The 130,083-nt window shown below is 47.5% G+C and overlaps 41 protein-coding genes across 41 annotated transcripts in view; 21 read left to right on the top strand and 20 right to left on the bottom strand.

Annotated features, from left to right (window-relative positions):
- The window catches only part of F4813DRAFT_280153 (beta-isopropylmalate dehydrogenase), a 1,905-nt gene extending 1,376 nt beyond the window's left edge, over window positions 1-529 (top strand). The window contains exon 4 of the mRNA XM_049240473.1: window positions 1-529. Coding sequence (XP_049095149.1) covers window positions 1-236 — 236 coding nt within the window. The 3' untranslated portion in view covers window positions 237-529.
- A 343-nt stretch (window positions 530-872) lies between these two features.
- On the bottom strand, window positions 873-1,498 carry F4813DRAFT_393976 (mediator complex, subunit Med10; the record flags this gene model as incomplete). The annotated part of the gene is made up of 2 exons (XM_049247500.1): window positions 873-1,330; window positions 1,459-1,498. The coding sequence occupies 2 exons, from the start codon at window positions 1,496-1,498 to the stop codon at window positions 873-875; spliced, it is 498 nt and encodes a 165-aa protein (XP_049095148.1).
- A 1,126-nt stretch (window positions 1,499-2,624) lies between these two features.
- On the bottom strand, window positions 2,625-4,306 carry F4813DRAFT_383483 (uncharacterized protein; the record flags this gene model as incomplete). Its single annotated transcript, XM_049245947.1, has 3 exons — window positions 2,625-3,683; window positions 3,737-4,141; window positions 4,193-4,306. 3 exons carry the CDS (start codon window positions 4,304-4,306, stop codon window positions 2,625-2,627), a joined length of 1,578 nt encoding a protein of 525 aa, XP_049095147.1.
- Window positions 4,307-4,629: 323 nt separating this feature from the next.
- F4813DRAFT_375731 (uncharacterized protein) lies at window positions 4,630-7,500 on the bottom strand. Its single transcript, XM_049245044.1, has 2 exons — window positions 7,293-7,500; window positions 4,630-7,175 (listed from the first exon to the last, which is right to left on the bottom strand). Exons 1-2 carry the CDS (start codon window positions 7,329-7,331, stop codon window positions 5,151-5,153), a joined length of 2,064 nt encoding a protein of 687 aa, XP_049095146.1. The 5' UTR covers window positions 7,332-7,500; the 3' UTR covers window positions 4,630-5,150.
- Window positions 7,501-8,200: 700 nt separating this feature from the next.
- Window positions 8,201-9,901, top strand: F4813DRAFT_375730 (alpha/beta-hydrolase). Its single transcript, XM_049245043.1, has 3 exons — window positions 8,201-8,441; window positions 8,568-8,990; window positions 9,065-9,901. Exons 1-3 carry the CDS (start codon window positions 8,327-8,329, stop codon window positions 9,763-9,765), a joined length of 1,239 nt encoding a protein of 412 aa, XP_049095145.1. The 5' UTR covers window positions 8,201-8,326; the 3' UTR covers window positions 9,766-9,901.
- Window positions 9,902-15,302: 5,401 nt separating this feature from the next.
- Window positions 15,303-17,080, top strand: F4813DRAFT_400310 (uncharacterized protein; the record flags this gene model as incomplete). The annotated part of the gene is made up of 4 exons (XM_049248256.1): window positions 15,303-15,434; window positions 15,553-15,769; window positions 15,825-16,230; window positions 16,373-17,080. 4 exons carry the CDS (start codon window positions 15,303-15,305, stop codon window positions 16,692-16,694), a joined length of 1,077 nt encoding a protein of 358 aa, XP_049095144.1. The 3' UTR covers window positions 16,695-17,080.
- A 4,599-nt stretch (window positions 17,081-21,679) lies between these two features.
- On the top strand, window positions 21,680-24,224 carry F4813DRAFT_375696 (uncharacterized protein). The gene is made up of 6 exons (XM_049245041.1): window positions 21,680-22,142; window positions 22,290-22,308; window positions 22,393-22,551; window positions 22,656-22,760; window positions 22,820-22,877; window positions 22,930-24,224. Exons 1-6 carry the CDS (start codon window positions 22,125-22,127, stop codon window positions 23,543-23,545), a joined length of 975 nt encoding a protein of 324 aa, XP_049095143.1. The 5' UTR covers window positions 21,680-22,124; the 3' UTR covers window positions 23,546-24,224.
- F4813DRAFT_279922 (uncharacterized protein) lies at window positions 24,001-24,937 on the top strand. Its single transcript, XM_049240472.1, has one exon. The coding sequence runs from the start codon at window positions 24,313-24,315 to the stop codon at window positions 24,913-24,915; it is 603 nt and encodes a 200-aa protein (XP_049095142.1). The 5' UTR covers window positions 24,001-24,312; the 3' UTR covers window positions 24,916-24,937.
- A 2,331-nt stretch (window positions 24,938-27,268) lies between these two features.
- On the bottom strand, window positions 27,269-28,149 carry F4813DRAFT_279860 (uncharacterized protein). Its single transcript, XM_049240471.1, has 3 exons — window positions 27,917-28,149; window positions 27,550-27,846; window positions 27,269-27,491 (listed from the first exon to the last, which is right to left on the bottom strand). The coding sequence occupies exons 1-3, from the start codon at window positions 27,928-27,930 to the stop codon at window positions 27,371-27,373; spliced, it is 432 nt and encodes a 143-aa protein (XP_049095141.1). The 5' UTR covers window positions 27,931-28,149; the 3' UTR covers window positions 27,269-27,370.
- Window positions 28,150-28,340: 191 nt separating this feature from the next.
- Window positions 28,341-30,807, top strand: F4813DRAFT_375689 (peroxin 8). The gene has a single exon (XM_049245040.1). The coding sequence runs from the start codon at window positions 28,467-28,469 to the stop codon at window positions 30,567-30,569; it is 2,103 nt and encodes a 700-aa protein (XP_049095140.1). The 5' UTR covers window positions 28,341-28,466; the 3' UTR covers window positions 30,570-30,807.
- F4813DRAFT_375687 (Zinc/iron permease) lies at window positions 30,808-33,417 on the bottom strand. The gene is made up of 3 exons (XM_049245039.1): window positions 32,960-33,417; window positions 32,758-32,888; window positions 30,808-32,700 (listed from the first exon to the last, which is right to left on the bottom strand). Exons 1-3 carry the CDS (start codon window positions 33,021-33,023, stop codon window positions 31,354-31,356), a joined length of 1,542 nt encoding a protein of 513 aa, XP_049095139.1. The 5' UTR covers window positions 33,024-33,417; the 3' UTR covers window positions 30,808-31,353.
- Window positions 33,418-34,467: 1,050 nt separating this feature from the next.
- F4813DRAFT_375678 (uncharacterized protein) lies at window positions 34,468-37,252 on the top strand. Its single transcript, XM_049245038.1, has 7 exons — window positions 34,468-34,705; window positions 34,886-35,120; window positions 35,258-35,349; window positions 35,416-35,605; window positions 35,683-35,773; window positions 35,849-36,880; window positions 36,964-37,252. The coding sequence occupies exons 2-6, from the start codon at window positions 35,060-35,062 to the stop codon at window positions 36,585-36,587; spliced, it is 1,173 nt and encodes a 390-aa protein (XP_049095138.1). The 5' UTR covers window positions 34,468-34,705; window positions 34,886-35,059; the 3' UTR covers window positions 36,588-36,880; window positions 36,964-37,252.
- A 153-nt stretch (window positions 37,253-37,405) lies between these two features.
- On the top strand, window positions 37,406-38,847 carry F4813DRAFT_375675 (uncharacterized protein). Its single transcript, XM_049245037.1, has one exon. The coding sequence runs from the start codon at window positions 37,677-37,679 to the stop codon at window positions 38,760-38,762; it is 1,086 nt and encodes a 361-aa protein (XP_049095137.1). The 5' UTR covers window positions 37,406-37,676; the 3' UTR covers window positions 38,763-38,847.
- Window positions 38,848-39,441: 594 nt separating this feature from the next.
- On the bottom strand, window positions 39,442-42,280 carry F4813DRAFT_375673 (WD40 repeat-like protein). The gene is made up of 2 exons (XM_049245036.1): window positions 41,726-42,280; window positions 39,442-41,675 (listed from the first exon to the last, which is right to left on the bottom strand). Exons 1-2 carry the CDS (start codon window positions 41,801-41,803, stop codon window positions 40,035-40,037), a joined length of 1,719 nt encoding a protein of 572 aa, XP_049095136.1. The 5' UTR covers window positions 41,804-42,280; the 3' UTR covers window positions 39,442-40,034.
- Window positions 42,281-42,997: 717 nt separating this feature from the next.
- On the top strand, window positions 42,998-45,375 carry F4813DRAFT_279663 (MBOAT, membrane-bound O-acyltransferase family-domain-containing protein). The gene is made up of 4 exons (XM_049240470.1): window positions 42,998-43,635; window positions 43,692-43,732; window positions 43,786-44,797; window positions 44,864-45,375. The coding sequence occupies exons 1-4, from the start codon at window positions 43,377-43,379 to the stop codon at window positions 45,091-45,093; spliced, it is 1,542 nt and encodes a 513-aa protein (XP_049095135.1). The 5' UTR covers window positions 42,998-43,376; the 3' UTR covers window positions 45,094-45,375.
- Window positions 45,376-47,669, bottom strand: F4813DRAFT_279654 (uncharacterized protein). Its single transcript, XM_049240469.1, has one exon. The coding sequence runs from the start codon at window positions 47,545-47,547 to the stop codon at window positions 45,658-45,660; it is 1,890 nt and encodes a 629-aa protein (XP_049095134.1). The 5' UTR covers window positions 47,548-47,669; the 3' UTR covers window positions 45,376-45,657.
- Window positions 47,670-48,343: 674 nt separating this feature from the next.
- On the bottom strand, window positions 48,344-50,848 carry F4813DRAFT_400300 (uncharacterized protein; the record flags this gene model as incomplete). Its single annotated transcript, XM_049248255.1, has 3 exons — window positions 48,344-48,923; window positions 48,975-50,136; window positions 50,191-50,848. The coding sequence occupies 3 exons, from the start codon at window positions 50,846-50,848 to the stop codon at window positions 48,704-48,706; spliced, it is 2,040 nt and encodes a 679-aa protein (XP_049095133.1). The 3' UTR covers window positions 48,344-48,703.
- A 2,696-nt stretch (window positions 50,849-53,544) lies between these two features.
- Window positions 53,545-55,377, bottom strand: F4813DRAFT_375665 (EF-hand). Its single transcript, XM_049245035.1, has 3 exons — window positions 55,170-55,377; window positions 54,635-55,070; window positions 53,545-54,571 (listed from the first exon to the last, which is right to left on the bottom strand). Exons 1-3 carry the CDS (start codon window positions 55,170-55,172, stop codon window positions 54,156-54,158), a joined length of 855 nt encoding a protein of 284 aa, XP_049095132.1. The 5' UTR covers window positions 55,173-55,377; the 3' UTR covers window positions 53,545-54,155.
- Window positions 55,378-58,217: 2,840 nt separating this feature from the next.
- F4813DRAFT_383471 (spindle pole body interacting protein) lies at window positions 58,218-60,675 on the top strand (the record flags this gene model as incomplete). Its single annotated transcript, XM_049245946.1, has 3 exons — window positions 58,218-58,922; window positions 58,976-60,205; window positions 60,259-60,675. 3 exons carry the CDS (start codon window positions 58,218-58,220, stop codon window positions 60,673-60,675), a joined length of 2,352 nt encoding a protein of 783 aa, XP_049095131.1.
- Window positions 60,676-60,975: 300 nt separating this feature from the next.
- F4813DRAFT_279433 (putative esterase) lies at window positions 60,976-62,456 on the bottom strand. Its single transcript, XM_049240467.1, has 3 exons — window positions 62,348-62,456; window positions 61,269-62,090; window positions 60,976-61,146 (listed from the first exon to the last, which is right to left on the bottom strand). Exons 2-3 carry the CDS (start codon window positions 62,046-62,048, stop codon window positions 61,066-61,068), a joined length of 861 nt encoding a protein of 286 aa, XP_049095130.1. The 5' UTR covers window positions 62,049-62,090; window positions 62,348-62,456; the 3' UTR covers window positions 60,976-61,065.
- Window positions 62,456-63,467, bottom strand: F4813DRAFT_279501 (uncharacterized protein). The gene is made up of 3 exons (XM_049240468.1): window positions 63,044-63,467; window positions 62,826-62,974; window positions 62,456-62,762 (listed from the first exon to the last, which is right to left on the bottom strand). Exons 1-3 carry the CDS (start codon window positions 63,137-63,139, stop codon window positions 62,609-62,611), a joined length of 399 nt encoding a protein of 132 aa, XP_049095129.1. The 5' UTR covers window positions 63,140-63,467; the 3' UTR covers window positions 62,456-62,608.
- A 1,158-nt stretch (window positions 63,468-64,625) lies between these two features.
- On the bottom strand, window positions 64,626-65,631 carry F4813DRAFT_279344 (RNA polymerase Rpb6). Its single transcript, XM_049240466.1, has 4 exons — window positions 65,396-65,631; window positions 65,055-65,327; window positions 64,878-64,997; window positions 64,626-64,820 (listed from the first exon to the last, which is right to left on the bottom strand). Exons 1-4 carry the CDS (start codon window positions 65,431-65,433, stop codon window positions 64,784-64,786), a joined length of 468 nt encoding a protein of 155 aa, XP_049095128.1. The 5' UTR covers window positions 65,434-65,631; the 3' UTR covers window positions 64,626-64,783.
- On the top strand, window positions 65,596-67,937 carry F4813DRAFT_375653 (uncharacterized protein). Its single transcript, XM_049245034.1, has 2 exons — window positions 65,596-65,981; window positions 66,047-67,937. The coding sequence occupies exons 1-2, from the start codon at window positions 65,903-65,905 to the stop codon at window positions 67,552-67,554; spliced, it is 1,587 nt and encodes a 528-aa protein (XP_049095127.1). The 5' UTR covers window positions 65,596-65,902; the 3' UTR covers window positions 67,555-67,937.
- A 7-nt stretch (window positions 67,938-67,944) lies between these two features.
- On the top strand, window positions 67,945-69,517 carry F4813DRAFT_375652 (ICMT-domain-containing protein). Its single transcript, XM_049245033.1, has 2 exons — window positions 67,945-68,123; window positions 68,491-69,517. The coding sequence occupies exons 1-2, from the start codon at window positions 68,104-68,106 to the stop codon at window positions 69,239-69,241; spliced, it is 771 nt and encodes a 256-aa protein (XP_049095126.1). The 5' UTR covers window positions 67,945-68,103; the 3' UTR covers window positions 69,242-69,517.
- Window positions 69,518-69,571: 54 nt separating this feature from the next.
- On the top strand, window positions 69,572-72,702 carry F4813DRAFT_375649 (DnaJ-domain-containing protein). Its single transcript, XM_049245032.1, has 3 exons — window positions 69,572-70,190; window positions 70,247-71,846; window positions 71,899-72,702. Exons 1-3 carry the CDS (start codon window positions 69,849-69,851, stop codon window positions 72,063-72,065), a joined length of 2,109 nt encoding a protein of 702 aa, XP_049095125.1. The 5' UTR covers window positions 69,572-69,848; the 3' UTR covers window positions 72,066-72,702.
- Window positions 72,703-72,824: 122 nt separating this feature from the next.
- F4813DRAFT_375648 (uncharacterized protein) lies at window positions 72,825-75,281 on the bottom strand. Its single transcript, XM_049245031.1, has 2 exons — window positions 74,276-75,281; window positions 72,825-74,219 (listed from the first exon to the last, which is right to left on the bottom strand). Exons 1-2 carry the CDS (start codon window positions 75,021-75,023, stop codon window positions 73,171-73,173), a joined length of 1,797 nt encoding a protein of 598 aa, XP_049095124.1. The 5' UTR covers window positions 75,024-75,281; the 3' UTR covers window positions 72,825-73,170.
- Window positions 75,282-75,627: 346 nt separating this feature from the next.
- Window positions 75,628-76,730, top strand: F4813DRAFT_279214 (DUF1264-domain-containing protein). The gene is made up of 2 exons (XM_049240463.1): window positions 75,628-76,058; window positions 76,125-76,730. Exons 1-2 carry the CDS (start codon window positions 75,866-75,868, stop codon window positions 76,604-76,606), a joined length of 675 nt encoding a protein of 224 aa, XP_049095123.1. The 5' UTR covers window positions 75,628-75,865; the 3' UTR covers window positions 76,607-76,730.
- F4813DRAFT_279227 (uncharacterized protein) lies at window positions 76,731-78,125 on the bottom strand. Its single transcript, XM_049240464.1, has 3 exons — window positions 78,002-78,125; window positions 77,680-77,954; window positions 76,731-77,629 (listed from the first exon to the last, which is right to left on the bottom strand). Exon 3 carries the CDS (start codon window positions 77,584-77,586, stop codon window positions 76,855-76,857), a length of 732 nt encoding a protein of 243 aa, XP_049095122.1. The 5' UTR covers window positions 77,587-77,629; window positions 77,680-77,954; window positions 78,002-78,125; the 3' UTR covers window positions 76,731-76,854.
- Window positions 77,661-79,020, bottom strand: F4813DRAFT_400296 (uncharacterized protein; the record flags this gene model as incomplete). The annotated part of the gene is made up of 4 exons (XM_049248254.1): window positions 78,431-79,020; window positions 78,250-78,372; window positions 78,002-78,196; window positions 77,661-77,954 (listed from the first exon to the last, which is right to left on the bottom strand). Exons 1-4 carry the CDS (start codon window positions 78,536-78,538, stop codon window positions 77,661-77,663), a joined length of 720 nt encoding a protein of 239 aa, XP_049095121.1. The 5' UTR covers window positions 78,539-79,020.
- A 556-nt stretch (window positions 79,021-79,576) lies between these two features.
- Window positions 79,577-80,739, top strand: F4813DRAFT_279209 (SnoaL-like domain-containing protein). Its single transcript, XM_049240462.1, has 2 exons — window positions 79,577-79,800; window positions 79,860-80,739. Exons 1-2 carry the CDS (start codon window positions 79,663-79,665, stop codon window positions 80,571-80,573), a joined length of 852 nt encoding a protein of 283 aa, XP_049095120.1. The 5' UTR covers window positions 79,577-79,662; the 3' UTR covers window positions 80,574-80,739.
- Window positions 80,716-83,283, top strand: F4813DRAFT_375642 (carotenoid oxygenase). Its single transcript, XM_049245030.1, has 5 exons — window positions 80,716-81,205; window positions 81,266-81,307; window positions 81,368-81,377; window positions 81,466-82,122; window positions 82,237-83,283. Exons 1-5 carry the CDS (start codon window positions 80,999-81,001, stop codon window positions 83,004-83,006), a joined length of 1,686 nt encoding a protein of 561 aa, XP_049095119.1. The 5' UTR covers window positions 80,716-80,998; the 3' UTR covers window positions 83,007-83,283.
- F4813DRAFT_279232 (uncharacterized protein) lies at window positions 83,233-84,822 on the bottom strand. Its single transcript, XM_049240465.1, has 2 exons — window positions 83,323-84,822; window positions 83,233-83,257 (listed from the first exon to the last, which is right to left on the bottom strand). Exon 1 carries the CDS (start codon window positions 84,610-84,612, stop codon window positions 83,524-83,526), a length of 1,089 nt encoding a protein of 362 aa, XP_049095118.1. The 5' UTR covers window positions 84,613-84,822; the 3' UTR covers window positions 83,233-83,257; window positions 83,323-83,523.
- A 1,245-nt stretch (window positions 84,823-86,067) lies between these two features.
- On the top strand, window positions 86,068-88,640 carry F4813DRAFT_375639 (uncharacterized protein). The gene is made up of 7 exons (XM_049245029.1): window positions 86,068-86,372; window positions 86,424-86,628; window positions 86,682-86,966; window positions 87,019-87,082; window positions 87,142-87,232; window positions 87,287-87,504; window positions 87,563-88,640. The coding sequence occupies exons 1-7, from the start codon at window positions 86,326-86,328 to the stop codon at window positions 88,447-88,449; spliced, it is 1,797 nt and encodes a 598-aa protein (XP_049095117.1). The 5' UTR covers window positions 86,068-86,325; the 3' UTR covers window positions 88,450-88,640.
- F4813DRAFT_375636 (ARF/SAR superfamily) lies at window positions 88,641-90,031 on the top strand. Its single transcript, XM_049245028.1, has 5 exons — window positions 88,641-88,928; window positions 89,020-89,130; window positions 89,203-89,219; window positions 89,273-89,418; window positions 89,496-90,031. The coding sequence occupies exons 1-5, from the start codon at window positions 88,870-88,872 to the stop codon at window positions 89,706-89,708; spliced, it is 546 nt and encodes a 181-aa protein (XP_049095116.1). The 5' UTR covers window positions 88,641-88,869; the 3' UTR covers window positions 89,709-90,031.
- Window positions 90,032-97,952: 7,921 nt separating this feature from the next.
- Window positions 97,953-99,286, bottom strand: F4813DRAFT_278970 (uncharacterized protein). Its single transcript, XM_049240461.1, has 4 exons — window positions 99,124-99,286; window positions 98,746-98,995; window positions 98,529-98,691; window positions 97,953-98,206 (listed from the first exon to the last, which is right to left on the bottom strand). The coding sequence occupies exons 2-4, from the start codon at window positions 98,880-98,882 to the stop codon at window positions 98,078-98,080; spliced, it is 429 nt and encodes a 142-aa protein (XP_049095115.1). The 5' UTR covers window positions 98,883-98,995; window positions 99,124-99,286; the 3' UTR covers window positions 97,953-98,077.
- A 2,338-nt stretch (window positions 99,287-101,624) lies between these two features.
- Window positions 101,625-102,923, bottom strand: F4813DRAFT_393941 (uncharacterized protein; the record flags this gene model as incomplete). The annotated part of the gene is made up of 1 exon (XM_049247499.1): window positions 101,625-102,923. The coding sequence occupies one exon, from the start codon at window positions 102,921-102,923 to the stop codon at window positions 101,625-101,627; it is 1,299 nt and encodes a 432-aa protein (XP_049095114.1).
- A 2,633-nt stretch (window positions 102,924-105,556) lies between these two features.
- On the bottom strand, window positions 105,557-107,040 carry F4813DRAFT_375608 (alpha/beta-hydrolase). The gene has a single exon (XM_049245027.1). It carries the CDS (start codon window positions 106,607-106,609, stop codon window positions 105,902-105,904), a length of 708 nt encoding a protein of 235 aa, XP_049095113.1. The 5' UTR covers window positions 106,610-107,040; the 3' UTR covers window positions 105,557-105,901.
- Window positions 107,041-111,207: 4,167 nt separating this feature from the next.
- F4813DRAFT_400286 (uncharacterized protein) lies at window positions 111,208-113,436 on the top strand (the record flags this gene model as incomplete). The annotated part of the gene is made up of 3 exons (XM_049248253.1): window positions 111,208-111,612; window positions 111,664-111,922; window positions 111,979-113,436. 3 exons carry the CDS (start codon window positions 111,208-111,210, stop codon window positions 112,842-112,844), a joined length of 1,530 nt encoding a protein of 509 aa, XP_049095112.1. The 3' UTR covers window positions 112,845-113,436.
- Window positions 113,437-113,475: 39 nt separating this feature from the next.
- F4813DRAFT_278927 (RNI-like protein) lies at window positions 113,476-116,505 on the bottom strand. The gene has a single exon (XM_049240460.1). The coding sequence runs from the start codon at window positions 116,130-116,132 to the stop codon at window positions 114,120-114,122; it is 2,013 nt and encodes a 670-aa protein (XP_049095111.1). The 5' UTR covers window positions 116,133-116,505; the 3' UTR covers window positions 113,476-114,119.
- A 3,107-nt stretch (window positions 116,506-119,612) lies between these two features.
- On the top strand, window positions 119,613-122,214 carry F4813DRAFT_400282 (HET-domain-containing protein). The gene is made up of 2 exons (XM_049248252.1): window positions 119,613-120,720; window positions 120,823-122,214. Exons 1-2 carry the CDS (start codon window positions 119,676-119,678, stop codon window positions 122,019-122,021), a joined length of 2,244 nt encoding a protein of 747 aa, XP_049095110.1. The 5' UTR covers window positions 119,613-119,675; the 3' UTR covers window positions 122,022-122,214.
- A 6,203-nt stretch (window positions 122,215-128,417) lies between these two features.
- Window positions 128,418-129,995, top strand: F4813DRAFT_277963 (uncharacterized protein). Its single transcript, XM_049240459.1, has one exon. It carries the CDS (start codon window positions 128,696-128,698, stop codon window positions 129,719-129,721), a length of 1,026 nt encoding a protein of 341 aa, XP_049095109.1. The 5' UTR covers window positions 128,418-128,695; the 3' UTR covers window positions 129,722-129,995.
- Window positions 129,996-130,083: the final 88 nt, after the last annotated feature.

The raw sequence follows: 130,083 nt of genomic DNA, 5'->3' as shown, positions 1-130,083 counted from the left end.
GCTCGGCCCCCGATATCTCAGGCAAGGGCATCGTCAACCCCATCGGCACCATCCTCTCCGTCGCCATGATGTTCCGATACTCGCTGCAGCTACCCAAGGAGGCCGACGCCATCGAGCAGGCGGTCAAGAACGTCATCGACGGCGGCGTCCGGACGAAGGACCTCGGCGGCGAGGCCGGCACCAAGGAGACTGGCGATGCCGTCGTTGCGGAATTAACCAAGATTCTTAAGAACTAACTAACTAACCGACCAACTAGAGTCATCTTCCTAAGATAGGAAAGGTCTAGATCTACGGATGGCGGACTGGAAATTTCAAAGTGGTGTTCTCGGCATGGGTACCCAGGTAAATAAAATAAAACTGGTAGGGGAAACGGACGACGATGGTTTGCTAGTTTATAATGCGCTGCGACGCGTTCAATGCAAATTCGATGATTTCAAGTTTTTTTTTTTTAGCTTGACGTAAATGTCAGAACTTTGTAGTAAAATAGGACTTCTCCTAGTTGATTTGATAACGAGCCTAGCACACCTCTAAGGCCAAGCTGGATTTATTAGTATCGCCCTAGGTATAATCACACTCTATGGTTCCTGACGCTCTCGCGCGTCGTTGTGCTAGCCAGATGCCTCCCCGAAAATTACAACCGAGACGCCATCTATGCATGCAATACTTGATCTCTGTACTCGTGTCCTGCGGAACCCCGTAAGTTTCCAATATCCGTGGTATGGATGGGTACGACTCCCTCTTAATGCCTCGTTGGATTTATCCCTCTGTCAAGCCGAACTACTCACTGTCCACCCACCACCCACTTACTTACTTATTCTTCGCTCATATCGCATCCATTAACCCCCCGTATATCTCCACCACCACCACCACCATCACCTCCTCGCAGTATTCACCAGCACCCTCGCCACATCGTCCCTCAACTCGGGCATCGCGCGCTCCATCTCGGCGGCCAGCACGTTGCGGAAGGAGGCAAAAGCGGCCTGCTTGCCGCGCATGAGCTGGTTGCCGCGGCGGACGGCCTCGACGAACTCGCGCGTGTAGATGTCGGGGTTGCGGCCGTTCTCGACGTACTCGACCAGCTCGGGGGGCACCCTCGGCAGGGGTGGCAGCAGCGGGTCGGTGGCGCGCGAGTGGATGGATTGCAGGTTCGCGCTTAGGGTGCGCAGCTCGTTGGCGATGACGTCGCGCGAGGGGCGGCTGTGGGGCGGGGAGGCCGAGGAGGGGGTGTTGTTGCCTGAGGGGGGCACCGGAGGGGCGCCGGCGGCGTTGTCGTAGTTGGTTACTTGGACTAGGACGTTGGTGAGGGTTTGGATTGTGTCCTTGAGTTGTTCTGCGAGGGGTGGTTAGTATGGGGTTGGTGTGTGTGTAATAGCGTGTAGATAGATAGAGAGGGAGATATATATATATATATATTGGCATATGAGTGAGTATAGGGAGGATAGGGTAGGAATAACTTACGCTCGAGAGCATCGTGGTCCACGCGCGTCATTGGCGCCATTGCGCGTGTGTGCTGTTTGAAGGCGCTCTATAGTAGGGGATAGCGAGTCTTCTGGCTATATATTATGTATCATGCGACGGTTGCGAGCGTTGGCAAAGATGCGAAGCTGGAGATGGAAATGGTGTTGGAGGTGAGAATGAAGGAAGCTTAGGTGGAATTTGGAATTTGGAATTTGGAGTTTGGAGTTTGGAGGGGATGGGGAAGAGACAGGGGTTGTTGGACTTACATATGTACATACCTAAGTACCGCACTATGTGAATTATTGACCTTAAAGTGCAACCAATCAGATACAAGACATCTGCCGCTTTTGTTCAAGCTTGACTTCATCAATTGTTCAACATAGCTGCATCGTTAGATTTTATACTGTACTCGAGAGTTATAATTAATAATCAACCATAGGTATAGTGTTTGCATTTCTAGATAACTAGCTAAGAGTAAGGAAGCCTTTTAAGATATTAACAGGTAAGTTAATTAGTTAGCTGGATTTACAACTGATACTTTCTTGAAGCTTTACTAGCATAAGAAGGGAACCCCGTAACACATTATATCATTAAATTTTTCAATTCTCTTAACCAACCCCAAGAGATATTATCGGTCAACTTATATAAGCACCTCCATTGCTTAGTGGTCTAATTAACTATACTAACTTAGATATTAACTTCACCAGCTAAACCACCCCAAACCAAAAATGACATATTACCCTCTAGGTAACAACACGTAATAGAATAAATCAAGTAACTATTCTACTACAACTTCTATCATTTTACCGATCTACTGAAATCCGTATCATATAGCACGTATCTTACTTAAAAAAAACCCCCCCAGTTACTACAACACACCATCCGAATTATAAATCAGAATCTATATACTCGTCTACTTCTCAATATAAACCCCCAAAATGAGTATTTCAACCCGACATATATATTACGCCCGCGAAAAACCCAGGTACTACAATTTACCATCAACTCACACTAGACAAAGCAGCATCTCCAAGATGACCCTCACTCAATCTAACAATTCTCATTAAGCACCTATAACCCTCCAATCTAGGTTAGTAGGTTAGTAATTTACATTCCCAACCCCATCTTCCATCTTTCATCTTCCATCTTCCATCTTCCATCATCCATCATCCCTCCCTACCACCCCCCCCCCCTCTCCCACTCAAAAACCTCTTTATCTCGCTCTGCAAGCCCGACTTCTTCCGCATGCTCCGCACATCCACCACCTCCCCCCCATCCGTAACGACGTGCTTCGGACCGCCGCTGCTCGGCGACGGCGTGCGGTCCCGGCCGAGCATATCCCGGATCTGCATTCCGTCGCCTACACCCCTGTCTTGCCTGCGGCCCGGGACCGCGGCGCTCGGGCTCCGCGGCTGGAAGGGCTTGTTGTAGATGTTGAGGAACTCTCTCGACTGCGCGGGCGGCGTCCGCCGCGCGCGTCGCTGGAGATGGGCTGTTACTTGCTCTGTTAGCGGCGACGGGGCGCGGCGCGGGACTGCCTCCCGTGGACCGGCTTTGCTGTTGTGGAGTACGAGAGGCGACGGCTGCTGGGGGACGTATGGTGTGTGGCTGCGAGGATCTGGTGGATTAGGTAGTGGAGTGAACACTGCGTTTGCAGACTTGGGACTAGCCGATGTTGGCTGGGCCATCCGCGAAGAAGGGCGTTTTAATGGCTCGTCTAGAACGAAGGAAGGGCCCTTGAGGGCGGTGATAGTCGACTCGGCTAGTTTGCCAAACTCCGAACTTCGAGGCGTGGGAAGGCGATTAGGGGGTCGTGGAGTGGCTGCTAAGTAGAGCGGGCTCGGTGAGGGACTTGTTGGACAAATAGTAGGTGAGTTGGATATGGGATAATCATCCGGCTCGGTGGGATTAGGAGGGAAATATTGATCAAGGATGGAATGGGGTCGAGGCTCGGTCTGTTGACGGCGATCTTGACCTCGTTGGCTAGGAAGCCACCGCATCCACTTAGGAATTGGTTTTGTAGGACTGGGCTTGAAACTAGGCTCGTTAATAGGATCGAAAATCGAGACGTATATGACGGGATCTGGAAGAGCGACACGGTTCCCTTCACTACCGCTTAGTTCTTCCGGAGCACCCAAAGCGCCGTCAACTGGTAGACGAAATGCATGTGAAGTGTGTGTCCGACCCTGAATCGACCATCGTGACCGATGTAAAGACGGCGGGCTCTGTAAATATGTCAGCCCAAACTGAACAGCATTGACATCAACGAGTTCTCGACCTGGTCAGATTTAGGGACCGTAGCCGGCACCCTCTTGATCTCTCCCACAGCCCTCCTACTCATCTGCCCGCCCATTTTCACCCATCTCATGCCAGCCATACCCCCATCACTCTTATCCACCCTACACAAAGCATTTCGCACGAAAGCCCGCCGATCCTCGCAATCGACCTCGCATTCCACCGCGCAATTGGCACAAATAGGCACCTCCGTGATCTCCCGTCCCGTCCCAACAACATCCCCACCTCTACTATTTGCAACTCGATCATCATCACCATCGTCGTCGTCGTCGTCGTCATCAACGAAGAGTTCCGCAATCGTCGGCCCGATAACCACCAACCTGCTCCCGCAAAACAGACAGCCATAACACGCGCGGTGCCAGAAACACCACCCCAGACTCACGCTCTCCTCGCCGCGGAAGACGATCTCGCCGCAGACCTAGCATATGGCGAGGTCGACGAGGCCGCGGTAGCAAGACTCGCAGGTCAGGCGCGCGGAGCGGCCGAGGGTATGCGGGGGGCCGTAAGATGGGTGCCAGCAGAACGTGCACGTGAATGGTTGAGTGTGTGTCATCGTAGTGCTTAAGAAATAATCCTATAATGCCGAGAGTTATTAAAGGTGAAAAAAGACACTTGTCTTGCCTCGAGAGCAAGCTTTATGAGAAAGAATTAATGATATCAAGGAGGTGATATTGATGGATAAGGTAACTATCGTGATAGCTGACCTCTATCAATAATATTAAAATACTGTTATGATTATGGAGTTTATTAGGTAGGTAGGTAGGTACCCAGGTAGGTATGAGGTGTGAAGGAAGTTATGAAAACAGCAACAAACCGGACAAGGGAAAGGGACTCGTTGCTAAGTCCTCTAATAAGGGGGGGACAAGGGAAGGGGAGCTAGATATAAATTTAATTTATTAGTTATAGGGAAGGCATGGTTTGTTAAACAAGCTATGATTATCCGCCATCGCAACTCGAGTGATTGATTGCCAAATATCGTAATCATCATTAACTCTAGAACCTATCAAACCTTGCGACTTGTGTGTCGCCATTGCCAACTAACACCATTACTCCAGGAGAGAGAGCCACCTGTCCATCGTGAAATTTCCGATTTTTCGTCGTCTTACAAAGCCGTTCATGAATCCCCTATGCATTGCAAATCAACTACCGCGAATGAAAAGAAAAGAAAATCAGCCAAGTCTCCCCCATCTGGACGCGACATGGCTAAGGTAATGTACATGCATTTCGGACTCCAGAGATGAAACCCATTACGCCATCGTGTTTCTGTCAACAATCTGAATCCAGATATCCTGAACAATGATTGCAATAGCATGAGCTTCTTTGTACTGTAAGATGCCGTGATTCGTTCCGTAATGCCAACATGCCGGGGGGTTGATAAACGCCTAATATAAAATCAATTACTTTCGGACCTTGGGTCGAGCGAGCATGTTCAACCGGCTGAGGCTGAGGCCACCCTTCTTCTTCTTCTTTTGTGGGCTAGGGGTGTTGGCCGTTTCACCAAGCTTCTTGGTTGGTGATTCGCCCGCTAGTCGAGGCGCGATGAGAGCATGTCCTTCAACTGCCCGCGGATCCTTACGTAGCTTCTTCGCGCCACGCTTGATACCTTCGTCCTCTTCTTCCTCTTCGTCCCAGGTTGCTCTATGTCTCTTCTTGTTCGACATTCCATGAGGGATGCCAGATCCCACAGCTGGATCTTTGTTCTCCTTATTAGGGGACGCCTCAAGTTGACCCGGGAAGCTACCGGGCATGCGGCTAGTGGGCATAATAGAGTTGCGAACGTGGCGGAGACTAGCTTGGCCAGCAGCGGCGCCAAATCCTTGGGGAGATGCGTCGCCAAAGCTGATAGTATGATCGCTGCGGAAGGTGAAAGTGCCAGGAACTGATTCGGGGGGCTGGCTCGTGGTAGACTTTTCGGCATCTTCGATGACATCTCGACAGTAAGCTGAGAGATCGGGATATGTAACCTCGCCCTCGGAAGCCTTGTCATTGGCCGGCTTCTCAGCAACGGAGCTACCAAATCGAAGGTGGGACAAGGCCTTTGAGCGTGGAATGCTCGACTTAACGGGCGAAGGAGAATCTAAGAGCATAGTAGCTCGTTTAACCACTGGGGTAAAGTTCACGCGTCGCTCCAGCTTTCGTCCAGGGGTAGTAAGCGGCGCCTGAGGTAGCTCCTCGTCAATACGCTCTTGGAAGGATGTCTTTGAAGGAGACGCGGCAAGCTGAGGAATGTTGGACTTCGGTTTGGACCCGCCCATCTGTTTCTTTAGGATCGACTTGACTCTATCAAATCGACCAGGCGTTTGAACATGAGTAGGCTTGTTGTCCATAATGGCATTGTTTGACATAGACTTCTTTAGGGTATTAAAACCGTTCTTGCTAGAGAATTTAGCCGGACTACCAAGGTCTGGCTTGCTTGGGGATCTAACAAGGCTACTAAGATCCGGCTTGCTGATAGATTTCGTCAACGTGACGCTGGGAGCCTTGACACTGTTTGCACGGGCAAGCGATGATTTAGTGGGCGTCATAAGATTGGCAAGAGCATGCGAGCGAGGGATACCGCTACGAATCGAATCATTACCGCTACTCTTGGGTCGAGGAATGAAGCTACCATCCCGCGAAACGGGACGGAGGGTGGATACGTCGTCCTCAACTCGCTGCTTTGTACGTTTGACAGGCGACGCGGGCTGCTCCTGTTCCTTCTCGGGAGCACTTGGCGCTGGGCGGGTAGATGATTTCTTAGATGGTGCTGAATCGGCTTCATCGAGGTTTGCCTTCGATTGGCTACGTTTGAGGCTGCCCTTCACGGGGGTAAAGCGGCCAGGGACGGCGCGGAATGCCGAGGGGTGGTTTTCGATAGAATCCATCTTTTTGAATTCGGCTATATGAACAGCGCTGAAGCGACCAGCTCTTCCTTTGGCGGAGCGAATCTTACGACCTTCGTTGGCGGCCTCTTCCTCTTCCTCTTTCTCTTGTTCATGCTTAGCAGAGAGTTCAACCTTGATCTTTGCAGCCTCCTCACGGATACCTTCCATCATTTTCTTAGCTGCGGGGGTTAGTCCCTCATCGGCACCACGGCTGGGTCTGGTGTAGCGGAAGGTGAATTCCGAAGATGGCATGCGCGTTTTGGATGGGGTAGATTGGATTCCTCCGGAACCTTCGTTGGGTATCTTAGTATAGTCAATATCGACAAACCCAAGGTTGAGGCCTGACGAAGGTGCCGCAGTAGTGGGGTGAACCTTGCTGGGATGCCTCTCTGACATCGGCAGCTTGACAGGTGTGGCTACGGCGGGGGTAGCAGGTTGATGCATCGGGGAAGATGTGATGGTATCGAGGCTGTGAGCAGCTAGCCTTGCGGATGTAGGGGTGCGCTCATCATGCTCGAGAAGAGCACCTAATTGAGGCGCCGGCGAAGCGGTAGTCCTCTATTATTAGATACAGTATTAGCCTCGCTATGCAAATAGCATCTTTGGCGCGATGCAGAGTGATGCGGCGCGAAGTCGAAGCGGTGAGGAGCGCAACAGGCTAACGTGTTTACTTACCTTGGAAGCGCTCGCGATGCGAGCTGAACGACGCGCCATGATCGATAGATAGGTAGCGACTTCAATACGGGTTAACTAGATGATGCGCAAGTTTGAAATAACAAGCTGGATTTGTTCAAGCAAGCTGGGGCATAGAGCCAATATGCGATGGTGTTAATTAAAGGAGTTAAGGAAGTTGTGGGGAGAGAAGGGGAACTGACATCAGAATTTGTTTACTTGGGGGGAAAGTCATTGGAACATATTGTTTTCATTTCATGTGCACTGGCCAATTAAAAGCCGGGAGCTATGCACTTAGGGGATGTGGTTTGGCCCCTTGGTGGTCCGTGCAAAACCTAAAACTACTGCTTATATGCAAATATGATGCGTACAGGAATACCTAAGCGAGATAGTAGCTTCTAACCGAGCTCTATGACATAGCTCCTATGCCCTTAGAAGGACGATCAATACGTGTGGCATGTTTGTCTCTATCTTATATGTACCTACCCATACCTACCCATATCCACGAGATTGATTTAACCCGTGTCTCAATATAGATGTAAGCTTAGTTTAGGGCGTATACATGATGTTGTTCTTGAATACCTACTTGAGTACATAATGATTGGGTGACAATACTTTAGATATCGAAACACCACGCGTTGTGCTTTTGTCTGGCTGTTGTAATCTGCTGGTAATTGTTGCCTTGTCTCCTAGGTGATATATGCATCATGCATGCAACGGGGAAATTCTATACCTTACTTATATCTTAGAGTTGTAGCTAAGAGTTTGTCTTGCGCCCTTTGCGACGTCATATGTACGCCCTACCTATCATATGCTTAGAAATTCTTCTGGATCCAATACCACGACTTATAGCATTTGTAATCTGCATATGTCACCTTAATATATAAAGCTTCCATACCAGATGTAATAACTACCTAACCTAGGTTAGGTACTTAGACTAAACACTATCCTACTCTACATTCTTCATTGGGTATCTGTCGGTTTTTGGTAGAACGAAATTATAACTACTCGTTACCATCGACTCAACACCTTCCATAATGGCAGATATCAAACCTTATACTATTGCAATCGACGAAGAGCGTTTAAATGACTTGAAAACGCGACTGTCTCTCGCCAAGTTTCCAGATGAACTCGATGAGGCGGGGTGGGATAGTAAGTGCCTATTATCTTCGAGTCGTCGATCGGTTGATTCTGTATCCCCCTTTTGGCTTTTATGGTAGTTGATGGAACCCCAGTGGACATGCCGTAAACAATTTTGGCTGACACTGGTTAATATAGTGGGATCTCCTCTTGCTGATGTCAAGAGATTTGTGAAATATTGGCAGGAGTCATATGACTGGAGAAAGGCAGAAGCAGAGCTTAACAGCGTGCCACATTTTGTTACAGATATCCAGTGCGATGGATTCGAGCCTCTAGCAATCCACTTCATCCACGTCCGCAGCAAGGTAAAAGGCGCAATTCCCTTGCTGTTCATGCACGGTTGGCCAGGCCACTTTCAGGAGGTCTTAAAGGTATTAAAACCCCTAACTGAAGACGGCGACGGTATTAACCACCCCGCGTTCGACATCGTCGCGCCGTCGTTGCCGAACTTTGGATTCTCTGAGGGTCCGAAGAAACGGGGTTTCGCTTCGGAGCAATATGCCGAAACTATGAATAAGCTCATGCTAAAGTTAGGATATAAAGAATATGTCACGCAGGGAGGTGAGATATATCCGTTTTCGCAAGCAATCGTATGAATAATGTCGTATGTACGTTTCTGTTAATACGGCTTATAGGCGACTGGGGGTGTCACATCAGTAGGGCTCTCGCACATCTATACCCGCAATACTGTAAAGCAACGCATTTAAATTTCAACTCTGCAAACCCCCCGAGCTACTTCATGAACCCGATTCTTGCTCTCCAGCATGCAATCTTACCCTATAGCTCACGAGAACAGCGCGGCGTAGGTCGTTCCAAATGGTTCGATGAGCAAGGCCGGGGATACAACTTGGAGCAATGCACCAAACCGCAGACCCTCGGCTACGCGTTAGCAGATAGCCCGGTAGCATTGCTAGCCTGGATCTATGAGAAGCTTCACGACTGGACGGATTCGTATCCCTGGACAGAGGAAGAAGTCTGTACTTGGATCAGTATCTACTGGTTCAGCACGGCGGGTCCCGCCGCCAGCGTCAGGATCTACTACGAGACGACGCAGAATGTTGACGGTAGGAAGGACAAGTTGGACCATCAGCGCCTGAGGGCGTGGTCTCCAGGTGTAAAGCTTGGTTTCAGCCATTTCCCCATGGACATACAAGTACAACCAAGCACGTGGGTGCGTACACTAGGTAATGTGGTTTTCGAAAAGGAACATGAAAGTGGTGGCCACTTCGCCACCTGGGAGCGACCGGATGATATTATCACTGATGTAAGAGAGATGTTTGGGAAAGGGGGTGGCGCCTTCGGTATCATAAAGGATGCCACAGGATACGCTTCGTAATTCCCTAGCTTGGGCAGAGACGTTAGGCGCTATTTTCGTGGCCAAGGTCGATGTATAGCCTCGCGAAGTCGGGCGTTATTCTATAGGACATGAGTTAATACAACGACATGCCACGGCGAGTCGAAGGATGCCAGGGAACCTAAACCGTTTAGTCCTTTAAATGTGCTAAAATGTAACCCCTTTCCAACTTGGAACAGCATGTAAGGTCTTTCTAGAGCGAATATATCAGCTCATTGTATCTCATTGTATTTACTGCTCATGAGTATAACGGCTTGTCGTGAGGTTATATCCTATAACATCGATAAATGACAATGGCTAATATCAAATTATCAAAAACTACGTGTAATATATTATCAGTTAGGAGAACTGATACGTCATGCCTACTTCCTTGCTTCAATTGCCCAATTGAACCATAGCTATTTGCCAAGCTGTCTGAATATAGATATCAATCGCCACCAGGTAAATAGACCTTTCATGCCCTTCCAATATCTACAGCTTCATCATTGGCTAGGAGGATAAGGTCATCCTACTTCCTTATTCTCGGGCGTACCTTAATCAGCCGCGTTTGGTCTTATAAGTAATGTATTATGCACGAAATACCGTGGCAGCCTATACATACATGATGGCGACACTACTATAGTCGTTCAGCATGCCCCCACGAGAGGAATGGGGTATCATGGGTAAACCAACTACGTAGTAGAACCCCGGCATTGAGGATGGGCAGACTTTTAATAGTGTCTCGTCCGATTGGATATTCGTAAGTGGGAAAGCTAGCTCGCCCACACTAACTCAGCCGTTTAGACGTGGGGGGTTGCTCTCAGCAGTTGATGATCTGATAACGTTAATTCAATAAAAAAATCAAAGCTCATTCCACCTTTCCCAAGGCTTACACGTTTCCTGATCAGTCTATCGGTCTGAGCTAGAGTATGTACATACCGTGCAGTATTGGTATCATCCAAGGAACTACATATTATGATAGGTGCGTGAGTTACTGCGACGTCAATTTTTATTAAATTCGAAGATCTTCGAAATGACGAGGCGTCGTTCTCCGGTCGAAGTTCACACAGTGAGGCTGTCCCCAGGGTATAATACCGAGTACTAAGTGGTGTGCACCGCTATCCTTGAGCGACGTCAGTAAGGCAAAACATCCAACAGTAATCCCCAATGTAAAATGTCTCAGCTTGCAAGACTTCATAGGGCTGGACAACATAGCGAAATCGGCAGGCTAATGTTAAAAGGCTGGCTGAAACTACGTAGTGGGCACAACATGTGATACTAAGAATTTGCGGCTTGGCAAACCGAAGCGGTGATCTGGAAGAGCGCTAGAAGCTTTCTAGAAGGTGTCAGCCGACGCCTCGAAATTGTAATGGCTGGCTGACCCGTTACTATGGGTGTCCAATGGAAAATATTTGGGGTTACACACAATGGCAACAAAGACATTGAGATCCTAAAGACATGCATGTAACTGCATAGCAAATGCATAGGGTATTTTATAGTATCGTGCTTGAATGGAAGAGGAGGAGTCGAGTCCTAGGTATATGTAAAGCATGATATATTGCAAAAAGCATTTACAAACTAATTAACAAACAAAACTTGAACGTTTATGAAACATAAAGACGAATGATATGGTGAGTCTTATAAAGCTATCAATTGAACATGTTATTGTAAAGTTGTTGATTCCAGCTGAAGTTATTATATTATATAGGTATGTAGGTACTTTTGAGCTTTGAGCTTTGAGCTTTGAGCTGTGAGCTGTAAGCTGCAATGCTGTTGGTCGTGCATTACACCCCTGATCCCGTCGTCTGAGAAAAGTTCCTAATACGGAACCGTCCGCCTTATATGTGGTTCTGATTGGCTGGAAGCTCGCCTGGACTTACCTACATAGCCCAACCGTCTTTCGTCTAGTTTTTTGCTACATAGGCGGATTACATACCCCCTTGGAGATGTAACAGGCGATTCATCGATCTTCATTCCCCCACATTTTCAATCGCTGTCTGTTTGACGGAGAACAGGTTAATGATCGGCTTTGTGGTCGGCAGCATTTTACAGGGTTGAAAATCCAATGGTGTCTGCCGGCCTGCATATGTATGGATGGCACTACCTGAATATGGCAATATACTAGCACAACAAGCATAATAACCCCATGTCCCGTCTTGATGATATACTATCCAGTCGATGCAATGCCATGTGTGCCAGGTGTGCCATGTGCTTCTTCGTAGGAAAGTCGTAACATAAAACCAACGATCCCATATTAATGCTTGTTGTCATGCATGCAGAAGCAGGAACAAGAATTACTTATTTCACGGGTTGCCATTAAGAATACCGACGTACAAAGGGTAAAGGGCGAAGGGCTCGAAAAAAATAATACTCGCTCAAGTATCCAAGACCGTAAGTTTAAGTATACCCACTACGGAAGTATCAATAGTTCAGCCTCTCTGCCTCTCTGCCTCTTTGCCTCTTTGCCGCTTTGCCGCTTTGCCGCTTTGCCGCTTTGCTATCTGATGTCAGATGCTGTCTAGTGACAGATCAGTAAGAAGACCGAAAGAAGTGATCAGTCAAGTTGGCCTCGTGTAACTAGGAAAAATCTAATCCGAGCGGAGCCACAAGAGAGAAGCCTTTCAAGTTTTTGAAAAATTGAGAAAATCCGTAGGGTTAATTCATCGCCGTTCTCGGCCTCCTCTACCGGGGTCGCCGACACCTATACATATGGTTTCTTTCATCAAGTTTTTCGGGACCCCCATATGTTAGGGTTGGTATGCATACATAGGCTTCTCTAATTTCCAAGACGCTAAGGATCTTAGCGACTGACAAGTCCTACTGAGATCGCTTTATCTCATCCATGGCCCAATTACATAGTAACCCTCTCGCAACACCTGTGCCCCTCTCGTACTCCTTCCCCGGATTTATAGATATCTTACGCAACCATTAAGGGACACGTAGTTACCAAGTTTTATGTATCACATCCTGCGAGGCTTCTTGAGAGACTGCTACCTTGATTCGGTGACCGTTTTCGGCCATGAAGAGATTTCAAGTGTTATGTATACGGGCGGGCTTAGCTCGACACGTAGCTCGGCTTAAGTACAACCGTTAGTTATAATGGATAGATAACTACCTAGGTAGCTTTTCAAACACAGTGATTAGGTAGGTAGCTGATTCAATAAGCCGACTTGTTAGATAGTACACCGCGTTAGACATAGTGCTAATCTAACTAGCTCATAGTTCCGGTATCCACTACTATACCTTAGGTACCTAGGCAATAAGGTGCTCACTTAGACACGATGTCTAGGTAATTAATCGTCACTAGTACCCGAGGATCGCAAGGAGGGGCGGTTAAGCCTTCTATCATCATAGACTCAAAGAAGTTAATAAGTGTTATTGTGTATTCGCCTATTACTCTAAGATCTAATGTACTATGCTTTACTATAACTATCATATAAGAGATTTCTATATAATCTAGGTAGCCATGCTAAAAGCACTTGGGATAATTTAGATGGCGTGGGAGAATCTAAGACAGTTAAGTGACTATCCAGCAAAAGTGTTGAAGCCTTTTAGCCAACTCCACAACACCAATTCCATATGCCGAGTCATCAAATTGAAGTCGCATCCCGGGAACATGGGGCAGCAATCATTTCAGACGCGGTAAGATGAACACGAAGACTAGACGGGTCGAGCAAATAAAGCAGCATGTTGGGGAAAAGTTGCCTAGGTCTGTATAGGCAAAACCAATCAAACAAGTCGGATATTGACTTGCGGCCCGGGTCAACAAGTCGGAAGATGTCCGGTTGGGTTTATACTTACATGATGTCCCGAGGAAGTACTTTTTAGAGACTTCTATTAGCTGTAGAGATTATTTTCTTGTTTTAAAAACTGTACGACCGGCATTCATCTGAGGAGACTTGACCGAAAGAACCAGGGATTGGTCTGCTACCTACATAGGTACCAGGTAGTAACTAAGTACGTACCATGTACTTAAACTAACAGGCATCCATCCCACCTGCTAAGCTCAAGCTCACCTAGCTCCTAATGTCTCTACACGTACAATACATCCTTACATGTATGTAGCTTCGTACCTCCGTAGAAGCACCACCTACATAGGTACATAGCACAAACGTTGTAACTGGGGCAGGTCCCTCCGACCTTACTCTTCGAAGATGAAAAGCTAGCAATACATACATATCCACTAAACTCCTCCTCGTTGTCTACCTACCTACATACTTGCACCTTACAATACTTTACTTCGATCATCTTTATATTGCCATTTTTCAATAAACTTGCAAACCTCTGAAAGCAATTCCGTCTAACCTGCTGTATTCCTTATTGTTATATTACCTGTCTTGCCGCTATTTGATCGACACAGTCCACCGGAAGACCACTGTTGAACGACCCATCTAAAGTTGCATCCGTTTTTTCTCTTTGGATCCTCAATAATACAGTGGACTCGCCTAGCCGCACACTATTCCCAACTCTTGTGTTCTGTCCCGCAGTATTTACTGCATGATACCTTGCAGACCTTAGGTGGCATTGGTGTTATACTAGCCAGGACTACCTTGTATACACGGGGCCGCACAACAGACTGGCCGCACAAGCTCCCCCTTCTATAATTTGCTTGGTGAAATACTCCGAGGGCGACTCAAACATCCCGATCTGACGCTCGTCTTCACTACCTAATCTGTTAGGTCTTGCAAGGTCCTATTGTGATTCTCGACAAGGGCATTTGCGTAGGTAGTACATCAAGTTCAAAAGCAGTGGAATGAGACGCACGGCGACTGAATAGGGAGCAGGCCGAACTGAAAAAGTCAGCTACAATTTGACCCAATAACGTTAGTAGGTCCTCTATCGATCATCAGACGACTAGCCACTTGCTAGTAAGACTAGAGTCCGCACCGCCAATTGGCATACGGGAAGGGGAAAAGGAGCAAGAAAAAGTCTTCCCACACCTTCCAAGAGATTTGGTGCATCTTTTTGCCATCTAGCTAAGGTCCCCTCTAAAAATCGGCAAGCCACCGAAGCCAGCCAACCCGAGTTACCCTACCGATTTCAATTACATAAAACCAAAGCAATATTTTCTCTTTACCTTTACCTTTACCTCACCACAACTTGTTACCCCTCTATACTACTCGTTGTCTCTTGTGTATCTCCATTGTTACTCTACTTGACTGCTTCCCCTGGCGCCGTCTGGATCATTCTTATTTCTCGATCTTGACAAAGAATCCCGTCCCCATCTGTCGGATCCCGTTTCCCCAGATTATGTACTGATTAGCGCTGCATGTGCGCGCTTCACTACCGAACGGACGACTTTACTTTTTTATCCCAAGTTCGGCGATATCTAAAGGGCCACACATACTAAACAATATTCCCGTAATTACGCCACAAACACTTATACCGAGCAAGCCTACTAAGGAAGACAGGCAATTACCGCCTATATTATTTATTTTTATTTTTATTTTTTATTTTTTGCCCATTACAACGTCTTTTGAAAGGCGTTTGCCACCAAACGGCAATCGTCTCCTGTATTCGATATTGTCATGTCAGACAAAATGTCTATCGACAAGAAAGAACATTCGAAAGACGAATCGGATGAGTCCATTGGCTCAAGTCTTGAGAATGAGCCAGGTCCATCAATCCCACAAGAAAACCAACCGGCAAAGCGCAAAGGAGGTCGCAAGCCTGTAAGTATACTGTCGTCTTATATAATCGTAACTCACTTTGCTTGGTTTTGGCCGCTTGCGCCATACTCGAGACATAGTGGGGGTTCAAACCATGTTCGTGGGCTGACAGCGAGCAAAGATCTATGCCACTTCGGAAGAGCGCAAACAGAGAAATCGCCAGGCGCAAGCCGCGTTTAGAGAGCGCCGGACAGAATATATCAAACAGCTCGAAGAAACTATTAAGGCTCATGAGTCGAACCTGGCTAGTCTACAAGCTGCCCACCGTAGTGCTGCAGATGAATGTTTGATGCTCCGATACAAGAATTCCCTTCTTGAACGTATCTTGTTGGAAAAAGGTGAATTCTCTTCTGGTTTCCTATCTCGCGAATAGCATCAACTTACGTTATTTAGGTATTGATGTCCAAGCTGAGCTTCATGCCAAGACTGGTAGTCCAAATCTTGGTCCAACTCATATGCCCCAGAATATGGTACAACCACCACCTATGCCGCGGGCAATCCTCAACAGACACCACCACGCGCGCAGGTCTGCTTCTAGCATCGCCCCGAAACTCGAGCCTGGCATACCTTCTCTACCCCAGCCCGCAGGGATGCAGCAGTCTATGGCATCGCCTAAGACCCGGCCAACTCCCCCTTCCCACGCGGCTTCTCCCACTAACCCCACACCACCTTTTGGTAGTCAAGCGACAGCCTCACCCGTATCTTCAGACCCCACGAGCATGCGAACGACGATTCCCCCGTCGATGAAACCGCAATTGGCACCGATGCCCGGAATGACAGTCGCGGCGCGCCAGCAGATGTTGCAGCAGCATGCTATTGGCACCCGGCCGACGGCATTCTACCCGACGCCATCATTCCAAAATCATTTTCAACAGCTCGGCAAGCTAGCCCATTTCTTTTTTATTTAATAGAACTCTGTCGTCCTATGCCTAATCCGTGAGTACAGAACAAGAGTACGACGCCCCGACCGATATGATGGACGAGACCGAACCGGATACGCCAGGGCCGGGCCCTTATCCTTCGACGTTCCAAGTCCCTCAACAGCATGGCATGTCTGTGCAGTCAGCGACGACGGGACCGCAAGGACAACCTCTGATGGCACCCGGGGGACAGGGCAATCAAGTGCAAAACCAAACACAAGGCCAAGGCTATCCAAGCATGACCCAGCTATTGGACCCAGCATTGGATTGGGATCCATTTGGCCTAAGTGCATCTATGGCCTTTCCAACGCAGTTCTCCTTCGACACGAGTAATATGAGGTAGCATCTGGAAGTGGAGTAATATGGTAGGGGCTTTGCGCACAATGTCGAAGAGGGTGGAAATTGCATGAGGGGCGAGACGAAAGCAATACCAACGAAACGCCGCTCCCTAACAATCGAGGCGATGGATGAATGAACGCAGGCCGAGACCATAATAAGCGTTGATTTCGGTATAGAGGGTCGACATTTATACTCATTCCTGGAAGTTGTTCGGAGCATTCTATAAGAGAACCGGTATGATACCCATGGAAGCCATCCATTTCCGGTTTCCAAAAACCCGAGGCATCGATTTATTACTGCAATTGCAATATTTGGAGATAAAAAAAAGGTTGTTTCGGTACGATGGTTTATACGATTTACGCATCAAAAAGTTTACAGGATCCCGATATCCACACTGGCAGGCGTTTATAGGAGTTCAAAAGTCATGATATTCCGGTCTACGAAACCAAAACAGCACTTCAACCTAGCGAGACGCGATTCGATTACCTTTAGAGAGGCGATGCGATTCTTCCTCCATTCTGGAATATATTCTGCTTTCAAGCATACCACACCATATTCAAGTCATCCGTGTATATACTGTTGATTTGGGAAGATACACCAGCCAGGGTTGCGCGTTTCGGTTAGTGAGCCGTGGCCACGAGACTCTTTACGTATCGGTGTCATGAAAAGCTCCTCTCGATGCTGTGCATACCCAGAAGCGAATGGGAACGCAAATCGAGCAAAGGGGTCGAGTTGTTGACCAGTAAAATTGGGATAGCCTTTGAGGGATCTGTCGTGTAGGTACGCACCTACATGCGTCCTGCACAAATAGACAGTGGACATCTACACTCCTCAAACGTTATTATCAAATTAACATTTCTTCGGAGTCTTGGGTGTGATGGTGACGTTGGATTGACGAAACGACATGGACCGAGCATGCGTTATATGTGAGCTTTTCCAAGTTTCACAGCAGATCCTAGTATATTAGTTCTAGGTTACCCCCCTCCTCAATTTCTCGGCCTAGTAGAGACTGCGAATTAGATAGATTGGAGGATCGATGATCTATTTTTCAGTGGTAAGTAAGTCTATAAGGTATGTAACGTATAATTTTGGAACGTCCCGTCTTTGTCAAACGCGCAGCTAATGCCGGACAGACCCCGAGGGGATATCCATGATCGGAGGGTAAAGATATAGACAGAGACGGTAGGCCTTTTTCCTCCACTAAAATGTAAAATGTATTGTTCCGTTTCAGACGGTGGTTTCTGGTTTCTTTTCTTTCACTGAGGTACTTGGGTAGTAAGTACTTTTAACGATGTGGGCCCCAAACTTGATGTACATACCTAGGTATACACACATATGCAGCAGCAGCACACACGTCTACTATGTACATAGTAATGCAGATACATCCAGACGGGAGGTAGATGCACTCGGAAGGGAAGGAGGGGTTTGCTGTATGTGATCTCCACTTGAACTCTTGGAGCTGCCAAGGCAGGAAGTTAGACCCGTATGCACTATTTGTAGGGTGATTACCCAGTAGGATGATTAGAGGGGTCAGAGCGGTTGATTCCGCTATATACCTAGGTACGCTTAATGCCAGGCTTATTTCTTAGACCAAACTCAACGCGGTGCCGCTCGTGCCGACCGGTTATCGGTTGTCAGTCGTCGGTCAATATCTGTTGTAACTTCGGCGTACCAGATCAGATTAGATCGTACCATTGGCCAAGCAAAATATCCGGTATCATATCCAATACCATATCCAATACCATATCCAGTCTTCCCTCATCTTCCTCCCCTGGCCTAGAGCGGTCTCGTGGGTCTGTTTTAGCTGTCGTGGGGGCTCGTCGTAGGCTCGTTCCTTTTTGGTTCAGTCCGGCTAGGGCAATTATTTATCACGAGGCCTTGGTGGGTTAAGTTTTGATCGTCCTGCCTCGTTGTAATGATATCGGATCCTGAGAAATATCTGTCTGGTGGGTTCACAAAATTCTACCAGGGCAATCAAGTCCTCGGTCGGGGATGCTGGTTCGGTCAAAGGCGACCGGGTGGCTGGTGGATTCGGTCGGTTGGTCTTGGGTGTTCTTGGGTGTTCTCAATGCTGTTGTGCTGCGTACGAATCGAAGGAATCGTTTGCAGGTGGAGTGAGCATCACGGCGTATCCTTCCATCCATCCAACCGCCCAGAAATTTCAAACCCGGTTGGTTGTGTCCGTATTGATTGCTAGACCTGTCAGCACTGGGCCCTGCTAAGGCGTCTCGGCACAAGCAAGTCGAAATCCTCGGCCAGGACCTCTGCATGAAAGGACACATTGGACAAGTGGTTCCAGACAATGCCCTGCAAGTGGCGCGTTGTCGCGTGTCGTGTGATCCTCAGAAACGACCATTTCCGAAAGGCGAATCTGACACAAAATACGGTGACCTAGATCCGCGCTCATGTCCACATACCCGGCTACGTATCCTTTGCTGACTGCGATAGAAGGAAAACCCTACACGAGTGTGACAGTTACCGGGGGTCCTCGACCGACTCGAAGGTCATCATCAGGTGTGACCGCTCACACATTCCAGCTTAGCTAGTCCCGAGTGACGTCGCAAATTACTCCCTCGTTCGAGATGACGAGGACCGCGGCCATTTTGAAGCGACGGACTTCTCTCCGGATACATTCTCCATCTCATATGACGTGGCCATGAATATCTCAGACCATTTCATAATAGAGTCGCGTTGCCTCACATCAATTCTCTTTTCCTAGCTGACCTTGCGTCTTTCCATATTGACGCAGCATAGGACCTCATCTTGGACCGCCTTAATCGTGAGATCCTTTTCGTCGGGTTAGGTCTGTGCATAGCTGGCAGGTGTTGGCCCAACATAGAGTGTAGCATATATACTTGACTTCGCTGAGCTAAAAGCAAGGAGTCAAGATGTGACAAACACCTCACTAGAGACACGAGACCACTTAGGTCGTAAAAACACTCTAATATATCATACTTCATGACAATGAAGAAATAAATATCGGCAATGACTGTGAGAGAGACACTTGTCTCGTCTCAACGACCACTAGAAGATAACAAAAAAAATAAAAATAAATGAAAATAAAAATAAAAAGATAAATGAAGAATTCCCTCTTTCAAGTCATTATAGTAGACACAAACGAGAGTATACGCCGATAATAACTGATATCTTCGGCTAACTCTATGTCTTTCGAATGAGAAGTCGACGAGAGCTTCCGAGCTTCCAAAGATTGTCGGCGAACAGATAAATAGAGAAGATATTCTCAAATTCGTCTAGATGCTACTGCAGAGTATTTATTTGGATGGGAGGTAACCTATGGTTGGCTTATCTCTGGTGTCAGTGAATTGTCGGTATGATAGGCGAACCAGAGATAAGGAAGCCATTATTAACAGAATTAAAATCCCTCCCACGATACCCCACGATCTAACGAAGTACGAAGTATCTCCTTGAGTCCCTGGACCTAATTCCAGCGTGTAGCGACGCTTTTCTCGGCGCCCCGTCTTGCATAACGTCATTGCGCTATCGAATGCCGTGGTCGAAGAGGAAAATAAGTTACCTAAATGTTAAGTAAGATATAGCTTCTGGTCCCTGTCCGAGGACGATCACTAACATAGAGACCTCGTAATACTGCTGGCCCTTGGCCTATCATATCGTTTCTGTTTATACCCATATCTACGTAGCGGTGGTGCACTCGGCAAGGACCCTGCGAGCTCCACACATATCATACATACCTACATAGCATACCTTTCGACACAAGTTGCATATGTATTTGGTAAACTCGCACCGCGTCGAATCTAAGTTGCCTGCCAAGAGTGCAATTTTCTTTAGTGGCCTATCATGCAGCGGGTAGAGCGCCGCATTTACATGCTCGTTGTGCATTGCGCTGCGGCGGCCGAGGTGGTCTACCTAGAGAGGTTGTGAATAAGCCTCGGTGTTTAACTATAACATCTTCCCATGCATTGTAAATGAAATTCAACATGTATGCCTTGGTCGTTTATGTTGGATGGTAGGATAACTCCAGCGTAAGATATACTCTTTAATTCTCACCACAATCCCTTGGGAAAGAGACTATTAAGCTTGACATGCTAAACTAGCCTGTATTCGTAAGAGAAAATAAGGAATTGTAATATATTACCTATATATTACATATTACCTCTCATAAACCCCTATAGACTATGACCATTAATATTACGGTATTTGATAACTACCTATACTAATGTGGCTTTCTTCGCTTATCAACTAGGTATGTATAGAGCTTTATCTCTCCCCTTATCGGTGTAATCCAAGAAAAACTACGAGGGGCTGGACCTCTTATCTTATTAACTACTAATACGTAAGAGGTAGGTAGTTACATTCACTCGGTGTTTAGGAAACGATGACTTATCCCATCAACCGCTAGCCTAACCTATTGACAACGAATTATAGTGGTTTTAAGCTTACCTCAAAACGATGTCAAAGCAAGATCAAGGCATAATTACCGTTGTGTCTAGGCCTAGTGCAACGAGCACAGATATATAGGTAGGTATGGATACGTATGTAATGGCGGGGTATAGAGATAGCTACCTAGATTACCTAAGGTACCGATAACTAGGCGATGATATACAATATGACGATAAAAGGGATCCATCAGAACCAACATATGATCCAAGCGTACACATGTACACCAGCATCAAACGTGCCTATCTCGATATGCAAGTGATGCAATTGTGGGATCCGGGGAAACCTTGGCTATCCTGTTACAGGAATACGTAATTGTTGACAGGATCCCATTGACGTACATTATCTACTCGTAGACCTTTAATAGCTTAATGAAGCTTTTATGTATTTTATGTAGGCGTCAGTAAAAAGTAGAAAGCACAAATGTCAAAGCATGTGAATACGGACATAACCATAAATATGCGTAAAGAAATACTTAGATACCTTGGGTTGCGGTTGCTTAAAAGAGAGGTACTTACGGATACCTTAGGTACCCTAGGACCTCAAGGTGTATGTACTGGTGATACGTCCCGCGCTAACAGATGTCGAACCCTACCTGCCCTACTATCTGCCCAGTAAGGTGCTGATTCAGCAGCGCACTAAAAAGTGTCAATTGTAAAACCAAACAAAAATCAAGAGAATTAATTTCGCCGTCCCGCCTAAGCGAGTCTGGGCGTCACCTAAGGAGGGAAAAAATAAGTTAGGTTAGTTTCTAGCCAAGGAAAGTTTTGTCCACCACCTCGCAAACAAGTGGAAAGCCCACAAGGCCCAACTCTCACACAACAATTACCGGCGCCGCAACACACCAATTCCAAACCTTACCCAACCTCACCAACGCTGAGGATATTGACGAGATATTTTGCTCAAGGATATGACCTGCTAGGCCATATCCTTTTCCCCTCGTTGCATTATCTCCTATTGATCCGACTGTCGTTTTCAGAGCTCCGCCTTGCTGAAAGGCGAATCAATTGGCGACAACATGTCGGTCGCCTCGAAGGTATGTCATAACTCTTGGGCATCACTCGCCTATTTTGTCATTTCCCCCCCCATTACCTCGAGCTACAGCTGCTCATCGCATCTCCGTTCTTTTTTATGTATCAGTAGAGCTGTGTTGAGATCGCAAAGCTAATTTTTAAATCGCCAGAACCCTTTCGATGCCCTCGGTATGAACCCCTCGATTGCTTCCCCGCCATGAAAATTTTCGACCTCCGAAATCCTGGTTTACTAACCTTAACCATTACTAATAGGCAACGATATCGAAGGAGATGAACCGCCGTCCGGCCCTGTGAAGACGGTCGACAAGACCACTATGCGCAGTACCAAGCGCAACGTCGAGCCCCAAGCCCCCGTCAAAGCCGCTACCAACACCGGAGCTCGTCGTGCTGGTCCTGGAGGCAACGAGGGAGGTGAGTGTCATATGTGTCTGACAGGTTCTCCAAGGATTCCGTCATCTTGACGCATCATTCCCGATCTCATTTGAATTCACCCCGCTAATATACTTCCTATCCAGCCTTCCGTGACCGCAATGCCGGTTCAGCTAACAACCACCGCAAGCCCACAGATGAAGCTCCCCGAGGTGGTCCCCGGGGTGGTCGCGATGCCCGTGCACGAGGAGGTAAGAGTCAAATGCCCAATGCTTGTTGGAAATGAATACATGTTAATATAATGGCACAGGACGTGGAGGTCGATTCCCCCGCGACCGTGACGACAGACATGCCAAGGGTCTCGCAAGGTTGGTCATGAACGAATACCTACTTTGTCACAAGTACTAATTTCGCATTCAGTGGTTCTGAGAAGCAAGCTGCCCAATCATGGGGCGCTACAGAAGGCGATGCCGAGCAGAAAGACGAGCAGGCCGGAGAGGAAATCGCTCAGTCGGAATTGAAGGAATCAACCGCTGAGGATGCTCAGGAGCCAACTACTCCGGCCGAGCCCGAGGACAAGCATGTCTCTTACGCCGACTACCTTGCTCAGCAAGCTGAGAAGAAACTCGCCCTCGGCGAGTCTTTAGAGATCCGCAAGGCCAACGAAGGTACTAAGACCGACAAGAAGTGGGCCAGCGCTAAGGCCCTCATCAAGGAGGAAGATGACGACTACGTTTCCGGTGTCGCCGGTAAGGTCAAGCGCGAGCGTGAGCGCAAGGCCAAGCAGCTTCTCGATATTGACCAACGATATGTTGAGCCTGAGCGTACTCGAGGTGGTCGTGGCGGACGTGGCGGCAGCCGTGGAGGTGCTCCCAGGGGCGAGGGTCGCGGTCGCGGAGGTGGCCGTGGCCGTGGTGAACCCCGAGGTGAGCCCCGAGGTGAGCCCCGTGGCGACTTCCGTGGTGGACGCGGTGGCGCTCGCGAGAATGCCTCATTTGCCCTCAGCTCGGACGCCTTCCCCAGCTTGGGCGCTTAAGTTCGCAACATGCTTCCTGAGACTTGCACTAGAAAGTACACTATGTCTATTATGCAGGTTAGGTTTTCGATGGTCTATCAGGGGATCCAGTATAGCCTGTAGGGCTCATAAGTCAGTTAACTTCTGGCTAGGAACATCCTGAGAAGCAGATGTTTTCTCACTATTCCGAATTAACAAAAGTTTCTTTCATTTTCAAGCATTGTGTGCGCGCCAATTGACCTTGATGGGTCAAAGTATACCGCTCTTAACGGTTATGATTTTGATGAACTGCCCTAGTAGTTGCGTAGGCTACTTTTCTCTTATCATTTTCCCACGATATTTACCCTGTCCATTGATCCTGACGCTTTAGTCGCCTGTCTACTGAACTATGTCTTTCAACTGAACCCTGTACTCGCCAGTAACAAGAGAATTGTGCCAAGCAAGACTTCCTATATTCTAGCTAATGTTGAAAATAATGGTCTTTGTCTGCCGCGTTTATTTCTAAGGGAGTTATTAGCATACAACCGCCATGTTCTATAACGTTGATACTGTTCACGAACATGTATCGAGGAGAACGTGGTATATAATATCGGTCGGTTTCTGATGCTTTGGTCTCAGAAAAAACTCATCATCATCATCATCATCATCATCACACACACAACTATCAAGTTATCATCATCGTATTCTTAAGAACTCATACTACAGCAGCACTGGTGCTTTCGTGGGTATTCTTGTAATGAACGATTTCCGAAATCTTCAACTTTGCAACTTCGAATAAAACTGTCAAAATGGCCTTGACAAAATCAGGCTTGAGCCCAGGCAGAGATTGGCACGAGTGGGTTGAAGTCGATCACCCCTCCATTTCTGACGACTACGTCCACGTGAGCAAGTCGGATCTTGAAAGTTGGTCTCTCCCTCCCGTTGAGGATGGGAAAAAGGACGAGGACAACGCTGACGTAGTGCTGCAGCTAACACAGTCCCAGGCAGACGACCTGGACCGCCTGGTTGCGCCTAAGGTCAAGGAATTGGAGAAGGAGCTGCGAGAGCAGAACGACTGCAATTACTCGGCCGCAATGGAGAAGATATTCGGTAGCGACGCCAAGGAATATCAACTCATGTTCGATGCTGCGATTCCCGAGCTGCGGTTCCAGCCAAGACATTCTCGAGACATGTATTCTCCGCGGCCGGGCGTCTTATACACGGCGTTGACTACTGCTGATAAGTGCAAGGACGCGGCCGACTTGCTCCTGAGGGGAATGCGGACTCGGGGGGCCCATGGGAACAACACCGAGGCGCTCTCTTGGGATCATCCCCCAAGTTCCGAGTCTAGAGAATTCCCGGAGCGGAGGGACGTGCCGTCGTTCGCTCATAGTCCGGACGACGTCGATTAAATCCGCTAATTAAGTAAGTGGCCTTGGGCGGGAGGGAGGGTGCGCCACTAAAGGAGAGGAGGAAAAGGGGAGGAAAAACACGAAGAGCGAAAGGGGGATGAGGGTGTCTTCTTCTTCCAGGGGGCTTTTTTTTTTTTTTGCTTTGCTTTCGGGACCGATGATGAGGCCGAACTATATTTCATTGGCCCAGGTCAAGCAACATAGACCCCAGGAGGTTGAAGTTACCTGAAGAATCAAAGACGACATGTCGTCTTGTTCCTTGGGATAGTTCTGCTATGGTTTCAGGACCGATAAAGAGGTAGTCATAGCCGAGAGACGTTTCTCTTTTGGCCTAAGCTAAGTGTCATATCCACAGGGGGCAGGATTAAAACAGCTGGCGGAGAAAAGAATATAAAAAAAAGATGAAAAAAAAAAGAGCTCAAGATGGGGAGAATATCTTCCACTGTTTCCGGGAATGCCTCGACCGCGCTGGTACAGTAAACAGAATAGGTAACTTGGGTTGTCAATTACTGAATTTCCCCTGGCGAGGCATTCTTCAAGATCGCATATGCCGAGGACGCTTTGGCTATAAGGAGTAGGGCGAACCCACCAACGTTGGTTTGCCTTGTTTCTTCTGGCTTAAGCTAGGCATTGTATACACTTATCTCCTACATGAGGCTGATTCCATTACGGAATCGTAATATATTTCCTCGTTCCTTTGGCCAGAGCCATTTTAGGTACGTGAGGTATTTCAACTGGAATACGCACAACCATGGTGCTTTGAGACCGACAAGGGTGAGGAAATTTCCATGATTCTTAACGATATATCTTACATTTTGATCGAGAACTTGCTTCAGTGCAGTTGCTTGATTCATAGATAGGTACTTAACCTAGACGTTTCCTTGTCCCCTTGGCTGAAAGCTAGGTGAGTAAGACATTCCGGAATTGTGAACTGGAATACGCACACCAATGATGCTTTTAGACCGACAGGGGGCGAGGAAACATGTTTCAGTCAAAAAGAAAGACAAGAAAAAAAGGAAGAGGGGGGTGTTTTCTCATGCTTCTAGGGATACTCATGCTGCTATGTCACTGGGACCGATGAGGATCATCAAATAACTAAATCAAGGCAAGGTGTTTCAGGGATACCTACTAAAGACTTGGAGGCTTTTTTCTCCTCTGGCCTGGACTAAGCGGTGTATTCTATAGGAGACTGAGTTCACCTCCGAGTAAGTAAGAGAGCAGAAATAAAATAAAATGAAACAAAAGGGAGGAGGGAGGGTTCTTCCTTGCGTTTCTAAGATTACTCCTGCTACGGTACTAGGGCCGATAAAAGAACTGTTATATTATCACGGTTTCTTTTGGCCTAGGCCGAGCCGGACGGTGTCAAGGAATAAATATGCGCTGTCGAGGCCGGTAAAAGGACCTGGATGATATAGATTCGGTATGTCATCCTAGTTTCTTTTGGTGTTGACTGGGCTACTTATTCCGTAGGAGGCAGAGTTTACTACTGAGTAAATAAGGAAGAAGAAAAAAGAGGAGGGGGTGAGGGGGGAGGTGGCAGGTATTTCCTGTCGACTGTTACCGACCTGGGTTTACCGTACGAAAGGCGATGCCATCCCTATTTACTGCTAGGACGGATTTGGACCATATATGGCCGATGTTAAATCAGCCCCATGGCTTTCTACTGGCCTGTATTGGTTTATGGAGATACATGTGCCATTGGGTAACTAGACATGGGTTTAATTTTCATGTATATAGTGTGCTTGTTATGTTTTGCTATGTTTTGCTATGTTTTGCTGTTTTGTTGTTTTGTTATATTTAATAAAGTACTCTTCCCCGAATAAATTGTTGAATTATGTAGCAATGTGACATTAGAATCCCGAGGCTAATTTCTATATAGCTCATCTTACGTCCTTGTTGAACGATACCTTTGAACAATGGCATTGACATATGATCTATAGGGATGTCTTTGCCAGATCACATAAGTAAAAAATGTGAGACATGATAAAATGGGAAAAGTTGGGAGCTGCTGGAGTTCCAATGACCTTCTATTTCAGCATGTTAAAATACCAAGACTCGATACAGCTGACTCTATAAAATTGTATATTATTGATAGGGTTATAATCAACCGGGAACTACTAACCTCGTTCCCTCTTCCAAGTCTAGCACCTAAAAGGACCAAGGTGCCTCTCAAGAAGTACATAATCGTTATGACACTAGCTATGTGTTTCCTAGTGTCTTTTATTAGCTTGATACCCATAGCCATCGGCCAGCATGGCGTATACATCAGCTGGGACCACCTTGAGTTTATTAATGCCTCACGCAATTATCGCGGCTAGAGGCGTCACGGTAGGATGTACCGCTCATCATTTGATATCTCCCATTGTGGGATAATTGCATTGGTCCCGGGTTGAGAGGCCTTTCAAGGTCGATTGCCCTTGGATACACGGCTTATTTCGGGCTGTAGCATAGGGTTTTATAGACCTCCCTGAATGGTGAAGGAGGAGACGATCAAGACCAAGACATTTATCCACCCCCAGATGAACGGTATCCAGGTCGGCATCTGGTAGCATCCAGAGATGTAGATAGCGCCGAGCCTAAAGACGGGTGTAAGCCAATCGCAACGACTCGAAGACAAGGTCGAAAGGTGCCTACATTAATCCAACGATGCTACCGGTAAACAATGCCTCAGCCCCAGCAACCAAGGCGTATATCGCTGGGACAGCCAGCATGTACTTCCATACGAATCGCGGCTTTCCGATCTGCATTGCGAGGGCGATGCCCACGGCTCCGAAATGGAACACGGCATAGAGGATCAGGGTCCAAAGAAGTGTATATCGCCATGAGTCCCAGACCGAATATAAGGCGCAGTATTGGTTCTGAGGAGGCCAGCAGAGGGACGGGAACTTGGGGCTGTGGTAATCGTCGGGGGGATAATTATGACAATTGGCACTAGACGTCGATGATTTAGTTAAATTGTCTCGACGATACTAGCAATTCGATATTAGACGATACGACTTACGGCGGGGTGGCCATCTGGCCGTTTAGATTATTGCTCTAGAAAGTGTTGCCATAGAATTGGTCATTAATCGGAATGTTCTATGCACATGTAGAGCTGCAGTGTATATATTTAACCTAGAGCTTGTACAAAGGAGATGCGAAGAAGACGATAGGTAGAAAGCTGTGGAGCTTTTGAGCTGAAGGATAAGATGACAGATGAAAGATGACAGGGGGTTACACGGCGGGAAGCTCCCGTGTGGTGGCTGCAAGACAGGGGGATAACTATGTATATAGGTACCTAGGTATGCACTATGTAGTGCTACCTACATGTACGTTAGGTAATAAACTCAATTGACGTCGTGCCTCGGTAAAAGTTGGAGCTGACAGGCTTACATAACCTGTACCCTGTACGCGGGTACCAAGTTCCAATAGCAACAACGATTCCTCGGAACTTCAATCTCCAAACTTTAGACTTTGGCAATTTTATCTCAACAAACAACGACGTGAAAAAGGAACAGCTTCATTATGTAGGATACTGCAACACACATAAATATAAAATCGAGACGCGAACAATGCCAGGCGATCGATTACTAGCCACGGTCCTACGGGCCTACCAAAACGCTCCCAATCCAACCGAGACGGACAAGATCTTCGGGACCACTACATCGCTTCTCACCAGCCTCAACAATCCCCTCAACCTCTCTCTACTCACCTCACATTTCCTTACAGCCCGCGCCATATGGCAATCTCCCGACGGCCTGCGCACTTGTCTGCGTATCATAAGCATATACAACACCGCCTCCATACACGTGCGGAAGAACGAATTAGAAAATGCGACCCTCCCACGCGGACGACCACCTGTTGGTAGCGGAGTCCATAGCGAGGATTGGGCACGCGCCATTGCGAAGGGGGCGGATGATAGGTCGAGTAGATGGCAGCATGTGCTGGTGTTAACAGGTATCCTGATGGGCATGGAAGGAGACGATAGAAGATCCTTATCCTGGAGTTTGCGGTCGACGCTCGAACAGGCTGTCGTTACAGCCGCCAACCTGGCACTCCAAGAACCTATGCGGACGGGACCGTTAGAGCGTAGTGCTGTTGTACTGGCGTTGACATTCGCATTCCCCCTTTTACACGAATCGGCCAAGCAGATTCTGGATGGGAATGCACTCCTACCGGCCATCGTCGAAGCCATGCTCGGAGAAGAAGGCCTTCAACACGGCGACTTCATTTCACCGATCGCGAACGACATCGCACCAGGACCGATCATAAAGTGGCAACCCGACTCGCTATCCGTTGCTAGAATTCAAAAACTCGAGTCTCGGCCCCTAGCACAGAATATGGGACCCCTTTCGCGACTCGCGTCGTTTGCTGTTCAACAGGCGATGGATCCCAATATCGTTCTTCAAGCTCACGAAACACTTCTTGGGTTCACAGCGGCCTTGCTAAATAAATGGACCCATTGTCCGCTTTCTGCCATCGACTTAACCGTCGAATCTGCGGCTCTCGCACCCGAGGTGCTTCTGGGTCCCTGGCCAATTCTATGGCAACTGTTCAAGAAGATCTTATACGCCGTGGCCGCAACAGTTCAAGCTATTGTTGGGCGATCCCTATTGGACCCGTACCTTAGGAACGACGCGATAGCAGCAACTACAGCTGCGAGGACGCTGCATATACTGCACAACTTGTCCTTTATATCTACACGCCAAGGTGCAAGTTCGTTCCAAGTATACACATTTACTTACCTCACATCTCTCGATATTATCACACGCTATCCGGATGCTTGCGTGTCTTTCCTTCGAGATACACAGCCACCATCACCTCAGACAAGCAATGTGGTACCATCCCCAGTAATCCAAGCCCTCACCCTCTTTTACCTCAACACAGCAGAGCACCTCCCACTCTCGCTGCCAACACGTGCATGCGAGGACTTAATCGTCACACCCGCAACGGCCTATCTGGCTCCATCCACCTCCTGGCTCGCCAGTCCAGCCAACACTCCTCCATCTTCACTAACCCTCGAGCTCTTCGAAGCGGCACACTCAGCCGTCCTCTCGTCCCTCTCATGTCCACAACACAGCGCCCTAGCCGCCTCCCTCATCCCCTTCTACGTCGACACCCTGTTATCTTCATTCCCCTCTCGTATTTCTCCCCGGCAATTCCGCCTCGCCTTCCGCACTGTTATGCAGATCTCCAGTCCTCCCTTCCCCCTCTCCGCCTCGCATCCCGACCTCGCCGAGGCCCTCCTCGAAACCCTGCGGTTCCGCGCTGTCGAGGGTGCGTCTACAGCCCCCTTGCCACCGAGCGAACAGGCCGCGGCTTCATCCGAGGACCCCGCCTCGGAACAATCGGCTCTTGTCCTGGCGCTTATCGATGCACTACCCCATGTCCCGCTACACGCAGTCGAGGAGTGGCTCACGCGCGCTGCCGAGACTATGAACGCGATAGAGGACCCGCGTCTGCGCGACGGCGTTCGCCGCCGCTTCTGGGATGTATTGGTCAACGGCGAGATGGACGTTGAGCGTGCGGCTGTGGGCGTCGCGTGGTGGGGAACTGCTGGCGGGAGGGAGATGGTGTTGCATGGATACCCGCGGCCAGAAGAGAGGAATGGTGGTGAGTTTCTGATGAGTGGTGCTTTGGCACCGGGGCAAGAGAGAGAAGTGAGTAGATTGTGATGATGATAGGAGAGGAACCAGTGAAGAGAAACACGGAGTGGTAATAAGGAGTCACATATAAGCTGTTAAGTTCGAAATAGGACGGGAGCGTAATGAACATATATCTACCTACCTAACCTATATATGTAAGACCAAGATAGACGACTTTGATGGAACGAATACCCCCTTAGTTCGAAAGAGAAAAGACGTATGATACAATCATTTAGTTATAGTGACGCAGAGTTGTCAGTTATTTAGTATAAATATATATATATTAGGTATATATACGCATGTACACGCTTATAGGCGCGAAGAAATAAATCACGAATTCATGCTAATTTCCTTAGGTAGTTATTTATAAAACCCGGGAACATTAGCATTGTATACAAATCCATCATAAGAGGTAACCAAGCAAGAAGAAACGGGCCTTTCCATTCAAGCACTGTTATTCTGGCCATTTTATACAAAAGAGCTAACGTATGCAACATTCTCCCTTGGTGCTATGGTGTGTACACTGATGATTCCTTTCGTTTCCTTCCTCGCTTCCCTGCGAGTCTGAACATGGGGAGTTGCAGTTTCGACTGGTTACCCTTATGAACTATGGGTTTCGTGCCTGGCATCCCTCGTATCCGTAAAAACTCCAAGGACGCCGCGCATGATACTTGCAATCAATCAATTGATACCCTGGCCTACTCCCATCCTGTAGCCTTAAACCGAAAAAAAAGAAGATAGCGATTAATAGCATAGCCCTCCTATTTTCTCTCTCCCTGTGCCCAATTCGGAGGTAGAGAAGTGCATATTATAATCAATGTGCATGTGAAGTGAAGGCATTGCTGATCCCCAGCAGCGTCATACCCAAGAACGCGAATAAAATGCTTAAATTCTGGTTGTGATTGAGGCTCAGACTCTCGACGAACAGCTGCAGGGCCACGCTAGCCATAATGCCTGCCGTGATAGCGAACAGGCAGCCGTACGCCACGGCGTCTGGCGTTATATTCGTATGCTGGGCCAATTTAAACCACAGTACCGCGATGCTCGCTCCTAATGGCTGGCTTAGACCACCTAGCACAGAAGCCCATAGCATAGCACGGAACCTGTTATGTAGCGCCATATAGAGTGGCAATGCAAGTGCAAACCCTTCGGTAATATTGTGCACAAAGAGCGCCAGAAATACGTTGAAACCAAGGGAAGGGTTTGCATGATTCGTTGCGTAAGTGATAAAGCCTTCGGGGAATTTATGCAGAGCGATCGCAACAGAGGTCTGAAGGCCGATGGACAGAAAGGCGTTCTCGGCAACGTGATGATGATGTTGGGCCTCGACGTCTTCCGGGATTTCAGAGTGGTGTTCATCTTCATGTTCGTGGTGAACATCACGCGAATGCACACGACTCATGCGACACGTAGGGCTTACAGTAGATGAAGTATCGAGATCGTCGTCCTCGTCTACCGTATCGATACACTGCTCGGTATGTCCTATAGTAGTAGAACGAAGTAAAGTAGGGGCTCGGGATAGGGGTGCGGATCGGCTGCTGAGGTGCTTGAAACATTCTTGTCCACACGGATCTGAGTATCCGTAGCAAGGACCAGCCGAGTCGCAATTAGGCTTGGTATCTTTAACAAAGGACATAACTCGCTTCTGCAACATCGAAGGTCGCCTTTCCGACGTCATCGCTCGGCTGCGAGGGCTGCGCATGGCTGTAGGTAGGTGTGCATCTGTGAGGTTCTCGGTCTCTGCCCTTCTCAGTGGTCGAGCGCGGTATGTCTCGTTGGAGGTGTCTGTTTGTAGAAGCGGCGTAATCTCATTGGCGTGGCCGATTTCGCTCACTAGAGGCTTTGGGCCGTCAAGATGGACATGTGTGGAATAATTGCGTCTACCGATGCTTCGAGCATGGGAGGCATGTGAAGATAGCCTCCGGCTGAAGCCATCTGCATGAGTATGATGGCTATCTAAAGCATGATCATCGTGGCTATGGTCGCAGTCGACGACATGCGAAGGTATAAGCCGGTGAAATAACCTTGATAATACTTGAATACCCACGAACCCGCCTACAAAGCAGGCCATCAAAATGAAGCCTGCCGTCTGATCTGAATAGCCTCCCTTTATAAGGTAGCCCTTCGATTCGGGCAACATGCTGTACAGCGACATGAACAACTAGAGCAATACAATATCAGCATATTTTAAACTGAATCCAATGATTTAAAGTCTTACCATTACGCCGAAACTCAAGCTCAGCGAGCAGGCGAGAAAGGTATTGCTGTCTTGTATTCGAAAATCCTTTTTACCGGGGAAGAGCCGGACGACTACATCGACGCAGATGATAGCGGATCCTATCACGCATGCTATATCAATACAACAAGTCAGTCAGTATATCAGCAAAAGCCACACAATTCATATGGTTAAGGTCACACACCAACGCCGCTCACTAGACACATGATCCAACCCCTCGTATCATTGTCCAACTCGGCGGCCTCCATAATAGGCCAAATTGACGTTGGATATATCACGCCACGTCGTCGCCTTTCCTCTCTCGAACTTTAAATGAATAGGCTATGAGAGCATAGAGTTGAGAGTGGTATGCGTCCCGACGATCTGAAAATATTGGTGAGGCTGGCTGGCTGGCTGGCTGGCTGGCAGATCTAGACGCTTTCGGCAGTTTGACAAGTCCCGGTTTAAGGTGGCGTAGTAACGAGACACTCTAATTTCAACAAAGCGGAAAGAATGCAAGAATTCGGAGCGAGTTTATAGAGAAACGTAGGAGGAGAAAGTAGACGACGGCGGAAAGAAGGAAATAAAAGTAACAGTGGTAACAATAACTTTGTAAGTGATAACTATGAATAATAATGTGTTAGACGGAAAGTTCTATTTAGCTTGCGTATTTAAGATGTAGATCCGTAGAAGTGGCTGCCGACCTACGAAGTACACATGTAACAATGCGGGTAGGGACAGAGGCTGCTTTTGCGCAGCATCTGATTGGGCGAAAGGCCTATAGTGATATGCCAAGCTTTGCTAATCCATGCGCTGACGGGTACCTTGATGGCCAATCTTTGTTTGTCCCTTAGTACATAATATACTATGTATAAGGGAACATCAGGTCCCACATATGTGTACCTAGGGATTCGGATTTGAATATCAGGGCTTTGCCGCTCGGCTTATCTGAACTACACTAATATACACTAATGTTGGTTCCCGTGGTGGACACCGGAGCTACCTCGATGTAGGTTCTTCATGCACGGCAACTTAACGATGCCTATCGGGTTGAGCCAAGGCTGCGAAATGTAGATAGTCTGGTCACGGCAGGATAGTGAGAACCTTGACGGACGTACTTATGATATGCGTTTCAAGCGGTGTGGTTCACAAATCCAACCCGCCTAACGTTCTTTTATAAGCTTAAGGTTTGTCCGGCGTCTTAGCTATACGTGAAACTTATCAAATCGGATTAGCCCCGCCTAGCTTGTATCACGATAGAGTCTTCGATCGACTTTCTACTCGCCAATTCTAATTATAAGCTTATTTTCTCATACGAAATGCCGATGCTTTACTTTATTAGTACCTTGTGTAACCGCGCGCAAATGATGCATTTACGTATTTAAAGTATAAAAAAGTGGAATCACACTTTATATTTCTCGTGGATATCTTATAATTTACTCTTTTCTCTTACCCTGTTTCTAACATAAAGCGACGCGACAACTGAATGTATCCATTACTCGACTTTGACAAGCCGTTCACCGTCGTCATTCATGCCAATATATATATATGTTGACTCGATGATATCAACACCACGCTTCTAGGCTAATTTGATAAGCCCTCGCCCACCGTGAATTCACCTACGTATATGATTATTGGGAAATATAGAGATATCTTAAGATTTTGTTGTCTGAGGTAAATACCTATTGTTCAAAATAGAGGTCGTGGATATTACTTTTCGCTCCTAACATGGAGCAAGCCCATTGGGTCTCTATTTATTAAGAGATGGAGATGTGGCTTTGTACAGTGGGTACAAGTTAACGAGAACGAGAACGAGGTGGAGTCCTACCTTTAAATATCCTGCAACAATCGACAATGGCTGGCAAACAGCCTTAATAGCGGATGTTCCGCTTACTTCCTTCGGAGCATATTCCCTACCCAGGTTAAAGAGATCTTCAGAAAATAAAAGACGGTAAGGCTAAAGACCAGTGATTTTCGTAATATATTTCCTATAGCGGGGATGGCTAGCAAAAAATATTACTATGCAAACTGCAAAAGCCCGTGCAAACGAATTCATACAAGTTAAAAGCCACTTATACGTCGTCTATTCCTAATAGTAGCGCGGATATTCTAATTTAGTCAATGCAACTAGGATTCGATATGGGACAGCTGAAGAAGATTGGATCTTCGCAAAAAGTCGTCATTCGTCAAAACATAACGGCTTACATGATTATATGCGGCGCAGCATGATGCTAACCGTTGGGTAGACCCTGCCAGCTCAGCTTTAGGATCTCTATCCAAGTACTGTGCATGAGATGAAGGTCCAATGCATCCACAGCTAGGCTATTCGACATACATATATAGACTGAAGGGGCGGATACAAATATGTATGTAAGAACTGACTTTCAAAAAAAGCTTGACCTGAGATATCACCAATCGAGAGCCCGCTTGACAACTTGGCAGCTCGATTCTTCAGCCTTACGAGTTACTCTCGCCAAGAGTCTTCACAACTAACACGATTAAGATATGGAAGCATCCGAGTTGCCCGAATTACACGGCGAACCGACACAATGTGAGAAAGTCGGCGAGGCCATGCCCGACATTGCGGGCTACGGAGTGAGATCAACACGCCCGTTTTGGATTTCGAATCTTGTCAATTCTAACGCCCACCAATGCGTATAGGTCTTAATCGGTTTCAGCGTGCAAGCTTTCATCTCGCTAGTATTGTCTATCTGGGCATTTTTCCTAACGAAATTCGGTCGTCTCCAAGTCCAAGGTGAAGAGGGCACTGCGCAACGTGCAAACGAGAAGAAACGACTCGGATTCGTAACCGAAATATTAATGGTCGGAAACGATTTGCAAATGATCACCGGTACGTCTTTGATAATATTATTTCCCCCTTTACTACTACCTATGGGTGGATAGTTTAAACTTACGGACAACGTGAAGGACTCGCACTTATCGGCACGACACTTGCACACGGGAAGGAAATCGACTTATATCATCTACATTTGGTTTACGACACTGTTAGTTTCGTCGGGTAAGAAATTCAAAATCCGGCCATTCGCGGTATCTTTTAGTAAATTCGTTTACTTACTCTATTCCACATGCACAGTGTTTCGAATGCGGCGGCGTTGGTCTGCTGGACCTTCATGAGAGCTAAATCGCTTAAATCGCGATCTCATCATAAGATATTCCCGGCTTACTGGACCGGTCGCTTCCGCGTTTCATACGCATTCGCAGTCCTGTTCTTAGGACTCACCATCTTCCTCGAAGTCCGACTAGATGAATGGTCACTTACCGCAGAAGAGGCCGGCTACTGTTATATAACGACAGGTCTCGCAGTTCCCGGGGCTGATCACCCAACTGCCGACAAGGCATATGTAGCGACCACGGCGATATGGCTTCTACTCGTCATGTTTGGTTCCTTGTTCGCCTCGGTAAAATTCCGGAAACCGTTGCTGCTGCTCAGCGCGCTGCAATTCCCGGTACACCTCTACATGATGATCAAGTTGCGACTGGAAAACTACCCCTATCTGGAGGGCGAGGATGAGAATAGATGGGATTTTGGACAGACAACTGCTATCATATTGCTTGCTGTCACTGTTGCTCAACTGATCCATCAGGGGATCGAGTATGTTAAATTCGAGAGTGCCTTGAAGAAATACGGACCTTCTTATGCGTTGGCTCAAAAGGAGGAACTTTCTGAGGTACCCTCGGTGGTTGAGCAGGGCCTTAGACAGATCCAGGAGGCGAAGCGGAACGCGAGCAGCGTTCGTCTTGAGAGAAGCAGCGAAACAAGCCGGCAAGAGGAGAGCCACGAGCTAATAGAGAACCCTCAACACAGAGCTTGAGTTGAATTTAGACTGGAATGATGGAGAGAACATGAGTCGGTCGAGGCTATGCTCTGGTAGTGTTGCTTGCGTACCTTAGTTAGGTTAGGAGGACACATGTGACCAAGTGTCGGTTTTGAATGAAGAACCGTGATAGCCGAAGAAATTGCTCGGTGGTTCTTTGTATACCCTCAGAAATGACTTATTTGGATACGGGCTTACATATAAACGACTATAGCGTAGTCAGCCAGTATTAGATACATAGACATGAACATATACCTCTACTAGGTAACGAATGGAATATATCAGTATATCCTACATATTTTTAGCTTTATCTCTTCGGTTTGATTCGGACGATGAATGTAACGTGCCTGTAAATTCTAAATCAAACCGCTTACCTATATTCATTGAAGAGCATCATTTGATTTGCCAGCACGGGGTTGGATGTTAGGCAGGTATTTGGGTTAGGTGACGTCATGGTTTGAAGTTGAGAAGTGCCGAAAAGCTATTGGTACATACAGATATGGTACTTTGTGTTTCGTACTGAATCTCACAAATTATAAGCATGGATGGTACTCGGGATGTATGTACTCTGCCATGTGATGGAGGTAAGTCTATCTTTGGTTTTAGGGCTGAAGGGGAACATGTACACTACATAGGTAAAGTTGACAGGTCTGCAGGTGCATCGGGTGCCACGAGCTGCACGAGGAAAGGAACGGGTTGGTTGACTTAAAATAATAAACTGATGGTCCGTGCCCACCTCGGAGGTACCTTACAGAATATAAACCCCATCTTGGCCAATCACCGCGTCCCACTTAGGGTATCGATAGGGGGGGTCCCCCACCTCGTTAACACTACTATGTATTAAACGCTACCTCGAGGCTGAAAATCTCAAAAATTCGAAGATCCCGTCTAAGACATTTGCTGCACGCCTCACCACCACGCGGGCGACTGCAACACCCCCCTCGTGAGCCGCATATTGCTCACACACCGCGCCTGACTTCCGCACCGCCCATTTGCCCTCTTTCTTTCACGTATTCATTCCTCCCTTCGTATAAAACTCAAAAGAGTGCCAACTAACTCCTAGAGGGAGTCCGCTTTTTGCCCATCATGTCAAAAACCACGTTAGCAGTTATCGCAGCGGTAAGCGCAGGAGCCGGAGCCGCTATTACAGCTACCATGTACTCGTTACGATCAGACCGCAATCTAGAAAGCAAGAATATATCCTCAACGACGACTACCGTCTCGGCCTCACCTACGGCGGGAGGGTCTGCACCAATCCCTATCCCCGCCAAACAAATATTCACTTCCCCAAACCAGCAAGCCGCGCACACAGGCCTATCGACCTCGGCCCCTGCGGCCGTGAACCTCTTACCGGTCAACCCGACAGGCCTCTTCGAATATGGCTTCCCGGGCCCGGTAGCCGACATCGCGACGCGACAAGCGTTGGTCTCCTCGTTCGATCGCCGACTGCGCAACCCGCACTGGGTAGCAGAGCACATCACGCCAGCGTCACTAGCAATTCGAGACGGCGACCGCAAACACAGCACATTCCTAGAGGACGAGGCCGTGCCTGAAAAGTTCCGCGCGCGGCTAAAGGACTACTTCCGCTCGGGCTACGACCGAGGCCACCAAGTCCCCGCGGCCGACGCGCGCTGGAGCCAAACCGCTATGGACGAGACCTTCTTCCTGACCAACATGTGCCCGCAGGTGGGCGAGGGCTTCAACCGGGACTACTGGGCGCACTTCGAGGACTTCTGCCGGGGACTGACTTCGCGGTATCCCAGCGTGCGCGTCGTCACGGGCCCGTTATATCTACCCAAGCGTGATCCCACAGACAACAAATGGTACGTGCGGTACGAAGTCATCGGCAACCCGCCGAACGTCGCGGTCCCGACGCACTTCTACAAAGTGATCTTCGCAGAAGACGGAGCCGTCGGCGGCAACGTAGCCGTCGGCGCCTTCGTCCTGCCCAACGCCCACATCCCCAACGACAAACCCCTCACGGACTTCGAAGTCCCCGTCGAAGCCGTCGAGCGCGCCAGCGGCCTCGAATTCGCCACCAAGCTCCCCGCCCAGCGGCGCAAGCGCCTCTGCACAGAGGCCACCTGCGCCCTCGTCATCAAAGACTACGCCAACCGGCAAAAGGCATTTGCGAAGTCCCAGGGCTCTTCTTCGGCCGTCGCGAAGCGCTAGGACAGACGTTTCGTCTCGTCTCGTTATCGCCACCTACCTACCTATATTTAACTCGATTCGCGACATCTGGGGACATCTGGGGACATCTGGGGACATCTGGGTTGCCATGTCTTTCCGTTCCGCAGAATCACCTTACCTTACCTTACCTTACCTTACCGACTTTACTTCCATCTCAGAGAATTGAACATTGAACGAGGCTTATGACGTACGTATCTAACGCATGGAAGACTACATACATACATACGTCATGGCAGAAGGACCCACGGTTGGAAACTACATAAGGCGAGCTAGATATCTAAGATTAATATGTATACCTTGTAACTTTATTGGGACGCACGGTTCTACCGAGATCATTGCATTTGCATTTTCCTCCCCTTCTCCTGGGATAGGGTGAGTTGTGGCGTTTTGAGGATTGATTCATTCTAATAGCTTAGTTACTGCTTTCTATACATCAACTTTAACGAGGAAACCAAATACACGTCCCCCTTTTGGCAAATGGCAGGTAGCAGGTTGGGCTATGGTGAGGAATAGATAGTATAGCATAGCATAGTATAGCATAACTTAGAATAGTATAATATTTTATATCCAAACTGAACCTAAACCACAGTCTATCGTACTTCAGGGGCATGCACCAATGCATCATCCGATGCATCTGAGAATATTGTAAAGTTTCATGTTAATAAATAAGAGCATAAGAACACCTCCAAGACTTAGAATTAGCACTACCATCACATCTAGGCTAACCTAGCCATGTCAATGAGGCACAGATGGATATAGATATGTGTTATCTTGAAATTTATTGCCATTCCTTTCGCAACCTAGCTAAACTCCCCTAACAACGCCTTCAACGCCTGGGGTATCCGCCCTTTTGGCCAAGGGGCATCGTCCATGCTCATCGTACACGCTCTACTCCCGAAACATGCAGTAATGTTGTCAATTGTACATCATTAGATCGGTACGTCCTCGAACAAAGAAGAAAATTGCCTTATCCATTGACCCCGACCTCCTCAGTTAAAATACTGACCTTTTCTAAACTGGTCAGATTAACGGCTTGACGTCCTACCATCCTTCCGTGTTCCTTGCATGCATTTGCTTCTACCCGCTCCGCTGGGAATGAGCTCTTTCTCGTCCATACTTGTCGAATTGGGCCGTCGCCTTTTGTCGACTAATGAAATGTCTGGCCCGCTCGAGCGGGATGCCCTGATCAACTGAACACGGTAGAAATTATAGAAGTAGGTTTTTATAAGGTGTTAGGATAGAGTTCGATGGTCACTAACGCACTCTAGTATAATTCCCCTTTTTCTGTTCCATTCGTAGGCTTTCTTCCTGACTAGGGAGGGGTGCTCTTCTCCGACCATTGCTATCGGTACCTTGCATATCAACACTTGCCTGTGAAAAAGGTGGAGGGGGCGGAAACCCGGGTGGCATTGGGAAATTCGGAGGCGGAAATAAACCCGGTGGGAGCATGTTGGGAGGTGGGGGAGGAGGTAAGCCGGCTTTTTGCATCATCTCCGCTATCTTGGCAAAGTCGGCTGGGTTATTCGGATCCAAACCACCCGGGAGCGGTGGAGGTGGAGCACCAACCGCGCCAGGGATTGGGAACGGTAGAGGTGGTACTGTAGTTGGCGCAGACATAGCACCGACTCCGGGGATTTGAGGAGGCGGAGGTGGAATTCCGTTAGCTGGCAAAGAGAGACCGGGAAGACCTGGGAAAGCAGATGCCGGCTGCCTAAGCGGCATCTTCTGATCAACCAAACCTTCTGCTTCATCCTCAAGCTCCTGTTCTTCTTCCTCTTGACGTTGACGACGACCGCCGCGTCGATCCCAAGTTCCTTGAGCTTCCGCAGCTGTCTCGCCGATATGATATCTATCTTGAAAGATATCTGTCTCGCCAGGCCGAGCACGAGACCAGAACCGAGTGATACGATCGTTTGAGCCCGAAGCTAAGATGTGGCCGAGAGGATGCCAGTCAAGGGACCAGATTGCGAAGTCATGAGCATAGGGGACCTTGTGCATTGGATATATGGACTGCGCAGGTGCTGTCAACGGATCTGGGCTCTCGTAAACTGCCGTGCTGATGGCCTGCCCCGCCGGGGTGTTCGGTTCATCTAGTATATAATGGAATAAAGAACCTTCGTTACCTCCGGTGCTGAGTAGATTCGAGTGAATTGGATGCCAAGCAAGCGTTGAAATATCTTTCTCGTGACCTCTAAGAAGACAGATATCTCGCATCATTCGTATATCAAATATTCTCGCTGTTTGGTCTCGCGCTGAAGTCGCAAGACACCAGCCCATGACACGCTCGAATGATGTCTTAGTAATGGTATTCTTATGGCCATGGAGAGTGGTCAGGCAACGCTGGGTTCTGGGGTCCCAGAGCTTGACTAGATGGTCCTTTGATCCCGAAACGATCAGTCCTTTTGTAGGATGCCAGTCGCAACTTTTAGCGTCCCAGCCATGGCCTTGTAGTGTTGACTCGGCAACACCACCAGCAAAATCAAAGATCTTGAGAGAGGAGTCATCAGATGCCGTAACAAATTTGGAATCGTTAGGGCTGAAAGCAAGATCTCGAATAGGGTCGTGATGGCCCTGGATCACTTGCACGTTGTTAAAATTAGGCTGCCAGTACTTGATAATACCGTCGTGATCAGCTGATATTAACCAGTCGTCACTATGCGAGTAAGCTAAGGCCCGGATAGCAACATCGTGAGCTTGCATGATGGTCTCAAAGTTGAATCCAGTACCGTTCCATAGCGTAAACTCGCCACTGCTTGAGGCAGTTAATAATCGACGGCCTTCCGGAGTCCATCGTACAACATTGACTGGGTGTTTAATTTTATTCAACGATGAATGAAGATGTTTTGTAGGGACAGAGTCGGCGGGATTAGTAACTCTTGCCAGGGGTGGGAGCATCTAGATATGGTTTAGTTTATTTAACAAAGTCTCATTTGTGTTGAACTCACGTCGACGATGTAGCTAGCACTAGGCCGTTCAACCTCGCCTCTAAAGGCGCCTTTGAATCGCGGCTGGCGATTGCGCATCCAATGGGCAACTGTAGAGCCATAATCGGTGACAGGGCCTACGGCAAAGCATTAATACACCAATGGACATAGATGAAAATGAGTAGGCTCAAAAGACGTGTCGGAGAGTCAAATCAAACACCCATTTAAGCCTTAACAGAGGTCATCAAATATGAAACGCCTCAAACGAGGGACACCCATGGCTTGAGAGGAATCGTAATCTACTATCAAAATACTCACGTCGACCTCTAGCCCTTGAAAAGTTGCCAGCTTCATGACCTCCGCCCGGCGCGCCATGATCGCCACGGGGATCGTATGCCATAGTCGGCTATAGCTACATTCGTGTAGGAAATCAAATATTAAGAACAGATTAACTGGACTCGGTATTTAGAGGTATGTGTCGTGGTCGATTAAAATTATTGATGATTGGGTGAGCTTGGGTGAGCTTGGGATGAAAGGGACTACCTAAGGACCTAAGGACCTAAGGACGCGAACAATGAACGTCCATCTGCAGGTAATTTCGACAAGGGAAGCTTGCGCCTCAATGGAAGGCTGCGGCTGAAGCTAGTTGAGCCACAGTGGGCTAATCCGTTCAAAGAGTACCTAGGTACCTACCTAATGTAGCTACATAGCTACTTTTAGTGGGGCATCTTCATTTCCACTGATGGAAGTCTCGGAACTTGTACTTGCCAGCTACGAATTTGGCATTCGCCTGTCTTACCAAACTGACGAGAATGAATTTCCTTCTTTCTTTCACATGTCAATTGATGTTACATCAACGTTGTCTATCCTAGACCCCAGCTCTGGGCCGACTAATTTTTCTTCTCTTTTATGATCTTCTCTTTCTTGTTTGTGTAACTACCTGTTATTCATTTCTTATACGATCCTTCTATTTTGTATATACCTACATACGTATATACAGAGATACGATCCAATCACAAAGAATACCTGTCCCCACAGACCTTGATCGACAGGGTTTCTGATGCAATAATGGCGATACTCATTGGTTCACTCGCAGCTCGGTACGATTTTCTCTTGGAGGATTAAAATAGGCTCAAGGTTCGACCAGGGACTCCGTGGTCTGCCTTCAAATATTAATCATGGCATGTCTTTAATTGGACCTACATACATCTTTCTCTAGTTACATATTATCACCTTTCACATTTGTGACTATTCCAATTGATCTATTCGATTCGACAAGAGACTGGAAGATGCCACATTCCCCTCTTTAGGTATTATCTAGGTACATATGCGTAACGGAGCCATCTCCTCATATCCAAGGTATTACATCACCCTTGCTCTTATACATGCCAGGCCGAAACCGCATTGCGATATGAATTTCAACTAGGACCATGTCTTAGCCATTCTCACAAAGGATTACGCTTATGTTGAGGCGGCGCTATCAGTTCGAGGCTATAGGACAGGGCCTGGGCCAGATTTCTGTGAAACTCTCGCTGATAACTCTGTAGCTACCAGTTCCCGTCAGCTCCCCAACTGTTCTGAAGCTTTCTCCTGAGAACTCCTAGGTGTGCCCTTACATCGAAACCTCATTACTAGCATAGACGTAATCCATTACGATCATACAAGACCCATCATGGACTCGGCTACTACTACAAGTCTCGAGGCCCCCACGGGCACAGCAACTGCTCGACGAAACGACACTACGAAAGAGCCCAGCGCCACAGCCGAGGCCCCCAATGAACGTACAAATGGAGAAAGGAAGTCTTATGCTTTTAGGAAATATAGACATGTTACCGCGATTCACTCCGAGTCGAGACCGTCTACACTAAGCCATGACACAACGGCCACTCCGAGTTTCCTAGGGTTTAGGAATCTGATGGTTATCGTGCTAGGTATAACTTCTCAGCTGTCTTACCCGAGAGATGGGAAATATACTAACTCTTTCCAGTGGTTGGAAATCTACGATTGGTAATAGAGAACATGCAAAAGGTTAGCAAACAGCCGGATATCACTGGTCGAGCACCCACTTACATAAACCGTAGTACGGGAACCTGATATGTATAACGTGCCACGATTTCCGCCGTCAGGATGTCCTCCTGGGCTTTCTGCTCTATATACTAGTTCCTTGCCACCTCTTCATCGCCTACTCGTTCGAATGGTACGCCGCTAAGCAGGCTCGGATCTCGCGAGCCCAATCTGCTAGCAAAGGAGGAACCGCAAGCCCGACGGAAGACCAACAGGCCAGCTTCGAGTCGAAATGGAAGATCATTAGGACTGCTCATCTCCTGAACGCCACTCTTGCTCTGGCTTTCCACAGCTGGGTCGTCTATTTCCACATCTACCACCCCCTGATTGGTACGATAACGGAGCTTCATGTCATCATCGTCTGCATGAAGGTCTTGTCGTATGCGCTTACGAACAGGGATCTTCGCCACGCGTATCTCCACCCAGTCAAAGGCGAGTTGGGTATCCTTCCCGAACTATATGCACAATGCCCATATCCCCAGAATATCACGATGAGCAATCTGACCTACTTCTGGTGGGCCCCGACACTCGTCTACCAGCCAGTATACCCTCGATCAGAAAACATTAGATGGCTCTTCGTCCTCAAGCGACTCAGCGAATTGGTTTGTCTGAGCGTCTTCATATGGTTCTGCAGCGCCCAGTACGCAGCCCCGGTCCTATGGAACTCACTTGACAAGATAGACCACCTGGACCTGGTATCGATTGTCGAGCGGCTTCTAAAGCTGTCCACAATCTCGCTTGTCATCTGGCTGGCCGGCTTCTTTGCTCTGTTCCAATCGGCGCTCAACGCCCTGGCAGAGATCATGCGATTCGGGGACCGCTCTTTCTACGACGACTGGTGGAACTCGGCTGGCCTGGGAGATTACTGGCGGCTCTGGAACAAGCCCGTCTATCAGTTCATGAAGAGGCACATCTTCTCGCCCTTGATAGGCAGGGGCTGGAGCATGCAGTTAGCCGGTATCGCCGTGTTCTTCGTCTCGGCTATACTACACGAGCTTCTAGTCGGTATCCCAACCAAGAATCCCATAGGTATGCCATTTGCCCTTTCTTCACAATTCGAAACTTCAAGCGAAGATCGTGCTAACCCAGTACCAGGAGTCGCCTTTCTGGGGATGATCGTCCAGATCCCGCTGATCTGGTTCACGCGGCCGTTCTCGAAGATGAAGGGCCCGCATGGCCGACTCATCGGCAATTGCATCTTCTGGGTCTCGTTCACGATCTTAGGCCAGCCGTTTGCTGCGCTGGTGTATTTCTATGCCTGGCAGGCTAAGTATGGATCAGTCGCTAAGAGGATGGCTCTGAACCAGCCGGCTGCGTTGGGTTAGCTAGTTAGCATGCGTGAGAGATGGGCTATTACTTATATGGACTGGGAACAGAGAAAAGCGAAGGGTATCCGTAACATAATTACATATTGATCTTTTGAGGTTTTGAGATATGCTTAGGGACTGTTCTACTTAGAGCTATATCACTCCTTGATAGAGCATTCCATCCCATACAGTTCCAATAATCGTACTCTACCCTCAGCACTCATATCGCTTCCGTACTACTAGTTTGTTGGGAAAAAATATCTAACCACTTCTTAAGACCTGCTGACCACCTGTTATATGAAATCTTACCGCAAACGAAATCTAAAGCCGAAACTGATTCCCATTTTAGAGTCATGGGGATGAACAACTTAATTAACTAACCACGAGGCGAAATCAAATCAAACACTAGGACGAGTATATTAAACAATTTTACCGCCGTGATTATTTTACAATGCGAGAAAACCGTCTCACTCGCACTCGTGTCCGTTCATCTCACCACGTTACTATATAGCAAAAGTTTCACAGGGATTATACTTATCCCTTTTCCGTTTCCACTCTTTTCAATCCTACAACTATCCCATTTCAAGAACTCGACGACCTACTCGTGCTTCTACGTCTCCTTACGACGACCCCAATGGCTATGCTCGCGACAAACAATATGCCGTTAAAGATAGCCATCATGTAGAACGGGGCCCCGCGGGATGCCACGTCGAAGAGGTAGCCCCCAAGTTTAGTCAGGAGTAGAATTGCAGCGCCGCCGCACCACGAGTACACGCCCGCGATAGAGCCCTTAAGTTGCACGCGGGATACTAGTACCCTCTCCTTTCGTCGGGGACTAATATTACTGCTACTACTTCCACCAGCATCCTGTCCTAACAGGGCGTCTGTCTCAGCGTCGTTGGACTGTGAGATCCTATTCCCTTCCTCGTCATTAGATACGACAGGTACGTCGGCAGCCAGAACACCACGGCCTAGGGACCCAAGACTACACACAATGGCACCGATCTGGCTAATGCCGACGAGTATCATCACCAAAAAGACAACCGGACTTCCGCCGCGGTCGCTCACATTTGCGTACTCGGGGCTCTGGAGTCGCGGGAGCGCGATCCATCCCACGACACCAAGTAGGGAGGCGAATACAAGGGGTAGATTAACCCCGTTGCTCTTCCTGCTGACATACCCAAATATAGGCGCGCAAAGTAGGGCGGCAAGTTGCGCGACACCGGTCAAAATCGAGGCTAAGACATACGCGGCGCGACATTCCTTTTTGAGGTCGGGCGACGGGTCATTCGGTGAGCCACGACAGTACCCGTTGCCGATGAAGAATACGTTCACGTAGAGCGGTATGAAAAGCGAGATAGCGACAGTGCTCGCTCGCGCCACGAAGCCCCCCAAATATCCTAATGCAATATGCGGGTCTGTCGCACCGAGACGAAGCGATGAGATCAAAAGCTTACGATATGGTACCGGTCTAGGTGACGAAGAAGAAATCCCTGCAGGGGAACCATTAGGCCCCATGGCGTCTTGCGGCCTGCGCAGATCAAGAAGCATGCGCCAGCCCTTGCCTTCCTCGCCGTGTAGACCGCGGAGGCCGAAGAATACGAAGACGGCTACGACTAATGCGACGGCGCCAACTACATAGAAACTATGCGTGATGGCCTGAGCGGGCGTAACGCCCTCTTTCCTGGAAAATCGGGTCGGCAGCGGTAGGAAAAGAGATAGAGCGACTAAAGCTCCGCAGCCTGTAAACAAGCCTACATATCCTGCGAGAGCTGATGGTCTGCCACCTTTACTCTCAACGCTACCATATGTGTCAGAAGAGCCCCCCGAATCATCGCTGCCCCTCCGATTACGCGATAAGTTCTGGGTAAAAATCTCCGGGGTAATCGTAGCGTCGCTCTCAAGACTCATAGCCACGCTATCCCTCTGATGATGACTCGACTTCCGGCTCGAGGCCGAACTACCAACGCTTGCAGAATCCCCATTCTCCCCGTCCTCTCCATCATAACTATCCTCGCCATCCGCATCCACCTTCTCGTCATTCGTAAGCACGGGCAAAATAGCCGTAACCATAGTCGCCGCGGCCGTAGCGCCCAGCGCAAACGCAATCCGCGCAATGACCAAGCTAGGATAAACATCGCGGGCCTGGACGAAGCAGAACAGACTAATAGCAATGATACCGTACCCCAAGACGGCGACCCAGCGCACGCCCAGACGATCGCTAACCAGGCCCCAAGCCGGGCAAGCCACAAGCGCAACCACCTCGTCGACGAAGCCCAGGGTGCCGACGATATCGCCCACGCCCGTCTTCACGCCCAGCAGGTCCGTGATGACGAACGAGACGGCCGAGTTGAGGAAGACGAGGAAGGAAATGCTGAAGAGCGCGATGCCGAGGAGATACGTCGTAGCCTGCAGCGGCGTCGCCGTGCGGCTGAAGGGTAAGAAACGCCAGAGAATGCGAGAGCGCGCCATGGTGCAAAGATTCCCTGGGCTGGTTGGTGTTGGTGGTGATGCTGGTGATGCTGGTGAGATTGGTGGCGGATAGGTGCTGGGGGTTACGGAGGGGTCGGCCGAGGTTGGTTGCGCGCGCGCGAGTTGGTGTGGAGGGAGGCTCGGAAATGTCGAGGTTAGTCGATTGGGTTTAGTATACTATATCGTAATACACTATGTTACAACGAATGAGGTTACATTTTTATATATATAAAGTAGATAACAATTATAAATAATGTTGCTGAGGAACCTCAGCTAACAAGTTGAAGTTGAAGTTGAAGTTGGAAGTAGCTTCGGTGATACGTATGTAGGTTTGTAGGTTTGTACCTATATGCGATGCAGGTGGCATCTTAAAAAGGTAACATCCTATTTTAGCCCCGGCAGCCGGACCTTCTCCAAAGCCTGGCTTGGCTACCGGCCAACAGGATACAAGGGATACAAGGGATACAATTATGTATGGTATGTACGTCTATGTAGGTATTCTAAACTTAACTGTAGGTAATATCACATGTACTACATACTGTTAAAGCGGGTATCTAATGATGGAATTCAAAACATCGAAATGCATCTATCGTAACGCGCTGGCATTGAGATTTCATATAGGTACACCAAACAGAAAAATATAAAAAGTAAATGCATCGTATAAAAACAAACAAAGTGATCCGGTTCATACCTATTCATTGAGGTGTCTATCATTAGTTCTGTGTTTTTTTTTTGCGAGCAGACCCTTGCTCGTTCCTATGCTGTTGTCCTAAGTGGTCGCCCATTCTCTAAGGCATCTGAGATAGGACACCACGTAAATGGCTTTCAATGTGACCCCCCCTAACGCCGGCGATGATGAAGCGTCTATCCCTAAGTCCCTACTTCTTTACAGGATCCCGCGTATCGTGCCCGATGACCTTGCTAACACACCGCAGATATACAACACAAGCAACGTCGTGGCCAATTCCAACGGGAGGAACACGAACGCGCACGCCATTGCTATCAAGGACCAGCGGAATTGAGTAATCCTCTCGTCTAAAGTCACGCCATGGGAAAATCCCTGCTCAAATTGGCCCCAAGGTGCTCGCTCATTCTCGGAGCTAACGTCTCGATCATAATCAGAATCGCCATCGATATCCTCTCCAGGCCTGGATTGTCAACCGAAGTGGAATCCACTTGGGAAACCCTGAGGACGCGAGCGACCACCATAACCGCCGCCGCCAAAGCCTTGTGCGCCGCCGAAGGAGCCACCGCCGTTCATCATACTGAAGAGGATCTCCGGGTCGATGCCGCCGCCCATACCACCACCCATGCCACCGCCATACATGTCGGAGGGGTCAATTAGATCGTCTCCGCTATCGTAGCGAGCACGCTTTCTACGAGATAATTAGTAAAAGAAATATTAGAAATAAGGGGCTGATACGTACTGAGGGTCGCTCAAGGTCTCGTAAGCTTCGCCAATATCCTTGAAACGTTCAGCGGCCGCGTCGTCGTTGGGGTTCTTGTCCGGATGGTGCCTGATGGCAAGCTTGCGATAAGCTTTCTTGATAGCAGACTCGTCGGCATCTTTACCAACACCGAGAATCTTGTAATAGTCTTTCCGTTGGCTCTTCTTAAGCTCCAGCTCCGCCCTGCGAATTTCCTTGACGATGCTTCGGTCTTCGGGATCTAACTCCTGGATCGACTTCCACTCGCGAACGGCATCCTCCCACCGCTCCGCTTGACCCAGCGCGTTAGCCTTCGTCTTTCGGGCTTTGATATACGAAGGGTCCAAGTTGAAAGCTCGGTCGCAATCGGCAATCGCTTCGGCGAATTGCTTTAGCTTAAGTCGGCAGAGGGCCCGGTTTTGGTAGAGTTTCGAGTTGGTGCCTCGGTTAGCGGGATCAACCTCTAGAGCAGCTGAGTACTTGTCGAAAGCAGCTTGCCATCGTCCAGCCTTATACTCCGTATTGCCCTCCTCCTTCATCCTGTCCAGCCTCTGGACGATTCTAAGCCATTTCACACCCTCCTTAAAGTCGGGATCACAACTTAACGCCTTCCGGAAATGCGTGATAGCCTTATCATTCTCTCCTTGGGCATACAGTGCACGTCCTCGTAGCACCAATGCTTCCGGGTCCAGATTGTTTTGCCTTAGAATTGACATTGCTACATTCTGCGCTTCTCCCAAGGAGTTAGCACCTCCCATTTTGAGATATGCGTTGCCTCGCATCAGTTGCCATTTTCTAGGTTTGCTCGCTCCATGGCCAAGCAACTTCTCAGCCTGATCCAGAGCGTGTAAAACCATAGAGCCACTTGTGCCACGGTCAAGGGCATCCTGGGCTGCTCTGACGTGATGCTGCATTTCCCTAGCGGCAGCCATATCCTTGGCAGAAGCAGGAGGTTGAATACGCCCAAAAGTGGTCATTGCCTCCTCAGGACGTCCTAAACTAGTGTAAATCCGAGCCAAACGTAACAGGTACTTCGGGTTATGGGGGTCTAAGTCTACAGCTCGAATACAGTCGTCTAGAGCGGCCTCATATTGGCGGTCAGACATGAGAGCCGCGGCACGGTTGCTAAGGTATGTAGGTTCGTTAGGCATAAGCTGGATAGCTAGTATATGTGTCAGTTTTCAAACGCGCAATAGGTGACTTCGCAAGAGCATACCACTCGTGTACTCGGCAATTGCTCGTGCATAATCCTTCTGCTTGAAGAATCTATTTCCGTCAGCCTTGTGAGCCTCGGCCGTTTCCGCATCTGTAGGAACCGGACTAGAAGGGTTCGACCTATGAGGCGGAGGAGCCGGGCCTTCTGTCTCCTCGTTCGCATCCTTCTTCACTCCATTCGTAGGAGAAGGGTTTACAGGAATAGTAAAAGATTGGGTTTGTAGGGGAGGTGGCGAGGTCGGAGGTACGGCCGGGGTATCTTTGTCGAGATCCATCTTGTCGACGGAATTCCTACTGTTCATATTATACTGAGCAGATAAGCGCTTGAGCTCCTCGGGAGGCAAATTTAGAGGATGGATATCGTTATCGATTTTGCTTCTCCTCGAAGAAGAGCCCTGGTCGCTAGGATGTCTCGCAAAAGAGCGAGAAGTTCGCGATTTAGGCTGCTCCCTCTGGGAAGGCGATGCGGGGCGCAAGGGCTTTTTGGTGGGGGACGATCTAGTAGAGCTGATGGAAGGCTTTGCAGCTGAAGAAGTTTGCTCTGAGCGAGGAATTTGAGGCTGTGGCTTGTCCTGGTAATTGGGGGAGTGGTGAGATTCGCTGCTATCGCCTGCAGTTTGTTTCTTTGGGGATTTTTTCGAGTTGAATAAGCCCTTCATTTGGAATGGAGGTTTTCGGCTTTAGTCAAGCGCGGTACGTAGATTAAAAAAAAAAAGTTCCCACACCTCTATTATTACCTAAGACAAGGTAATAATAAATCGCTATGGTTCCCGCTTCAAACGCTCTTTCCGCTGTTCGACAACCTTCTGCTTGATGCTGGATCCTAGTAGGTTCTAGTGCGAAGAAATAAAAAATGGTTAGTTAATTCCCCAAAGACAAGAAATAAGAAATAAGAAATAAGAAAAAATATTAAAAATAAAGTTTCATCCGTATTTCGCAACACCAAGTTTACGTATGCCAATTGACGTTTGACATGCAAAGAACCACAGCGCTCTCAGTGGTGCGTTCCTGGACTGTCCAACTGCTAGTGGATTCGGCATGAAATGCTGCTTTAAAAATAAGAATAAAACCACTTACGCTGTGATTCCGACTTGTAAGACACACCGCCGTGCTAGCCCTTCCCTTTGGATACTAGCCAACTCTGGTCGAGTCGCAGGCTGCAGGAGAAAAGGGACCTTTTCTTTGGTTCACCCTTTTTTCTCTCGTTTTTCGGTCGAACTGGGGCGGAAGGCCTGAGCTGGGAGGACAACAATGGTTAAACCTCAATGTAAGTGAGTGACTAGAAGATCCCCGAATAAGTTTGAGGGGCACTAGGGAGGCCGCGTTTGTGGGAAAGCGCAGCGGTGACGAAAGAAGGTTAAAAGGTTATAAGGGACGGTCAAAACCAAAGATGGTTTAAGATGTAAGAATTGTGAAAGATGACAATAAGGAAGATACGATTTATCAGCCTGTCGAGACTTTTTTCCAATGTGCAGGGACAGCACGGTACCTTCGCCTTCTCGCACAGCCAACTTGCACAAAAGCAGATAGTGATGTGCTTGCGTCTATTGAATAAGAACAAGAATCGTCAGGCTGGTATTTGAAATTTGTGAAATTTGGAGAAGCACCCAGAAAAAAGAAGTCCCGAATACTTGGTCAGTCAGCGGGTCGGTGCATTGACCAGAGGTTATTAGTACATTTTCTACTGAATATGCCTTAGCCCGGCATCGTTACGTATATGAATGTACTATGTCATGTATATCGCTACCTCTGTTAGGTAAGGTTAGGCCAGGTATGTATACATACACTATGTATGTATGTACATATGTATGTATGTATGTACATTATGCATGTACCTAATTGATGTTATCCATAATGGATGTCCGTCTGGTGTCTAGCGTCTATGTACAATATATACATACATACATACATACATCAATAGTAGTAGCAACTTTCCAATGACCGGGACTCTAGAAATCTCCAGCCACCCCGCTACAACATGCTACTACGTAGTAACTCCTACCCGTTGCCTGCATCCTGCCAGCAACCACTAGGTCTACCACTATCTTTCAACAACATCAACCACCTGCACTGTTATTCTATAATTCTAACCAATATCCATACATGTTGATCAATTCTTCGAGGGGCCGAATTCGGTTGGCCAATAACCCAAAATGAGGGGCATGGGTTTGTTTACAAGTTGTTCAGCGTTTACCACACAAGTCCGGCATTCTGAATGGTTATATATCTCCGCAACGCTTGCTCACGTAGCATCCTACCAAGCCAATCGCCATCATCACACTTAGAATTGGAAAGGCTGAACAATGCGTTGTGCTTGTAAATTGCAACGCTCGCTCTGGCAACAGACTGACATTCTGTCTTCTGCGTCGGTCTTGAAACTCTCCTGCCATCCTGCCTCTTTTCTCCAGCGTTTATCTCCTCTGATATGAGTCTCATCAAACCTCAAATTGATATCATCGTTGGCGGCTCGTTAAGACCTGCTGTTATTACATACTGTACCACTGTGCGCGGAGACGTCAATCCTGGTAAGCCGAGATGAAAAGACAGACAAGGGTCGCAAGGATCGTTCCGAGGGCGGCAGAAGACCCTGCAGCCAAACAACCCAGCCCACTCTCCCCCAGCCAATGGACCCCTTTCCCTTCAACCAATTCTCGAAGCTTCTATGGGGAAGGTACAAATCTGATATGAGAGTCTCAAGTATTAGGGCGCTTGGGCCAGCGGGAAGAGGGAAGATACCGTCATGACCGTAGGCAGTATCATGAAAGCATTGGGACTTTGAACTTGCCAAGCCGCCAAGTCGTGACCGTAACCGAGTCTGTCCTTATTCCTCTTACTGTGGGTTTGTGGATTTGTGGATTTGTTTCAACTCCAGCCGTTGACGCAATAGCAAATGCTATTATATGTATACCTACCTCATAGCCATAAAACTATGTAATATAGATGTAGTAGGTTATCAAGTTGGCCTGCCACACAGCTGCCACTATGTACATACGTATGTAACTTGTCGGGTCGCGGGTTGTTCAACCGGGTAGCTCAACATTGTCGCTAAACCCAGTTTATGCAGGGACAAGGTTGAGATAATTCACGTGTCCTATGTAATAGGGTGTCCTAGCGGCCTCCGTGGCCCGTGGGATAACCGGGTGGATCTCAATCCGTTATATGTATGTATGCATGTATGTAAACGCCTCTCTTACTCTAATTGACTATAATTTTCTAATTACAAGACACCAATCAGAACATGTAGTTTTATCGCGAGGCTGGTCTGATATTGATAACGTTATGTTTGTACTACATAGTACAGCAAACGATATCAGACCTTGTCAGTTAAAGTACATACAATGAATCAGTTGCGATCCTCACGTAACACATGATCTACCAAATATAGGTAAGGATGAAATGGTTTCGTGTCACCCAGGTATTTGGTATTTGTTAGTTAGCAGTTGGTAGTAAGTTGTTGGTTCAACAGTGCAACCTGTCAAACTATAGACCATGTCCCCGGTCCAAATTCAGTAAGGTCTCTCTGTCTAGGGCTCCTTAGGTAGCGTGGCCATGATAAGTACGGTTTTATACTCGCTCATTCCTTCGATATTTTCAAGTCCAACTTATATATACTTCTTTATAAAACCCCAATCGCGTGGACTACGTACAACTTTCTAATATCTAACGATTTTTATTTCCGGTAACTCAACCACTCTGAAATACATTAACCCAAGGTCTAGTCTCAATAGAATCCCTAACCCCCTATTCTAGTGCCTTGTAGGCCCCCGAATACGAAAACACTTCGTATTAAAAACGCAACGTAGCCTATTGCAGTAACTGTTATAGCCATATTCATCCGCCTAGAACTCCTTACAACACTAGCACTCAAGAAATGCCTATTCACGAAGCCCTGACTAATACCCCGATCCGTCCCATACTCCGGCACATAGTACAAGAATTAGGTCTTCTCATCAAGTTTTTTCAACTTCACTCTTCAGAGGCCTCATGAGAACTCGGCTCTGACGATCCATTACCACCTACGATGGAGTTCACGAACTCTTGATACTTGAATACTTCACCGCGTTTGCTCAGTCCGCCGGCCATACTCTTGCTGAAAGCTCTTCTTCCACTGAATCCGAGCAGGATCTTGTCCACCTCGGTTGCTGTCAATGCTCTCTCCCCTGATTCCGGCGCCGTGTGTAACAGAGCATCACGCAGCTCGGTGAAGTCCACTTGACCGCTATCGTCGTCGTCAAAGGCGGAGAACGCTGATAGTAATTCTGTGCTCGGCGACATCGCGGCCAGTGTCGTAGCTATCGAGTTGAGGAATACCGCAAGGGTCGTCGTTTGCGGACCGGCTGATGGGAAGAATTGCGAGACGTCAGATTGGCTGGATGGCAGTCCTTTAAGTTCGTCCATGTTAGTATTGATATTCAATGGCATAGGGTACGAGATACGCGGCATACCGAGCTGATTGAGCATGTCTACAACATCCTCCCTATTTACGACACCATCGCTGTCTCTATCCAGGATCTGGAATACATCCCTTAGTACTCGGAGCTGTGCCGGTTGTAATTGAGAAAGTGCATTCCCCTGAGCCGCAGAATGCAGTGACGTTTGAGTCCGTGACGATATATGTACGGGAGAAGAGAGAGATTGTGTGAATGGCATATCGTTTGTTTGACCGTATCCACGAGGAGTCAATCCGTCCGAGCTGGTAGGCGATTCTACTGTAGCAGCAAATCTAGAAGGTGTATGCACGCCGGTGGGTTTTGAAGGCGACGGTGTCGGTGTCGTATATTTAATTGATGAGGGTGACGCGGGAGATTCTGGTCGTCGGAAAGGGGAGTTTCGAGGAGAACCGTATCCGAGAGGCGATGGCTTGTAACCCGCTGGTGTAGCCTATGTATTTGGTATAAGTATTTGAACCAATCTATCACAAACCAAGGAGAGGCGATCGATGCAGGGAGCTCCGCTGCCAAGTGGGTTTCTATTACTCACCATTGTCACCGATTTCCCAGGGCCGTGCTGCAATCTGGATAAGTAAACAAAGCAGAGAGTGTTCTCAGAGGCGTGCTGAACAACAAGCTTCAAAATGACAGAATTGCTTCTCGAATTGGACTTGGTGAAGTTATCGTAGAGGGTTTAATGCATGAATGATATTATATTGAGTTTGAGTTTCGCCCGGGTGCGCGTCGCATCTCGAACATTTGTTGTATCGTTGTACCTGTATGCCAGATCGTTGCGGGGCAACGCACAACCCACTTACTGGATTTGGTATGTACTAAGTTAGATTCATGCACGCGACTCAACTTACAAGCCCCAACTCCAATTTTGAAGCTAAAGGCCTAGGTTACATACCTAGGTTAGGATGTAGATAATGATAGATCTTCTCTAATACCTTTCAAATTCTAAAGTCTAACCTAGTCAATTCTACTTCTAATCAGTAATCAAACCGTGACTGGGCGTAAGAAGAGAGATACTGGCTACAGGGCGTTAGAAGTGAGTGACTATTATCGATATACCTAACTAATTCTATATGCTCAGTTTACCATTATAAATATATCATGGTGGCATAGTGTTGGTTATAGGGGTTTCGTAATACCAATAAGTACCTAGGTAGATATTAAAAAATAGAAGTTCCATAATTTTCATTTATTTACTTAACTATTAGTCCCGTACTTTCATATGGGGACACGAGTATATATTATAGGTAACATCTAAACAAAGGGACTATTTTAATATCAGTTCTTCAGTGGTTCCCAAATAAGCATTCAATGGACGGAGGTCATCTGTAATCATTTTCTTCTTAGTTGGCCTTATGTTAACAACTCGTTAGGTTAGTACCTAATATGATTAGTTATACCAAACGTAAGTCTTCAAACGTCTAGTATGCTTAGGCGGGTGCATATTATTTATAATTTATAGGATATGCAACTAGAATCGAAACCAATTAGAGCCTATATTCTAATACGTAGCCAAAGAAGGATTGATGCTCTTGGTAAGCTATACAAATGGACTTTATGTTCCCAATCTTGTCATTCGCTATACATTTATTATTAATATCGCCCCAAAGGAGGATGGGTATCCATTATCATTGCGAATATCCCGTAGATTCTCTTGCAGCAAACCATGTCAAGTAGTAGTGAATATCAAAGTATTATATTTAAATATTCTATTTCGATACAACTTAACGTATATCATTTTACCTTATGATAAATTAATAGGACAAGTAGTATACTATATATCACAGTAAGTACGATATGAATAGGTAGTTGGTAAATACTTCTCATATGTCACTTAGACTTAGAACGATGAGCAAATCTGCCTACCCATCCAGATGCTTCAATATCAAAATCCAACACGTCATCTGCTCGCCCACCCCCTCAATAGACCCAATTCCTCGGAAGTAGCACATTCGGCCCAATCCTTTCTTTTATTTCTAGCCCGATGACTGTAATATAGATCCTCCAGATATTCCTTTCTCTACATCGGACCACTCGGCCAGAATGTGGAAGCTTGGCGATAGATGCGGGTGGCTGCATCTAATGGGCATCTAGCATAAACTCATGCAGAACATATGCAGATATATGTGGCTTCCGACCGTTTTTATTAAACAATAAATAGCATGGCGGCACATTTGGCTTGAGCCTAGCCCGCTTGGACACAATCGGGCGCAATCTAGTTCGCAATATTGTAGCGCAGGTGAAAGGCTCACAAGGTCCCTTCGCATACTACATGTATGTAGTATTACTATATTTTTTTTACCTTTCTTAGAGTGAACTGGAGGAGTCGCAGTGAAGAAATAGAGTTATCCGGAAGAGGAATTGCACGGATGATCCTTGACTTAAGTAGATTTAGATAGGTTGTGGCCTTGCTTAGCTTGCCTCTTGTACATAGTAAACGAGGCGCTGGCCTATTACGAAAATGGGCTATCGATGTCGTACATGCCCATAGATGATGTATGTACTTTGTAGTTGATCGGTCTATGATGGATCTGAATCGGTGATTGAAATGGTAAAACTGGTAGCTGTTGGTGGGGTTTAAGGGTCATTTTGGGAAGCCACAAGCAGCATGCTGCATGTATGTACAATACCCAATGTAGGTAGGTACCTAGGTAGGTAGGTAGGTAAACTGATAGAGAGCCTTTTTGCTAGCTACCTACCTATGTATGTATCTACGTTCTAGCGCTAAAGAAGACGCTAAAAAGAGGAGACAGGAACTAGCCCCCTAGCACCCCCCCTCCCCCCAAAAGCTTCTAGGGTCCATCTGAGCGAACCATTGGTCATAATGATGACTACAGGGGTCCTACCAAATCCCAAATCCCAAAGGCCAAGGGTCTGGTTTGATACGAAACGTCTTTCGCTTTCGTCTCGTACCTTTTCTTCCCACATCTTCCCCCTGCTCAGGGTGAAATACTACCTTTTAAGTTCAAACAATTCCGAAGAGATGGCTATGTAGCAGATCATGTCTCGGCCGTTGCTTTCTCTGACTTCAATTTTCTGTTTCTCTTATTGCTGGCATTGTTCGACATCTGGTTTGATTTTTGATTTTGGTCGGTGCAGTCGGTGGTACGGCCAATCGAGATATCAAGATACCCATATACCCATATACCCACGACGACCCCTGAGTTGCGAATGGCACAGCGGCGCTGATCGAAAAATCCCCGCAACGGGTTAACGAATCGTTAACGAATCGCACTCACCCTCAATTTGACTTAAACACAGTCGCGAGACGAAGTTGTAAAGCTGTATATACTTTGGCGACGCATTGAGACTTAGACCTCTAGTACTATCCGTTAAAGAAACTAAGGCGACCCGGTCGTGACCGCGGCGATCAACGCTCGAGCAGTCCACCCGAGCGGCGGACTCGTCAAACGCGACGATCATACCAAATGAGAATAACCGACTGCTAATTATATCAACTCAAATGGCGTTCCCCCATCTTTCGCGAACAAATACGAGCCAATCTCTCTCCAATGGTGGTAGCGCGAATCATAACCATCGCACATCGCTTTCGTCCTTTCTGTCGTCGCGCTCGCCCTCGCAGATGTCTCATCACTCGCGACCTCCACGATCGCCCCAGCCCCCAATGGTAAACAACGACCGCACATCAGATCCTAGTTCGAAATCTAAGACTTCATCTCTTGGGAGCCAAACCGCCGAATCTTCACAACATTCTTCTCTCTCACCGCCAAGGCGGCCTAACCCTAATGGCCAGTCTCCCAAGAAACTACGTTCCCAGTATCCTCGCGAGTCCTCCGAGAACCATGTCGAGTATATCTTGGTTGCCTCCTTTGACATCGACCGAGGTCCTGTCATGGAGCACCAGTACCCTGTCGCGATAACCGGTGATGAAAACATGTTAGCAGAGCTTATGTTACCAGACCAAGTCCATTCGCGTACACAAGATTGGACTATCTTTTTCTTGCATAAGGACACGACCCAAGAGGATGACGACGAAGAAAAAAAAGACAAAGCAGAACGACGGAAGAGGAGGAAACTAAAAAGGGACAGGGCCGCTGGGATCATAACCGGAAATGACGATACGAATGACGAGCAAGACGAAGATGAGGAAGATGATGACTGGGACGACGATGAATCGACCGACTCGGAACCTGAAGGAGGAGAGGGACCCCCATTAATATACGTATTGAACTTGGTTTACACAAGACACGACAAAAGCGTGAAGAGAGGCGCTGTAGTCAAAGCGATGGCTATATGTACACGGCACCCCTTTCTACACATATATAAGGTTAGCTATAGTGCCCCTTTTGTCATCCCGTTCTACTTCTCTAACTATGATAGCCTCTCCTATTGCTTGCGCTTGAAGAGTATTATAAATCTCCTGTCCCGGAGACGCTGGCGTTGCTCTATGAAGCCGTCAATAATATGGACCTGTCCCTAATGCCAAAGCTCAACTTGCTTGAGAGATACCTCCTGCAGGCTAGCAGTAATCAAGATCTATTCGTCGAAAAGTTTGAACGAATGATACAGAGACGAATCGCTCAGGACAAAACCGAGGGGTTTGGTGAGCCATTCGACGCAAGTAGGAGTCCACCGAAGCTACAGGGTATATCTCGAGCTGGGACGAAAGCTCATCTCGAAGGCCAATCCGCGTACTCAGTTCCACGAGACACTCACGAATTCGAGAGCAAGGTCATGTATAAGGGCATTCCTATCCCTGTCAAGGTTCCAACAGCAATCATGCCGGAAACAGTTGGGGATTTTTCACTTATAAAACTCATCCAGACCTTTTCCGAGCCGCATGCAAAGTCGATACAACAATTTTCTATACATACTCACCTAACTACGAACGGCCCAGGAACCCATCCTATAATAGTACTTGCTAATGCACTTTTGACCCAGAAGAGAGTAATTTTTCTTGGACATAATATGCCGTCAGGGGAGGTTGCAGAGGCTGTCCTAGCGGCATGCGCCCTTGCGTCCGGCGGTCTTCTGCGGGGATTCACTAGACATGCATTCCCTTATACAGACCTCACCAAGGTTGACGATTTGCTGAAGGTTCCTGGCTTTATTGCTGGAGTTACGAACCCAACTTTTGAGCTGCACCCCGAATGGTGGGATCTTCTATGCGACCTCCAGACAGGGCGGATGAAGATTAGCGAGAAGATTGAACCTGCGCAAGTCACCGAGGGACTTGTATACTTTCAACAGCAGAACCCGTCATTTGCGAACATGCTCAGCGGCTCGTCTAATACAGCAACCACGGACTTTACTGGAGATGTAATATTCATGAATGACATACTCAAGAGCATAACAGCGAGACGCGGAGAACAAGTCATTCGAGCCAAGTGGAGAGACTGGGTCGTCAGATTTACCAGGATAGCCGCAGCCTTCGAAGAGACGGTTTATGGAGCTAGTGCTCTTTATATCGGAGGTGACGAGTTCGAAACTCTTACGGGCGGGCATGGGTACGTATGGGCGGACGAGGCTGCCAAGCAAAAGGAGCTTGCTGGTAACGTGTGTAGGATCGAGGGTTGGAGAAATACTCGAAGCTACTACAGTTATATCCAAGTGAGACAGCCTTTATTAAACTGTCGATTCTTCCCAACTAACACGAGTTTTAGGACCTCGCCAAATTATATACTATCCGGCCCCTGAAAGGGATAGACCTACATCATATGCACGACCGACTCCGGTCTCAACGTCTGACCCCAGCACAGAGTAAAGAAATCTATTTGACGTTTGCTCAGTACGTCCACTCGTATGACGAAATCAGCCTACTATTATCGGTAGCACCCGAGTCCCACGCGGGACTCTTCTATATAGCCCTCGGGCTATTCCATAAGGACCGGGATGTTAGGATCCAGACGTCGGAGCTCGTCGAACGTATCAGCGAACACGAAGCCGGCCACCACTGGTGGAAGGGGATGAGCCGGTTTGAGAAGCTCGCCTTTCATCGGATACGGCGGGAGGTGGACGCAGAAGTGAAGAGTAAGCTTGAGAAGGAGAACTTAAGCCCCGTTGAAAAGAGGAACAGCTAGAAGCAGAAGAGTGGTCCAGACCTAGCGATGCACTCGGAGCGAATTGTTGTCTGTTGTCTTTTTTTCTTGCCTGAAGATATCGGCGGCTTCAAATGTCAATATATACCAAGTAATCTGAACAAAGAATTATGTTTGAATTCTTCAAGCGAGGCGATATTGAAGGTATATATTATATATTCCCATTTTAACGAGTTCTCATTGGTCTCATGATAGGCAAATTGCATCTTTGTTCAGCTTAGATTCTTGTTATTGCCTTCTCCGTTACCTCTATTATACTATGGTCTCTGTTCCTTTTTCACCCCAACCCGGTGAGTCCAAAATTTAGAGAAACATACACAATCTACCATCAGACCCCAAGTATTGCAACCAGCCATTCAAATATATATACTCCTACGAGAACAGGTGCTTCGCAGCATGTTCGACGTGGTCCTCGGCGAACGTCGACATGAAGAAGTACGAGTGATCGTAGTCCTACACACAGGTAGTTAGCTTAAATTCTCATTCCCATTCTCAAACCCGCCCAAAATTTAAACAAATCATATAGGTAATCTATAATCAACAGTAGAAAAAAGAAAAAAAGAAAAAAACCTCACCGGCTGGTACCTCAACTCCAACCCCGTAACCCCCGCCTCCTTAACCGCCTTCTCAAAGTTCTCGGGCAACAGCTGCCCCTGCTTATAAAAGTTATCCCCGGTGCCCACATCCACCAAGGCCTTGATATCGCGGCCGGCCCAGGCCCTCACGAGCTCCGTAGCGTCGTGCATCTTCCAGGCCTCGCGGTCGGTGCCCAAGTACCCCGAGAAGGCCTTCTCGCCCCAGGGGCACAGGGAGGGGTTCGCGATGGGCGCGAACGCGCTGACGCTGCGGTACTTGCCGGGGTTCTTGAGGAACAGGGTCAGGGCGCCGTGGCCGCCCATGCTGTGGCCCGTGATGCTGACGCGCTCGGCGTCGAGGGCGGACGGGAACGCGGCGAAGAGCGCGACGGGTAGTTCCGAGGCGATGTACGACTCCATGCGGTAGTGCGCGCTCCAGGGCGCCGCCGTCGCGTCCACGTAGAACCCCGCGCCCGCGCCGAAGTCCCAGCTCTCGGTCTCGCCGGGCAGGTTTGCGCCGCGCGGCGAGGTGTCGGGCCATACTAGCGCGATGCCCTTGCGCGCCGCGTGCGCTTGGAAGAAGCCCTTCTCGGTGCAGTTTTGAGGCGTGCAGGTTAGGCCGGATAGGTAGATGAGCACGGGGACCTTGGACCCGGAGACTGCGGCGGGGGGTAGGAATAGGTTCACGTCCATAGGAGTGCCTGTGCTGGAGGACTGGTGTTGCAGCTTGAGCAGCTTGCCGCCGAAGTTGGCGATGGTGGCTTTGGTTTCGAAGGCCATTGTTGCGATTAGTCTGAATGCCACTGTGCGATACGATGACTTCTTCTTAGGTTAATGGGTTAGATGTGCAAGTCAAAGACAGCGAGGGAACTAAGAAGAATATCTTTGGTCTGTGAAGTCAATTAAGTCTAATGATGTGACGATGCTTCCAATATGTACAGCGTAGTGAATTATGAATTATGAATAATTACATGTATGATGCGATTGCTGCATCAACGGTAACGGTAATGTGCTTTTGGTGCCCCTCAAGCTCCTCCCCGGCAGTTTCGAATTGTCAAGACGAAGAGGGGAGAGCTAACCTTAGACCCCGCTGACGGGTTTATCTACCCCACATTCTAAGCCGCTTGAGCGACGTCATTGGCAGCTTCTAATTTCAAAAAGAACCCGAATGCCGACTAGACTCCGTGGCGGGCAGTTTGAACTCGTTAATAAGCGGGAAAGTCAATCGAACTTCGCATTAGTGTTGGAGACCAGACTTGGAAATATTAACAACAGACTATCTGTCTGCTTCATTAGCGCCATGTCGAGCTGCCAACATTTCCCAAAATATTTTCGTGCGCCTATGCCTTCGTGGTTTGGTTGAGCGCGCACTCGAAGGATGTGATCAGAGTATCCCACTTTATGGTCGACAAATCCCATTTGATGGGGTTGTAGAAGGAGACAGCACCGAATGTGCAACCCGTAGGCGACGTGCAGATCTGATCACAACGGCCTCTACATAGTGAGTTAGCTAAAGTGCGCGATGATAATGAGGGAGAGAGATATCCTGCAACTTACACCTTAGGCCAGCAGTAGAAAGCATCGCCATCGGGAGCGAACGTCTTGGCGTTGTTGATTAGGCCGTCGGGTAGCTCGTGGCAATCGTGCATCGAGTAGACCTCATAGTGACACGTGCCCGTAGCATTGGCACCATTGCAGATCAAGACCTGGAGGTTCGCGAGTTAGCAATCTAGGTACTCTACGCGGCATGGGAAGAAGCAAGGGATAGAACTTACGCCTCCGATTTCTCTCTTGGCCAGTTGCGGCGCTGGAAGGGCAGAGATGCAAGTTGCAGCTGCGATGAGACTGGTAATGATAGATGAGAACTGCATCGTCGCGGGTGGATAGAGTAATCTTGCGACGATGTGTTTTGGCGAAGAAACTTTGGAGCGCAAGACGAATTTGTGTGAGGTAAGAAAGGGTATTCGTGTTTAGGTCGAGTGTTGTTAGGAGCGATGGATATGTGAATTTAATTTTAGACCTGGTGAACAAAGGAAGTACCAGGTGGAGTTTTCTGTTTCCCTAGCTACTGCCGGTCTGTACGTTTGTGAAGTCGCTTCTGTTATTCACCAGGATTAAATCTCGAGTCCTAGGTAGATCTCGTATCTAATGTATCTAGGTACCTAACCTAGGGATACCTTATTTGGGTATGTGTGTAATAATTATATATTGTGAGTTGCGATAAGTTGTAAATTGTTAGCCTCATTTCCGTTTGCCAACGACAAACACCATGTCTCGATTACTTATATGCTAGTTATACATATCATGTTATCTACCTAAATAGCTAACCTAGCGAATTGGCTATGATGCGCCCTATTGATACTCGCGAGTATAAACTTGATAACTTGATAACTTTAGATGATGCGATAGAACGTAATGTACCAAGCAACATACCTACGCTCACGCGTGGTGGCGGTACAGTCTTGAGAGAATTAAAGGCAAGACTTCGTATTCAGTGGTCATGTTATCAGTCCTAAAGGAGCAATTTCAGGACCCTTATGTGTGATGCGAGTGACGAACCTGCCGAACCTAAGGGAAGATGCGGCTATTGCTGCATGAGCTGACATGCAGTTTTCAACCTTTTATGTAAACGGTTAGCCGACGTCATAGGTCCGCTCCGCCGGTAAGATGTTATTACTTGTACTGATTGTTCTGTCCGTTTAGCGGGACGAAGCGGATGTGACCCTCGGCAGCCTTACATTAAATACGGAATAGTCACACCGCATTGGATATTTCATGCGGAATTCAATTCAATACGAAGGTTTACCGCTATTTTAAGCGCGCCTCTAGTATTCTGTATAGGGATGAGCTGGCAAGCCTTCGGAATGGTCCAAATGAACTCGCGTATACATATTTTTAATACAAGCGCGATTACCTGCTAGGTATGAATAGGCTCGGGTAGATTGTAGTTGCATTTATAAGTTTTATCAACGGGGACATAGATTGCATCAATTCTTTTTTTTTTTTTCGTTGGTTATTAGTTAGAATAACTAGAATAATGACACTAACAATCAATCCGCAGCTGACGGCAGTCACCGGTGAATTCGGTGAGGGAACTCAGGCCGTATCTGGCAACATTTTTCTTGTCAGCGCACGTGGTCGTAGGACGTCCGCTCACCGCTTACATCCTCTAATTGAGGCTGAGAGGTACCTAACCTAGGTAGTTTGCGGAAAAGCTGATAACGGAGCCTACAGCCGTCATGCGAGATGATTAGCTACCACGTAACCAACCGAGCAGATATTAGTTCCTCGACGCCATGTGCTCAGAAGTCTTATGCCTAGAAGAAATTTTGATATATTCCGAAAAGCAACCACTAACTCCGTGTTCGTGCAAACTTCTCTAAGTCATCTGATGATTCCTTCCTGCGTAGTCCTATCGGTCAACCCTATCCATTGGAGGATCGTTCGAAGGGATGCTAGAGTCGGTTCAATATGCAAATTGCAAAAGACCGAGGGAGCTGATGCCCGGATCCAATTTACTGGAGCAGCTCTTCGCAGGACCAATCCTCGTAACTATGTAATAATTAGCACCAACCAATTACACTTGTGGGATGAAATATTGAGACGTACTAGCCATCGGGAAGATAACGGCGGACGATCAGAGGAATCTTCTTTTCGCGCAGCTCCTTGATAGCAATCTGAAGCGGATCTGACTCTCCTTCTAGATCTACGAGGACAGGAGCATTCATACTATACAATACCCGGTCAGCTTCTGCTGGTTCGTGACCTTTGTCCATGTTGCTTTACCTGATCTGTAATGCTCTGGTACCTAAAACACGGGCTCTCTCGTATTTTGTTAGGTATGGAGTGGTGGAGCGCTCCTCGTTAGGGATCTTTTTGTCTTTGTTCAACTTTGTCGTAGACTTTGTTCGGTTTGCAGCAGCAGATGGATCGCCCGAGACGATGACGTTCTCTTCTTCATCTACGCCTCTTCGGGTGAATTCATCCTCCTCGTTGTCGGGAACTTCGGGGTCGAGCTCATCGTCTATGGGCTCTTCATCCTCGAACATAGGCTCGTCCCTGCAACGCGTTAGGGCACTGGACACTCTGTATGTGCTAATACAGCTGGTGCTAATAGCATAACTTACGCTCCACCGACATCCCCATCATCACCAAAATCAGACATTTTGATTAATGAAAATCACTCAATAGACTCTAAAGAAGAGCTTTATATGCCTAAGGATTAGTGTAGCTGTGATGTTGGCTGACAAACCGCAGACGAGGACGCGATTTGGTAGATGCGATGCGAAAAAATTAGAAAAGCTGATAGGTAAAAGAATCGAGGCCAAGGATTGTTATGACTGCACGTCTACCGTCTACCTAGCTAGAATTAACTAGAACTAGCGCTTTGACCATTTTGTTCAGCTGCTTTCAGGCGACTTACCTAATGCAAGTTCGTACCTAATACTTAGGTTAAGTAAACGTTTCCCCATAAAAACTTTTCTTATCGATTGGATTATCATCATTCTCGATAAGCTGTCCGGCACAATATTTTCCTCAATTGACTTTCAAGGGTCCTGATTCAAGCACATGCAATTAACCTACAACTTAACAATTTGCTTCTACAAACATGGTCAATCGCAACTTGTTCTACTATGAAGAGGACTGCAATTGAGGAAGCCGAGGACCCTAATGGGACCAAAGCTAAGAGAAGTAGGATTGCCGATCCTGATGGTAGGTTACCAGTATTATTAACTCTTTAACTAATTCAATAACTAACTGCTGTCATTCTCTACTAGAATTCGACTTTGAACTAGACGTTGACGATGTTGGTTCCGACGACGATGAATCACACTATGCCGGCACATCATCTACTATTCCTGCCAACGATACCCCATTGACTCCTCTTTCCCCTGCTCGCAAGTTTCCTTCAGACCTCAAGACGATCAAATGTACATTCCCCGATTGCGACAAGACGTTCAACCGCCCAGCCCGTCTTGCTGCCCACATGCGATCTCACAACAAGGAGCGACCGTATAAATGTTCATTCCCTGGTTGCGACAAAGACTATATTGAGGAGAAACACTTAAGACAGCATATCAAGGGTTCCCACACTGACGAGCGCGAACATCGTTGCGTCCAACCTGGTTGCGGCAAGAGTTTTATGACCGCTACTCGTTTGAGACGACACCAAGCTGTTCATGAGGGCCAAGAGAGATTCCGATGCCGAGACTTCCCGCCATGTAACCAGTCGTTCCGCAAGCATCAGACTTTACAACGTCATATCCGCGCCGAGCATCTTCGTGTTGCTCCCTACCCTTGCGACTATAAAGATGGCACATCGGGAGATGCTTGTGGCGCAGGGTTCGATAACGCTGGAGCTCTAAGACGCCACCAAGAGCGAGAACATGGTGAGATTCGCTTCTGGTGTGAGGAATGCAGTACCCACCAGGAGAATATCGATGGCGATCAACCGGAGAGAGTAGGATTCACTACAATGGCCCTATTGCAGGCTCACATGAAACAAGATCATGTCAGCTGTATGTTCTGTGGGGTCCAATGTAATGGCAGGTCAGATCTTGAGCAGCATATCGACTCGGAGCACTCAAATCCTAAGAGCATCGAGGAACGAAAAAATATTGCTTGCACGTGGCCGGGCTGTACCAAGACATTCACCAAGAAATCAAACCTTAATGTTCACGTACGAAGCTTCCATGAGGGTCTGCGGTTCGTCTGCGGAAAGGTTGATCTCAGTGGGGCAGATGGTTTGGAGTGCTGGTTACAATCCGATGGTTGCGGGGAGAGCTTTGTTACCAAAGCCAATCTAGAGAACCATGTTCGCTATATACATCTAAAGTATGAACGACCAGAACAGCCTCAGGGAGTATCCAAGCCCAAGCGACGCGATCCGTCTGATATCCTCGAAGAGCTCACGGGTATGGGGAAGTCTAGACGGACACTGCCATGTACAATTTCTGGCTGTGCCGCCAAATTCATACACAATGGCGAACTTGAGGCACACCTACGAAATGAGCATATTATCGAGCACGCACTACAACAACTAGCAGAGCCGGGGGCAGACCCAATGCTGCCTATGGTATTTGACAATATGATGCAAGGGGCAGGGAATTTGGAAGAGGCGGGTGGTAGGAACGGCGAATTCTGGATTGGGGCTGATACTGGTCTGGAGGGTTCAATGGCACCAAGGTTTGACGAGGAATGGTTTCACGACGAGGCCGAGATGAGACAACTCATCCAGCCTAGTGATTTGGATGGCTTGATCGACCCGGCATTGAATGATTCGTAGTAAGGATCACGGGATACGGAGAAAAGTTATGATACCCTTTGCTTTATGAACGAGGAATGAGCCAGATTTGGCGCTCTGTTTTACGAACAAGGTACGAATAAAACAAATTAGTGACATGATATTGTCCTGGAGTGATGGGCATTATTTTGCTGAGTTTTATTGACGTTTATATTTCTTTTTTTTCTTTTCATTGATGCTCTACTAGGTTGAATCTTTACCGAAGGTCTAGAATTTCAAAAGCTCAACGTAGATGTAGACTTAGTACCTACATGTACCTACATATGTAGATACTTGCTTAGGTAAGTGTCTTTGTACATAATCTGTTGTCTTAGGCGGACCCATAAAAATAATGTCTTCGATACCTTATCAACGGTGCCGTATCCTATCAACTTGATTATCTACATAACTCTAAGCCGTTGTTATGCTCCATACAACAACGTACACACATATCATGGACTGGTTCTCACAACGAACCCGTCTTTGTCCTTGATATCAAGCGAAGAGACTCCGAGATAATAAAAAAGGAGAAAGTGGCATTTCCGGAGCACAATGGAATCACCGCCGGATAGGTAAGTTTGCTTTCTGTTCTAGCAACTGTCGAATCTCTATTTCAAAGCAATCATCGCCGTGATACTACCTGGGCCGGTTTCTTACCCGACGTTCCCCGTCGCTTTAGCTGCTCCTAGTAGATCATCTTAGTCCCTGGTGTGTTATCATGTCACTTACTACTCCGCCGCCGACTGCGTCAGATACGCCTACGCCTACACCCACGCCGACGCCTGTTACACCCGTGCTCGGTGGGCTTGCCCCTCTGCACGGCCACGACGAGGACGACGTGTCGTGGGCGACGGGCTTCAACACGCGCCAGCGCTCCATTGCAAAACTCGCCTCGATTAACACGCGCGCAAATGCTGACAATCTGCTTCCGCTCCTTAGTCCCGTTGCGCAGAGCGTCCAGACGTCGCCCGAGCGGGCTTACTTCCCCGCGGGGCCCAAGTCCCTCGAGGGCATTGCGATTCGGTCTTTTTGCCTCGGCATAGCGCTCGCCTTGTCCGCAGTCGCTATGATTTCGATCCTGGTCTTTACGTCCTCGCCGCTGTGGCGCGTGCCTTTCTTCATCGGCGCGCTGGCGACGTTCCATTTCCTCGAGTTTTGGACTACTGCCAGGTACAATACTCCGGTCGCGAATATCGGCTCGTTCTTGTTAACGGCGAATTGGCCGGCTTATGCTATTGCGCATACGGCGGCGTCGCTTGAATGTCTCTTCACTAAGCTACTGTTCCCGAATCGAAATTGGGCGCCGCTCTATAGTGGGCATATCATCTTGCTGTTAGGGTTCATATTGGTGTTTGTGGGGCAGTTCGTCCGCAGCGCGGCGATGGGCCAGGCTGGACAGTCGTTCAACCATACTATTCAGCAGCGCAAGAAGGACTCTCATACCCTTGTTACCTCGGGTATTTACTCATTTTTCCGCCATCCGGCGTACTTTGGGTTTTTCTACTGGAGCATAGGGACGCAGATGGTCCTGGGAAACCCTATCTGCTTTATAGGCTACACGGTTGTCCTATGGAAGTTCTTTTCTAGCAGAGTAAAGCACGAAGAGGCACTGCTCGTTCGGTTTTTTGGGGAGGAGTATATAAATTATAAGAGCAGAGTTGGAACCATGATACCATTCGTCGGAACCTGAGCGGTCTGCCTAGGTTCATAAGTATAATTCATGAATACACAAAGGCTCTTTTCTAGGACAACTCCAAGACAGGGTTTGTGGAATAATTTGTAGACAAAGAAAACCAAGAACACCCACTTGAAGTACACAGAATGAGATGTGACAACATTATTGCGAGTAAATGCTTTATCTCGATGGTTAATGCAGTTGAGCGATTCTGATATTAAAACCTGGTAGTTTTAGTCAGGTACAAAAGTCGGGTACCTGATGAATAGAACCCGGTTTATGATATGGAAGCCGGACATGCAGACACGCCACATTTATTGATATCCTATCCTATCGATAAGGACTCGGAGACCCACCGGTACGTAGCCACTCGAAATTTAGAAGGCCACGATTCAAGACGGGTTACCTTAGGTTAGGTACCTAACCTATGCAATTCCTTTGGACAGCTTGCCTTGACTGGCGATTCTAAATTTAACCAATCTGATTCAACTCCAGCACAACAACTTCTCTCTCTCTTTTCGACAATTTCCAATTTCTCGACAACAACAATTCCAGACGAAACATATTTTGAGGTCCTTAACGAATTTACTTCAAAGTCCCTGTTATAGGGCTCGTCTGCACCATGGGCTCAGAGTATTCTTACGACGAACAGGGACAATTCTACCCTTTCTTCGTATTCACTCTGACTTCTATCGTCACACTACCTCTCACATATAGCCTCCTCGCCCCGAGCAAAGACCCTGCCGCACTTGCACCGCGGACAAAGACCTCATACCAACCAGAACATGCCGACCTTATTCAAGCGCAGCGCGCAGCCCAGAAGCGAAAGCAGCGCAAGGTCAAGCGCGGTATTGCTGCTCTGATAGGATGGACCCTCATGGCCGGAATGTTATACCTAATCATTACTACCCAACGAACGACGGCTAAGATATGGAATCCCTATGATATTCTGGGAGTCTCTGAAGTATGTATTTGTAATTTGCGCATTTCCAGTATTTGTATTAATAAAATTTATTCTAGTCAGCGTCCGAAAAACAGATCAGATCTCACTACAGAAAGCTCGGTCTCAAATTTCACCCGGACAAGGCCAAGCCGGACCCAGCTAAGAACGAGACTGCCGAGACATTGAGCGATAGATGGGTTGATCTTACGAAGGCATACCAAGCACTTACGGACGAGGAGGTTCGCAACAATTACATCCAATATGGACACCCCGACGGTAAGCAAAGCTACAGCATTGGAATTGCCCTCCCCCAGTTCATCATATCCGAAGGGAATGGTAAATACGTCGTGCTAGTGTACGCTTTGCTTCTCGGAGTTATGCTACCTTACTACGTCGGATCCTGGTGGTACGGTACCCAACGTATAACTAAAGAGGGAGTCCAAGTCGAGAGCGCCAACAACCTATTCCGCGAGTACTCCGAGACTACGGACGAGGGGGACCTTGTGACTGCTCTTAGCTGTGGTAAGGAATTCCAGGATGCGCTCAAGGGAGACAAAGCCGAATCCGGTCTCGCCAAAATCGAATCGAGGATACTGGCAGAAGGGGAAATCACCCCCTTTGCAGGCGGGCTATCAGTCAAGGACAAAGAGAAGCTAGAGGATCTCGACAGCGGCGTGAGGAGAAAGGTTCTGGCACTTTTATGGGCTTACCTTGGCCGTGTAGAGCTCGACGACCCAGCTTTGAACAGTGCAAAGTACATGGTTGCGCCGATTGCGCAGAGCCTCTGCGGTTCCTTCAGAGTGATCTCACTCGCATACGGCAACATCGTTCCTATCCTCTCCTCGTTCTATGTTAGCCAACGACTCATCCAAGCCGTGCCTCCGAAGGCCTCTCCTCTGTTCCAGCTTCCCCATTTTACACCAGCTGTAGTGAAAGCCGTTGAGGGCGACTCAAAAACACATGTTACTGTTCAGGAATTTATGGATCGACCCGACTCGCAGCGCAGAAGTGCTGTAGTCGGAGCAGGACTTCTAAACGAAGAGCAGTACAAGACAGCGGTCGGTGTCGCGCAGCAGCTTCCCTACCTTAGAATCGCAAAGGCATTCTTCAAGGTTGCTGGCGAGCGGTTTATTATCCCCTCATCTTTGGTCACTCTTGTTGTGAAGGGCCGATTTATTCCTCCTGGGAGCACAAACGTTCCGGAGATCGACGAGCTTGATCTAGAGGATGTCGATGCTGCTGAGGATGATCTCGACGCACTTATGGGACGCAAAAAGGCAGTGAAAGACGCAAATGGAAAGATAATCTCAAAGGAAGATAGCAAACCCGTATCACCACCCATTGCATTTGCTCCTCACTATTCCCGTGATCATTCACCAAAATGGAACATCTTTCTCTCGGATAGCAAACAGGGAAAGATGGCCGTACAGCCTTTCCCATTCACTACATTCGACATGCCTATATTCACAGATGACGGAAAGCCGACATATCACATGCAGACCTTGAAGGCCCAGTTCGCCGCTCCTCCTCAAGCTGGTACTTACACATTTGTCATGCACGTTGTGTGCGACAGTTACATTGGGTTTGACACGAAGATGGAGGTTACCCTTACCGTTGAGGATGCCAGCAAGGCGGCTGCAATGGCCGGAGAAGATGAAATTAGTGAGCCAGAAGAAGGTAAGTTTTCTACTTGAACATATATTTATATCCTATTCTAACGTAAATCCAGATTCTCTTGCTGGTCAGATGAGCGCACTTAAGGGCGGTAGCGTTGCAGGCACCACAAAGCCGAAGAGGCGGAAAGACGACGACGACGACTCGGATGAGGAGAGCGGTACCGAAGAGGAAGAAGATAGCACCAGCGAAACAAACACTGATACCGAACCCGAATCGTAGGATATCGAGTTCCCGATGACAGACGACGAAGATAGTAGTAGTAGTAGTGAGGAGGAATAAGATAGAACCAGCGAAGCAAGCGCTGACACCGAGATTTCAGTATAATCGGTCGTGCATTGAAAACCTTAATCAGGAGTACTATTTCCCCCTTGCCCCCCTCCTCCCCCCCCTAATCAGACCGTAGTGTCTGATACTGATGGTTGCATCTCGATTGAGATGGTAGCGCACGTGTATAGTTAGTTAGTTCTTTGCGCGGGAAAAAGCGCGCACGCCGCAACGGCATAGGATCGGCGTCGTGGCGTTGTGGGGAGACAGGCGCCTGTGATAGGGGCGTATATACTAGAGCAAGCAAGCAAGCTCGCGCGCAACGCAGATGAAAGTTTAAGACCAGATATCATGTTCGCATGCTTGTTTTTTTGAGTTGTGAGTGGATTAGTGTTGCATGATTTGTGCTGTGTTCGTGAGAATGGGAATTGGGGGGATTGTGACTTGGATGGTTAAAGGGGGGAAGGGGGGGAATAATTGTATACATGTATCAATCAGACTTGCGACGTACCTACGTCTAAGTTGCTTTTCTAGCTTGTGTTTTCATAATGTATAGTCTACTGAATAAACATTACACATACGCCATGTTGAAGCTGAAAATAGACCGGGCGCTTTCTCGAGACTACCTCCTAACCTCGGTGCTTATTTTTCTTGCCCCCTATAATAAATAGGTAGTAATGCTGTTGCTAGGGCAGTCATCGTACTTTACTTTACTTTGCTTTGTAATATATTCAATTCCCATCTCCGAGGCCTTTATACGAGGCACACACGAACTAATTAATATAGGTACAGATAACACACCAGCGAGCGACCCAGTACCTACCTAGGTTAAGACAATATGAGGGTCTCCCGTGTCCCGAACACGAACACTAGGTAGGTACCTAACCTCCTATCCTATCCTATCTCGTGACCAGTTCACGAGAAGGACAATATTAATATACAACGGAGCATCATCTCCTTTCCTCACTTCGTACCACTATTACTACCCGCGAAGTAGCTCGTCAAACCCCGTATTTCACGACCATTAAACCTACTCACCCGTCCATCCATCCATCCACCACTAACATACTCTAACACCACAAACTTCAACCCCCTTCCCCTCCACATACGCCCTACGACCAAAATACGCCTCCACAGCCGCCGTCACAAACGCCGCGTCCGCAGCGCTCCACACGTCGAGGCCCATGCGCGCGACATCCTCACTGCTTACGCGCACGCCCCGGCCCTCCGCGGCGTCATCGTCGTCTATTAGCGCGGCAGTACCGTCGTCGTCGTCGTCGTTATCGCCCCTGGAACCGTCTTCCCCGTCGTCCTCGTCGCTCTCGACGATGTCCGCAAGCGTGCCGAGGACCTGCATCGTAAGCCGGTGGAAATACGCGATAAGCGCGAGTTCTGTGCGCGCCTCGTCGGGATCGGCAGGTGGCAGTGAGGCGACGGACGCGGAGAGAAGGGGGGCCTCCATTCGGACTGCGGAAGAGGAAGATGGTGAACCGGCCATGTCGGCGAGGAGCTCGGCGTCGCGGGCTGATTCCTCGGCTCTTTCTGTGAGGGCTTGCTCGCCGGCCGAGGCCCACCACATGAAGCCATTATAGGCAAGGGCGGTCCAGCTGAGGGGTTCGACAACCTCCTTCTCCTCTGCATCATCAAAAAACGGGTTGTTAGTCGCAGTAGGGTCTCGAGGCGTGGTGGGTGACGCGCCGGAGCTAGATTGTGAGGATAGCCGGGCCAGTCCGGCCTCGAGGGAGCGGAAGCGCCGCAGGTCCCGCTGTGAGGCGCGGATTGGAATACCGCCCGACCCCTCGATCTTAGGCCAGATGCGCCGCGCTGCTTTGGCGGAGTGCGGAGCTGGTAGGGTGACGAGGACGTCCCAGAGCGTATCTTTCATGGCGAGGATACTATCCGTCGTGCAGGCTATCCAACCAGTTCCCGCCTCATGATCGCTTTCCGGGGACTCGTCGCTGTTGCGTCTGGGCTTAGAGTCCTCAACGAGGAAGGGGATATCGTGGACGCCGATGGTGAAGAGGGGTCGTAAGCGGTGGGGGGGCGAGCTAGGGGATAAGAGGTCGAATATTGGCTGTGGGATATTGGATAGAATAGATATGTCGTAAACTAGGATCATTGTTAGCAGACTAGTATAGCTAATGCTAATACATGATGAGACTGACCGAAGTTACAAGCTTCTTGTACGGGTGCGTGACATGATATTAAAATGCGCTTGCGCAACAACGCAGCACGGTATATTGGAAATATTAGGGGCCCAAATGTGTTCAGCAGCTTTGTCAAACTCCAGGCAGGATGGTAGGCGGATAGTCTATGGCCAGGCGGTAGTAAAGCTGCTCCATCAGAGGCCGAACGATTCCTAGCGTGGCCTTGAAATTGCTTCGGCGGTTGTTGAAAGACAATAGATGGCGACTCGACAGTTTCGACCGGCGCAACTGATTCTTCCTTGGCCTGGTGCTTCTGCCAGTACTCTTCCAATATACCGATGTCCTTGGCACTGGTAGCAAATGTCGATGCCATTGTCTTCAAGCCCTCAGCATGTCTCCAAGCTCTTCCCAACCGGCCGTAACTCAGCGGCACCAGCACACCCACCGCCAACATCCTAGCATTCCGCACCTCGCTATCCTCAACAGGCGCATTGACGAAGGCGCTCAACCCCGCATACCCATCGTGCACGAAGTAGATCAAGTCCTCCGAAACGGTATGTAGTCCCGAAGGCAGGGACTTATATTCGACAACGCCCTCGAGCTCTACCCCAGGCCCAGAAGCCTTCCACGAGATGGTATACCCGGCCTTGACGTCGAAGTCGATCAGAAACAGGGCGGATATGGGAGGTAATTCGGGAATCGCAGCGTTCTGGGCCGAGGGAAGGCGGACCTGCAGCTCGGGCTGGCCGCGGCGGGATGCCGCCATGATTTGCTTGGGTTTGAGCCCCTCGAGTTGGTATATATCAAAATTCGCAAAGATTGGAATTTGGGATTCTTAATTTGGGATTTTTTAATTCGGGATACGCAATTGGGCTTGGTGTTGGTGTGAAACTCTACTGTTGCGTGGTTGCGTGGTTGCGTGGTTGATTGGTGAGTTACTAGGTTTGATTAATTGTTAGGCTGCGGTTTCGTCAATGGGGCAATGGGGCGTTAATAGGATGACGCTATGGCCAGACCCCTGTGGGGGAAGGAAGCGTGCGAAAGGGTACATGGTATGCACTGTACGAAGTACACTCTAGTTACTATGTACCTATGTAGTAATAAGGTTGTTGCGATAGAGGGTTACACGTGATTTCTTGAGATCCATCTACCTCTTTTCTGATATACTATTAAGTTTTATAGATGCGACAGCACCTCTAACTTAGATTTGAAGTTGTCGACTGTAGCCATTTATAAAGCAGTTAACCTAGCATGTTATTCTGTTTGCCGGTTTCTAATGAGTCCCGCTGATTCGGCGGGGGACGACGCACTCATGACATCAGCATTATTGTTTTCTATCAAGCTGAGATTGAATACAACTTTACAAGTATTGGTAGGTGTAGAATAATATATGGCAATGAATAGGTAATCTCTACGTATATTATCATTGAGCCTGTGGTATTTATACTCTTATCGTACTAGCATCTAAAGGGCATCACTTATACAAGCTCACTTATACGAGCTAGTCAGTATATGTTCGAACAAGACATAATTCTAAACCCTCAAGATATGTCAACCCCATTATAAGTCTACAGCCTACCCTTCTTCTTGATAGCACCATACAAGGCCATGGCAACAAATCCACACGTCCCCGGCGGCCCAGTCCCAACCGAGGATACAATCCTCGAGACCGGCGCGTCCATGATCCAAGACTTCCAACCCACAAAGCAACTCTGCGCTCACCTAAACGCCTTCCACACATACGCCGACGACCCAGGCCGCTACGTAGAAGCGAATCACTATTGCGCTCACCTAACCGAAGGTAGATAGATTGCGAATGCCCCTATATTCACCCCGTCTCATCTCATCTCATCCTAACACACCCCAGACGTCCGGCAATGCATCCTCTACGATAGCCCCGGGCCCAACGCCCGGCTTATAGGCATCGAGTACATGGTCACGCCCAAGCTGTACGAGACTCTACCCGCCGAGGAGCGGAAGCTATGGCACTCGCACGTCTACGAGGTGAAATCCGGCATGCTAATCATGCCGGGGCCGACGACCATGCCCGGCGCGCAGCAGGTCTGGGAGGCTGCCGAGACGCACGAGATGAAGCACGTCGTGGGTTTGTACGGCAAGGTCTACCACTTATGGCAGACGGACCGGGGCGATGCTCTCCCGCTTGGCGAGCCCAAGCTGATGACTAGCTTCACAGCCGACGGCCAGTTCGATTTTGAGAAGGCGGTAGGCGACCGCGACAGGAGGTTCGGCTCCGACTGGAAGCGAAAGAAGGAGCTGAGGAAGGACGTCGAAGTGCCCAAGATTCATCCGGATGCCGATTCGGCTTGGAAGAGGCGTAATTCGATGTAGATCCTGGAGCTGGAAAGGGGGAAAAAACAACAAGTAAAACGTAAGATCACACCAACCATGAATTCTCAATTATCAGTCACATCGATGATATTTTATGGGAGCGTCTAGCAGAGAAGCTAATCTCAAGGTTTATTTCGCAATTACGCGATGTGTGTAGGTGTTCTAATTAATACTACGTACTCGTTCTCAGCATTACCGCCCCCCCAGTGGTGTAATCGGATCCAAAGGGTATAATTAGCTTACACTAGTTATGACAACAAGTAGTATGCAACCCATGCTGAGGCCAGCAGTGGGTATAGATATTCCGTTGACGTGCCGTAATGCCGGATTGCTGATGCCGGAAAGTTGTCAAGACTTCTTCCGTAAACTCCGACGGCGTGGGCTAATGCTTTTGTGTTTTGCAACAGGGTTGTCATATTGATATTATGTATATTATCGTCTCGCTCGTGATAGTTTGCGTCGTATGGAACCCCGGCGTCGCCTCCGAACATACCTACCTCCTTCCATGTCTTTAATCCGTTGGCGCCGCTGAAAAGACCGGCAAAAGGGATCTGGGCATCAAAAAATGTAGCGTAGTCGCTACGGTTACTGATCTCGGTCCTTGTGAAATTGACGCCCTGAGCCTCAAAGCCTTGTGTTAGAGTTGTCTCGGCTTCTCCGGAGCCATGTGGTCCAGGTGTCCCGAAAGAGGAGCCATGCCCGTCATATACCTTGAGGGCGCCATTGGGTGAGCCGAGCATGTTGGCATCGAGGTAAAGACGTATTTTCTGAAGCTCCTCCCTGTGGGCAGTATACATCCAGTGTTTGGAGCCTAGCAAGCATGGTTCTGAGGCTGTCCAAAAGGCGAACTTGACTGTTGAGTTCGTTTTGAACTTTGAGAGCTGCGTGGCTATCTCTAGAAGACTGGCTACACCACTGGCATTGTCGTTGATGCCTGCGCTTGAACTGACTGAATCGGTATGCGTACCAACCAACAACATCTTGTCCCTGTTTCCATATTCCTAGGTTGCAAACACGTTGTAGCTTTTCGAAGTTAGTGTGAAAACATAATACACTAGTCGAGCGGTACAAACCTAGAGACCTCCTTGTACTGCATATAAATGTCGAAAATGTTGACGGACAGGGGAAGTCTATGTGCCAGAATGCGCTCAGCATCCCTGTAAGCTATTTTCGCCGATGGGATATGACGATCGTTAAGCCCGCCTAAGCTTGGAGTGAGCTGCGTGAACTCATACATTAAGAGGCCTATGGCTCCAGCTTCACCCGCGGCTATCGACTTGTCAGAGAGGGAACATCCGCCCGAACCAACCATTACAACCGAATCTAAAGCCTCTTGTGGGTAGTCAGTCTAATGATATTAGCAATCGTCGTCAAATAAGCTACTGAGCTACTTACAGCTTTACACCCTACGCCATTAACGGCTACGAGAGGGCGTTCAGTAAAAGCGCATTCGGGAGACCATCCCATCGGCTCAACATCGAAAGCTTCACCGTTCGCCCACAAGGTAGCTTTGCTGTTGATCTGTATCAAATCATGGAAGGGCTGAACCTCCACGTAGTAACCCCGAGACTTCAAGTGATCTTGAATATACTGGACGCCAGATTAGTGCCCATATATATATGTGTGTAGCCAACATTGTGCACCTGTATAGTTTGGTTATGGCCAGCGGAGCCAGTTATCCTGCTCCCATGGTGTACGTCTGCGATCTCTTGCAATGCCTGTAAATGTTCGTGGAGGGCAGTCGAGTTTATAAGGACAGGAAGTGTCTGCACTCCTTTGTCAGTTCCGCGGTCTGTCTTAACGGAATAGTATCTGGTATCATACTTCCGAGACCAAGACTCCGTCGCATTTATCTATAGCAGCCCCGGCGATAGGTAGGGAAGCTATTAAAGCCGATGCTACGTAACTTTGTAGGAAGCCAGCCAGTTTCATCGTGAAGGTGTTATAGAATAAAGTATCAATGCAGCTAGCTATAGACTGTGTTTGATAATAAACTCTTAAGATGATGATAGTACGCCGAATTCGAATTGATGAAACCTGTGTGTCTATAGCTCACATTTCTAAAAGTGCATAATGTCGAAGAATAAAAGGTTGATTTGGGTGCTTTGGGAGGTTAATCAGTCACCTGCTAGGTTAAGTTCTATTACGATGTCCATTGCCATTTCCCCTATTTCTTCCCCCTACATCTTTTATGAGAGAAGGAGAAGGTTTCCTCGGAAGTACACGCTAAGGAGCCAGGGGAAGGTACATGCGTCGTCTTTTGAATAATGCGGAAGTGCGGCTTTACGGGTACTAGAAACTCATTACAGCAAGGCAAGAAACATCATCTGAAGCTATGGATAACATACCTTTCAACACCACTCCTTTATACATAGGCGACACTCTAGGGCAGGTCGGTTATTTTTAATATATGATTATGTATAATTCTTCTCTTTATACTAATATACATTAGATTCATTTCGGCATAGTGCTTACAAGTTGAGTTACATACCACATAGGCCTAGGTTTACCCCTATTACTACGTCCCCAAGATGAAACTTAGAGACTTCGGTAACTTCTTGTTCATTGGGTTAAGCATCTAACGGAAAACCGCTCGTTAGAACTAATTGTTAAATGTTTACTTGGTTGGAGACAACGTCTATTTGCTGCGGTATGACTTCTTTATTCGTCATAGTTCTCCCGCAGGAACACAATTACCCAAGCTACTGGAGACTACGTCGCTGTCTTGAACCGGCTTCAATTTTGATTGCTTCATTTATAGTCTCCAAATTCCCGCGGGGTCGACAGGCTCCCCGCACCTGCGGATTAGACGATGCTCTTTTTGGCATTGAACGACCTGGGAATATCTGCCGAGCCCAGCTTCAGAGACTAGCTACAATCTAGTCCTATGACATAGCTCTTACCAAGATGGCCCTTCGGAACAGGGGTCTTCCTGAGCTCAATCTGGAGGGACATATATATTTGGCTAAATATCAAGCCGAGTCAGGGCCAGATACGAATTCTCTTGTGAATGTGCACTCAAGTATAATCCAGATTGAACTTCACCTCTAGCCATCATGGGATCTGAGCTAGCAGAGCTGAAGGAGCAGGTTGCTCTTCTCCGAAATGAGGTCTCGCGCATCTCAGACGAAGCTGAAGTGCGAAAAACTCACTTCAAATATGGCTACTACCTTGACAAGTGCCTATATAATGAGGCAGGTGGATATTGTTTATATTTCTCTATTATCAGGTATACTAACTGGCATGAGTTCAGGTTGTGGACATGTACGCGGATCATCCAGACACTTATGTGGAATTCCTTGGGTCGCGATATAGAGGAAAAGAAGGCGTCAAAAGACTCTATAATGGTCGTTTTCAGCAGAGCTTTGTTAATGGCCGTAACGGACCAGTCCACGGTTTTCTGCTAGATCACATTATGATGCAAGATATTGTCGATGTTGACCCTAGCGGAACACACGCCTGGTGCAGAATGCGAGCTCTGATGCAGGCCGGAACGCATCAATCTGTCAAGGAGACTCATCCACGCGGACATGTCCAATGGTGGGAAGGCGGCCTATACGAGAACGAATATATCAAAGAGAACGGTGTCTGGAAATTGTTCCGATATCGATACTTCCCATTCTGGCATGCTGAACATGAGAAGGGCTGGTCTCTGACCAAAGAGAACTATATTCCATGGCCCACCAAGACCTATCCAGAGGACCCCTTAGGTCCTGACGAGATCATCGAACAGAAGATGCTCTGGCCTGACACACGCGTGGTGCCCTTCCACTACCCACATCCGGTGACGGGAAAGAAGACGGAGGATGACGATCTTCGCGCGCCGCACTTTGGTAAGGACGCAAGTACATCCGAGGCACCGCTCACTCTGGCACTACCGGAGGGACAGACTCGGCCTGGAGCGGGGAAGACCTGGACGAGCGAGGGCTCAATGAGGGTTCTGCCTGCTCTAGTTCAGAACCCATAGTGCTGGGTTATAATATATAGCCTAAAGGGGGATAGGGGGCTGTCTGGAATCTGGGGTAAAGAGTCTCTACATATAATCGACCCCACTTCCCCAACGCCGAGATCCATGGTAGACACGAGCCTATAGTTACGTACGCGAAGCTGTTCTATTTAAACGTATTCTCATATGCCTATTTTGGAGTCGTAGCATAACTGCCGACTGAGTGAAGATCGTACCAGCTTCTCCACATCTTAAAGAGTCTAGTTAGTTTAACTATACTACGCTGTGATCGGGTTATTCGACATGGCCGGTACCTCTAATCGGCTCCGTCTGTAAGCCAGAATGTATGGTCTATGTTGTATTTCACATGGGGACTATAACATCTCCGAACAAGGTCCTCCAACCCAATAGTATTTTGACAATTACTAACAAGATAGTTGCGAGCTATGGCGCATCTTGAAGCTATCGCCTCTGAGGTATCGTTGTATCCATATAGCAATGGGAAGAGGACGGGCAGCCGGGTTAAGTTCCCGGACACCGCAGCATTCTCGTCGATGAATAAGCCCTCGCGTTTTGAGGGAGACATCATCAATCTTGAAGTTACGGGCGAGATCCCTCGCGATATCAATGGAACGTTCTATCGTGTGCAGCCGGTGAGTGGGAGGTGACAGAACACACGCGAATTATAATAAAGCTTGCTAATAGGGATGTAGGATCATCGATTTCCGCCAATATTTGAGGATGATATTCATTTCGTAAGTTGACTCATAGCTTAGTTACTCTAATAACTCTGTCGCTGATCGTAAACTTGATAGAACGGTGATGGTACGTCAAGAGAAAGGGGGTTATTTAGACTTTAGCTTTGCTTCTAGAAAGGAGAACATTTAACTTACTGAATGGCGGATATAAACAGGTAGCGTCACAGCTATCCGCATCAAAGACGGACACGCCGACTTTAAACAGCGATATGTGCGAACAGATAAGTTTCTCAAGGAGGAAGAGGCACGACAGAGCCTATTTGGTCGGTATCGGAACCCGTACACGGACAACGAAAGCGTCAAGGGCGTGATCCGCACCGTCAGCAATACCAATGTCACGTTCTGGCGAGGCATGCTACTAGCAAGCAAGGAAGACGGCCCGCCATTCGCCATGGACCCTGTCACGTTGGAAACTATCGGACGATACGACTTCGAGGGCCAGATCACGGCTCCGACGTTCACCGCACACCCCAAGTTCGACCCGGACACCGGCGAGATGCTGTGTTTTGCGTACGAGGCAGGGACCAATGGCTCCGACTGTGAAGCCGATGTCGTGACTTGGACTATCAACGCCGACGGACAAAAGACCGAGGAATTATGGTTCAAGGCACCATTCGCTGGCATGATACACGACTGTGGTGTCTCGAAAAACTACACGGTGCTCCCGCTCACACCACTCAAGATGTCCCTTGAGCGCCTTAAGGCCGGTGGAAATAAATTCGCGTGGGACCCGAATGAGGATCAAGTCTACGGTATTGTACCGAGGCGCGGCGGCAAGCCGGAGGATGTGAAGTGGTTCAGAGCTGACAACGGTAAGTACCTCCTTCTAGGTATGCTTCCGGCCAGGAACTTACCTAGCCGGAGCGATTCCTCTCTCGACGTACATATTACACTTAGTCAGGAAATTATCTAACATTCTCCCCTAGGATTCCACGGGCACGTCGCCGGGTGCTACGAGAACGAAGACGGACACATCGTCTTCGACCTCACAGTCGCCGACGGCAACGTATTCTTCTGGTTCCCTCCCGACGGCGAGAACCCCAATCCGGCAGGGCGACAACGCCTAAGCAGCCCAACATGTCGATGGGTCTTCGACCCGAACGCCAAGTCCGGCACGCGCGTCAAGGCGTCCATCGAATGGACCACCAACGGCGAGTTCTCGCGCATCGACGACCGCTACGTAACCAAGAAGTACCAGCACTTCTGGCAGCTGCGCGTCGACCCCACGCGCCCCTACGACTTCGCGCGCTGCGGGCCCCCAGCAGGCGGCCTATTCAACTGCATGGCGCACTACACATGGGACGACGACGCCGCCGCCGCCGCCGCCACTCCCGGCAGAGAAGACGTGTATTTCGCCGGCGCGACCGCGACGTTCCAAGAGCCCGTGTTCATCCCTAAGGACGGCGGCGGGGAGGGCGAGGGGTACCTGGCGGCGCTGAAGAACAACCTGGACGAGCTGCGCAACGACGTGGTGATCTGGGATGCGCTGGACCTGGCCAGGGGGCCGCTGGCGACGCTGCACTTGCCGCTGAGGCTGAGGCTGGGGTTCCATGGCAATTTCGTGGATCATCGCGATATCGAGGCGTGGCGGGAGCGGAGGGAGGAAGACCTGGGGCCTGTGCGGCCGGCGAAGGAGCCGCTGCCGTGGCAGAAGGCGTTTGTGGCGAATGGCCATGGAGCGAATGGGTCTTCGTAGGGCTCTTGGTGGATAACGATGGTGAATTTGTATACATGGTATAATAAACTGGAGTTTTCTTATGGCCGTATAATGGTATATATATCAGTTTGGTTGTCAAGATGTTCTTTGGGTGGTACTTATAGAGTGATGCTACGCTGAGTACATAATCTCTTTAGGTGTTAATTGGGCAGGTATAGTACAAGACCCTTTAAACATCATTGGTCCAAGCTACCCATCTAATTCCATAAAGAGTATATACTGACTTTTTACTGGGTCATGATTCGTTAGTCCTATCAGAAGAATGTATTATAACCACTTTGCTCTAACTACATACCTGATGATACCCATGGGTGTTGTAGGGCGATTAGTCCCAGGTCGATGGACAATGTGTTACTTCGTCCAAGGACCTTCAATCTCTACATAGAGCTATAATTATTTAGATAACAGATACTTGTAGCATATTGAACATTCGTCATACATATACATGCGTAGACCTACGCGCTACTTCTACAGTAGGAGCCCATAGGAGATACTATTAACAATGTGCTTCCCCAGACAGAAGCCCACGTATAAACACAATAGGTGAGTCCATAATCGGACGAATAGACCATAACTTTGGAGGCCGTATCCCTGAACGAGACAGCAGGAAAGCATCCAGTCTTTTGATCTCCCCATCATCCTTCCCCTCTTCAACAGTACGATCTAATTTACCATCGTCAAAAGCGATACCATGCCACAGGAATATGCCTAGAATTTGAGCTTTTCGAATAAGCGCAACATGCTTAGAGTTTCGCGATAACTCAGGAAGCTTGGAGGAGAGTTCCGCCCAGAATAAATTACGAAGGTGCTTGGCTTCGGGATAGTAGACGAAATGCCCATCTTTGTCTTCCCCGAGCAATTCCTGCAGGCCATACATACCAACACCAAAAGGAAGATATTCGGCCTCAGCCCAGTCGAGCAGACCCAACAGTTTTCCGGATTCTGGGCATACCATTATATTCGAAGGTAAGAAATCGCCATGGCTTAGTGTCCATGGTAGTGCCTCGATTTCCGGCAGGTCGGCAAGAACAGACCTCGCGATGCCGCGAAAACGAGAGGGAAGATTCTTTGCCATAAGCTCCATTCGCCAGCGTAACGAGGAGCCCACCATCCTTTTCCCCCGTACATCACTATGATTTATTGCGTGAATCCAGCTCGTGGCTTGCAAATGCGCGAAATCGCGCACAATCTGCTCTCGTCGCGACTTTGCCTGTAGAGTTTTGGTTTCGGCGCGAAGATCCGCCAAAGAGACCCCCGGTATTTTTCTCATGGAGAAGGCATAAAGACCTGTACTTCCTAACTCTCCTAGAAACTCGGTTTTGGGAGCTAGGGGACCGAAGATCTTGCAAGCGGCATTCGTGATGCCGATGTCGAGCTTGTGGGCCAATGGCCGAAACTGGACGACTATTTCCTCTCCGACGAAGACCGTATACGAACAGTAACCCTGGAACGGAGCGGGTCGCGCTGTCTCGGAATATCTTGTCGTTACGAATGTATCACAGTCGTGTTTAACGCTTGCCGGTAGCTTGCAGCGGTCGAAAAATGGCGCGAACGAAACGCCCGAATCCTTGGGCTCACCGGCCATGGTGTTTGTTTACCGGGTAGCTACATCTGAAAAAGGACCAACATAGTGTAACGCGAGAACCCACGAGAACGAGATGTGCCCAAGCTCATACTTATACACGGAAGACGTAGCTGGACTGTTTATTCAACAGTTCGGCACGGTACCATGTGAAAGAATAACTGGGTGAGGGTGAGGGGTAAATGTGTAAGTCGAGGTTAGGTAACTGATAAGACGATTCAGCCACGCAAACCCCTTGTGACCATTATGTAACTGTTGGAGGAGCTCAACCGGGAGATCCCCCCACGCGTCGCATATGCAAACACGTTCGAAGGATCCAGCCATTACCTGCAGCGCATGGCATGAAGCTCGGAGCGATTGGCCAGGTTGATAAATATCGGATGCATACCACAGCGGCTATGCATGTAAGAACGGATCGTTGGTTCTACATCTGGACCTGGCTGCATACGTCCTGAACCGATGTTCTCCGAGTTGCGTTGGTCCCTTTTTGGTAAACGTCGGGTAATAGTCTGACAATGAGTAGTGTGACTGTTACCCTGCCCTTAGGATGAGGCTGTTAGCTGAGATGAGATGGCTGAGCTCAGCTAAGGTAAGGCAATATCTCTAATATTGCTTAGGCAGATGGACTAACCAGATATTAGATATTGGTCGCTTGACTTACATGGGTAATTTTGTTAGAAGGTCTAATTTGAGAGAAGAGTATTGTAATCTCCGTGGAAGAATCTAATGCTTATATTAAAGAGGGATAATTGGGATGTTGTATTAGTTTCAATGATTCAAGTTAGGTTTAAGAACGTCTTCTTTGGTTTGGAAGTCAATTAACCTAACCTAGAAACTTAGTTGTCAGAGAATGTTGAAATCATTTTATGACATTAGCGCATTACAGGCATGTACGACGTATGACTAATATGAATATATCGATGTTATGCATATATTAAACCACTAAAACAGAGGCTGATTCCAACACTCAATCTTACCTAACTACTATTATTATCGTAACTATCGTTTTACGTAGACAGGGGGATATGGTTGGTGTAAACCGAGATCAAGTATTGATGTGATTTGGAAATATGTCCATTCATCTAGATGTATACATTAGATACCTACCTACAGAGCCTCAACGTCTTGGTTAGCAGAGAGCTTTTGACCAACAGTCTTATAAATAACTATCAAATTCGGATGTTGGTATCATGTCTTTCGGTGTAGAACAATTCAGAGAATACTTACACGGCATACTAGGTACCTTGCTACGTCGGTATTGCCGTTTACCCTAGACTACCTACGTCATATAATACACGGATATCTAAGAAGTTACGTTCGACACATTATGTACCTGACCTGTAAAGCTTAGCTTCTTAAAACAAGTAGGCGCTGCTGTCTCTATTTATGGTAATAGCTCTCTTAATCAAGCGTGACCTTCCTTTGCTTATCACATGGATGTAATCGAAGTCACCAAGGGGCTTAGTTAGGTATCAGGTACTTGTTGTCTTTCGGTTTCGCCCCCTGATATTGATGTAACCTCTTCCAGTAACACAAGATTCAATATAAGGGCAGCCTTACCATCTCCAATCCCTTATGAGACTCGATATTCGGTTCTAGCAACGAGTTGATATATAATCAGTATTCTTTTCTTTATCCTATCTTTCATAAATAACCTCATTAGACCGAACCGCGACCAAGAGTTGACACGAACTTACGAAACAAATACTATCGACCATGAAGAAGCGTATTGTCATTTGTTGCGATGGGACTTGGCAGAATTCGTATGTCATATACAGACCACACCCAACTGAACGAGCACTAACATATCTCAGGGACAATGGCTACGTTAAGCCATCTGCCTCCAATCCCGTACCGACCCTCCAGATCCCGTCGAACGTAACACGTATCTCCAGAGCTTTCAAAAGGGATTGTTCTAATGGCACATTCCAAATCATCTATTATCAGTCCGGCGTCGGCTCTAGAGCAGGTGTCGTCGACAGAATAATAGGCGGTGCATTTGGAATCGGAATAGCAGAGGTTAGATTGGATTATTATTCCTTTGGCAGTCATGGAAGCTCACTTGAAACTAGAATATTCGCGAGGCTTACGCTTATATCTGTGCGAATTACGTAGACGGGGATGAAATCATTCTTGTAGGATTTAGCCGTGGGGCTTTCACTGCGAGGTCTATCGGCGGAATGATATCTGATCTAGGTTTGCTCACCCGCGAGGGCATGGAGTTCTTCTATCCGGTCTTCAAAGATATGCAGAACTGGATGAATCCCAATTACGAGGATCAATTTCCACAGGTGCCATTCCCAAATAAACCAAAAGGGCCTCGTGCTGCCGACGAGTACCGGGACATGCTTGTTAAGGTATTGTGGTGATAAGATCTCCATGGATCTTGAAATTGCTAACTAGTGGTAGAATGGATATACTCGGGTACGCCAAAATAAAGGCAAAGGAGATTTGATTAAGGTCAAAGCCATTGGTACAGTTACCAAGCACCACATCCTGTGTACAAGTAACGAAGGCTAACCATCTTGACAGGTGTATGGGATACAGTCGGCTCGTTGGGTATCCCCCAAGGGAAGACGAGGGAGATTTTAGCTCGACTCGGAATTAAGTGGCGTAGCCATGAATAAGTCCAACCCACCCTAGGCCATTTGACTTATATAAACTAACAATGGTTTACGTACCGGTTCTATAATACTAGACTGTCTAATAAGATCGAGCATGGGTTTCATGCCCTCGCATTAGACGAAACCCGCGGTCCGTTCAGCCCGACATTATGGGAACGACAACCAGAATATCGAGACACTTCAGATCTTCGACAAGTTTGGTTCCCCGGCAGTCATGGAAATGTGGGAGGTGGTTGGGCCGATCAAGGTGTTTCTAATATAACCCTTGCTTGTTAGTTCCCCCTTTCTCATGTGTGTGTGTGTGTGCCAATGCTTATACGCTTGAATAGGGATGATGGATCAACTCTCTTCTGTTGGCTGTGAATTCGTAGACGACGCTCTTGAGAGACTCTACGATCGTAATGTGAGGTATTACCACAGTTTGACGCCGGAAAAGACGAGACGCGAGAAGCTCGCCAACTCCTGTTGTGGATGCTGCGGGGCCATTCGACAGAAAGAGCCCATACCTTGGGCAGCAATGCCTATCTTCCATCCGAACAAACCTGTCCGCCCGTGGTCCCTGCATAGCATCCAAGCGGTGAAGAGCCCAATTTATGATCTCGCTGGACGCGTTACTCGTTCGCCTGGCATGTACAGAAAGATGAATCCCGAAAATGGACGGCCTACACGTGCCTTTCTTAAGGATACGAACGAGCGCATCCACAGTTCGGTGCGCGTCCGCCTTGCGTGTGAGGGTTTGGGACTCAACGACTCGAATATTTGGGAATGTCAAGCCTTGGTACGAGCGTGGCGTCCTCGTCGCGTGGCTCAAACATTTCCCGACCCTGTGCCGCACGATGCTAGCTGGGGACCAAAAGCGAATGGAGATACTGGAGGGAGGCAATCTAATACCGCCAACGGTAGTAGTGCTGCTGCTAACAAAGCCATTTATGACGCAGAGGAAAGCGAAAGCACTACTACGCAGGGAGGCAGTTACCGCGAGGACCTACGCTGGGTCTGGGAGTATATAGGTCCTGAGGCGGGTGCTCCGTATGTTCGGACATTGGTGGAAGAGAACATAGGTCCGTGGGAGAGACATTTGCTGGAATTATCTACCGGCAAAGTACACGTTCGCGAGTATGCGGATGCCCAGGATGTCAATAGCCTCAAAGTTTTCAGTGGTGGAGTTCCCGCGAAAAAGTCGATTTTGAGGAAAGCGAACAAATTGACTCCATGAGTAATGGGCATAAGCTGTAAGAGACGGGGTCACGGTTGGATGCATGGCACTCCTTGGCGTTAGTATCGATAAATGGTAGCTTTTTTAAAACAGTGTTTTCTCTCCGACAACTATTAATAGAATGCCTAGAAATTCTGTTTGAGCTTGAACGTGATATACGTGAGAGTTCTTGCCAATCATGTTTATTGGCTTGTGTGAGGTAGGAAAGGTGTAGGAATAAATGTAGCGAGTTTATGTTGAATTGAGCACATCACGTGAGAATAGGCAACGAATTAAATGATAGTTTAAATGTGAATTCAACTATCTTTTAAGACGTAGCCTAAGGTCAACACCATCTTTAAGATAGGCATTCAATCAAGGAAAATTTGGATTTTATATTTACGCGACCTTCGTCATACCATCTGAACAGGCCTATTAGATATGTTGTCTATTCTTCGAAAGGCGCGGTTGAAGGATAAGGAGATGAGGATCCTAATGCTGTAAGTCTATCTCTTCCTAATACCCGTAATTTACAAGTAATTTACAAATAATCTACAAGTGGGTTATTTAGGCTAATAATTAGTGGAATAGGGGTCTTGATAATGCAGGCAAGACTACGATCGTGAAGAGGGTAATGAATGAGGATGTCAATACAGTCAGCCCGACGTTGGGTTTTATTATCAAGACGATCGAATATGAGGGGTGAGCTTCGGGGACTTTTCTCTACATTCCGTCTTGAGTGTTATGATGAATAATATTGACTTTCTAGTATAGATATAAATTGAACATATGTGAGTCGAGCTAAGCACTGACCAGCAAATGGCTGGGAATTGAATGGAAATAGGGGATGTTGGTGGCCAGAAAACGCTGAGATCATACTGGCGTAACTACTTCGAGAAGACGGACGCCCTCATATGGGTCGTTGATGCGACAGACCGGCTAAGAATTGACGACTGTCGAGAAGAGCTTCATGGGCTACTACAAGAAGAGGTTCGCATATCATGTTATTGCTCTATGGATGGATCCTGTAGACGTGAAAATATGGCTAACAAACGCACGGCACATAGCGTCTCTCAGGAGCTAGCTTATTAGTCTTCGCTAATAAGACCGACGTCCAAGGTTGCATGGACGAGACCGAAATACTACAGGGGCTTCAGCTCGAAGAGATCCGGACACATCGGTGGCATATCCTACGATGCAGCGCTATGACGGGGGAGAATCTGAAGGAGGGATTATCGTGGGTGGTTGAAGATGCGAAGGCAAGATTATTCTTGTATTGACGGACATACCTAACATTTATTCGACGTTAGGTACTTTGTAGAAGTAAACACATGATATCGTGTTAATGCATACAACACAGGAATAATACGAAACGCGATGTGACAGACTATATGAAAGCCTCATGTCATATGTCATATTTACCAATCTGCCTATTACAGTACGAATTCGGAGAGTTGAAAGTTGACATTTTTGGTCGGTCTACATTGACAACAACACTTTGTAGTATGCATTGACGCTAACCCTTAAATGGATTAATGTCCATAAAGTTCCCGGGTCAGTTTCATCATTTGGTGCGCTGTCAGACACCGGGCAGCCAGTTGCCAGGCGGCTAGGCTCCGTTGGGGGGCTATTAGGCGGGCTTCGTCATTGGCTGTGGATTAAACTCGGTGGGCATCATTTGATCGCACAAGCTGACAACCTAGGAAACGGCGGCCTGCAGGGATGCAGACGATGACAGCCGGAGAAACCAGGAGTCCACTTTGGACTTGCCCTTCCGCAGTTGTTTAATCAACTTTGTTTACCGTAAACTTTTGTAAACTTTCGTAACTTGATTCGTATTAGAATCCCCAGTCCGCATATGTATATGAATTGGACTGTTTAGATATTTATTAGGCTTGGTTCCTAATTAACCACATCATCCCGAACGCTAATAACAAGAAGCAAGTTTTCTTGTTATTTTCCCTTTTTTTATTCGACCTCTACCCGACTCTGTGCCCGCGGCCGAAGAGGACGGTGTAAACAAGAATCCAGGTTACCTGTCTATTCCGTCCGCCCTTACGTGTTGTGCCGTAAACTGTTTGCATTCGCATTGATCCTTGGATCTACCGGTATAAAAAAAAGAAAAAAGTAAAAAATGTCCGAAGACGTATCCAAATTCCTACTCCAGGTTAAGGAACTGGGTGATCGACGTATTGAAGAAGACGAGGCCCGTTCACGAGAACTTGAAGAGAGAATATTACGAGAAAGAAAAGAAAGAGAAGCTCGGCGCGCAGGTATGAAATTACTACATATATCCGTTCTTGGTCTAATTGATTGCTTCCCATGTCCCATGGGCAATGCCACCCTTTTAAATTCTAGAGGAGGATTTAGGACATGGTTCTACATTTAACGCAAGGTTTAATTAAACTAATATTTTCTCCTAGAGCGTGCCAGGTCTATTTCACCTCAAAAATCCTCGCCAGTAAATACCCCACCGCCCACCGCCCACCTCGTCGACATTCCTGCCTCGCCTGGCCGATTAAACCTCGACGCATCTCCTGTCCTGGAGCCTCCTACCGGTACTCAATCCTTTCCTTCTCCCAACGCCGAGGAAATGGTTGGTCCAGGAGCATTTTCCGGCTCTCCCACAAAAGAGAACGAATTTCCAATCGACTTAGAAGGGAAGCAACCTCCCCAAACATCTCCTACTCGAGCTAGGGGGCTTTCATGGCAGAGACGGCCGAATTCACAAGCCTCCGAACGTTCACGAAGTCGGCCACTATCCGTAGTTGCTGCCGAGAACGCGGCACGGAATACCCCTCCTGAACCTCCTTCGGCGACCGAAACTATATCTAGAGATCAAATTACTTCAGCATTGTCCTCTAAAGACCCCTCATGGTTCCGTCAAACTGCGGACAGGGGTGCTACCTCTGCTGCATATAGGAAGAACCAGGTTGAGGATAGTCCAACGGCAGATATTTCTCCAACGCCGGCTCAGCTCCCGGGAATGTCGCGTGCATCGTCTAGCGAAATTGCAAAAGAGGATACGGATTCGCAGCCGGCCTCCCCTGACGTACAAAATAGACTAGGATCGCCTTTGCCTCTATCTGCCGCTCAGAAACTGGAGCCTCCCAACAACGATGCCCAGCTGGAGACAGATGGTGATCAAGAACAGTCTCCAATTATGTCTCCTTCCTCGGGACGAACTTCGCCATCTAAAGTAGACAGGTCAAGCTCACCGACGAAGGGAATGGGCGGGTTTGTACAGAGCGCTATGATGAAGCGATCTGACAGTATCAAGAGATGGAGCATCCAATCGCCTACTGGTACGCCTCGAGTAGACCCGGTTGTCTCGCATAGAACGGGTGGGCCTAGGTCAAGACCTGTTAGTATGATCCGTGACCCCTCCGTGGAAGCTTCGCAGAAGCCTTCGCCTAATCAAGAGGAGGAACGCCAAGAAGAGGACTTGGTTGCCCCCGAGAAGCCTGCCGATCCGCTCAAAGTTGAAATCAAACCCTTGCCGAATTCACCGGAGCAAGATTTAGGTCGAGCTATACCTACTACCCCCTCTAAGACCCTAGATTCTAGGAGATGGAGCCCTACAAAGTCTAGCTGGCTTGAATCGGCTCTGAACAAACCCGAATCTCCTAAGCGGGGGCATAGCCCTTCGAAAAGTCAACCGTCTTGGATGGCGGATCTTCAGAAAGCAAAAGCCGAGAAGGCTGCCACTTCTAGTACCGAGAGAAGCAGGTCACCGACTGTTTCGCATAAGCATCAAGTCAGTATTGGTGGACTTATGAGGTCTTCTGCGCCTGGCACTACTACGAAGCCACCGGTTGGTCTGGGTGTTCTGAATATAGGTACCGCTGCTGATAGCGGCACCCCGAAAGATCTCCAAAGCCCTATAACCCCGGGCGTTAAGAGCCCGGACTCGGATCGCAACCCGACGAAAGTACCTTTACCCGCCAGCAAACCAAAACCTGAGATGCCTCCCAAGTTGGATTTCCGAGCGAATTTGAAACCCAGACAAGCCCCAGCTACTTCTACTGATAACCAAGAAAGCGAGTTCAAGAATGTTTTTACTAAACTTCGAAAGACGACAACGCAGAACTATGTTGCCCCAGATGAGCTTAAGGGTAATATTCTAAAAGGAAAAGCATCCCTTAATTTTACCGGTGGCCCGCAAAAGACAGAACGTGTTGACGACTTCAAGGAGGCCATTTTGACGAAGAAAAAGGATTTCCAGGCAGTACAATCAGAGGGCCGTGGTGTGACGCGGAATGATAGCACGGCAAGTGAGACGCCAGTTCCCGAGGGCATAGCCAGACGAAAGACACTTATAAGATCGAACACGCTTGGCCAAGACTCCGCCGCTGCAGTCAGCGCGGCAATTGCAAATTTTCAAAGGCCAGGTATAGTACCAAGACGTGATTCTGCCCAGGATGCATCGTCTGGCAAGCCACAAAGATTCGGTGGTACAGGGAACCTGGATCCAACTGTGGGTTCCACTTCTAAAACAGACCTTCCAACCGTCCCGAGACGAGGTTCGGCTCAACCCGTACCAATCTCTAAGGACATAAATGTTCCTGGTCGACTACAAGGAAAGACTTCAGGCGGTGGCTTGGCTGGTCGATTTAACCCTGCTCTTGCTGGCCTAATTGCTAGGGGGCCGCCCAGCATAGCCCCCACATCTTCCTCTGGCACGTCGACGTCGAACTCGCGCGACGCTTCTTCGGAAGCTAACGATAACGAGGCTGGCTCGGGACCGAAGTTAACACACATGACGAAGGGCCGCGCTCGAGGACCGAAGAGAAATGCGCCGACCTCAACACCAGCCACGACCTCTCGCGAACCCGAGGAAACCTCATCTAACCATACGCCAGCTGGACGTTCTATATCACCAGAGAAGCCTCTCGATTCCACGTCAAAGCCGCATGTGAACGATGTGGGTAAAAATGAACTGCCAAAGCCAAGCCCGCAGCCTATATCTCCTAACCTTTTTTCAAATCCGTTCGCCGCGACGGCGCCAGACGAAGTCTCCAGTAAGACGCCGGGTACAAACAAGATCCATGAACAGGTAGCTGCCTTCGCAACTCAGAGGAGGCAACGGTCACCAACGAAGGTATCCGACGAGCCAAAAGAATCTACCTCGCAACCGCCATCGCCGAAGAAGCTAGATGTGAGACGAATGTCACGATTTCTTGATGATACAACACAAGCTGTTGGGAAAACGGGTGAGCCTCAGGTGGTGAAAGATGTGAAGGGGGCCGATGAAACCCCTTCTACAACCAACCCAAAACTAGCTTCTGATAAGCCTCTTATTCAGGATCTACCTAAATCGCAACCCCAGTCGCCGCTGCTGAACAAACCCAGGATACCATTGCCAGATCCGCTCTCTTTAGGTCCGAAGAAGCTACCCTCTAACGACGCTTTCGGCCCTTCTACTTCACCGGAAGTTGTAAAGACTCCTTCGATCGAACGACCCTTACCCGCTGTCCCAAAACCTAGTGGGCTAGAAAAGGCACTACCCCCTCGTCCCCTACCAGCAGAACCTAAACAAACCCCACAGTCTTCACCTAGTCCCAGCTCAAGAACACTACCCGAGACGTCGTCGCCCGTACGGTCGCCCACTAAGCAGTTGTTTGAAGCGTCAACCCTACTTGGTGATTTTTTCGGTCCCGAGCGTACTCGCAAAAATTATAATGTAGACGCCGCTGAATTACTAATGCACCGACTGAATATAGCACCACCTAGAGTTCAGACATTAAGCGCTCAGCTATTCCAATTCTCAGCAGACGGCAAAAAATTGCCTGTTCCGGCCCATAATGAGCGAACATTGTTTGAGCGAGAGATGTATATTTGCTCTCACACATTTAAGGACGAATCGGGCAAGAAGCTCACAGAGGTATACTTCTGGGCAGGAGATGATGTGCCTCGCTCTACTGTAGACGATGCATCATTATTAGTATCACGGGAAGCACGAGCTCTAGGCGGCAGGCTGATCAAACTTCATCAAGGCAAGGAGACTCCCGAGTTTCTACAGGCGCTGGGAGGTATAGTTATTGTCCAGCGAGGCTCGGGTAATAAGTTTGATTCGCTGGCTCCGCATATACTCTGCGGACGACGATACCAAGGGCATATCGTCTTTGATGAGGTCGACTTCACTCCTGCATCTTTATGTTCCGGATTTCCGTATGTTGTATCGACAGCTGGTAAATGCTACTTGTGGAAGGGCAAGGGTAGTGGAGTGGACGAGATAAGCTGTGCACGGCTCATAGGAATGGATTACGCACTATCGGGCGAGATGGAAGAAATTGAAGACGGTCACGAGCCAGCAAATTTCTGGGGTCTTTTCAATGTCGAGTCCAAGGCCATGTCTGCCGATCATTGGCGCCTTAAGCCGAACTACGATAAGTACTGCTGCAGGCTGTTCTGCTCAAACGCAGCCTCTAAGCAGCAGGTAAGTTGCATACATTTCCCCATTTGTCACACGGGCTCCTATTAATGCATAATACCCCGCAGATCGTTGAGATATCCCCCTTTTCGCAGGCGGATCTACGGCCAACGAATATTTACGTGCTCGATGCGTTCTTTGAGCTGTACATCATCGTAGGGTCCCGGGCCCAGGCACAGTACGCGTCATTCCATAACGCATTGGACTTCGCGCAGGAGTACGGCATTCTCGCAGCGGGAATGGAAGATAGGCCGTTTGTTCCATTTTCGACCGTGGTGCTAGAGGGCATCCCTCGGGATATGAAGAGCGTATTCCGCAAGTGGCGCGACGCCGACAGCCCGACAGTTACTAATGTGAGCACCGGGCTCAAGAGAGGGCGTAGCTTGCGAGTGGTGCCTCTAAACCAGGCGCTGCAGGCGCTGAGCGATTAGGAATCGCATCAGCCTTGATAACATCTAGGGTTTTAGGCAAATGAGGAGGATGTGGTACTTTTCGAGGGGCGTAGATCTTGGCACATGGCATAACAGCGACTGCAGAGCTGTGTGCACGGATGAGGCCTAGATGGCCTTTATGGCCTTTTGCTGCATGTGCTTATCCAGTACGTACATGTCTATTCAATTCGTGTATCATTTAGGGGTGTACGGATCGGATCTAAAGACAGGAACGGTGTTGGGGGAGACACTGATTGTACGGTTGCATGTTCTGGTGGAGGAGGCGTAAATGCTTGTGTTATAGTCGGCGAAAGCTGTGTTCTAGAAATACGGCCAGTTCTTCACACTAGATATCACAACGGGATGACGAACAGACAAGCAAGGAGATTGATGTTGAGACAGTAATACGCCATCCAAGTTTAGGAAATTTTGGGCTGTAAATTCTTCATTGGCTTTGATGCGAGGCTGTACTGGTTTGCTTGTTCATAAGTAGCAGCATGTCGAATACAGTATATTGTGAAAGTTGAAGTCTGCCTTGAGGTTTGAAGTTAGTGAAGTAGTAAGTCTATAGACTAACTATAGTTTAGGAAGTGGAATGAACAGTAATCGTGATAATACGAAATAGCAACTGTATGTGATAATTCAATATTCATATATCCGAGCGTAACCAGCCCCTTAAACCAGCCCCTTATGAACTTAGGTACCTACCAGTAAAACTGCAATTGTTTACTTTGTACGGGATAACTTGCACGTATGATTAGGTATGCAGCTATATCTGGTGAGCTCCTGCTCGATTCTTACATCCTATCTAAACCATGAGAATATCTAATATGATTCGATGTAGCCTTCTTACCGGTTTCTCTGTCACAACATGAACGAAGTTTTATGCCCGATTCATACATACATTAGGTACAATACATAGGTACATATGTATAACATACGCGCAGCCCGGGCAAGGCTATAATTCTGGTTTGGCATAATTTCCGTGCAGGTGTGTAATAAAAACAAAACAAAACAAAACAAAACAAAACAAAACAAAACAAAACAATACAAAACAATACAAGACAAAACAAAACAATGCATGACTCGGGCTACGTCGGCCGCAGCCGCATATGCAGCACTGACGTAATAAAGACCCTCCGGAACAGCTGTTTTGTTCCGCTAAGAGTCACGGCTTTTGCGCTTGCAGAAACTTGTGGCTCGGCGGATATGCACTACCAGGAAGATCCCGCAAGCCACGAGGACTAAACTAACTAGTACCTTAGGTAGGTACATAACTATGAGGTACCTAGGTAGGTTACTCGTTATCGCTATTGCTAGTGCTGCCGGTCGTAATTAGAACAGGGCGCAGAAATTGAAGATAAGGAATTAAGCTAAGGGGGAGCTTCGAGACAACAGTCGAGCGCGAACCCGTTTTTCTTTTTTTATTCACTTTTTGGGTGAGACGGTATGTACCTAGGTAGGTAGGGTGGATGGAATGGACTCGAGCACCACCCAAGCAAGCCATCGCACCGGGACATATCTCAGCCCTAACACCATTTCATCTACACAGAGAGTAGTAGTAGTAGTAGTAGTAGTAGGGCTAAGAGACTCTCATGCTACCGTAGCAAAGCAGCGTCACATAGACAAACCAAAGGCATCAAGATCCCAAGATGCTATTATTAGTCGCAAATATTAGGTACCTAGGTATCCATAAACCTGCCAACATCCATCACATCTACACCTATCCATGACGTAGCCGGGCGTGTTTAACAGCCCAAATATGGCAAGGATAAGTTGGTAGTTATGGGAAAACAACTAACACGACCAGCTTCTAAGCTGACTGCACGAGACGCGGGCTGACTGGATTTAAGACACCGCTTAGGACTTATCGCCTGCAGACAAGAGTCAGGGGGTGGTGAGATGGAGAATTGATCGTCGATATCGTCGGCCCACCTCCGGTGCTTGCTGATCCCGATGTTGAGAGTGTATTGTATTATTCCCCTCTCACACACCGACCTGAGGGCCCGATGGCTGACTCTCGATCTGAATTATGCGTACAAGTTTCACATAATATTCAAGGCATGGTAATAGAAATAAGATACTAACCTAGGTAGTTAACTTCTTAAAATTAATTATGCCTTGGTGACAAGGCTTCGTAAAACTATATACAAGAAGATGTCTTAAAAACTACAGACTACATGTAAATAATCCTCCGGGCGATTAGTCCCGCCAAAAAAAATCCCCGCGGTGCCTATCGTGATAATAGATACCACTAAACATTAGACATGATCATGGCCCGTAAAACGAATCGTCTTTTCGTTTGAAAGATTGGTATGGATATGTGCCGCCGCCACCGAGTTCCGTAAATGAATGCTACCCGCCCACGATGGGGTATCTGCCATGCTTGTGCTCGTCCCTTTTATCCTGCATTCGTGACTTATTATTATTATTATTAAAGCAGCTTGCTTTAGTTGGTTACCTATATTTCAAAGTGACCAAGCTTATAGCAGGACTGCAAGTCCGGCGAAAGCCAAGATGGCAGCGACAGGGGTAGCCTGGGGCGCGAGGGCGCTGGAGGGGACCTGAGGAACACCGGTGGAGGAAGAAGCGGGAGCAGAGGGGACGTATGTGGTACCGACTGCGCTGGTAGCAGCGCTGCTGGAGGCAGGGACAGAGATTGTGGTAGGGTAAGGCACAATCGTGGCGGACTTGGACTTAGTGACGACGGTGGTATCGCTGTAAGTAATCCAGACGGTCGGGCTGGCCGTGACGGTCTCGCCCGCAGTAGCCTCGGAGGTAACTGTCACATCAATCTCCTTGGTCTTGGTGACAGGGAGTGTCTGCGTGACGGTGTACTCCTTAGTGGTGTAGAGCGTTTCAGTACCGGTCTCGGTAACGTAGATAGTGTTACCCTCGGAGACGGTGGTGTGGACTGTCTCCGGGCAGGTGACAGTCTCGAAGACTTCGGTAGAAACGTGCTCAGTAACGGTGTAGGAAGTGTACGCAGTAGCGGTGGTAGGTACTGCGGTCTTGACGGTCGAGGTCGAGGTCCATGTAACGACGACTGTGGAACCCCCCAGTGTCTTGGTCTCAGTAACAGGGCATAGAGAAGTCAGAGTAGTGTAAGCAACGTCCTCCGTTGTCTTCGTGGCACCGGGTCCGGACACTGTCTCAACGAAAGTAGTGTCGACATAAGTGACTGCTATACTAGTCGTAGTATATGTTGTAACGTAGGTCTTTCCAGGAGCGGTGACTGTCTCTGTGACAGGGCACGTGGTCGTGTAAGTGACCTCGACGGCAGTGGTGGTGCCAACGGTGGTATCAGGAGCAGTCACGGTAGCCTCGCCTCCGCAGCTACCTCCCGCGCAGGAGGTAACAACTACGGTTGAGGTGGTGTAGGTAGTCTCCTCGTAGGTCCTGGTAGGCGGTGAGTGGGCTATACTGAATATTGAATATCAAGACATGACTTACGATCCTCCGTAGGTGATTGTGTTAGTGATCGGGCAGACAGTAGTTGTCTCGTAGGTGGTGGCGGTGACAACGGTCTCGTGGTCCTTGCCTGCCATGACCGACGCGGCCAAGGCCAACGCAGCGTAAACAGCCTTCATTTTGGATATGATGGTCGCCGATGAAGCGGATTAGATTTATAGCGAAAGTAAGCTGAAGCTACGCAAATACTACGAGTGGTATGCGGCACGGCTTAACGAAGGTCTTAAGTAACCTTAACGAAGGAGTTACTCGGTAGTGAGGCCTTTGAAAAAGCAGCAGGCTGGGGAGGTTGGTGGTGAGAAGGAAGATATAGAAAAATGGGATGTTAGGCCTCTTATATCTTCGTCCTACCATACATACCATGCGCGAGAGATGCACAGCGTCGCTAGTGGATTATCATGACATCTTCCCACGACCTAAGTGCCCGGCTAATTTACAGGCAGCAAAAGGCTTGCTCGAAAAGCCTGCCTCGTGTCCGGTTGCTCTGTGCCTTGTGCCTTGTGCAACAGAGATAGGCGTGGACCAAAACCTCCATCTCGGATTGGATAGACGTGGTACCCAAGGAGTAATTGTTGCTGAACACACTCACTAGTGTCACTAGAGATAACTCGACTTGGAAAAGAACGGTCGATCGTTAGCGACCGGCTCGCCGATCAAGTCGCCCGTTCCACTTTCTGATGATAAAGTCATTCAATACGTATGTAATCAGTCGACCGTGATAGACATTCGGCAACCGGAAGATTAAAAAGCAGGAGACGACGGCGCAAGTCTAGCCTCCGGCTATGTAAGCCAAGACGATATCGCAGATGCAAGGGAGAGGCTGGTTATAGTTACCCTGCTAGGATATTTACAGTTCAACCAGGTCTCAGGGATTAACCCATGTCTGCTGGTAACGATGATGTAGTCGAGGCTGAGATCTTGGAACCGCACTGGCCCGACAACGCAACCAGCCCCTCATGAGTAACATGTGGTGCGTGGAGGTGGATGTCACCGCTACAAGCTGCATAACCCAGCCGGTAGGTTTGTGTGCCTGTGTACTATGTAGGTATTCCATCTCGAACACATCTATCTTATTCCGATATGAGGCAGCTAGTCGTGAAGCATTATTGTTTTGGTAGCACATATCAATGCAGACTTATTAAGCGATAACGCATACTAGAAAGCCGACTCTAGACGCCTTACGCCTACAGAAGGCGGGGATGGCAGCTTAGTAGGTCCTATTCGTTGTCGTTGCGCCGTGAGGCTTTTAGAGAATGATTAGGCCTGCGGTGATATCCGGAGCATTTCTATAATCCTAGTCTTTAAGATCGAGATTGCAGGTTTATGTACTTTGGGTATAAGCGATGGCGTCGCCGTCATCGTAGTGCTGCCGAGGCTTCTAGTTGCACCAGCAACAGTTAGGGTCAGAGAGGTAAGCTCGTGTCTGCATGAGAAGATCTGCGTGCTGTATCTGTAGGCGTCCAGTAAGATGATAAGAAGAATTGTGATTCCTGTAGCAAAACTTGCTTTAGGAACATCCAGTCGAATCGATTTGTTTCTCCACAAATTCACATTGGACCTCAACCGGTCGAACCACTGCTAGCCCGGCCGCCTTGCCGTTCCCCCCTGGACCAAAGCCAGCTAGTTAGTTGCATGCAGCATACTAAAAGCAAGTATAATTTATGTCTTATACCTTAGCGTTATGTCCCGGTATATCGACTCCTTGGCTCTTTACAAGAAATTCTTCATCTTGAACCGTGCGGCAGGCTACCGGCTACCGGCTACCGGTACAATAGTTTAGTAGCCCTAGGTAGGTTTCCCATACGCCCTCCACCGTGGGACAGCAACGGTAATACCACGAGGCTGGGCAAGGAGCCAATGCTAAACCACAAGTCGCGAATGATTGTCTTACTCGGTGTAGGTAGTTGTATGAGCTGGCCTTCGTCGTGGTCTTCATTGTGGTCGGAAAACATGAGTCGTTCTGCTGAGATAATTGGCTTTTCTCTGCAATAATCGTGTCACTTAACCCATCTCTGAGCAATTCTGGGCGATATTCTGCAGTAGCACAGCATTGCATTGATGTTCTCGCGCAATTGGTGCTCGCGTGGCTACTAAGACGTAGCAAGGTAACAATGTTTAGCAATCTTTTTGATGACACCGAATGATCGTCTTGGCTAACCATTAGGCATTAGGACTCGAGTAGTCACCGTGCTATTGCCATGTTCTCGTGATAGGGCGGGTGTGAACCCGATTCCTTCGCCTTTAACATTGGCAGATTGGAAGCCGGCAAGTGATTAATTAGTGGACTCGTATCCGTTCGCCAATGTTGTAATTGTTTGGTTTATCTTCGAAATTGGAATCCTGGGGAAATTTGGTTCCTCTACCCCAATGAACGCATATATACAGGTACCTGCCTAGGTTAGGTACTTATAGTATTTATGCATTTAATACGCTTATGTAGTTAGCCATCTACGTATGCACATATGAAGTTTCTTCGTCCTAGAGCCCTAACCAAAACTTCAATATGTTTGCCTTGGAATATTCCGTACAGTTGTTGAATATAACAGGTAATTTTACTTGGAAGGAAAACACAAGACATGAAGTTTCTAATCAAAAACCAGGTAGAATCCACAATTACGAGTTTAGAAATGTATGTCTGTCAGTATATTAGCCCCTGATTTTGTTAAAGCCTCCTCAGTCACTTCGGACCATATGGCAAGGTTGAGAAAAATATATCAATAGGATAGTTCATAGGTATCATTGTAAATGCTGCAAATCCTAGTCACGCACATAAGACCTACTATACATGAAAAGGAAAAATGCAAAGGAAAGGCATGTGGCTTATTGTAGGAAATCACCATATCAATATAATACTCTTCGTTCTACCGATTCCTCTGAGCCTCTTGCCTCAACTCGATCATAAGTTTTGCAATAGCACTCAGGGCAAACCTCGCATGACCGTACACTACGTCTGGACCGAAGCGCTGCAGTACTTTATCTGTGTGCCATCTCTTGTTTTCTGCATTTAGGAGCTTGAAGCGTTTCTCGCCCGAACTCACTAATGATTGTGGTGGTGCTTTGGCGAAGAACATCTTCACGTTAGCTTCATTGACGTCAGATAGTTGCCCTGACTTCACTGGCCAGGGGATGTTTCTTAGGGCCGTATTAGTGCTGCTATTCCATCCTCTGGAATATCGATCCCATGAAGAACGCCATTCTTCGGCCTCCTTTTCTACCCGCTCTCTGGCTTCCCGCTCTCTCTTCTCCCTGGAAAGACGGACTCGTTCGCGAAACGCCTTCTCGCGGGCTTCTTCTTCTCTCTTTCTCTCTTCATTTCTCCTTTTCTCTTCATCTTTCCTTCTCTGCTCCTCTTTCCTTTTCTCCTCTTCTCTCTTTCTCTCTTCATCTCTCCTTTTCTCTTCATCTTTCCTTCTCTGTTCTTCTTTCCTCCTCTCTTCTTCTCTCTTTCTCTCTTCTTCTTTCCTTCTCTCTTCCTCTCTTTTTCTCTCTTCCTCTCTCCTTCTATTTTCTTCATTTATTCTCTCTTCATGCTTCCTTCTTTCTTCGTCCATCCTTCTCTGCTCATCCACCCTTCTTTGCTCATCCATCCTTCTCTGCTCATCCATCCTTCTCTGTTCCTCTTCAATATGCCGGCGCATTGCACTAATGTGGTCGATTATTTCCTTCTCTCTTCTCATATACTCCAGCAGTCTTTGATATAGGATGTCTTCAGGCTCTTCTTTCTTTATATAAGGTTCGTCTTTGGGTATGTTTTTGGGGCGCCAAGTATTTGCATTCGACTCGGTGTCTGTAGTAGACGAGGACGTATCGTCATGCTCGTCAGCCCAGCCGTTTAGGCTGGACCGCCATTGAAAGAGTATGTCTGAAATTTCGTAGTCATGTTGCCAGCATAACAATATCTCTGCTGCTTTGCGGAGTTCCGGTGATTTCGCAGCTTCAAAAGCGGGCTTACTAGCCAGCCCATGGATAATATTTACTGCATAGTTGACTTTGTGATAAGCAATATGTCTTCGGCATCTTCGACCTGCCTTGGTCATACCAATACAGGTCATAGAGTAGGGAGGGCAGTTGGGAATCCCCAGTACAACCTCTGGATCCCATTTCCGGGAAGTGGGTGTGGGGTATGAGTCGTCAAAGAGAGAACCGCCACGATAATACATGGCTGAAAAATATTGCCAATCAGAGAGAAATTGCTAGTTTTTGATGTTGAGTATAAGATAGTAGCCTAAAAGTGAAGCTACTTTCTGGTGCTCATGAAAGAAACTCGAACCATATTCTTATACCTCCTAAGGTAACCTACCTAGATGGTTGGCCCCCTCCCGATTTTTATCACCCAGTCCCATATCGACCTATGCCTTTTCTGCTACCTGCATACTCCTACACTACCCGGAGTAGATATTACAAAGTACATAAGAGTACATGAGATTTCAATTCGCGAATAGAGTAGCATTGCCTTGCATACAATGCGATGAATCGCGGGCGCGGGGCATAGCTCTTCTAGTGGTGCGACATGGCATAGCCCCATGGGTGAACTGGGTGTGAAGGTCGAAGGTATGTGCCCTCCCTTACGGTTAAACCAGGTTACTCTTAACTAGAGAGTGACCACGTATAGCCCCAGACCCTAGAATTTAGAAGGCCTTAGATAAGCTCGACCATGAGTTACAGCGAATAATATCGACAACTTAGACTTCATACGTTGGATCATGCCGCAGTTGTCGTCCTATATTTTCAGCGAGGCCAATTTTTAAACTCCGTAGTTCCTTTGAAAAAGCAAAAAAGGTTCAAGAACCATGGGGCCGTGGGAAAGGGCCGCAGTATCAGAGACATGTTGGTTGTGTATAACCCAATCACAGGATGCTCTATTCGACTGGCTGTTAATATGATTGGCTAGACGTAAAACCGCAGGGTTTAATGGCCCTTACTCCCCCTAGTCAACTTTGACGAGCCCGAGGTGATCCGAGCACAATAATTGAAGCATGGAAGCTCGCTGAATATGCTTAGTATTCCTTTGATGATTTAAGGTCTCGTAAAGGGTCTCTTACTTTGATATATAGATAGATAGATAGAGGCCATGTTACGATACATAATATGCTCGAAGCCTAAAGAGGAATTCTTACTAGGATGGAATGTTGCATTAAAGTTCGGCGCACTGCTGGGCGTTACCTTCGGCGCTTATCAAACACCATTAGGAATGCCGAAATCTTCAACTCGGCCCGTGTCGTGAAGCACGTTATCTTTCCCGAGGCCACACTTCACGAACTTTTTTCGGGTATTATGCCGGTTAGCGGGTACCTAGGGTATTTAGACGATAATAATATTTCGAATAGTACTAAAAACCTAATTATAGCCAGAGGTTCCTCATTTTAAGCGTCTTAGTGGTCCAGGGACCTAGGAAGTAGGATCTGTTAAATGCAGGGACCCGTTCAAGCGGAAGTCAAGATAACTTATTACCCTAGGTTATGGAGGTGGTCACTGTCGATCAGGACGGCGTTAGCGTCGTTTTAACTATAGTTGTTAATGTGCTTCTATAATTCTTACCGTGCTAGGGCCTATGCTGCGCCAACTTCGTGCACGATCATCAGGCCATTTACTATTGAATATGTCTAGGGGTACCTTTTCATGTTACTCGAGTACACTCCTCTGGAGCGTTTAGTAGATTTGTGCCATTCGCTAACCATTGCACGAAGCAGTATGTGTAGGTAGTTGTCCCTTCCTAACCTAGTGTCTTTTTGTTCGAGTATCATTGCGGGTGTATGAAAGTTATCCTTGTCTTCTACTACCATGACGCGGACTGGTAGTTACTGTTTCGTGGCAGGGTTCGGAATGCTTATGGGGGCTTCGGAAAGGCCTGTTTCCTCATAGTTTTAATGGTAGTTCTTGGCCTCACCCTAAGAGGCCAAACGAGGGGGGGGGAGAAAAGACTACTCTCAATGCCACATGTTCCTATCAGCTTCCGAGGTATCTAAACCATTGAAACTCTGCGTTCTGTCAGTGAATCTGCCTTGCACTTTCATGCGGCCTCGGCGGTTAAGATTTAATGATGCTTTGCATTTCTTGCTATGAATAAAGCTTACGGCCTTAAGTACGCTCGTGAACAGCACCCTCTTTCGGATCAATATGGTTGAAAGGTTACATTACGGACCATAGCAAGGTTCCGTCTACATCCTTAAAAATTACGCCTGGCTATTTTTTTTTGTAATAAGGTATCAGCACACGATTACAGGTTTCATATTTTTAACCCCCAATGACTGTCGACGTGGAGGTTGTCTACGGCAGGAGGATGATATATATGAACTACATAGAATATCTGTGCTACAGCAGCGTCACTATACATTGGCCTAGTACGCAATTCTACGTATACGGGATCTCGAAAGCCAGGTGACTACTATAGGAGAAGTAAGCCAGGACTATAGTAATGGTACTTACATCCGAATTACCACCGTATGTGGTGTTTTGGTTGACCCATGTACCTTCAGAGACCTCTCGGTCTAAAGGATTCAATATAGTTTTTCGCAACCCTTTACGGGACTAGCTAGGCCGGCCATCACAAGCAATATTAACTTATTAGGTGATTCCTCACCAATAGAAGTTACTAGGCAGTGTAAGTAGGTAGCATATGAGATGGAGTTAACTAAGCCGATTATTTCCAAATCTATCTCTACATCCCCGTAGGATATAGCCTGCTTCTTAGGCATCTTCGTTTTCACTGTTTCCACTTTTCACACCGGTGTTGGTCTGCCCTCTAGCCTTGGAAGAGCGCTATTATCGCTTTAGAAGCTTTCGTCATGATATAGCTTAATTTTGTACTATTTTGTCACTTGTGAGATTTGTGATAACTTAACTACATCGATCTTACGTGAATTAAGCAGTACATGTTTTATATAACCCTTTCTATCGATTAAATGGCGCAGCCGGTGAAAGGGTTGAGACCCAGTAGTCGTGCCAAGCCTTGCTTTTATGTAGAGTATATTTCGACATAATCCTCATAGAATATAGTCGATCGCTGATTATCGGAAATAGCATAGGTATATCAAGTATCTACGTTCTAGCTATGTCTAGAGAAGCCCCAGTATAGCGGGGTTTTCTGATTTTTGCTGAACATTGAAGGCATACTCTTAACAAGGTGCTCTATGGGAGTCTAAACATTTGAAACGGAAAACTTCAACCATCTCTCTAATTCACTCGTCCAACCCAACCGTTCATCCCCAAGTGCTAACCCTAGCCCATGTGGACCATCCGGAAGAACAAGAGCTTCAAATGGCCTCCTGTGCTTGGCCATCGCTGTAGCAAACTCCAACGTATTCTGGACTGGCACTGCATCGTCGTTTGCGGTGTGGAACAGGAACGTTGGCGGTGTGTTCGTGTCGACGCGCTTCTCAGCACACATGGCATTCTCGGCGTCACTACCAGCTTCGCACCCATCGCCGATCAGGTTGCGTCGCGAGCCCTCATGGGTTGTACCCGCCGCCATGCTGATAACCGGATAAGCAAGGATCGCAAAATCTAGGTTTGCACCGGGATCCGTCACCGTCACAGCTGCAAGATGCCCGCCGGCGCTAAAGCCCCATATTCCTAGCTTGTCGACCCGCCCCGACGCCCGAATCTGCCGCACTGCCTCGAGCGCCTCGCGTTGCGGAGCTGGGAAGATGGGCGCTGGACTTGACGGACCGGCGGTCGTGTATGAGAGTACCCATGCATCTAACCGATGGTCGTTGAGCCATCGTGCTGGAGCCGTTCCTTCTTTATCCATGGAAATAAACTCGTACCCGCCACCTGGGAGCACGAGAACCCCTGTGCGGCTGGGGTCTGATGCGGGGTAGAAATCGAGCTTCAAATCTAGGGTCATGTCGATTAGGACGATGAGGCTAGTAGGTAAGAGAAAGATGGGCAATTAAGCCAAAGATCTCGATGGTGTAAGTGTGAGATATTGTAAATAAGAAAAAATGCCATTGGTACATGGGATTGGGGAAATATTAAGACCGATTGGCTCTTACTACTTTAACCGTACGTGGTGGCAGAGCCTCTGTCGGCATTGTCTACGAGGCCTCATGTATCCCTATTAGTGCTGGCTTTTGCCTCCTCGCACCTACATAGAGAGGGTGCTGCGCTTTAACTAAGAAAACGGCCAGCAATTAAGGATCGATCAGAAATACTTCTGAATAGGGGGGTTTTCCATGTATCCTAAAATTATTTTCAAACAGGGCTAAAGTCTATACCTATTCCAGTAATTTTCAGGGGTCGGAATATCCTCCTTATTAGCTCGGAGGCATTAACATGATGACTTGTGGCTTGACCTGATTAACATAGTTGGCTTGTTTTCTATGCTAAGCGAATCGTAAAAGCTGGGATAAAAGCCGAGATGGTACACGAGCTCGGTCAAGAACGCCTCGCGGACCCGACCAAACGGAAAGACATATATACCTATACATTAGGTACCTACATACTATATACCCGGCGTTCTGTATATGTAAGAAGTTATGTTCCAAATTCAGCCTCATTGTAACCCGTTGCGGTATCCCATTTGATTCGGGTATTCCATTAGTTTCCTCATGGGAGTACGAGCATTAGCTAAGACAAAGCCTTCACATCCTTCATGGGACTCTGTACGAAGTCTACATTCCCGCTTCAATACGTTACCGACGCTTACTTTTCTTGATATCATACTTATTATACGACCGCTCTCCTCAAGATATCACCGATGCAAACAAACCTCCTACAACGATAAAAGGGGACAGTCTAGTCAGAACAGAAATATCTCATCAAGACCAACTTAAGTCTTCTAAGCATGTTGCTCGATCAAATTTACCTTCTTTCACCCGAAGAGCGAGAGGCAATCCTGGATGGACCAGCACTCTCTCCTCCCCCTGGCGTTGTGCCAGAACTAGAGAGTTCTCCGAACCGCAATTCCGCAGCCCTTGCTGTAATAGTTATCTTTCTAGTGGTAGGAACGCTCGCAATCTCTTTACGAATTTATTCTAGGATCGCAATTACACGCAAATTGTTCTTGGAGGACTGTGAGTTCTGCACAGCCTATATGCTCTCTCATTAAACTAATCAGGGTCAGTTCTTGCATTCGCGGCATACGTATATCAATATCTACCTGTTTTTGTATCCAGTATATAATAACAAATCTGATAAGTTTCTATTCGTAACATACCAGTGCCTAGGAATCCGTCTCCTTCATGGTGTTGGGATGTTTGTACACCAGTGGAACGTTCGGGTGAGAGACTTGTCTGAATTTGTCTGGGTGAGTTTAGCTCGTGGCTACTTTTCATTTAAATCCTTAACACAATTTTCACCCCTGTCTATCTACCTAGATAGGCAAAAGTTTTACTGAAATAGAAAAATTAGGTCGTTGCCCTTTGCGTCGCATTTTACTCGATCGTAATAATGAATTTGAAAGTTGCCATACTTCTAGAGTGGTCGCGAATATTTGCTCCGCAAGGAACTCGTGGTTTCTTCTACGTAAGTGCCCACGAAAGTCATAACGTCATTCTAAGGGTTTACTCCAAGTGAACAATATAGTGAGAGCTGAGATATTTATAACATTGTATACTTTCTATTGCTAATTATGTTTGAATCTTATCTGGACTAATGTAGCAATACAGTGGACATGCCATGTTCTAATATTGATAAACATCTTATTCTACACCTCTGCGTTTATTGTGGCGAACCTGTCTTGTACTCCACATGAAAAGATATGGGATCAAACGGTGCCCGGAAAGTGCTTCGACAGGAAAGCCGTAGATGTTTCATCAGCTAGTATCAATATCGCCTCACACACGCTTATTCTTATCCTTCCTCATACCGTTATTTGGACACTTAATATGACGACAAGGAGAAAGATCAGCATTTTGTTAGTATTTGCTATTGGCGTTTTGTGAGTGATTCTCTCATATTTGTTAACTAAGAATCTCATAGAATATTTTATAGGGCTTTTATTTCGGGTATCTTCAGATTGATCGTGACGGTACAGTATTTTCAGACCCAGGACACTACCTATGCCATATCCCGGATGGCAATTTGGTGTGGTGCCGAAATGGTGCTCGTTCTTTTGGTCTTCTGCGCACCTACATTTCCAAGCGTTTTCCGCGAAATGAAGGTTTTACCTAATCTTTTTGCATCATGGAAAGGATATTTCCGACCATCGTCAAGCAGTGATAGCCGAATTAAGAACGCCCGTTCCAATCACATGTTACCAAAATTTAACAACTTATATGAAAGGATTAACAAAGACGCTATTTCTCCTCATAATCCATCTTTCCAGAGAGCAGGGGTTTCCGATTCGACTACACGATACCAAAAACCTTACAATGAACAAACTCATGTGTCTTTGGAGCTAGGTATCCTTCAGGCCATCTAGGTTTATATTCGAGACGAGCTGCAACCTGGTAGTGATGTATTTGATAAGAACAATACTAAAGTGCTATGGGGCATGCACTTCCTTTAATATCACGAGAAAGACCCAAGTGGCAACCTTAATAAAACCAAAAATAAAGTAGAAAGGGGATACTAAAGCCTGATTTTGGATATTGTAAGATCTAATTATTTTCCTTTTCTTCTCCCTTCTATCTTCGCGAGTAAACTTGTACGTTATTCTGCACTGGGGCATTTTTAAATATTCTAGGTACCTACCTAGGTTAGGTAGGCAATTATGGTAAACGATGAGAAGTCTAACGTTATGAATGAACGAAGACCTTCGTCCAAAATTTAATAGATTTGCTACATACTAACTTCCAGTGGAACTTTCTATAATGTAATATGGTACAACTTGTATTACATGTATATTTTCTTTCCCCCTTTTCTTTCTTCTGAATAGTCATCAAGCAATGTAGTATCATAACGCCCCTGATTTATATAACCAAATCTTCAAATGAACGTATTAGCACATATGTCTCCGGAAGTAAAGTGCTCCCACGCCTTATGTGACGCAATTTAGTACTCTTTTCTCTCTCTTTATTCTAAGTATCTCTTGAACCTGTATGGACATGTCTCGTCTGATTTACCTATGTCTCGCATTGGAAACCCTAACGCTTTAGCTATTGTAATTGTTCGTCTATTACTATATAGTAGGGTTAGCTCCTGGGGGACTTGTTAACTTGTAAGTTTTGTATACACCCTGCGGTCACTCTTCTGACTGCTAGTACCTCCCGTTCACAAATTCAAAGTACTAGCATGAGGGACCGCGTATCCAACACTGCTAACTCCCCGAATATTTCACATAGATACTGGATTGTTAGGCCTGTGACAAGTGTTAGGCCTCAGTCATAAATCTACAAGTTTCCCAGGCGATACGCAGGGCCAGCCTGGTTTTCTACCTGAAGTGCCCTCCCTACCCCCGTAATCCATTACTTGCGTGTATTATGGAACCTGCCTCATTACCCAATCTACCTCCTTCCATGTCCATGTCTCTACACCAACCAACTCTGTTTGGTGGTCAGAGCTGCGCATTAGCCAATAAATTCTTCTAGGTTAATCTTTTGATCTTTCTTTCTCTTCCACACCTACACTTGTGTCATATCTACTTTTCATTGCAAGCAAAACTGGTGGGACACAACAAGAAACACGGGTGCTTGTCAGCTTCCTGCTAGGCATCGCACCTTACCTATACGCAGACCATCTCCTTCACTCTTTCATCAGAAGATACTTCACCAGAGTAACAGGAGAAGAATCGAGTTGGGTCAGTATTGTCTTGTCTACTCGCCTTTCTGAACCTTAGGCATGTATTTTTATCTTCATTTTAGGTATTTTCTTCGAAGAGAAGGTTGACACCTGGCTGACCTCTGTTATTGCCAGTCGTCAGTTATGTTCATTATCTGAAACGTACATACAGTTTCCCATCGTGATACAAGAGTAAGTGCCTGCCTTCTTTTTAATGTTATCCATCCAGTGCTACTTCTACTTCATCGAGATTGTCCATGTTTTACATCCTCTAGGAAAGAGCACATCCTACCCATACCCATCTTGAAACGAGCCACGATTGAACGAGTAGCTCCTTCTAATTATAATCACCTCTTCAGCTTCTCTTTACTCCCTCCTTCTTCTTCATTTCCCTACAGTGATCAATTGATGAACCATCAACCTGACTTTCTGCTCACAGGTCCCTAACCTTTCGTGTTTTACTTATTCGCAGGCGTCTTTCTTTCAATTTCAACTTGCAGAGGAACTATCAATTTCCCTTATCTATACAGATAATTGGTCGGCAATCATCCGAAGATATCTGATACAAGGTCAATATCGCAGGTAAGTTAATGAGCTACACATCCATATCCTCAACTAAGTCCTGTGAATCTTGCAACTTATTTCCTCGAGTCACTTTTCCTGAATTATAGGGTTCGAAGGACGTCGCGTGTCTCAAGTGTGACCTACCTTTCCCCCCTATAGTGCGACTAAAATATTTCTATGAGATGTAACTTGATGCTAATGGTTATATTTTATCCAGAAATGGCCCCAGCTAAGCGACAGACTTGGGTCGACGTCTACGATCCAGAGACGGGCCATTACCACTCTCAACTGGTGGTTAAAGATCAATCATCTGGCCAAGCTTCTGGCGTAAATCTACCTAACAAAGTCCAAGAGGAGACAGCAGATTACAGCGTCAAGCATCCTCAAGAAATTGCCAAAGTTGAGGGCAGTCCGCCAAAGCGCGGAGGGCTATCGCAAAGTCGTTGGGCTCCAAAAAAGAATGCTAATGAGACCAAAAGCGTTCAACAGTTTACCGCGCTTACTAGCGTGCATGAAAGTCAGCATAAATCAAATGCAGTTGCGAAGCAGTTGGACGATTCAAGCAAGCCCGTCGATTCTGACGTTGTACATGAAGTCTCTAAAGCACTCGAAATCACCACCCTGGTAGGTGCTGCCGAGAGAAACTCCCAGCTTCACGACTCTATGGATACGCAGACAAATACCGGAAACAATGTCGTACCAGAGGACCACAAGCCTGCTAAGACGGCGGAGGATGAATCTCCACCCATTAAAAGGTTTTCGTACCTATCAAAAAAGGCTGAGAAATACGTCAAGGATTGGATTCAGCCAACTCATGAGATTACCGTGGACCTTCATCCAGAAGGGGTTACAAGCCCAGAACGGTGCGATGTAGACCCCGAAACAGGCCGTCTCATGGCACCGGTGATTTCTGCTTCCGAAGTGCAAGGAATAGGTATGTATATAGTCCCTTAGTAATAATATCTTAGGTGTATTACTAACTTGATTTAGTCCAGGAAAAATCAGTAGAAGCTAAGGATAATTCTAAGCCTCTTACAGAAGACTCATTGCCCGAGGAACCCAAGCCGAAGAGGGAATATAGGAGTGAAGAGGATGTGCCTAGGAAGCGCCTTGAAGTTCTCCTAGTCTACCCTGAAAAACGCTCCAATCCGCGTGAGATCAGAGTACCGTGCCACCTCCGGCCGGCCATGAGAAACGATATGATGCAGGTAGCGGCATTGTATAATGAAGAGGTAGACGCCAGTTATAAGCTACCGGACAAGCGACAAGTCGGCCATCACAAGTGGTTCAACATCTATGATGGGTGTAGCACCGAGAAAATGCCATTTTTTGTTGCCGTTGATGGCTGGTACAATGCCGCCGCCTCAAACGATGGACCCGTCATTGCATTTGCCGTGATGGACGTCGCTGTAAGAGGCATCTTTGGCTCTTACAAAACACATGCGGCGCCCTGTGGGAAGCTCACTGTGGTTGTACATCCTGATTACCGTCGTCAGAATGTATGCTCAGCATTACTTGACGCAGTCTTTAGCTGCTGCTCGACATATTATTCATCGCGAGAGGGGTATGTGTTTGTGAATAAAGACAAAGACCCCAGATATATGACTCCGAACTACAATGTACGCCAATGGAGTTATATCGACATTGAAGTTGTTGTTCCAAGTGGGTCTTCGAAAAAGGAGGTCGAGCAGAACGAGCGGTTCAAGTGGGTCGCAAAGTACTTGAGCGAATATTTCGACATGTCGATCGTTTACCACGACGAGAAGCTATACCGAGATGATCGATACACAAACCTATGGCTCGACAGAATTACCTTCAGACACCAATGCCGGCCCCGAGGATCTTTGAATGCATAAACCCTTGGTCTGCATGCCAACTCATCCGGTGTCAAAGGCTAATAACTAAAAAGCCTGCCTATCTTTGCTTTGGCTCTTTCGCATATGTCGACAAAACACACGAAAATAAGAACCCACGTCAAGAAAGAAAAGACGTTCTAATGTATAATCCAATCATATGAACTCCAATTCGGGGCTGACTTTCTTCACGATTCTATGCCAATTGGTATATATATCAATTGGTCAGGACAGATACCTTGAATTCGAGACAGTCTCCGGCGAGTCAAAGACCTATTGATTTAGGTAGTTTTGATATGTGCTTTCTCTTATGGCGTTGACTTTCGACGAGGCATCTAGCCATGTTATTTGCATGGCATCAAACTCCTAAGGGAGAGTAATGAGAATGAGGACAGGAGAGTTTTCGTGTTGTATTTTCCATTTTGTGGTCTAGGGGAGAGAAGACCTTTACCACTGCGCGTTTCAGAATATGACCCTGCAATAGGGGTAACAGGAAAATGTATTAAAAAAAAAAAAAAAGAACACCCCCATGAACTAGCCTAGCCTCACAATCAGCTAACCTAGTTGATAGTTGCTTTGCCAGTGTTTATTCATGTACCTAATACTATGAGTTCGACTACGGACACAGAAATTAAATTTGCGCGCTTTCATTTCACATCTCGTGTTGTTTGGGATTCAATGACGGCATTTCAGGGTGATTCTATGATGTAACTTATTTTAATCGCCCAGAAATATTTATAAATTGACTGTCGTTCAGAAATATGCCCTCTAAATGGTTATAGTCTGTAGAGCTCATAAGAGGTGTCATAGGACGTAGAATCTATCTTTCCAATTCATAGCACTGATACTCGGCATACTGAAATATACAAAAGCCCCCCTCTCCCCGTAAATCTATATAAAAAAGTATGACACCACCAGTAGAGACGGACTCGAATGAAGAGCCAACAAGAGCTGCAAGCGGTATGTAACATACATACCCTATGAATTCTGGATCTCAAAGGGAGACGTGAACGGACTACCAATCCGTCCCCAATACACCGACAAATACACTACGCAACGACATTCTTCTCAACGGGACAGACATATAGGTAGATTGATGCCTACGATGGCAGCAATAAGAAAACGCCGTTAATAACTCCCGTACAGCCAGCCAAAAATTGCAAATGAACTAACTCCGTAAAAAGTGAATAAGTGATAACCAGGCCCGACCTGGTTAGAGCCTCCAACTCCGACAGTATGGTTTATGATGCACCGATATACGCCATAAAAACAACGGGATCACATGACAACGCAATTAGCCGCTACGGTTCGTGCCCGACGGCGACCTGCGGCAGGTCCTCCTTCTTCATCAGCATGTAGCATCTGAGCGGCCCGAGCGCGACGACGGCGCCGCCGTGAGCCAGCGCCGCCGGCCCCTGCTTCCTCGACAGCTTGCATGTAATCTGCCCACTTCCTCTCCAGTCTCGCAGCGGCAGCAAAGTCACCCTTCAGCACCCGCTGTGTGTGCTGCTCTACTGTCTGCTGCCACCCGTAGAAACATTTGAGACCTATGATCTCGGTAGGATATGTAGTCGATCTTTCCGAAGGTCGCCGGATTTCGGCGTTCCAAGATAAGATCTCTCGGATACCGGTCCACGTCACCATTTGGCAGTCATATACGACCAGCCTAAGGCCAATATGAGGACGTGAAGTAGATAGAGGTGTCCTAGCTGACCGAGACCTAACCATAGCCGCAGCTTCTGTGAGAACCAGGTCGCCGATTCGTGTGTTATCCATATCCACACTCTCCAGGCTGACGCAATTTTTCATAACAGGCAACATACCAATGTCACTGAGATTTTCGCAGTAGCTTACAGAAAGATGCTTAAGCTTCGGAGCGCATGGGGCTTTAGCTAGGTGCTCGGAGAGTAAATCGTTGGTCAGTTCTGATAGTTCCTCTAATTCCAGGTGGGTAAGACGAGGAGTCGAGGCAAGAATTGGCTGCAGAGCCGCGTCGGTCAACGAGGTACATCCGCTTAATTGTAAACCTTGTAGGTCAGGAACGAGGTGACCCAACACACCTACAGCTTGGCTAGTCAGCTGTGAGCACCGGCTTAGGTCTAGATGTCGAAGTTTCCTCGGTGGAACTACCGGTCGATCCGTTAAGATATCGATTTCGGGTTCAGTACCATGGATCATGGTTGTGAAAGCTTCGTCGTCGAGGTCCACACAACCACTTAACACCAACCGCTCGAGCTTGTTCGTCGTGAATATAGCCTCTGCTACCCCAATGCTGTTAAAGCCTTTAATTTCTCCAGCTCTTAGTTCTCGTAGCCTTGGACACCCAAGAACTACCATCTTGACCCCCCGAGCATCCATGTACTTGCACCACGAGACATTGAGGGTTTCAAGCTGGGGGCAATGCTGAGAAATAATCTTGCATGTGCTATTTGTTACCGCTGTCATGCTTGTAAGGTTCAAGTTGGCAAGCCCCTCGTTAGATTTGATGAGACTGTGCAAAGTGGTCCGTTGAAAGTTTCGACACCCCTCTAAAGTTGCGTTGATCAGATTCTTGCAGGCCGTGACAATGACCTCGGCTCGCTTGTAATGCTCAATCTGGAGACACCCGCGGATATTGAGGTCTTTCACAAAAGGGCCTGCCGCAAGAATGATCTTGGCTAAAGCCTCCGCAGGTATTTCCATATAGAACTCAGTAGCATCGAAATGGGTCCATAATTGACCGTCAAAACAGAACTTCTGGAATTCCTTGCTTGTACGCGAAATACGAATGAGCTCTTTCGGCCGGAGGTAGGAAAAAATGTGAAGTCGAATCTCATCGGGCATTCTGGCCCAGAAGTCAAAAGGTAGTTTCCGAACCGTGCTGGATCTAGACCTCGTAGCCGTGACATCAACGGGTAGAGAGACGGTAGTCGGGTTTAATTGCGTCGTAGAAACATTAGGAACTTTACGTGCTATACGAGTTTCAATGCCGTCGAACTTAGGGTGCTCAGCTGCCGGGCTGCCGGGTATGGAAGACTGGCCGTTCGAAAAATAGCCCGGCGTAACGCTGCCAGAAGTGGATTGTCCGAAAGCAGGCGTCGCAGCGAGACTCGCACATGATAAGCTACCTCGCATGCTGTACGGGGAGCTTGCAGACCGAGAACGACCGGTTTGTTGTAACGAAGGAGAAGAAGACATGCGCTGAATGCCTTGGAGAAGTCTCTGGCGGCGCTTCTCCTTAGGACGGCTCTCGAGTGGCACGACGCCAAGCGACTCCTCGTCAATTGGATCGGGTGGGGTGATATCGGCCATGGTGGGCGTTGGTTCGTTGGTTCGTTGGTTGATAGCTGTATTGCGTGAAGCCTCAATTAGGAACCCAAAGTCTCCTACAAGGAGGCTTTCACGAAATAACGAAGGTCTAGAAGATGAATGACCCTGTATTCGGCTATCGTACTATTGTTGCTAATCTGCTACCGGGAAAGTCGTTGCGAGATGCGGGGATTTCGAATAGTCGCTAAATCAATCAAGATGACCAGGAAAGGCAATACATAAACTAGAACCCAAGCAAGGTTTTCTGTGTTCTCTTAACAATCAATCACGGGAGGAGTTCAAGTGCTGATTGAGACTACCATGGTTTGTCTCACACTCACTCTTCCAACTGTGTTCATTCCAAAGAGATAAACGAATGTAGTACCAGCCAGCTGTAGTCCTTTAGCAGCGGTAGGAGGAAGTAAAAAAGACGAAGAGCTGGAAAAGGAGGTAGAGTAATACGACGATTAGCCTGCACGGATTACGAGTTGAAAAGGGGTCCAAATTCGCCCCAGTATGTACCAGTTCCAAGTTGTTATTCGAGGTGGCGTACCACTACCCAATGCGGTTTGCGGCGATATGCTGAAGTAGCGCTTAGTTGATCTGACAGACCTAGGTATTCCTCAAAGACTAGTGATGAAGAGAGAAAATTCGAATCCAGCTCGACTAAGCAAAGCCTTCGGCATTTAATGTTTTACGAAATCATTTCTGTAAACTAGAACTGACCCAGTAGAAATGCGGCTAGGATAGTTATTGATTATATATATGTAGATGAGACAAGATAACAACATACCAACCATTAGGTCCATAGGTCCATAGGTCCATTAGGTGGTTGGATAAGTTTTTGATACTGGGTGGAGGGTTGGAATACTTAATGGAACAAGAGGGTTGCGATGGCCCGCGGGTGGCCCCTCGCAAAGTCTTAGCTGACTTGACCATGTGAGACCCCATAATTAATCAGGGTCGGGCTCTTATCGTAGAAGAAACAGCACGTTATCAGCAGCAATAAGAAGAATAAAAAGCGTGGTACAGCGTGGGTAAGGTGGGGTGATTCCCTTTTTTAGCATTTACGTAGATCCACCCAGCAGGAGCTATGTTAGGAGGTACTTAACCCCTCACAGGCAAACAGTATCCATCAGTGGAGTAAAGCGGAAAGCGGGCAAGTACATAGTGGTTTACATAGGTTGTTTACCCCTGGCCTTCCCGAATTCTTCCATTTACACCTTTTATTCAAATAATATATTCTACCCATTGGGCCAGTATATTATGCTACATGCAAGAAAGACGATCGCGTCTTCGTGGCATAATACTAAGACTCCTCAAATGGCAGTGTCACATTGTACGCAATGTAGAGTCATTTCTTTACTCCATTATTGAAATTCTATCTAACCTCTTACCTTGGCTGCTCTATTTGAATGGTGTATGTTGCTTCACGACAACGCCTCAGCTTTTAGGTACCTTTGGGTGCCTTTGGGTAGCCTACTGTTGTTTTTAGAGTCGGCTTTAGATCCCGAACACAAGACAAAGAATTTAGGGATCGGGACACTCGTTTATGCGGCTTGTTATAAGTTTTTTTTTTTTGCTTTTCTTCCTTCAGGGACCTAGGTACATGTTTACGTGGCTCCACAAACCCAGCCAGCTGGACCTGCGCCGTTTTCCCGCTATGTATATCTAGCATTAGGTAAGTAGATATTTTGCAAAGCTGACTAGACCTGTGCTATAGTCTGACCCGCGCCAATCGTGAGCCTGCAGTGACTAGCAGCCGAAACGGAGATCAATGGTCCCTTCGTACAGCTGCAGCCAAGAGTCTGCCCACCACCTTCGTATGTTGGGAGCGCCTCGGCTACCTGATGGACTAACCTAGCAGATTGACTAGCAACCACCGTGTGACACAAGTCATCGGTTTCTAGGGCAGTTATACCTATTCGTAAATATAATAATATTCATTGTGCTTTAAAAAGTCTATCGAGCCTCCCAAGTTTTATCATTCAGATATATCTCTATCATACAGCTTATCTATAAGTCTAACCTGACCGTGCCTATCGTTCAAGGATTCCCCGCATGATAAAGTAGATAGACAAGGGCAGAGCAGGGGTCTCAAGAAGCTTTAGTCCAAACAGATGAGCAAATTGTCTTGAAAAAATTCGCTATACTTATTTTGACTGATAAGAAATTATGGGATATTGAAAAGGAGGACTCTTAGAAAGATTTAATGGTTGCATTTTTTAGTTGATCTACTGAAATGATGTCTTTTCCCGTGCTCGGAAATAGATCGCCTGACTCTAGTCACCATGTCACATCTGCCACACTCATACCCAGCTGACCAGCCGCCCTGATAACGAACAGAGACAAGATGCCTCCCTCAAGAAAGATAGTATCAAAAAGCTGCTTGATTAAATGATACTAGAATTTTAGTAAATTGATCAAAATAGTGTCCTTGCCTAGGTAGTTCACGCTTATCGGGTTTTAGCATTCTTGTATTAATAAGCAGTACGGGTAAAACATTAGTATTGCCAAAGGTATTGAAGACATAACCGTCTCATATAAATGAGTATGTTACATAAGTAACTCATAATAAACATGTTATGCTAATAGCTAGGACGACAAGTAGGCTTATGAGGGTTAAAGCTAATGCACCATCTGAAGTATGTCATTCAAGCAGGTTAAAGGTCGTTTATGAAATAATATTCACAGCTTCTACGCTCTAGTTCATGAATTTAGTGGTAATTTAGTGGTCTTGATAAATTAACTTTAGGATAAGCTAATTATTCGTAGTGGTATATTTAGAGCATTATATAGAGAAGTTAGTCATGAGATAACACAAGAAATCAGTGAAGTAGTACGGCTTTGTCTACTTAAGATATGTGATTTCTGGTCAACGAGAATATGCACTCTCCGAGATGACTTATATGAACTCATCACGTTTTAACCATAATCGAAGAATGTCTATTGTGCAACTTACCTAATAGTTGCATTAAAAGACCAGCCTAGTCACACTGAGCATAGACTATGAAGCAAGGTAAGGCATTAAGTGAAATCTAAGTAACTATGCCTGCAAAGGTATCAAAGCCTTTGTAATACAACATATTCTGAATGTTTCAAGTTAGCATTTGCCGTTTTTAATTATATCGTTGAATAAAAGGTATTCAACTCGTATGAACTAATAACGTTTAGAGAATTTTACTTATACTTCGGTATTTTCATCACTACATATTCATTGCCAGTAGGTCCTCGTAATTAATATCAAATAATGATAAAAGAACACATAGCATTTTATAAAAGCAATGCTCTGATAATAATAACTAGTCAAATATGAATTATAAGATAGTAGTATAGTAAGATAGACCGGGGGCGCAGTATGCATAGTTGGAGACTGGCTGGGAATCTGGAGCCCAGCCCAACGAAATTTAGGTACTTGGCATGGAAGGATTTTATGTAAAACGAGGATACCTTCAAATTTAATACGCGGTCCACTGTTTCGGGTTTAAACAAGTTTTCCTGTTCAAACTATTCTTTAACCATTTCGCCCTGTTTAGGTAGTCCATAATGCTTCGACTCCGAGGGAAGGTTGAGCCTCCCAAGCAATTTTTTGTTCCCCGCGACGATCTTACACGGCCTTGCAAACTTTGTGAGAGACTATTCAACGAAGATCTTTACGGCAAGCTCAAGTCAAGTAGCGATGGTGAGACTGAGATCCAGTCATCTTGTGAGTTTCTAGCTACGGATGTATGCCATAGCATGCTTAATGGCTGTAATCTATGTACTGTCCTCGGCAACTCAATCCTGGCCGCCGCAAAAAATGAGATCCCTCTTATCAGTGAAAGATCTTTTATCCTCCATATACCATGGTACCAAGGACAGGAGACAACTACAACGTCATACGCCGAATCAGACATGCCACAGGCTAACCACGACGATAACCATCAGCGAGGCTCAGCCTATGAATACCTCATGGGGACATTTGAAAGCCCCGCCAACCCCGAAGATTCTACAAACCTACAAACGAAAGAAGCCGAACCCGACTTGACCTTTCAGTCGCTTGATTGTAACGCAAAGGTAAATCTTACAATATCGATTATGAAAGGCAAGTATTCGACTGGGTTTGATCTCATTAATATTGAGATTGAGGCTACACCTAGTGAAGAATGCTCTAAGCCTTGGATATTCATCCCTCCTTATGGTGGAACACTTTGGCTCGAAGTAATATCTGATGCTAGCCAAGAAGTCTTCAGTAGGGAATGGAAAGGACTTTCTGCGGCTGGCGGAGAGTGGCCGAATGTAGTACGAGGATGGCTTGATGACTGCCAGCAAACCCATCAATGTACCGTGAATAGTACGTTTCGACCCACGCGTCTAATAGATATTGGAGATCCTTTGCATCCACATCTTGTCGAAACTGGCTCTGTAGAAACGGAGGATTACGTGACTCTAAGTTACGTATGGGGTGCCAAACAAAACTATACGCTGACCAAAGATACTCTACCCACCAAGCTCGGTAGTCTTGATATTCAAAGCATCCCTTCGTCGGTTGCAGATGCTATGGACGTTACTAGGAAACTTAGCTTTCGCTATATATGGGTTGATGCCCTGTGTATTATACAGGATTCACCTGAGGACAAGCTTAATGAACTGCCGTTGATGGCGAAAATATACCAGCATAGCGCCATGACTATTTAAGCGGCTAACTCACCAGGGGCATCCGAGAGTTTCTTGAAGCCACCACTTCCTCCAGTTTTCAAGGTACAACCATTCCACATTACCATTGGAAAAGGTGTGCCTCAGTTCCCAAATATAAAATTAAGCCTAGGCTTCCGGGAAGAAGCCCCTGACTTGAAAGATCCCATCGATTCGCGCGGATGGACTCTACAAGAGTGGGCACTCTCTTCGCGCCGCTTACGATTCACTTCCCAGGGGATCCAATGGACATGCAACAAGCTAATTGCCGACCCAAGTAGCCTGAAAGAACACCGAGACCCCCCTATTCAATTCAGCCCAGACGGGTATGTCCAGAACTACTTTGGAGAAGCCTCCGCTATTATTTCTAGTCCATGGGAATCGAGGCTGTCCCATAGATACGCGATAGATGAAGCATACAAACGGAGAGAAATGTCGATGACATGGATAGAGATACGGTCCCAATATGCACAACGATCCCTCTCGTTTCCAACAGACAAGCTTGCTGCGATTTCGGCCGTTGCCGCAATGGCAGCTGAGGATAGCGGAATGACCTACCTTGCGGGTTTATGGAAAGAAACACTCCTCGTCGACCTCCAGTGGTATTACATATTTCGTTCCCACCCGACAAACAGCCTCTCGACCGTTACTACAACCCAAGAGCCCGGTGACGAATATACCGCTCCGTCTTGGAGCTGGGCCAGCGTGAAATACGATAACGGCACCCTCTACCCGAAACAATCGAGGAAATGGGCGACCGATCGTCCATGGCATTTTAAAATCCTAGACTGTGCCGTTACCCTTATTGACGGAAGTGATTTCGTGTTCGGACCCGTCAAGTCGGGGTATCTGGACGTCGAGGGTAGGGTCCTAGATGTCGAGTGGGAGCTATGGACCGAGCACACGGTGGCTCTGAATAAGCTTGCGTTGTACGAGTCGCCTCGAGAGAAGTCCAAAGAAAGACTAGGGCAGGCATTCCTAGATTTCCCGTCGTCGTGTTTGGAGAAGGGGTTGAAGTTCAAATGCTTGATCCTGACAAAGGCAGACTTGGTATACACTCAAGTGAAGCCGGAACGCTATGGCGATGTAATTTGTGCGCATGCCCTTTTACTAATGCCACGCTCCGAACCAAATACCTACCGGCGGGTTGGTCTTTGTTATCTCAACGAAGGTGGTTTGTGGGAAGAGACGACCTTGGAGTCGATTAGGATTGTTTGAATACCACCAACATTTTATATAGTATAAGATAGATCTATCTCGGTGAAGTCGACAATTGACCTTTCTAACCTAAGGCATTGTGTTCCATGAGGTTCTATGTGTCATTCTTTTAAGGTACTGGCGAACAATATCGGCTCAAGAGCACCCTAGGGCTGCAATTAGCAAACCATATCGTGCTGTTCCATATATCTTACTAAAAATACCTTAGGCATGACTGAATCACTGCGTGTTTCGATTCGTAGTGCTGTTTAGTTACAGGCAATATTTACTGGTGGACATAATACATGACACGTAAAAACCGGTCACTGGCAATGCTAATCTTCATATCTAACTATTTGATAGTTAGGTAGAAGACATTCCAATACGAGCAAGGAGGGAGGAATCAACTACGTTATTGTGCAAATGACTACAATTCTAACTAATACGGGACAGTTGAAGACCCTGATGGTTTTTGGTTTACACGTTCTGGTGGCTTTGAACTGAACACCCTCCGGGCGGCTCGACTGGGGATGTAGCCCGGACAATGGATTTACATTGTCTTCACTTGGAGAGGTTAGATACGATAGTATCATAATAGTATCATGCTTGCTTAGCTTTTCTTCGGTCATATGCGACTTAGACGTCGGCCGATTGAATCGAACCATATGAAGTCCGGACAGGGAAGCAAGATATGTCTAAGCGACGGCGCTTATAGCTAGAACACCGCATATCATCGTATATGAATCTCCCCCCCATGAATCCTCGAGCAGTCAGAAGATTGCTGCAAAATGCAAAAGGGCGGTGAAAATGCGCTCGACGGATTAAAATATTTCAATTCGTTCGCAATTCTCCTAATCAAGGTTTTTTTTTCTCGCTCGGGACTCGGGACTTTCATGTTGGGCAGTCTTTGGGTATGTCGGCAAGACTTACCAATCCCCGCAGAAGCCCAAAGCCAGCGATCCTTCAGCGCGTAGAATACAACATGATAACTTCGCTCTTGACGTAAGAGTGGCCTTGTAGAGACCCTGTAGATGGTGAAATGACGCGGCTTTCATGATATGTGTCTAAGATGTCCAATCAATTATGGAAATGGTGCAGGCCTGTCAACGGTGAGTCATGAGACCCTATTTGATGATTTCATGCGATTATTGGCAGGAGGGCGCCTAATCGTAGGTCGCCTTGTTCTTACACCCTGCTATTCCACCGCCTGATGCTATCTCTTCTTCTTCCGTTGATGGATTGTTGATGGTCGTTGTCTTCTAGGAGGCCTCAGATGTCTTCGCCATAGACCCGGTCGGGCCAGTGGGTCGTTAACACGACATTGGGCCGGGCGAAAAGCCAGATACGTCAACGAGGCAAAGTCGATCCGAGCGAAATACCTTGGTTGATGAATGAGTAACTCTGTAACCTAGAATCTGTGCTGTGGGTCTTTGGTCTTTCGTGTTCTTCTAGAGGGCCCCTCTGATGAGTCTATCTGCATAGTAGTAAGTACTGTTTGTTGAGCGGATTCGGACGTTCCGCATGCGCTTAAGGTGTAAATCCTCTATGAGGTCATGGCCTCGCTTATGCATGCGCATGCACAAGGAAGACGTTCTATGTATGTAGGTATGTATCCTGTTCGAATCTGTTAAATGCGGTGGAGACTAAGCGAGAAATCTAAGATCGTTGAGTTGTCGAGTCGGTGTGTCGGCGGCAGGTGTGGCTAATAAGTAACGTTGTGATGTGCTGGCGGGTCGCAATGTGGAATCTAGAGCTGTGTAACTAAACACAGCCACATTTCCCCAGGGTCCAGGTACGTTAAGTAGTATATGTACTATGTACATACATCCCAAGAAATAAAAATCGACTGGGGGCATGTTTTATGATCGACAAGGTCCCCGCATGCAAACACATGTATCCATCTAACCTAGTTTTAGGTACGTACCTACATATGTATGTCTTTTTCCAGCTTCACATGGATTTGAACTGACTATTCCAGTGAGGATCATCTTAAGTGTCATGTATCAGAACAACGCCTATCCATTCGCCTGGGAACTTGGCGGAATTATTCGTAACGGGATGTCTATGTATAACACATGCCCTTACAGTTGGAATTTCCACAAGTTGGTAACATGCAACTTTTAGTTACATATCCATATCTATGTGGAACTAGATGTGACCTCAACTACCGCGCATGGGAACATTGAAGTATCTCTACAGAAAAGCAAGGGCCTTGTTTAATGCCGAGCTTGCGCCACAGCGATATGTATGTAAAGATCGAGTCGATTTTCACATGTACACTAGGTAGGTCCATATTCATCATCATATGGGCACTGATGTCCTTATTAGTATTCTATTATTGCATACTTCGCGGCAATGGCTTCGGAATCGGGTAAGCCACATTTAATACGATCCTATGATTCCATATTCTCTTGCGCTATCTCGAGATGGGCTAATTAAGAAACTGGGAACTTGGTAACCAAAGGAATAGGTGAAGACGTGTTCTGGCTCCTGAATTCACGAGGTACCTAACTTTAGGTAAGTAAAAGACCACGTTGAGCCTTGACTTGGCTCTTACCCAACGTACATACATAGGCAATATAGTATTTTAATGCAATATAATTTACTGGCCACCGTTCCTCTAATGATATCGCTATTGCGCGTCTCGTCTTAGAAGGGGTTAATGCCGCCCTCCCAAACTGGCCGCGTTAAGCTCGTGATGGCTTTAAGGGATGGCTGACTTAATCGACCCGGCGGCTGCTCTTGCATCTACGTCTCCACCGATGCATCATGTGTAGAACCATTGAACTGCATGTAAGCAGATATGATGCACGAAAATATGCCCTCGGATCTTACCACGGTAGATGGTATAGACGAGGCAGACCATAGAAACGTCTCCATTGGGTTGCCTCTCATTTGTGGCCCGACCTCGCGGTTCTAATAGGCTTTTGTTGGTCCGTGAAGAAGCGCACGTTAGTGGAGATAACCTGAATCTCCACATGCCTACTCCTGAGAAGATCCATTACAAGATCCGTTACGACGGGACGTCATGAAACGATCTGTAGATAAGCAAACAGGAACCTAAGGTTGCGCGGAGAATTTAGAAGCGACGTGGCTTGTCACTATGTCGCTATAAAAAAGGTGAAAGTAGTGAGGCGGCAAGGAACGGAATTGTGGACCACGGAGAGGCCGTTGCTAACCTGCCGATGCGCAAGAAACTTGGATACGTACCGGTACTTGCGATTAAGATAGAATCGAGATGCACGGACCAGGACAAGGCATGCACGAGCCACTCCGGCATTGACGGTCAAGTGACTTCGGCAACCGAGAATTGTATCTTTTTTTTGCTACCTTTACCAATCATCAAATTCATTCAACTATCATATTTTTAGCCAATCCAATTATCTGTATCATATCTCTACTGACCGAAACAGGTGAGCAGATATCTCCAATCGTTTTTGGGTGACCTTGTTGATCCTGTCTCCTCTCGGTTGAGAGCGTCTCGAATTCGGGCCACATGACTGATTCTCTGCTGGAAGCTTAGATTCGGCATTACTCGATCATGTAACATGGGCTAATTTATGATACTCACACCCAAGGATGTTATACATCTAGGAGTGGCCCTTTCCAACAGCCGGCTGTCTTTTCTAAGGCATACGTCGACGTGACGAAGCCTCAATTCGCTCAAGATCGGCCTAGTGGATCTTAGGAGTTGGCGGGCTTCTCTATTAGCTAGGTCACTATACGATCGAAGAACCCCGGGGACCTTAATATACAATCTGTTAAAGGCTTGGTCTGGACTCGCAGTGTAACCAAAGGCCGATATCCCGGAGCGGGAACTAAGTTTAGTCTTAGTCGGTGCCGTAATGGGGTGATGGTAATATTCCAGATGAGGAAGTAAACAGATAGGAGACTGGAGATGTTCCCCCTTTTGTTAAACCCCCTGGGGGATCTGAGGCTCCTTTCATGAAACACGAATTGAATTTCCTTTTTCTCGAATTATCATTCGCTTGTTCTTATCCTTATTTTCCGTTTCGCTCACATCTAGACTTAGATGTCCCCAGAAATATCATCGTGGTGCTTCCCTGATTCTTCTTATTTTATAGCCAATGGAAATTCAACCTCGAAACAACTTTCTCCACTTCAATACTTTTCCGGTTCGCATGAATCAACCAATCATAGCCCAAAACAGCTAATTTACATCGACACACCTCAACTCACCTTCTGCCACTAACATGGGTTACAACCTAGACATATGCCATCGACTGGTTCTCGTTCAATATCGGCATGGCTCTAGCTCTCGTCAGACTTGCTCGCTCTTTTATCTTCGTCCCCATCTAGTAATATACACACGCAATCCGGACCCTATCTTGTGATGCCTCATTTTTATATGCCCCATCGACTAGCTCCTTGACGCTGTAAGCGCCTCTATGAGCGTACGAAATTGCCCGTTCTCCCCTTGCGGTTCTTCGGCTTATGGATGCTGTACCCCAGATATAACTCTCGGCGGATCCATATCTTCCTCTAGGACTGACCGGCAAGAAGCCCGAGGCGAGTGTCGTTTCTGCATCTGACTCGAAAGGGAAGATGACCTTTTGGTCAAGCGCTAGTCTTCTTTTCCTTCTTGAGGCATACATATAGCTTACTTACTAGGTTTCAGATTACTTGGTGAGGCGGCGACGCTTCACGTTATCTCCTCACTCGTATGCAAGTCATAAGGAGCTGCCCCAGAATATAGCAACATCGCAATGCAGCTCTAGGATGCTGGGACTCTTACTGGTTGGTAGCAAGGGTGCATCTATTATCAAAGGGATACCGTCAGTCGATCAATATCAAGCGATGTTTACCAATTATTTCTTAATCAGTTTCAACTTACTCCCAATGAATAGAAAGCGGCAAGTTGCATTGCTACGACAATTTCCAGAGATGTTCCAAGAGCTCCGGGCGATCTCCTAACAGCGAATTAGACCTTTCATATCGATGATCTATGAGGCACGTTCTTTTAATCTGACTGGCTACTGCAATGGCTACCATATGGGCTTCTAGGTCATCTGCGTCTAGCAGCATGCATGACTACAACGACAAGGCTCCTTCGGTACTAGATAGAGCTGCAGCTTGCTCAAGAAGTTCACGCAAGGAAAGGCCGATCTCGTAATTAGTATATGGTGTTTTGTTATCTACAACGTGCTTCTATCTAGTGTCTAAGACTAACAGCGATATCACATTTCTGGATTCGACAGTGTGCTTATTTATTATTTCAATGCGACGTTGATGTATGAATATCACATCTCAAAAGAATCACCGAGGGAAGGGGGTTTAATATTCCAAACTCCAATATCGAACTAGTTCCATTGCAGATGGGCCGATGAATAAGTAGTGACGATATTGGTACCTCTTCTCGGATGAAACAAATGTACCAACCTAGATAGGTAGGCATTAAGCATACGACCTCCTAGACTATAAATTATTTTTACGGAGCTTTTTTTCTACTACGTGACATTATTAGAGTGATATGAAGCGGGACAGGAAGACTAATACCCATAACTCGGAGTGGTTCATAACGACGAAACCCACCCAGATACATCAAACGAGGCTGAAGGCAACGTAAACATACACGTAAAATGTGAATTCCAAAAAGAATAGGAGAAACAAGAAACAAGAAACAAGAAACAGTTGATGTTTCTTGATTGAGTGTCTTGATTGAGTGTGCATGTGAGGTATTGAAGGTACCGGATAAAGGAAACAACCTTGAAAGTTCAAAATTGACATATGTCAAGTACATGGGTACTTTGGGCTGTGGGCATGTTGGTGGGCTCTTTCCCAAGGAGGGTTCCCTTGTCGCTTGTACCGGTACAATGAGATATGGCCTGGAAATCGAGTTTGGTAGGGGCTAAGTAGAGTTTAGTGGCGCTGCACTGGCCACACCTGCAGCATTTTCAGCTCGGGTCGTTCAGTATTACTTCTCCCATTTGCTCTTCTCTCCTTTGGGGCATATGCAAGTCGCATACACAGCCCACTCGAAAAAGTGCAGTGCGACGATGGCTCCTCTTTTGCCGCGCATGACTAGGGTGCGTCGGCCGTGGTATCGGTGGATTATTCTGATGCCTGCCTGCCCTGCGTTGCCTCGTTCTGCGGATGCTACCTGGCGCTACCTAACCTGACTTGCCTGACCTACCTGACCTCCCTGACCTACCTACCTGGCGTTGGTGGTGGTTCCTAATGCAAGACAGTGGACACACCATGGGAGACCGTACGAAACCAGGCCTGCCCGCATGGCCCATACCATCCCATTACCAGCTAGGAATGCTCCGAGGGATTGGAGAGGGAGAGCAGGGGACGGAAAACCGATATACTATATTGTACACGGCGCGCCGATGGTGAGAGAGGGGGAAAAAGTCGAGAACAAAGCACCAAGAGGATTGATTTTACTATAACACACCCCCACACCCACAACACGAGTTTTCTCACCCTCCTCTTTCTTCTTCACGAGCTACTCGTCCACCATTCTCTTCTTCTTATTTGCGGTCGTAGGCGTACGCACCAATTCCCAGTCCTGGGATCGCCGAGTTTTTCTGTGCCGTCTTTTTATTATTATTATTCGTCTTTCCCATCTCACTGACCCCCCTCCTCTCTTCCGCAAGCGCTCTCCACCATCTTTGGATATTCCTTGTCGCATTTCTTCTGTCCTCCTCCGGAGTTTACAGTACTATACAACAATGCCCCCACAACTGTTACCGGCTTCGGCTGCCGCTTTTGCGCCGCGAGCTTCGTCCGTCAACGTTGTCCTCGGCTCTAAGGTCGAGCCTTGGCTAACACAAACTCTAAAGCGCATCAACAGAGTCAAGAGGCCGCTAAACAGCATCCCGCAACACCAAAGATGTCTGACCGAGACGCTCTCTTCGCCGAACGCTATCTGGACTTTAGCGTCGTTGATGTTACCCAAGGCACCCGAGTCCGACCTGCGCAAGGATTCTAATCCGCTAATAGAGGCTCTATTCAACTATCAGCTAATACACGTCGAGGCTTATATTGTTCATGTCGATATGGTATTGCGGAATGAAGTCGCTTATAAGTTGACGCCCGACTCGATAGAATCTCTTATCGAATATCACAAGGATATCTACTGCGTCAATGCTAAGGCCGACACTTACGACTGGCCCGAGAAGGAGCAGCACGCCAAGAAATTGCACGAAGACTTCGTCCAGGCTATTAACAAGTTCGTTTATAGAACTCATGTTTCCGCCCTCGAGGGTTTAGAAGAGGAGGGTGCTGGAGAGTTATTATGTGGAAAGAGTGAGGAAGTTAAGAATAACATCATGGGATTGATAAATAAACCGCTACTGCCGCCACCGCCGAAGATCGTCGATGTCGTCCGCCAACCGCCATTATTACCCAGTTCACCAGTGGGCGCGAATATGTGGTCGCAATCTATGCATTCGCCTGCAATGCCTGCTCCGGTTGAGCCATGGAGGATTCTACCCTCCAGCCCCAACTCTACCTCGGTAGAATCGACCGCGCCGATATGGGCTAACATGGCGTTGCATGATATTCAAGTGACTTCGCCGGGCATGCCGTACAGCCAACCGTACTCCACGGCCGGGATGTTCTACAGCTCACCAATGGTGACGGCTCCGATTCCGGCGCTACCGCTTCCCAGCATGTTAGCGTCGCAGTGCGGTGTAGGTGTTGGATATGGCGGTTTTGGTTGGGATCGATATCAAGAGTACACGACGACTATATGACAATCACCGCCCGCCACGGGGGATCGCCTGCCAGTGGTAACGACCTCTTAGCAGCCTTCTGACTTCAGATGGTGATTTCGGTTCTCGTTTCCTCCAATTCGAAAAAGACATCTGCAGCATAGACCTTATCGCGTCCCAGTGCATCCCGGCGTTTTGCATCGATCAGGAACGAACTTCTCGACCGTTTTGGCATATATAATAATCTCGGGGTTTCTTTGATTTTTATTTTATTTTTTTATTTTTTTTTATGTTTGGGAAGCGAGCGTCTGTTTTTATAGGGTATACCTCACATCGTCACAACCGCCAGCTCGGTCACAATGCTGTATTTCTTTTTCACCACATGGCTGGGACTCGGTGGGTAA

Source organism: Daldinia decipiens, assembly GCF_022478715.1.
Source record: "Daldinia decipiens strain CBS 113046 unplaced genomic scaffold F4813scaffold_52, whole genome shotgun sequence".
Classification (NCBI taxonomy): domain Eukaryota; kingdom Fungi; phylum Ascomycota; class Sordariomycetes; order Xylariales; family Hypoxylaceae; genus Daldinia; species Daldinia decipiens.
This window is presented reverse-complemented; position numbering and strand designations above follow the sequence as displayed.

Coding starts and splice junctions, on each gene's coding strand:
- F4813DRAFT_375731 (XM_049245044.1), bottom strand. CDS start 7,331: ATGGCGCGTCGTTCAGCTCGCATCGCGAGCGCTTCCAAG. Junction 7,176..7,292: donor GCATCGCGAGCGCTTCCAAG/GTAAGTAAACAC, acceptor ATCTAATAATAG/AGGACTACCGCTTCGCCGGC.
- F4813DRAFT_375730 (XM_049245043.1), top strand. CDS start 8,327: ATGGCAGATATCAAACCTTATACTATTGCAATCGACGAAGAGCGTTTA. Junction 8,442..8,567: donor CGATGAGGCGGGGTGGGATA/GTAAGTGCCTAT, acceptor TGGTTAATATAG/TGGGATCTCCTCTTGCTGAT. Junction 8,991..9,064: donor AGAATATGTCACGCAGGGAG/GTGAGATATATC, acceptor TACGGCTTATAG/GCGACTGGGGGTGTCACATC.
- F4813DRAFT_375696 (XM_049245041.1), top strand. Junction 22,552..22,655: donor TCCTGGAGGCAACGAGGGAG/GTGAGTGTCATA, acceptor CTTCCTATCCAG/CCTTCCGTGACCGCAATGCC. Junction 22,761..22,819: donor CGATGCCCGTGCACGAGGAG/GTAAGAGTCAAA, acceptor ATAATGGCACAG/GACGTGGAGGTCGATTCCCC.
- F4813DRAFT_279922 (XM_049240472.1), top strand. CDS start 24,313: ATGGCCTTGACAAAATCAGGCTTGAGCCCAGGCAGAGATTGGCACGAG.
- F4813DRAFT_279860 (XM_049240471.1), bottom strand. Junction 27,492..27,549: donor GGTAGCATCGTTGGATTAAT/GTAGGCACCTTT, acceptor ACCCGTCTTTAG/GCTCGGCGCTATCTACATCT.
- F4813DRAFT_375689 (XM_049245040.1), top strand. CDS start 28,467: ATGCCAGGCGATCGATTACTAGCCACGGTCCTACGGGCCTACCAAAAC.
- F4813DRAFT_375687 (XM_049245039.1), bottom strand. CDS start 33,023: ATGGAGGCCGCCGAGTTGGACAATGATACGAGGGGTTGGATCATGTGT. Junction 32,889..32,959: donor GTGTCTAGTGAGCGGCGTTG/GTGTGTGACCTT, acceptor GTATTGATATAG/CATGCGTGATAGGATCCGCT. Junction 32,701..32,757: donor GCTTGAGTTTCGGCGTAATG/GTAAGACTTTAA, acceptor GTATTGCTCTAG/TTGTTCATGTCGCTGTACAG.
- F4813DRAFT_375678 (XM_049245038.1), top strand. CDS start 35,060: ATGCATCCACAGCTAGGCTATTCGACATACATATATAGACTGAAGGGG. Junction 35,121..35,257: donor GAAGGGGCGGATACAAATAT/GTATGTAAGAAC, acceptor AACACGATTAAG/ATATGGAAGCATCCGAGTTG. Junction 35,350..35,415: donor CCGACATTGCGGGCTACGGA/GTGAGATCAACA, acceptor CAATGCGTATAG/GTCTTAATCGGTTTCAGCGT.
- F4813DRAFT_375675 (XM_049245037.1), top strand. CDS start 37,677: ATGTCAAAAACCACGTTAGCAGTTATCGCAGCGGTAAGCGCAGGAGCC.
- F4813DRAFT_375673 (XM_049245036.1), bottom strand. CDS start 41,803: ATGCGCAATCGCCAGCCGCGATTCAAAGGCGCCTTTAGAGGCGAGGTT. Junction 41,676..41,725: donor GTGCTAGCTACATCGTCGAC/GTGAGTTCAACA, acceptor AACCATATCTAG/ATGCTCCCACCCCTGGCAAG.
- F4813DRAFT_279663 (XM_049240470.1), top strand. CDS start 43,377: ATGGACTCGGCTACTACTACAAGTCTCGAGGCCCCCACGGGCACAGCA. Junction 43,636..43,691: donor TCTGATGGTTATCGTGCTAG/GTATAACTTCTC, acceptor AACTCTTTCCAG/TGGTTGGAAATCTACGATTG. Junction 43,733..43,785: donor TAATAGAGAACATGCAAAAG/GTTAGCAAACAG, acceptor CATAAACCGTAG/TACGGGAACCTGATATGTAT.
- F4813DRAFT_279654 (XM_049240469.1), bottom strand. CDS start 47,547: ATGGCGCGCTCTCGCATTCTCTGGCGTTTCTTACCCTTCAGCCGCACG.
- F4813DRAFT_375665 (XM_049245035.1), bottom strand. Junction 54,572..54,634: donor AGACATGCTCAATCAGCTCG/GTATGCCGCGTA, acceptor ACGAACTTAAAG/GACTGCCATCCAGCCAATCT.
- F4813DRAFT_279433 (XM_049240467.1), bottom strand. CDS start 62,048: ATGGCCTTCGAAACCAAAGCCACCATCGCCAACTTCGGCGGCAAGCTG. Junction 61,147..61,268: donor TGGAGTTGAGGTACCAGCCG/GTGAGGTTTTTT, acceptor ACCTGTGTGTAG/GACTACGATCACTCGTACTT.
- F4813DRAFT_279501 (XM_049240468.1), bottom strand. CDS start 63,139: ATGCAGTTCTCATCTATCATTACCAGTCTCATCGCAGCTGCAACTTGC. Junction 62,975..63,043: donor CCAAGAGAGAAATCGGAGGC/GTAAGTTCTATC, acceptor GCGAACCTCCAG/GTCTTGATCTGCAATGGTGC. Junction 62,763..62,825: donor TTCTACTGCTGGCCTAAGGT/GTAAGTTGCAGG, acceptor CTCACTATGTAG/AGGCCGTTGTGATCAGATCT.
- F4813DRAFT_279344 (XM_049240466.1), bottom strand. CDS start 65,433: ATGTCTGATTTTGGTGATGATGGGGATGTCGGTGGAGC. Junction 65,328..65,395: donor GATGGGGATGTCGGTGGAGC/GTAAGTTATGCT, acceptor AACGCGTTGCAG/GGACGAGCCTATGTTCGAGG. Junction 64,821..64,877: donor CGTTATCTTCCCGATGGCTA/GTACGTCTCAAT, acceptor ATTATTACATAG/TTACGAGGATTGGTCCTGCG.
- F4813DRAFT_375653 (XM_049245034.1), top strand. CDS start 65,903: ATGAAGAGGACTGCAATTGAGGAAGCCGAGGACCCTAATGGGACCAAA. Junction 65,982..66,046: donor TAGGATTGCCGATCCTGATG/GTAGGTTACCAG, acceptor ATTCTCTACTAG/AATTCGACTTTGAACTAGAC.
- F4813DRAFT_375652 (XM_049245033.1), top strand. CDS start 68,104: ATGGAATCACCGCCGGATAG. Junction 68,124..68,490: donor ATGGAATCACCGCCGGATAG/GTAAGTTTGCTT, acceptor TCCGCTCCTTAG/TCCCGTTGCGCAGAGCGTCC.
- F4813DRAFT_375649 (XM_049245032.1), top strand. CDS start 69,849: ATGGGCTCAGAGTATTCTTACGACGAACAGGGACAATTCTACCCTTTC. Junction 70,191..70,246: donor ATATTCTGGGAGTCTCTGAA/GTATGTATTTGT, acceptor AATTTATTCTAG/TCAGCGTCCGAAAAACAGAT. Junction 71,847..71,898: donor AATTAGTGAGCCAGAAGAAG/GTAAGTTTTCTA, acceptor ACGTAAATCCAG/ATTCTCTTGCTGGTCAGATG.
- F4813DRAFT_375648 (XM_049245031.1), bottom strand. CDS start 75,023: ATGGCGGCATCCCGCCGCGGCCAGCCCGAGCTGCAGGTCCGCCTTCCC. Junction 74,220..74,275: donor ACAAGAAGCTTGTAACTTCG/GTCAGTCTCATC, acceptor CAATGATCCTAG/TTTACGACATATCTATTCTA.
- F4813DRAFT_279214 (XM_049240463.1), top strand. CDS start 75,866: ATGGCAACAAATCCACACGTCCCCGGCGGCCCAGTCCCAACCGAGGAT. Junction 76,059..76,124: donor TTGCGCTCACCTAACCGAAG/GTAGATAGATTG, acceptor AACACACCCCAG/ACGTCCGGCAATGCATCCTC.
- F4813DRAFT_279227 (XM_049240464.1), bottom strand. CDS start 77,586: ATGTTGTTGGTTGGTACGCATACCGATTCAGTCAGTTCAAGCGCAGGC.
- F4813DRAFT_279209 (XM_049240462.1), top strand. CDS start 79,663: ATGGGATCTGAGCTAGCAGAGCTGAAGGAGCAGGTTGCTCTTCTCCGA. Junction 79,801..79,859: donor ACAAGTGCCTATATAATGAG/GCAGGTGGATAT, acceptor GCATGAGTTCAG/GTTGTGGACATGTACGCGGA.
- F4813DRAFT_375642 (XM_049245030.1), top strand. CDS start 80,999: ATGGCGCATCTTGAAGCTATCGCCTCTGAGGTATCGTTGTATCCATAT. Junction 81,206..81,265: donor CGTTCTATCGTGTGCAGCCG/GTGAGTGGGAGG, acceptor ATAGGGATGTAG/GATCATCGATTTCCGCCAAT. Junction 82,123..82,236: donor GTGGTTCAGAGCTGACAACG/GTAAGTACCTCC, acceptor ATTCTCCCCTAG/GATTCCACGGGCACGTCGCC.
- F4813DRAFT_279232 (XM_049240465.1), bottom strand. CDS start 84,612: ATGGCCGGTGAGCCCAAGGATTCGGGCGTTTCGTTCGCGCCATTTTTC.
- F4813DRAFT_375639 (XM_049245029.1), top strand. CDS start 86,326: ATGAAGAAGCGTATTGTCATTTGTTGCGATGGGACTTGGCAGAATTC. Junction 87,083..87,141: donor GATTAAGGTCAAAGCCATTG/GTACAGTTACCA, acceptor CCATCTTGACAG/GTGTATGGGATACAGTCGGC. Junction 87,505..87,562: donor TTCTAATATAACCCTTGCTT/GTTAGTTCCCCC, acceptor ACGCTTGAATAG/GGATGATGGATCAACTCTCT.
- F4813DRAFT_375636 (XM_049245028.1), top strand. CDS start 88,870: ATGTTGTCTATTCTTCGAAAGGCGCGGTTGAAGGATAAGGAGATGAGG. Junction 88,929..89,019: donor GAGATGAGGATCCTAATGCT/GTAAGTCTATCT, acceptor TTAGTGGAATAG/GGGTCTTGATAATGCAGGCA. Junction 89,419..89,495: donor ATGGGCTACTACAAGAAGAG/GTTCGCATATCA, acceptor CACGGCACATAG/CGTCTCTCAGGAGCTAGCTT.
- F4813DRAFT_278970 (XM_049240461.1), bottom strand. CDS start 98,882: ATGAAGGCTGTTTACGCTGCGTTGGCCTTGGCCGCGTCGGTCATGGCA. Junction 98,692..98,745: donor ACAATCACCTACGGAGGATC/GTAAGTCATGTC, acceptor ACCGCCTACCAG/GACCTACGAGGAGACTACCT. Junction 98,207..98,528: donor CGTGCCCTGTCACAGAGACA/GTCACCGCTCCT, acceptor GCCCGGAGACAG/TCCACACCACCGTCTCCGAG.
- F4813DRAFT_375608 (XM_049245027.1), bottom strand. CDS start 106,609: ATGACCCTAGATTTGAAGCTCGATTTCTACCCCGCATCAGACCCCAGC.
- F4813DRAFT_278927 (XM_049240460.1), bottom strand. CDS start 116,132: ATGGCCGATATCACCCCACCCGATCCAATTGACGAGGAGTCGCTTGGC.
- F4813DRAFT_400282 (XM_049248252.1), top strand. CDS start 119,676: ATGCTTCGACTCCGAGGGAAGGTTGAGCCTCCCAAGCAATTTTTTGTT. Junction 120,721..120,822: donor TATATGGGTTGATGCCCTGT/GTATTATACAGG, acceptor CTAACTCACCAG/GGGCATCCGAGAGTTTCTTG.
- F4813DRAFT_277963 (XM_049240459.1), top strand. CDS start 128,696: ATGCCCCCACAACTGTTACCGGCTTCGGCTGCCGCTTTTGCGCCGCGA.